We start from the raw sequence: 108,448 nt of genomic DNA on the forward strand, positions 1-108,448 counted from the left end.
GGGCAAGACAAAATATTGAAGTGCATTTGAACAGGGTATGGTAGGTGCCAGGTGCACCAGTTTGAGTGTGTCAAAAACTGCAATGCTGCTGGGTTATTCACGCTCAACAGTTTCCCGTGTGTATCAAGAACGGTCCAACACCCAAAGGACGTCCAGTCAACTTGACCAACTGAGGGTAGCATTGGAGTCAACATGGGCCAACATCCCTGTGGAATGCTTTCGACACCTTGTAGAGTCCATGCCCAGACTAATTGAGGCTGTTGAGGGCAAACAGGGGTGCAACTCAATAATAGGAAGGTGTTCCTAATACACTGTTCTTTTGGAATGTATGCCACCAGGTATGAATATTTCAGAGTTATTTCTACAGTAGGTCTTGTGCGGACACATTTCCAACCTTGTCCTGATTTTAATAACTGCTCAGCAGGTAATCAGACACTCGATAAGGAGATAGTGCTGTAACGCTCCAATGCAACTGTTCAGATTGCTTCCATCCTATTTATTCCTATGTACCCATTTGTCCACATGGGGTCAGTACCGTAACAGGAAAATATTGTGCATGTGTACTCTTCATTAGAGAATGGAATCCCTTACACATCCTTACAAAATAATGAAGGAACAGACAACTAGCAGCACATTTTTATTTCAACTTAACAAAAACATTGCACATTTTCCAGTAACATGCCTGTATAGATCCGTCAAGTTCACCTCGCTTAATGAGAAAAGAGTAGTAATCAATGATGTATATAAACCCTGGATTGCCGATACTATGTATTGGCCAATGAGAGGCTTGACGCCGCTGGTCGGCCATATTGGCACTCCCCAGAAGAAGCAGTCCTCCATAGGAATGAATGGAATTCTACAGTATTTCAATTAAATGTTTCAAGGACAGTATTTCAATTAAATGTTTCAAGGACAGTATTTCAATTAAATGTTTCCAGGACAAAATTACATCTATTTAAAGATTTTTTTGTACTTAAAAATGATACTTCAAGGAAAATGTTTTAAATGTGTATGTTTTCTGACATAATATAATTTAAAAGTATGCATTAAGGTGTCTGTAATAGAATAAACGTGGCTAAAACAAATGTAAACATTAATAAATGCATTTCTATATAATACAAAATATTTTTTACACCGTGGGGGAGTGCCAAGATGGAGTCGAGGTGGCTTTAAAACAGCGCCCCCTGTCAGTCTTCTAGTGTATATATAAATCATTGGTAGTAACAGAGGGAAAATATGAAGAAATACAATAAGCTGTTTCTAAATGCTAAAGAAGACAGTACCAAGTAAAAATTGGCCACATTTGAAACCAAATGTAATAAAAATATTACAGCAATGTTAATACTTCACCAAACATGATGCAATTGTATAATCCATGCAATTAAATTAAATAGTCATATGCATATTAATATTAAAGTTCAAAATACGAGGTATTTGTTGGCTCATGTTTTTGTTTGCTACATCCATAGCAGTTGTTTGATTTCAATACTGTAGTCACACCTCATGCAATTCAATTTCCCATTGTCAATTTGTTTCAACCCAAATACAGTAGCACAAAGATCCATGCCACACAATGCGCACAGCTACATTTTAAAACTCCAATTAACAAAGCTACAACACAATTCATACCCCAAATAAAACTTCAAAATGGAACCTAATGCAGCTACAGCATGGACACGTTCTGTTCTAAAGGGATCCAAATGTGTTCATAGTTTAGGACAATTGTAAGTTTTGATTTTTGTGTGAATAGTTAGCTCTGTTATGTACTGACATGGTATTCTGAGGTACACTAGTAAGGAATGAGCTGCCATTACACTATTTGTGTGACATTCCCCTGATGCACCTTTTCCTCAGCTGAAATAGCTTCAGCAGAATCTATAGCCATTCTCTGTTGAATCAACCTGCACAATAGTATAACGTCTGCATTGCAGTGGTCATCTAAAGGCCATCGACTAAAAACAATCACATAATTGAAATTAGTAAACCAATGGGATGGGAGCCTAATTGTAAATTGGTAAATTATTCATAAAATGTGAAATGATCAGAACAATTTTGTAAAGGCACATTTTTCTATGTGTGTGATTGATCCCTTTTCAATCATGTGGAGTATAAAACAAGTATTCTGGGTCAGTAATACTTCTAATGTAACATTACATATATTAAATACTCTCCAACTGAAACAGGGGATCAAGACCAAACTCAGAATGGTCAAAAATAATCTCTCAAACTATAGAAGAATCTCAGTGTGTGAAGACGCCATGCATTTTTCATAAGGAGTTTTAAACAAGGCACAAGGAGCGGAGTGGAGCGAAGGATTTGCATTGCAAGCTTTGCCACAGGCCCCGCTGGTTCCCAACCCCTTGACCCTCAACACTAGCTAACTCCAGGACTCCAAAACAGCAACTGCATTTGCATGTACCATCTGTACAAAATAAAAAAGAGTAACCACAATCCCCAAGAACAATATTCTAGCAACAGATATCGAAAGCAACGCAAGGGATGACATAATGACAGTACAGAAAAACAACAGTTAGGTCCTCTCTACATACTCTCCATGCACCTTGTAGTGAGGTTGCAGCTTTCTCCTAAACCTGCCTTATTACTGGTTGCCATTTTGACACAGAGGTCTGAAGTTTCCTCACACTTGTAATGGTCAGAGGAATAACTAGCTGTGCTGCTCTGACTAACATGTCAGACACAGCTCTCTCGGTTTCCCACACAGGAAGTAGCTGTGGAAGGAGCAGGAAACACCTTGACCGTGGTGACAGTCTAAAGCCCATCTCTAGTGGCAAAAGCAAGCAGAGCCCAATAATCTCTGCATGCACTGCACTGCACTGCCTATTCTGCAGGCTGCGTTGAAGAGTAAAGAAGCTAAGAGGCAGAGGAAATATTGCCTGGAGAGGTTAGCAGGAGCTAGCTTGCAGGTTTGGGAGGGTCACCTGCACAGCAAGGTGTGTTGCAAGGTGTGTCGCCCAAAGAACAAGTTCTTGTTTCTGTGGTGTCACTGCTGCAATGGCTTGTGGGATTGGACTCACTCTGGCTGCGTTGTCTCTCTTTGTTCAGCTCCTCCCACTTGGCCCTGTTAGCCTGGATCAAGTCAACCATTGGCTGGAGCTTGGGGTTTATTTTCACCAAGGTCTGGAGAGAGGCAGAAGAGAGAGAGAGAGGGGGAAGGAGAAGAGAAAGGGAGAAGGAAAAAAGAGAGAGAGAGGGTGTTATGAAGTGAGATAAATGAAGACCATCTTGCACTTCGTACATTCTTCATCATACAAAAAATATGCATCTCACAACAACAAAAAAACAACATTACAATGCCGTAGAGCACAGTGCCATACAGTACAGTTTAGTTCAGTAGACTAAAATACAGTAGGTTACAGTACAATACAAAACATTATACTGTACTCTACTGTACTGAACTCTACTGTACTTTTTATTAAATGTAACTGTACTCTACTGTGCACTCTGCTGTGCTTTACAGTACTGTACTGTACTGTGCTGTCCAAACTTTGCCATATCTGAACCAATCATAGACGTCTTTTTTTGGGCCAAATCAAGGACGGTCCGGAACAAGTCTGAACCACTCATAGACGTCTATGTTTGGGCTGAATAAAGTCCGGTCTAGACCGGACATATGTGGATGTTGAACTCAAGGCCAGGGTGGACGGACCAAATGTCAACGTCTTTTCAACGTCCATGGATGTCAGCGTTGGACAGTGCTCACTGGGTTAATATAAACAAAAAAATGACTTACTGGACTGTAATTAGTTACTAGTGTCATTTTTTTCTGTGGAATTGTAAACCACAATTCAGTCACTGTGACACATTGCCTTTCATCCAGCCTTTAATGAATTACCTCAGAGACGTGGGGGGTTCTCTTTACACTGCATTTAGCTCCTTTAAATGTTATCTAAATCACTTGGCTTTCCATTGTACAATAATTAACCCACGTTTCATATGAAAACACAAACACTTTCCACAACAGACACAAAACACAAAGCCACCATTTAGGAAGAGATACTGTACACATTGCCACGACAACAGGGGATACTTTAATTTATGCTATCAATTCAATTCACATAACTTTTATATCCGGATAGGGAACTTTATATCTGGTGATGGATTGGGACATGTAAGACACATAACAACATAGAACACAATATACAGTATTAATATATATGAGTGGAATAACTCACAATGTTATAAAACGCTACAAGAATTGTCTATGAGAATCTGTTCAGTATCTCATCATCCTCGCCAGTGTGTGTTATGGCTGGCACATGGAACGTCTCCATACATGTTTTATGAGTCAAATCAGTACAATCTTCATGCCAGAAAATGATCTTCGGAACTGCCTGTTGCCTGAAACTGTCAAACCTGAAACTGTCAAACCTGTTACAACAGCTAGGGGGATTTGAAAAGCATTTGTATTCAGAGGGTGCACTCACTAACTCACACAACAATTGAGGAGGTACACTGAAGTTCTGTTTTCTAATTTGGTGCAGTTCAGAAGTCAAGCCTACATTTACATGATCAAAAGATTCCACATGGCCTCTCATTCATATGCTATGCATAATAATTTCCAGAGGGCTTTTAGTTTGCACTTCTAACTAGAACCTAGTGACCGTATGTTCAAAACATTCCATAGTGAATATTAAATAGTCCAAATGGTTTGTTTCCACTGTGAATTTGGGAGAGCTCCAAGCACATTGATTCATACAGTTCTACGATTACTAGACCACTAGGGTGCGTCCCAAATGGTACCCTATTCCCTATGTAGTGCACTACTTTTGACCAGAGCCCTATGGAATAGGGTGCAATTTGGAACCCGGCCCTACACTACATAGGCCCATCTCCCCCTCTAGTCACCATGGCAGGTTGTTGTTAGAGCACTCAGTCTCTACATGTACAGATGGTGAGGCTTCTGTAAAGACTTCCGAGACTTTGATTCCTGTTAGGGAGTTGCCATTACACCCTGTGTGTGCTGCTGTAATAGCTCCAAGTTCCTCGGATGGACATACCCACTCTGTGATCAACTTAATCTCTCTGAGTTTGACTAGTATGGCTGGAGAATAGAGGAGGATTTTCAACTAGGATCCTGCCAATGTCTCCCTCTTCCTTTCTCCTTCCTTCTAAAAACCCATTTTTCTTGTTCCAGCATCAGTATTCTAGTGCAGTAGACAGAAAGAGTGGGGATATAGATGGAGAGCCATGGTTATCTGGTGGGCTTTGAAGATGGGAGGTTATATAACGCAGGATTAATATTCCACACAGTAGCACGAGGAGAGGGAGATCAGTGAGATTCTCTTCCTCCCACAGACACAAAACCCTGGCGCCTCTGAACTTCCTCCTGCTCCCCTCTCTCTCTCCTCTAATTGGTGGCGGTATGGTTGTGAGCTGGATATCTGCATTCTCTAAACATTAGCATTTGCAGGCCATTGTGTGAGTCTGCATCTAAAGACAGACAGACATCGCCACACAGAAAGCAAATCCCTTTGTTCTAATAATGTAGAGTTTTCAAAGCTATAGGGAAAACATGGCAGTCTACCATCGCTTTTAACACAAGTTGTTCCTGAATTAATCTAACGTTTGAAAGTATATTTGCCATAATATTACAATATAGTAGCCCTACGTTTGTCAATCAAAATATATTCTGTATGTGAAAACATATTTACCGTTTTTTAATCGGACAGTGTTTATCTGGCAAAAATCATGTCTGCCAACTGTTTATACTGTATGGCATTCCCTGTTTGCTCTGTGCTCTTGGCCTCTAACTCTCCTTATCTTTATCAGTGGCCTTGATCTTCCCTGGAAGTCAGTCAGTCAGTCAGTCTTCCTCTGTCTCCCACACACACACACTCACTGACGCAGACGTCATGACCTGGCTCATTCGCGCACACCCACGTACGCACGCATACATGCACACAATGAGAGCACAGAGCTGACTCTCCCTATTAATTCCCTCTCTCCCCTTTCAGTGCTGTGCAGTGAGGCACACTATACCTGCATGAAAGGGAGTTAAGCATGTAATATACTGTATCATCATCATCACTAACGTCAATGCTTCCCTCATTCAATGCATTTGTTTGCTTGGCATTCTCAAGATCTGGAAATGAGGCCTCATTCTAGTACAGTATTCGCAAATAGAACATGTCCTTGGAGTTATTTCAGAGATAAAAAATAAAAAAAATCGTATTTTTCTAAGAGATGTCTCTAAAAGGAAAGAATGTTCACTGCAGTGACATTTCCCCTGCTGGCGTCATTAGGGACAATGGCAGGCCTCCTCTGATGTTTATAGAGAGGGCTATGTAGCTAGTAGTACTTGGTGGTAGTACCAGCAACAGATTGAGTCCCCTAGGGTTTGGGGAGGTTGAGGAGGCATTGCGGAGGATTACCTCATAAAGCGGAGCACAGATCCCATCGATCCACTCCAGCTGCAGGCCCGGCAACTCGTCCTTCCGGTTTCGATCAAAAATGGCCTGGAAAACAAACACACGCTTAAGCCTCATGATTCCTTCACCGTCTGTTCCACTTCCTTCCTACACACAGACTAGCCCTTGATCATGACTCTCAGTTCCATTACATTACACATAAGAGTCATTGGACGAAGGCGTCTTTTGTAGGGTGGAGTTTTGTTAAGAGCCCCGACGCTCGGTCTGAACATTAACACCATCGCTTGCGGTACGGTTTTGGAAGCATACGGACCTTATCTTTCAAATCAGTGAGAAATAATTTCCAAAAAACAAAAGGTTAAATTGATACACAACTTTGTGGGGTTAGTGTTCCCAAACGGCCATATCTCCATGTTACAGCGCGTGTTTACGGAAGAGAGACAGAAAACAGAGGGACCACCTGTGCTAATTCGCTATTTAGTATGCTCCGAACACCTGTGTGCACCAATTTGTAAATCGCTCTGGATAAGAGCGTCTGCTAAATGACTTAAATGTAAATGTGTGTAACGGAAGAAGGCTGCCAGAAACGTGTTGTCACTGAAAAATACTGTCAGCTGCAACTGTGATAAAGCCGGTTAAAACAGTGTAGAGTAAGTGTATATTTTGCATTTGTGAAATTATTTTGATGTGATATGAAAGTAAAGGCTTTTATGTTTCTAGAACCGTATCGCAGTTGAGAATCGATTCACGTTTAGATAGGGTATTTGGCTGTTTTGGCTGCCAGAGCCAGTCTACCTCTGAAAATAACATATATGGCTCTATTTCTGGCGCTAGTGTCAAACGCACATTAGTTTGCAATTTCGTCATGTAAAAACTGGCGAACTGGCATTTTCCAGCCCTAACGCCAGGTTCGGTAATTTACCTGTCTAACATCAGCATGCTTGCACTCAGATGGGAGGGGTGGATATATTTGAGGTGTGTCCTTAAAAACATGATCCAAAGTGCTAATTTCAGGCAGCGCTGGTAGTGATATTTAAGACCAACCAAAAGCTGGTTTTAGCGGTAACGCAGTTGGTTATGGCATGAATTTTGACAGCGGAAACGCAGCCTATCCAGCCGTGACACACAATGCCCATATGCGCATCGGACAAGATGTGCTTTTGGTGCCTGTATACTTCGTATTAAGAAACATAAAACACTCACGTTTTATTTTATTAAAAACGATGCATAGCCTCCCCTCTCAATGAAGGCTGTTTTCTTTTTGTCCTGCCCAATTTAATCAATTAGGCTAGTCAAGACCGTCGATAAAGTGTTTGGCTTGTGAGACCGCTTGAAAATAAATCTTAATCACCAAAGCTTTATTAAAATATAATGTTTGAGAGGAGCAACACAGTGAGCTGACATTCCCTTTTTATCTATGTGTTATAGTCAGGCCTACATTATTTTAGCCATGATTTGAACGTGTGTAAAAACCCCTCCATGATGTAGGCTACATGTGTCCATGCCCATCGTGAAACGAGAGATGAGAACATCGGTGAATACCGGTGAACCTCGTATTTAGAAGTTATTTTCCTGTATCAATTGTTTGTGTTCTGTTTTTTTTTGTGATTTAAAAAAAAACAAGCCCTCGGTAGGCTACCGTTACCCTAGGCCTACTACACTGCTCAAAAAAATAAAGGGAACACTAAAATAACACATCCTAGATCTGAATGAATGAAATAATCTTATTAAATACTTTTCTTTACATAGTTGAATGTGCTGACAACAAAATCACACAAAAATTATCAATGGAAATCAAATTTATCAACCCATGGAGGTCTGGATTTGGAGTCACCCTCAAAATTTAAGTGGAAAACCACACTACAGGCTGATCCAACTTTGATGTAATGTCCTTAAAACAAGTCAAAATTAGGCTCAGTAGTGTGTGTGGCCTCCACGTGCCTGTATGACCTCCCTACAACGTCTGGGCATGCTCCTGATGAGGTGGCGGATGGTCTCCTGAGGGATCTCCTCCCAGACCTGGACTAAAGCATCCGCCAACTCCTGGACAGTCTGTGGTGCAACGTGGCGTTGGTGGATGGAGCGAGACATGATGTCCCAGATGTGCTCAATTGGATTCAGGTCTGGGGAACGGGCGGGCCGGTACCTAATGGCAGTCAGGCTACCGCTGGCGAGCACATGGAGGGCTGTGCGGCCCCCCAAAGAAATGCCACCCCACACCATGACTGACCCACCGCCAAACCAGTCATGCTGGAGGATGTTGTAGGCAGCAGAACGTTCTCCACGGCGTCTCCAGACTCTGTCACGTCTGTCACATGTGCTCAGTGTGAACCTGCTTTCATCTGTGAAGAGCACAGGGCGCCAGTGGCGAATTTGCCAATCTTGGTGTTCTCTGGCAAATGCCAAACGTCCTGCACGGTGTTGGGCTGTAAGCACAACCCCCACCTGTGGACGTCGGGCCCTCATACCACCCTCATGGAGTCTGTTTCTGACCGTTTGAGCAGACACATGCACATTTGTGGCCTGCTGGAGGTCATTTTGCAGGGCTCTGGCAGTGCTCCTCCTGCTCCTCCTTGCACAAAGGCGGAGGTAGCAGTCCTGCTGCTGGGTTGTTGCCCTCCTACGGCCTCCTCCACGTCTCCTGATGTACTGGCCTGTCTCCTGGTAGCGCCTCCATGCTCTGGACACTACGCTGACAGACACAGCAAACCTTCTTGCCACAGCTCGCATTGATGTGCCATCCTGGATGAGCTGCACTACCTGAGCCACTTGTGTGGGTTGTAGACTCCGTCTCATGCTACCACTAGAGTGAAAGCACCGCCAGCATTCAAAAGTGACCAAAACATCAGCCAGGAAGCATAGGAACTGAGAAGTGGTCTGTGGTCACCACCTGCAAAACCAGTCCTTTATTGGGGGTGTCTTGCCAATTGCCTATAATTTCCACCTGTTGTCTATTCCATTTGCACAACAGCATGTGAAATTTAATGTCAATCAGTGTTGCTTCCTAAGTGGACAGTTTGATTTCACAGAAGTGTGATTGACTTGGAGTTACATTGTGTTGTTTAAGTGTTCCCTTTATTTTTTTGAGCAGTGTATTTAGCAAAGATGGGATAGGTATACATGTTGTTATTTTGTTTCTGTGAGCTGTTTAACAAACTATAATGGACTAACATTGGAATTGGAGCTGATTCCAAGGCAATACATAAACGACCGTAAATATACACAACTTGAAGCAACCACTTATTTAGCCATGGCGCACGTCCTGATTGGCTAGTGACACACCCACAACTTGTTTATTCATCAAAACCAAGGCCTTTCGCGCCAACGCCAGCAACTGCGCTGATAATTGTGGTTGTGAAAATAGCATTTATGAGACATCCCGAACCTATAGCGCCAGCGCTTAGATTGACCATTGCGCTCGGTTTGTTAAAATAGTATTTGGACCTTAAGGAGTAACGGTAGGCTCCTTAAGAGTACAACTTGGGCTACACAAAGACAGGCTCGCACGTCGGGAAATAAGAGTAGGAGAAAAAAGGGGAATGGCTTCTAGTCCTAGCACATGAATGTACACTTCAGTACTGCAATGTTTGTCAGTGCACACTTCAGTACTGCAATGTTTGTCAGTGCTGTTGTAGAACTGAATGTATAAAATGCACCCTTTCCCGTTATGCCAAACAAGTTCATTCCAGATCCTATTTTCCATTCTGCCTCAGTCTCCTCTCTTGCTGCATGAACTTCTGAGGCTCCAGAGAGAGAGGCTGCGCTTCACAGATAGTTACTGGGCTACGCTTGAATATTGAGTTGAATATTTAATTCACAACACCCACACACACGCTCAGCGCTAAAGGGTTTGACACAGGCTGAAAAGCAACCTGAGGCTAGTGCATTAGCTAGCTACTTCAGAGGGGAACCAATGTGGCCGGGCGTGATTAGTCAACCGGCAGTAATTACAGACGGACGCTGCTCTGCTCTACTCCCTAAGAACCTGCAGCACCGTTTGGACTTCAAAGCTCTGAAATAAAACACCAGGAATTCTTCTATTTTAGTGCTTTGGCTTTGAATACAGTACTTATACATGTAGAATATACACTGAGTGTACAAAACATTAAGAACACCTGCTCTTTCCATGACATAGACTGACCAGGTGAATCCAGGTGAAAGCTATGATCCGTTATTGATGTCACCTGTTAAATCCACTTCAATCAGTGTAGATGAAGGGTTTTTAAGCCTTGAGACAATTGAGACATGGATTGTGTATGTGTTCCATTCAGAGGCTGAATGGGAAAGACAAAAGATTTAAGTGCCTTTGAACGGGGTATGGTAGTAGGTGCCAGGCGCACTGGTTTGAGTGTGTCAAGAACTGCAACTGGGTTTTTCACTCAACAGTTTCCTGTGTGTATCAAGAATGGTCCACCACCTAAAGGACATCCATCAAACTTGACACAACTGTGGGAAGCATTGGAGTCAACATTGAGGCTGTTCTGAGGGCAAAAGGGGGTGCAACTCAATATTAGGAAGGTGTTCCTAATGTTTTGTACACTCAGTGTAGAATGATGAGTTGACTCATGTCAAGGCTGACCAAAGTAAGACATTTAATCTATATTTATCTAGGATTATCTTGCAGGATTTTTTAAATCATTCATAGAAGAGTTATGATACATTTTATGGCCCCTGTTATCTACTGGTTAGGAGGACACGGCAGCCAATGTGATTATAGGAAGGTGTCGTTGTCACTTCTTTCTGTCACCTATAGACAGGTGCAGAGGTTAAATAGATGTTGTAAGTGTTTGGTAACAGGCTTGTGTAAGAGCATTATTCTAGGACATACAGAGCCACCTGATTAAAAACCTAGTCCAAAGACTGCTTTAGGCACTGTAGAGCAGGGATCATCAACTAGATCATTTTTCTTGAGCGGATGGTCAGGGTGCCGGAATATAATTTGTAGACCGTAAGAAGCCCAAACAGATATAATATTTGACTAAAACATAATCATTTCAAACCTTGCTTACATTTGTATACGATCACATACAGTATATCTCTCTATTATACGTGGGAATACTTTGGAACAGTATTCAAATCATTTGGAGCTGATTTGCTGGTGTTTTTAGTCTTTTTATGTCCAACAATTAAACAATTTTGCTATGGAAACTTGGCGAGCCGCCAGTTGGGAAACCCTGCAGTAGAGGGACTCTGTGTACTAGCTGACAACTCTCCTCTCTCACACAGTGTGATGCAAGCTCTATGTAACAAATGACCAATGTCTAGACTATAAGTCCTATGGCCAGGGGTAAAAGTAGATTACATTTCTTCCCGGTACAGGACCTCCTATGTGTGCACAAGCTTCTTGTTGAACCACATCACATTTTGGAGCGTAGGCTATACCACCTGTTTTCAAACCTATTCGCTCCTTTCTCATGCCTCTGACATGCGGTAATGATAAATAATGGTGTAAAAGCCTACAGTTTTCTTGACATTTTTTTGAATGATTGTGATAGGCTCATGTTTTACCGGCGCAGTGTACCCCCACTATTCATTTTTCCGGGACGCCGTACCGGACCGTACCGCCTTACTTTCACACCTGCTTATGTCATAGGCTTTCTTTAGGCCAAAAACAACAGTGGATAATTTGCTCATATGATGATGAACTCACAGATGGCGTGAGCTTCAGTTCAGATCTCTCTCTGTCCCCCTGCTCAAAGAACTCACTGGTGACCAGCTCTGCCACCTAACAGGAGAACATCAGAACAACTATTAGCATGAGAGAATACAAGGATTTTTACAGGCATACAGTGAAATGACAGGCCTGAGAATATTCAGAATATCCTAATATACACATTTCCAGGCAGCATGAATGAAATAGCCTGTCCTTTTTTACCTTGCGTGATATTTCCCAGGGTTTGGTGACGGCCCCCAAGTCACACGCTGTCATCAACATGGACCTGAGAGAGTTCAGTGAGACATTCGTGACCTCAGCTAAAACACCCACGACGCCTAAAAACACCATGTTTTCTACATCACAATGATATACTTACCTACACATGTCTCTGTGGCCTTTCACGTTCCAGTTGTATTCACCTTTGTTGACCAGCTCAAAAAAGGTGTTCCTGTTCCTAAAAGAGAGGAAGGATGAATTCTAGTCCATTTTGTTCATTCTAGTGTGAGTGATATACAATCCACAAGGGGGCAGTACAGACTAGAATATTTGTTATCTAACCAAGAGCTGTGAACATGAGAATACAGACAGTGCATTCTTTACCTGTACATCAAGTTTGTATGTAAAAACAATAATCAGATGAAACCAGCTATAATATGGACAAAACAACTACAATGACTGCACTACGCTTTATGTTGTATGAGACGATATCCTCACATATGTTTATATCAAATCCCATCTGCCGGATACAATAAAGTACATACTCAAAGTATAGAGTGAGGTCTGTGGCCAGGATGGACTGTTTCAACAGCTGCATGAGGTCACCGTATTCTCTGGACGACAGGTTGGAGAAGATGTTGTGTCCCTGCAAGGACACACACAGAAGAAGAGGCTCACAAAACATGTCATGGATCACTGTCTAATTCAGCCTGAGTGCTGGTCTGTTTGTGCTATCATGCCAACTCCCTGTCACTCTTGGCTCAACAATGACAGCATTTGAGTTAGCAAGAGCACAAACAGATCTGGCACCAGGCTTTGTCTACTTCATCAAAGCGAACACAATCTTTTTAGCGGATTTCCTTAACCCGGAACAGGTGAATAAATAACCTAAACAGTGTTTTGTGGCTAAATCTAGTCCAATCTCTACCTGAGCAAAATAAAGGTGTAATGATCTGACTAGCAGCTCCAGCATGACTTTGTGGCTGTCAGCACATTTAGTCTGTGACTTGAGAGGGATTCCTCGAGTGTCACATCAGTGTGTGTAGTGCTGATAAAGGGGATGGTGTAAGCGTGACACTCAGTGTGTGTGTGTGTGTGTGTGTGTGCGTGAGCTGGAGTCAAAGGCAAATCTGCCAGAGGCAGGAAGACGTACCATCAGGGATCAGAGGGAAAGCTCTTAAGAAGTAAGTGCCACTTCTCACTCTCTCTCCTTTTTATATCACTCCAACAGATCTCTCTCCATCATATATACAATATACCCCAGTCCCACTTAAAGTGCCCATCACCAGGGGAATGCCCTAGAAGAGAGAGATGGAGGGATATGGGGGTGGAGAGAGATGGGCTTCTTGAACTGGTTGACCCCCTGATTGTCTCTGTTCATGCTCCAGCTGAGACTGAGGTTTTCCCCAGCACAGCACCGCAAGACCAGCCCAGATCCTCAGTTCATTGGTTCCCATGAAATATTCAATACCACAATGGCAGAGACGTAGAGGGGTTTTCTCAATCTATCTTAATAAGAAGAAAATAGAAAGATTGAGAGAGAGAGACTGATAGCGGAGGGAGTGCCGTTCGTTCGTCAAGAAGTTACGTTTTAATGAATGGTTCCTGCTGGTTGATGGACTGAATACGTGAGCTCATTCTTTTCCCCTTGAATTAGACTCACTGTTCATTTATATGCTAATGACCATGGCAGTAATTCAGCCCCTGTATCAACAGAAACCATTATGCTATTCACAGCAAACATTTGTCAGCTTACTGTGTCGTCAGCATCGTGATAACGAGTCTAATGGAGCCCTGCTGGCTAACTCTTGTTTCAGCAGACACCATGAAAACACAGCTAATTACCACCTGTCTGTCTGACCACACAAAATCAGTCGCTTGCTTAAAACGTCTCTCTCAACCAATCATTGTTTTAGTAATGACATTGATTTTGGGGGGTAGAGTGATGTTTGTCTATTTTGATTGCCTCTCTGTGGAAAATACGGACGCGTTGAGAATGTGGCTTTTTGTAATCCTGCACAAAATGATGTTTGTAGTCTGTCAGTAGTGACACAGGTGGTCCAGTGATATGCCTCACCTCACTCTGCAGGATCATTACAGCATGGTTGAAGTGGTGGTGCTCGAGAGTAGCTGAGGTTCCATACAACAGAGATAAGGCTGAGCCTGTCCTGAGAAAGGCAAAGAGAGAAAGACAAAGAGAAAGAGGGGAATCAAAAGAGGGAGAGAGTTAAATCAACAAAGCACAACAAAAACACTGTAAGAGAGAGGATCCTCCATTGAGACCTCTCTAAGTCTCTTCACTAAATCACTCCACAGACCACTGTCAACATGCTCTCACAGCTCAATATTGCAGCAAGCGAAGCTAATATCAGAGTCTGTGGAGGGAAAATGTTCAGTATTCACCATCTGGAATCATTCTGGGCCAATGGGTCAAAATGACACATTGGCTCTTGATGGTGACTGTGGTGTGTGGGCAGATCCACTAGATTCAACAGTAGTTTTGCCTGCGGCTCTAATTGTGCTCTCCACCCCAGCCGTGTTTAAACACACTCTGTCTCTCTCTCTCTCTCTCTCTCTCTCTCTCTCTCTCTCTCTCTCTCTCTCTCTCGCTTCGTTAAACAGACTCTTATCTATGTCTTATGCAATTTGTTTCTCCACTCTAGTTGAGCTGGGCTGGTCTGTAACATATTGTTGCAGGTGGGCTAGCAGAGCACAGTGTGTGTGTGTGTGTGTTAGTGATGGGCGGGTTGACTCATAGCCTGCAGTCCCCGCGGTTATATCCGCGGGGCGGGGGGGGGGTTTAGGGTCATGAAATATAGTGTGGATGAATGGCGGGCGGGTTGAATAAAGAGAAAATGATGCATAAAAAATCCATAAATGTATCATTCTTGTGCAATTCATATCTATAGGCTACATTGAGGTTTTTCTTTCATTATTTTTATCTGGCGTTAGTGCATAAGCCTAAGCTTTAAGGCCTAACTGTAAGCATGCCAAATACACAACAATTACCAAATGCTTTTGGAAACTTGGGCAGAAAAGTTAACGTCGATCCACTAAGGCAAAAAGGCCAATGTCGGAGTTGAATTCAATTAGAGAAAAGCTGCGAAATGGAGAGTCGAAAATAAAGACAAGGGAGGGCCAGAACAGTAGCCTAATGTTTGAGAAAGATGTTATGTGTGATGAGTGTGAGGCGCTGTACACATTTGACAGGGACTTCAAATAAGGCAAGTCAAGGGAACTGTACTGTTCAGATGGACTATATGGAATAGTAACTGAAATCTGGACATAACAGTGGAGGCTCCTCAGAGGAGGAAGGGGAGGACCATCCTTCTCAGTGAATTTCATAAAAATAGTGAAACATTACATATTCACGTCACCAAATAATAGATTAAAACACATTGCTTTGTAATGAAGGTCTACAGTAGCCTCAACAGCAGTCTGTACGGTAGCACCATGGTGTAGCCGGAGGACAGCTATCTTCCGTCCTCCTCTGGGTACATTGACTTGAATACAAAACCTAGGAGTTCTCAACCCCTTCCATAGACTTACACAGTAATTATGACAACTTCCGGAGGACATCCTCCAACCTATCAGAGCTCTTGCAGCATGAACTGACACGTTGTCCACCCAATCAAAGGATCAGAGAATGAATCTAGTACTACATAAGCTACAGCCAGCTAGCACTGCAGCGCATAAAATATGGCGAGAGAGAGATTTCGTAATTTTTTTCACTTTCACTTAATAAGCTAGCAAATGCAGCTAGCTAGTTTAGCCTACTCAAACACCCGGCTCAAACAGAGGGATGCTATGTTAGCTAGCTGGCTATGACTATCCAACACTGGAACTCTTCCAAGTCAAAGTAAGCGTTTTGGTTTTACAAATGTATTGCCACCGGGGCCCACCGGTGTAACTGCTAAACTGATTACTGGCTGTACACTGTACTGCATGATTGTAGCGGGTGTACTAACGTGTTAGTTCTATTAGCTATGTTGATTATGACGTTACTTTAGCTAATATGGTGACAAGGGTCCTCTGTAGCTCAGCTGGTAGAGCACGGCGCTTGAAACGCCAAGGTAGTGGGTTCGATCCCCGGGACCACCCATACACAAAAAAATGTATGCACGCATGACTGTAAGTCGCTTTGGATAAAAGCGTCTGCTAAATGGCATATTATTATTATTATATTATAACAATGTAGGCTATGTGTAAAGGTTATGATATGAAGGTTTGGCTTGGAAAGGTTTTTTCACCTGGTCACAGACAGCTGATGTGTTGTGCACTGAAGTCCAAAAGCGAAGGGAAAAGGTCAGAATACAACGAGCTGTTTATATGTGGCTGCTATGAAAGTGAACTGTTTGCGTGTGATCAGGGGTGTATTCATTCCGCCGATTCTGTTGAAAAAAGTTTCCTAAATGGAAGCAAATGGAACGAAATGGGGATAAACATACCTGAATCTCTCGTTTGCAACTGTTGGACTAATGATTACACCCTAGATCAGCTAGATGCAGGCAAGAGTGTGCAAGGCAGCGGAGGCTCCTCAGAGGAGGAAGTGTAGTACCATCCTCCTCAGTGAAATGTCATTAACAAAAACAATAGTGAAACACTAAAGAAGTTATCCTTTTTAGATAACACTATCCTAAATATATTCATATGTCAGCAAATAATTGATTAAAACACACTGTTTTGCAATGAAGGTCTCTAGTAACTTCAACAGCACTCTCTGGGGTAGCACCATGGTGTAGCTGGAGGACAGCTAGCTTCTGTCCTCCTCTGGGTACCTTGACTTCAATACAAAACCTAGGAGGCTCGTAGGCCTCACCCACTTCCATAGACCTACATGGTAATTATGACCAGTTCCGGAGGACGTCCTCCAACCAATCAAAGCTTTTTTAGTATGAACTGACATGTTGTCCATCCAATCATAGGATTAGGATCAGAGAACGAACCTAGTGTGTTGTATTGGGGTTGTGACGCAGAGCATTATGGGGGGCTTCTATGTGTTGAGAAGCTTGGTGAGTTGGTGACATTATTGGATGGAGATTGAAAAGGGATAGTTGAGCATTTTTTTGATATTATTCAATTCAAATGAGTTTCTTCAAATTACAGGAGACGGAGGAGGTAGATTATAAATAATGTTCTTGGTTTTATAACTTTATTTTTGTGTCCAGTTAGTGCAATTTATTGAAATTTGCCTTGCTAACTTCAGTAGCAAGTAGCAGTAGCTAGCTACCAGCTCGAGTGTGCACCTTTCGCCGCCAATGCTACCGCAAACGTTGTTGACTTTTTGTTGAAGAACCCCTTTCATGCTCTGGGGTACACGGAAAAGGTGCGAATTAAAACCGAGGGTCGACCTCTGCCTGAGATCAGTTTCATGAAGAAGAATGAAAAGGTGAGGGCGTTCAATACCAATTGGTATCAAAAGTATAGCTGGTTAACAGGGAGCCTTTCATCAAGCCGCCTGTATTGCTGGCCTTGCCTGCTTAAAAAAACAAACATGTGACCTGATTAGGAAAAACTGGTCCCATCATAGCCCTTATAAAACCTTTTTACAACTGATGAATCACTGTCATACCTTATAGGGTAAAGAGTTTTCCTGGTTAGGTTAACAGATAATAAAAAACTCAGGGTCCCAGGTTGTAAAAATGTCCCCTCCACTCTGGGACCTATGGTGCCACTAGTCTGCGTGCAGTTGTCAGTTATCGACAGGTATGTGGATGATCAGGAACGTTTCTTGGGCTACTTTGATGTGTCAAGTGGGCGAGATGCGCAGTCTGTGTTTAACTTCATGGACAAACGTCATGGTCTCCCATCCTCCTCAATTTTTCAAGTCACCAGCCTCTACTAGTGCAAGGCGATATTGTGTCTGTCCATGTGTCACTGTATGTCACCTCAAATATTTCTCTCGACCTGTGTGCACCTACGTTGTAAACTTTCATTCATAGGCTAGGTTGTAGCAACCTCATGATGGGTATAGGGCAAATTCAAGTATCATGTAGTAGCCTAAACCTATTGATGTTACATTGAACTGGGTAAATAGAATATGAATGACAGTCATCCAATATGCTGTAATATAAATAAGGCTATGCTCATTAAAAAAAGAATTGTCCTCCCTCATCTTAAACGGCACCGACCGCCACTGGTCTATAACCTCTCACATAGCCTAATATAATATGAACTCCTGCAGAATTAAGCATTTCTTACATTAAAATGATACACCAAATATAAATTTTTACTCGGGAATAAGAGTGGAGAAATATGATTTATTTCATTCAGCATCTTGAGATAATGAATGCGCGGTTAGGGACCGTCTGTAAAGGTGTCTTTATCAGCATAATAAAAGCTGATAGTATTTCAACCACATAAAATATGCATCCAAGCCGAACTGAAATCGTATCAGAAACTTGTTGGGTTGTTTTCACAGCTTGTAATTCAAGCTTAACCTCAAGTATGTCATTTGGAAATGTAGTCTTCTTCTAGGGCAACAAGTAATGACAGAAGAGAAGCTGCATGTATCTAATTATAGACAAGTTGACTACCAAAATGTTGGAAATTATAAGCAGAAGCATAGGCCTATCTAAATTAGGCTTAAAACATTTTATCCTGCAGCCCCCGTAAAAAACAATTCTGGCATCTCTGACTGCACAGCGCATTTTCTATATTTGCGGGTTAGGGTCGGGTGCGGGCCTCAGATTTTCACTTTATCATATATGGTTGGGCGGTTGCGGATGGGTTATTAGCAATTGCGGGCGGGTTGCGGCTGAATAAACACCTGACCCATGCATCACTAGTGTGCGTGTGCATGTGTGCCTGCAAGCGTGTGTCTATGGACAGGGTCACCCACTTGGCCTGGAAGGCGTTGTTGGTTCCTCTGTGGTCCAGGTCGTGACAGACACAGCCCACTATAAGAGCTAGGATCTCAATCTCCGTCAGGGTCTCTTGGAAGCCTGCCGTCTACAGGGACACAGCAGGGACAGGATGTCACTCAGGGGCCACACACACAAGTAAACATAAACACACACCACACACAAACACAAACTAAACACACACACATAAACATAAACACACACGCACATACACTGTAGGTAGGATGTGCATGGCGATGAAGTAAACAATATGTGTAAATTGGAGTTAGGTCGCTATGGGGATAACAGCTAGTAGTAGTGTACTGTACGCCTGGGTCACTTATTAAAACACATAGCACTGTTGGGCTCTGAACAGCTTACACACAACTATTTAATCTCCCTCTTCGCATAATTAATTCAGATGGGACATGCATAATGCTGTGCTTGATTACACAAAAAAGATTGAGAAGGAGAGGAAGATAATGAGGAGGAAGAGGAAGATGGAGAACAATGAACAGAAGATGAAGCAGTTGGTGCGTATTAGTCAGTGTTCACATGTGTTGGGGCACGTGTGGTGTATTTGAACGGTCGCTGTTTATGCTAATGGTAGGCTAATGCTAGACTCTGTCCCTGTGCGTTCTCCATATTCACCGTTAGTATGGCGAACATGCACTGGCAGACGTTGAAGGCATGCCTCCAGTTGTGGTACAGCACCATGCGGTAGTTCTTCCTGACCGTCAGCAGCCATCTGCACAGAGTCTGTAGAGAGTCAGGAGCACAAGAGGGATGGACAGAACGGGGTCCGTCAGCAGACAGTAGGCTGGTGCGGCAGCTCTCACACTCAGGCCGGGATTCAATGCGATCGCCCTTTGTCCGCAATGTACGTTTTAAAGACAAAATGTTCCCGCGTTCGCAGAGACCACATTTACGCTGCATATGTCGGCTCAATCAGAAATGTCTTTAATGGCGCATTGTCCAAATCTGCAATCGTATTGAATCCCGACCTCAATCTAACCTGCCATACACATACTTCCTATTGTGAAGCTACAGGTAACTGCCAAAATAATGGAAATACTTGAGTAAATGAGGGATACAAAGTCTATTGAAAGCAGGTGCTTCCACACAGGTGTGGTTCCTGAATTAATTAAGTCATTAACATCCCATCATGCTTAGGGTCATGAATAAAAATGCTGGGTATGCTATTATTTTGGCTTCCATGGTTATGCCCCCATAGGATGACAATGCCCACATCCACAGGGCACTAGTAGCCACTGAATGGTTTGATGATCATGAAAACGATGTAAGCCATATGCAATGGCCGTCTCAGTCACCAGATCTCAACCCAATTGAACAGATTCTGGAGCGGCGCCTGAGACAGCATTTTCCAACACCATCAACAACATTTCTTGTGGAAGAATGGTGTCGCTCCAGAATCTGTTCAATTGTAGAATCTATGCCAAGGTGCATTGAAGCTGTTCTGGCTCGTGGTGGCCCAACGCCCTATTAAGACGCTTTATGTTGGTGTTTCCTTTATTTTGGCAGTTACCTGTGTGTGGCAGTAGTAGTAGCAGTATGTCTTTACAGTGTTGAAAACCATTCAGTGATTGTATTTTACCATTTGGAAAAAGCTTCTGTGTAAATACCACAATGCATATTTGATTGAATAGCGGGCTCTGTCAGAGCATTGGGTCAGAGCCGCTCTCACCTCGTAGTCGATCTTGAACTTCTGCACCATGCCCAGCTCCATAAACATCCTGAGGGCTGCGGTTATCATGGCGTCCACATCCAGAGAGAAATCATCAAAGGAGAGCTTATCGATGCCAAGCTCGCAAACAAGGGGGATGTTAGCAGCCTGGGTTATAGACAGAGAGAGAGGAGGTTGTGCCATTTTGAGACACTGAAAATTCAACATATAGAGAGTTGCTAATGAAGACTCTGAGAGCTCGCGTTTAGAAAGGGTTGAAAATTAATGAGAAAGTATCACCAGTGGAATTCAGTGTTAACTTCCTTTGAGCTCATTAACAAATTGTGGTAGTATTCTATATTTAACCTATAATACTAACACAGAAACACCACTAAACCAATTTAATCATCCCAAGACTTCAATCCACAGAGAGCTCTCTAATGAGAACCAAAGCATAATTGTTCAGAAAGACTGAGAATTTAAGTTGTTGTCTTATTGGATTCCATGTGCCATTGGTCTTTCTTTCTAAGGGGGATAAGGTACATCTCAGAATATGAAGGTTTTGCTGCTCTCCTTCCCCAGTCCCTGGGGTTGAGACTAGAGGACACAGCAGAAGTACCATCCAGCCTCACTTCCACCCAGAGAGCACAGTAGAGCAGGGCAGAGCAGCCAGGAAAGCCCACCTTTTCTAGGAACTGTTTGTCTTTCAGGTCAGCAGGTGCGTCGGGCTAATTCAACGCCTTGGGTTATGAATGGCAGCCAAGGTTTTTTGCCGGTGACATTTACAATTCTCTGGATTCCGGGGTAGAGTGTGTTTACTGAGGTTCTATATGTAGGCCAGTTATGAAACGGGTAAAGGCAGGGCGGGTGCTGCTGAGCGCTGTGCTGTGCCTGCATGTCGTGAGGGGGCTGGAGATCTGACAGACATCACATTGCACAGCTGATGCTTAGTGCTAATGGCCACCGGGACAAGCCCCATATCAAAGAGCAAGAAAGACATTTAACACATCACACAGTTCTGAGAATTTAATTTGCCATGCATGTTTTTTTCTTGGATTAGTTCCACAGGCATGCTCTATAACCGTCTAAATAATGCAATGAAAATGATTGGCTATTGATTTACTAATTCATTCCAAATACCACAATTAGTTGTTTTCATGTGGGACTTGAAGGAGTATTGCCCCGACCTGTATATACAGTACGCTGCCTTACACCACACTGCAGTCCAGGGAAGCAATTGGAAATTGAAGTCTGTGAGGCGAAGTCATCAATCTATTCCTATCATGTAGTACCATTAATGATTTCTCATTTTACATTTGAAGGTAATGAGTGCCAATGCTTCATTCCGAAAGGTATCTCTTAATTGAAATAACTGCAGCCACATATTGAACCACACATATTACTCTGGGCTATGAACTACAAATGGGGTTTTCACCACAATTCACGTTATTTTGTTCAGTATATATAATTGTCACGGTTCAGACAGACGACCAGAGGACCACAATTGCGTCACACCAGAAAGTTTATTAAAACTTAAGGGAAAAGGGAAGTAGGGAGTGAGTGAAGGCTCCAGGGGTAACAGGGATCCCGTCCAATGTGCTGGGTCTGTGCCCCCCCCAGTGGCAGCGATGCGTCCTATGAAGCCGGTGGTGGGTGGTCCAGAAGTCCTGGGGGGGGGGGGAGACACAGACACAACAGGGCGGATGAAACAAGGCAGCAGTACAGTTCAAGGGAAATCCAAATACGTAGTAGCAAGGCAGAAGGCTGGTCAGAGTTACCGGGATCGAAGAGTAGTCAGGAGTCGTTATGGCAAAAAGCAGGTCTGGATCTCCTGGGGCAGAAGAGTATCCAAACATCAGGCAGGTCCGGGAACACAAAACCAGGGTGAGCCAGAAGCGCGAGCAAACAGGTTCCGGGTGTGAGCTTTGCAGACGATCTGACAAAGGAGAGCTGAAAGACAGGGCTTTAAATACTGGGAGAGGTAGTGGGTAATGCAGCGCAGCTGGCAGAGTAATTAGAGCAGAGCAGAGCAGGGACAGGTGGAGCTAGTTAGGCTGAGTAGAGAGAGTGGTGAGCAGAGTGGAAGAAAATAAAGGTGGTAACCCGGTGGAGTGAGAGGCTCATGACAGAACCCCCCCCCCAAGGGACGGCCCCAGAAGTCCCAAGAGCAACACCACGCCGGGCGGGAGGAGGGGAGCCGGAGGAGGGCTAGAACTCCTCCGAACGGTCCGAGTGAACGTCCTCATCCTCGGAGGAAGCCGGAGGGCCGTGGTCGGGAGATGGGACAGGTCCCGAGACAGGATCAGGCACAGGACAGGAAGCCGAGCGGGCAGGACGGTTAGGGACCCCTCTGGGGCGGCCCCTACGGATTGCAGGTTGATCAGGATGCCGTTGGTGGAAGGCGGTGATGAGAGTCCTATCCACAATCCGACTAGCTGGCACCCAGGTCCTTTCCTCAGGTCCATAGCCCTCCCAGTCAATGAGGTACTGGAGACCCCTACCCCTCCGTCTGGACCGAAGCAGGCGGCGGACGGTGTAAACCAGACCACCATCGACGAGCCGTGGAGGAGGAGGACAAGGCGCAGCAGGGACCAGCGGACTCTCATGAATGGGCTTAATCTTAGACACATGGAAAGTGGGGTGCACCCTCAGGGAATTAGGCAGTTGGAGCCGGACAGCAGTTGGGCTAATCACTCTTATGATAGGGAATGGGCCAATGAACCGAGGTGCCAGCTTCTGCGACTCCACCCTGAGTGGCAGGTTCTTCGACGACAACCACACCCTTTGACCAACATGGTAGGTGGGAGCAGGAATTCTCCGACGGTTGGCCCCGGTAGTGTAGCTGGCAACGGATCTGAGGAGTGTGGCTCGGGCTTGTGACCAGGTGCGGCGACATCGACGGGCAAAAGCAAGTGCAGATGGGCAAGTAACCTCCTCTTCCTGGCTGGCAAATAGAGGAGGCTGGTATCCATAAACACATTGGAAAGGGGACATACCGATGGCAGAGCAGGTCAGAGAATTGTGTGCGTACTCCACCCATGTCAATTGCTGCGACCAGGAGTGGGGGTTGCGTGAAGTCATGCATCGCAGTGCCTTCTCGAGCTCCTGATTTGCCCGCTCTGACTGCCCATTGGATTGGGGATGGAATCCGGAAGTCAGACTGACTGTGGCTCCCAGCAGGTGACAGAACTCCTTCCAAAAAGCGGAGGAGAATTGTGGACCACGGTCAGAAACTACATCCCTTGGCAGTCCGTGGATCCGGAAGACGTGTTCCAGGACCACCTGGGCGGTCTCCTTGGCGGTTGGGAGCTTGGGGAGGGGAATGAAGTGTGCCATCTTGCTGAATCGGTCAACTATGGTGAGAATGACGGTCATGCCACTTGAAGGGGGCAGCCCCGTGACAAAGTCAAGGGCGATGTGAGACCAGGGACGTCTGGGCACAGGCAGGGGCTGCAGCAATCCGGCTGGGGGCTGGCAGGACGACTTGTGTTGGTTGCAGATGGGGCAGGCTTGGACGAATTCCCGTACATCCTTTCTCAGAGAGGGCCACCAGAACCTCTGGGCGAGCAGGTTGTAAGTGCGGGTGGAGCCAGGGTGACAAGCTAGGCGGGAGTCATGTCCCCACTGAACGACCTGGGACCTCAGGTTTTCGGGGACAAAAAGGCGGTCAGCTGGGCAAGTGCTGGGACCTGGCTGGTTACGGAGAGCTTCCAGCACCTGTTCCTCAACAGCCCAGGTCAGAGCTGCTACGATGCAGGGACTTGGCAGAATCGACACAGGGTCCTTGGAGGGGGTGTCATCCTTCTGGAATTGACGGGAGAGGGCGTCTGGCTTGGTGTTGCGTGATCCAGGCCGGTATGACAGAGTGAAATTAAACCTGGTGAAGAACAGGGCCCAGCGGGACTGCCTGGAGTTCAACCGTTTGGCCGTGCGGATGTACTCCAAGTTCTTATGATCGGTCCAAACGAGAAATGGAATGGTGGACCCCTCCAGCCAGTGACGCCACTCCTCCAAGGCAAGCTTCACAGCCAGCAGCTCACGGTTCCCTATGTCGTAATTGCACTCAGAGGGGGACAACCGACGTGAGAAAAAGGCACAGGGATGGAGCTTCCTATCCTCCGCAGCCCACTGAGAAATCACAGCACCAACTCCCACATCCGAGGCGTCCACCTCCACAATGAATTGCCGGTCCACATCAGGCATCTGGAGGATGGGAGCGGAGGTGAACCTCACCTTGAGGGTACTGAAGGCTTTGTCGGCTGCTGGGGTCCAGGTGAAGGGTTGCTTGGTGCTGGTTAGAGCAGTGAGAGGGGCAGCAACGGTACTGTAGTTCCGGATAAACTTTCTATAGAAGTTAGCAAACCCCAGAAACTGTTGCAGCTTCTTTCTGTTCTCCGGAACTGGCCATGAAGTGACTGCTGATACTTTGGCAGGATCCATTTGGATACTTCCCTCTGCCACTATGTACCCCAGGAAGGCCACTGTCTTGACGTGAAACTCACATTTCTCTGCCTTGGCGTAGAGGGAATTCTCCAGAAGACGGTGAAGGACTTGCTGGACATGGCGGGTGTGTTCAGACAGGTTTCTGGAGTAGATTAAGATGTCATCCAGGTAAACGAAGACAAACTTGTTTAACATGTCCCGCAGTACATCATTCACTAGAGCCTGGAACACAGCAGGAGCATTGGTGAGTCCAAAAGGCATAACCAGATACTCGTAGTGGCCTGTTGGTGTATTGAATGCGGTTTTCCATTCATCTCCCTCCCGGATCCGCACTAGGTGGTAAGCGTTTCTGAGATCCAACTTGGTAAAAACAGTGGCTCCCTGGAGCAACTCAAAAGCAGAGGTGAGCAGAGGCAGAGGGTAACGGTTCTTCACTGTGATGTCGTTGAGTCCCCTGTAGTCGATGCAGGGGCGAAGAGATCCGTCCTTCTTCCCCACAAAGAAGAAGCCAGCACCAGCAGGAGATGAAGATGAACGGATTAATCCTGCGGACAGAGAGCCATTGATGTAGTCCTCCATGGACTTTCTTTCAGGAGCAGACAACGAATAAAGACGGCCCTTTGGAGGGGCTGTTCCAGGGAGGAGGTCGATGGCACAGTCGTACGGTCGGTGAGGGGGCAGAGATGTGGCTCTTGCTTTGTTAAACACTTCTCTGAGACCATGGTAGCATTCTGGGACATTGGAGAGGTCAGGAGCGGAGTTAGTAGGTACTGGCCGAGGGGGTAGTGCGGCAGCAAGCAGGCAGGTTCGGTGGCAGTCCTCTCCCCACTCCCTGATCACCCCGGTCACCCAGTCGAGCTGAGGGTTGTGCCGGCGGAGCCATGGGTAACCCAGGATGAGGGGTTGGCCTGGAGAGGGGAGCAGGTGAAACTGGATAGTTTCTTGATGGTTTCCGGACAGACCCATCGAGACCGGGGCCGTGACATGAGTGACCGATCCGAGTAAGTGTCCGTCCAGTGCCCGGGCAGGAATAGGAGGTGTCAAACGGAGGTTCTCCAGTCCCAGTTGGCGTGCCAGCTTGATGTCCATTATGTTGGCTTCGGCGCCAGAATCCACCAGAGCAGCCAGGGTGTGAGTTGAGTCAGAGAGGCGGAGGTGAACTTGCAGCAGGGGTTTGCGGTCGGAGGACTGGATGGTCATTGAACTCAACCGGACTCCCCCTATGCCCGGTGAGCTTCGGCCCTTTAAAGGGCAGGTTACCACACGATGTCCATCACCTCCACAATAGAGGCAGAGGTTTGAGGTGAAGCGGCGCTGGCGCTCTGCAGGAGTGAGAGAGGCTCGCCCAATCTCCATAGGCTCAGACTGATCAAGCTGACCTGGGTGAGTGGCAGTAGATGACAGGAGCCCAGTCGGATCTCTCCGAATGCCGGTAGTAGGTGGACCTTGGCGCCCCCTCTCACGACGACGGGTCTGTATCCTTCTGTCGATCCTGACAGTCAGTGCGATGGCTTCATCAAGAGTGGAAGGCAGTTCATGGGAGACCAACTCGTCCTTGATATAGTCAGCCAAACTATGGAAGAACGCGTCCACCAACGATGGTGTGTTCCAAGAACTTCGTCTAGCCAGGGTTCGGAAGTCGATGGAATGGTCTGCGACTGTACGTCTGCCTTGTCGAATACTGAACAGTTCACGAGACGCCTCTGCGGTTGGTGAATCCAGGTCAAACACCTTCAGCATCTCCTCAGCAAACAGGTCGAAGGTTGCACATGCGGGGGTTTGACGTTCGAACTCTGCTGTTCCCCAGAGTCGAGCTCGGCCCGTCAGGTGAGTGATGGCATACCCAACTTTAGCCCCCTCCGTGGCGAAGGTCCTTGGCTGCAAGGAGAACTGAAGTCGGCAGCTAGTCAGGAATGGCCGGACCTGGGTTGAATCGCCGTTGAACCGCTCGGGGTTTCCAATCTTGGGTTCCGGAGCAGCGGCTGCAATGACCGGGGCAGGTAACTCGGGGGCAGGGCTGGTGGGCAGACTGGCTGGGGTAAGGTTGGTGAGGAGTTGAATGATCATGGCGAGTTGTTGTTGCTGCTGCTGGAACTGCTGCTCATGCTCGTCGGTTTCCATGTCGGGGGAAGTGTGCGCTGAGTCCATAATGGTCAGATCGTACTGTCACGGTTCAGACAGACGACCAGAGGACCACAATTGCGTCACACCAGAAAGTTTATTAAAACTTAAGGGAAAAGGGAAGTAGGGAGTGAGTGAAGGCTCCAGGGGTAACAGGGATCCCGTCCAATGTGCTGGGTCTGTGCCCCCCCCCAGTGGCAGCGATGCGTCCTATGAAGCCGGTGGTGGGTGGTCCAGAAGTCCTGGGGGGGGGGGGAGACACAGACACAACAGGGCGGATGAAACAAGGCAGCAGTACAGTTCAAGGGAAATCCAAATACGTAGTAGCAAGGCAGAAGGCTGGTCAGAGTTACCGGGATCGAAGAGTAGTCAGGAGTCGTTATGGCAAAAAGCAGGTCTGGATCTCCTGGGGCAGAAGAGTATCCAAACATCAGGCAGGTCCGGGAACACAAAACCAGGGTGAGCCAGAAGCGCGAGCAAACAGGTTCCGGGTGTGAGCTTTGCAGACGATCTGACAAAGGAGAGCTGAAAGACAGGGCTTTAAATACTGGGAGAGGTAGTGGGTAATGCAGCGCAGCTGGCAGAGTAATTAGAGCAGAGCAGAGCAGGGACAGGTGGAGCTAGTTAGGCTGAGTAGAGAGAGTGGTGAGCAGAGTGGAAGAAAATAAAGGTGGTAACCCGGTGGAGTGAGAGGCTCATGACAATAATACAATTATTATTCTGCAAAATACAGTGCTATGAAAAAGTATTTGCCCCCTTTCTAATTTTCTCTACTTTTGCATATTTGTGATACTGAATGTTATCAGATCTTCAACCAAAACCTAATATTAGATAAAGGGAACATAAGTGAACAAATAACACAACAATTACATATTTATTTCATTTATTTCATAAACAAAGTAATGCAACACCCAATTCCCCTGTGTGAAAAAGTAATTGCCCCCTTACACTCAATAACTAGTTGTGCCACCTTTAGCTGCAATGACTCCAACCAAATGCTTCCTGTAGTTGTTGATCAGTCTCTCACGTCGCTGTGGAGGAATTTTGGCCCACTCTTCCATGCAGAACTGCTTTAACTCAGTGACGTGTGGGTTTTCAAGCATGAACTGCTCGTTTCAAGTTCTGCCACAACATCTCAATTGGGATTAGGTCTGGACTTTGACTAGGCCATTCCAAAACTTCCAATGTGTTGCTTTTTAGCAATTTTCATGTAGACTTGATTGTGTGTTTTGGATCATTGTCTTGCTGCATGACCCAGCTGCGCTTCAGCTCACAGACGGATGGTCTGACATTCTCCTGTAGAATGATCTGATACAGAGCAGAATTCATGGTTCCTTCTATTAAGGTAAGTCGTCCAGGTCCTGAGGCAGCAAAGCATCCCCAAACCATCACACCACCACCATGCTTGACCTTTGGTATGATGTTCTTACTGTGGAATGCAGTGTTTGGTTTTCGCCAGGCATAATGGGACCCATCTCGTCCAAAAAGTTGACTAAAGTTTGCCAAAAAGCACCTGGAAGATCATCAAGACTCTTGGAAGAACGTTCTATGGACAGATGATTCAAAAGTATAACTTTTTGGACGACATGGTTCCAGTAATGCCTGCCGAAAACCAAACTCTGCATTCCACAGTAAGAACATCATACCAAAGGTCAAGCATGGTGGTGGTGGTGTGATGGTTTGGGGATGCTTTGCTGCCTCAGGACCTGGACGACTTGCCTTAATAGAAGGAACCATGAATTCTGCTCTGTATCAGAAAATTCTACAGGAGAATGTCAGACCATCCGTCTGTGAGCTGAAGCTGAAGCGCAGCTGGGTCATGCAGCAAGACAATGATCCAAAACACACAATCAAGTCTACATGAAAATGGCTAAAAAGCAACAAATTGGAAGTTTTGGAATGGCCTAATCAAAGTCCAGACCTAATCCCAATTGAGATGTTGTGGCAGGACTTGAAACGAGCAGTTCATGCTTGAAAACCCACACGTCACTGAGTTAAAGCAGATCTGCATGGAAGAGTGGGCCAAAATTCCTCCAGAGCGACGTGAGAGAGACTACAGGAAGCATTTGGTTGGAGTCATTGCAGCTAAAGGTGGCACAGCCAGTTAAGGGGGCAATTACTTTTTCACACAGGGGAATTGGGTGTTGCATAACTTTGTTTATGAAATAAATGAAATAAACATGTAATTGTTGTGTTATTTGTCCACTTATGTTCCCTTTATCTAATATTAGGTTTTGGTTGAAGATCTGATAACATTCAGTATCACAAATATGCAAAAGTAGAGAAAATTAGAAAGGGGGCAAATACTTTTTCATAGCACTGTATGTGTATCAGTATAGGAAATGAACAATGTTTGTTTGCATTACTTAAGCTTTAATAGATAATGCATCACAAACATCTCAACCAGCTGGTTGATTTGCCCAATTAGAGTAAACTAATTTTGTATTGGAATTTGCATAGACTTTTTAAATCATCCAAAAAATTATGCATGAATTTACAATGTCTGCTTCATTTACTTTCTGTATAATGGAAGATACGCCTAGTTAAATGAGGACTGATTTTAAATATTAATAAAATATGATACATATGTGTGTCAAATATGAATATTAAAATGCATGTAAATTAATGTGTTTAGTTAATATACTTAGAATACCAGTACAATTACATGTAATGACTGATATTGTGAAACATATTGAAGATAACAGGCTGACAGTAAATAATTATATGGATTTGAAAGGATTTTTGTATTTGTACAGACCCAAAAAATCCCATAACAATATTTCTCCATTGTCCATTATCACTAGCTTTGACTTAATAGCATTCCTTCAACCGCCTGATAGAGAATATTTTCCTAAAGTTCCTAAAGTTCATAAAATTGTAAAACAACAACATATTAGTAATTTAATCATTATTAAATTGTGTTTTTGAGGTCAACAACATTTTACAAACTTGTAATTTCCCATTTTATACACAATTAGTACAAAATAGGTGTACAGTAAATGAGGTTCGTTTTTTCTCACGTTCACTTCCTGGTTTGCAAGCATCTTTGATTGCATGTTTAAAAAAATATGGGAGTCTGATAATGAAAACCACATGATAATTTTGCTAAATGGCATTGGTTGAGATGATAAAATATGCCAAACAAAATTCATGTTTAATTCTATTTCAAATAGGTTGTCAAAAGTTGCTCAACTGCGCAGTTGAGCTGCCTGTTTAAGGGTTAAAAGCACCTTTCCTGTTTAAACCATGACTTAAACACATTATATCTTATAAAGCACAATTGGAGGTCCATTACAATCGCAAACTAATTAGATTACATTATTACATTTCTAGGAATTTCCTGGAATGTTCTTGAAAATAGAAGTAGAAACCTTCTACCCCGCAGAAACAGTATATACAATATCTAAGAAATATGAGAAGGTAATTAGATAGACATTCCAGTAGTGTTCTTTGACCCTGTTAATGTATGTGTTTGTAGAAATGGCCTCTTAAGGGGCAAAGACTATGACACCCCTAGGATAGAGGTTAGAGGTCAGCGGAACATTACTCTGAACCTACCATAAGACCACACGGGAAAGTGACATTTTCAAAACACGGAAGCGGAGTACAGATGCAATCTTTCCCCATTGAAAGCAATTCAGCCAAGCCTGAATTCAAGCAATAATGACACAAATAGTTTAATTTTTTTGTATTATAACTGGATTATAGCTCCCATTCAAATGTTGTGAATGATACACAGTATATTCATGTCAAAGTCACCAGTCAACTTCATTACACTCAAAAGTTACTTCAACTTCAACCAGTAAATGCTAGTGATGACTAGCTATGCTAGCTATTCTACTAGTCTGTCTTAATGAGTGTTAGTATGCTAATAGCACACCCTGCACACAAAAATGTATATTTTTAAGGGGTATCCAGTAGGTTGATAACAATATCACCAAAGTATGTTGTATCAGACATTTCAAACAACATTCCCAGTTAATGAGAAAACAGTCATGGTATTTAATTTAAGAGAATTAACAAGATTTATCAAGGCAACCCAGTACGACCCACGTGATCGCAGTGAAACGTCACTCCGTGAGGGGCTATAATGTTCTAGGAACCAAACAATGCTCTCTCTCTCTCTCGCTCTCGCTATCTCTCTCTCTCGCTCTCTCTCACACACACACACACACACAGTCTTTCTCTCTCTCTCATATAAGAATAAGACCTATTACCTTGAATTTGTCGACCTCAGTCTTGGAACAGGTTGCATGGTACGACAGAACCTGCAAAAGAATGCAGCACACAGTGGTGGAAAAAGTACCCAAATGTCATACTTGAGTAAAAGTAAAGATACCGCAATAGAAAATGACTCAAGTAAAAGTGAAAGTCACCTAGGAAAATACTTCCTGAGTAAAAGTCTAAAAGTATTTGGTTTTAAATATACTTAAGTATCAAAAGTCAATGTAATTGCTAAAATATACTGTACTTAAGTATCAAAAGTAATTACTTAAATCAAGCAAACCAGACAGCACAATTTTCTTATTTGTAGTTATTTATCGATAGCCAGGGGGACACTCCAACACTCAGACATAATTTACTAACGAAGCATTTGTGTTCAGTGAGTCCGTCAGATCAGAGGCAGTAGGGATGACCAGGGTTGTTCTCTTGATAAGTACGTGAATTTGACCAACGTTGTCAAAAATATAAATAGTAAAGTACAGATACCACAAAAAACGACTTAAGTAGTACTTTAAAGTATTTTTACCTAAGTACTTTACACCACTGGAAGCATATAGAGTATATTTTACATACAGTATTTCATATTCATAACACTGGCTAGAGATATCAAGTCATGCTCACTACACTTAGGACAGTCATAGTCAGTAGTACTTAATAGGACTTAAAAGGACTTTAACAAAGGTTGTCTATGGAGCCCTTCTGTTAAGCTATGCCTTTGGACCAAATAACAAAAAACTTTGGTGTCAATGACTAACCACCTCAATCTTCTCTAAAGGTTATGTGAGGGAAAATGTTATTGTCTGAAGAGCTAAGCCTTGAATTGTAAACAGCATCTCCTCTCACTCTATCTTGGTTCATGCAGGTGACTGTGACCTCCTCCTCAGATCAATTGGCAGTACGCCCAGAACATTGTTCTGGGAACCAAAAGGAGTATCTCAGTTTCAAGGTCACAGCTCTGAGAGAAGAAGCCTTGTGAGGTGTCAGTCAGTCACGTGCAGGAACCAATGTTAATGATGAATAATGAATAATGTAAATCATGCTTATATGACTTGTTTGTGTAGCAGTATAAGAGGACTGAAAGGGAACGCCCTCTTCAGAGTTTTGATCAAGCTTGGATTGAGTTTGTGAACCTCTCCTGCCATGATAATAAAGATTGACTCATTTACATTGAGTTTGAGTCCTTAGTGGTGAATTTCCACGACAGTTACTACAAGCTTCACTCCGTGGATCTATGTGCCTGCGTGCACGTGGGTGGAGTCTGATTTTAGGAGTAGCGGACACCTTTTGGTAACATGATATCTTCGCCGGTCCCACTCCCATTCACAAAGGGGCGATAGCAAAGTTTTTTATTTTTTTATTTTCATTTTGTGAATGCTAATAGTAGCACTGATAGAACAATGAGCCAGATGTTTCACCGGATGAATAAATCTGAAGCATCTGGTTGGGCATTTCCACTCGCCACCAAATATGGTGATGAGAGGAAGCCCAGTGGCCGGCAGTGGGAGAAGATGGAGGGGGATGGAATTTGGCAAACATTCTGCTAATTTTCTCATCAATGAAACATTTGACAGAGAGTAGTGCAGGCACTGGAGATAGGGGTGAGAACAGGTGGGTCTGGGCAGGTGTGATGTCATTGATGATTGTGTGCGTCTGTATGTTATCTTTTGTATGTGTATGTTTTGTATTGTTTAAAACATTTAAAAATACCAAAACAATACCACAATAAAAAGAAACAGTTACGAACAGAGTGGACTAAGTTTTGTAGTCTTCACAGAGTAGGGATTCCCTAACAGAAATATGCAAATACATGCTAGAACACACCAGTAGGATCTCGCTAGCTTGTGCTTGGCTCTGCCCACCTCCTTGCTTGTTCTGCCCACTATGATTAATTTGCTCCCATTGGAAACAACAGTCTGTGGTCAATCTTGGGTTAGTTATAAAAAATATTTGGTAGTAGATAGATGGGGCCTGGCTAGCGGGCTTTACCCTGGCTATAAACATAGCAAGCTAGCCAGCTTTTTTAGCTTCCCACATCTCAATGTGAAATAATCAGATGTACAGTATAATAAAAAAAGATGCCCTCATGTTTTGGTCAGGGAGAGAAAAGTCACATGGTTAGCTAGTTGGCTACAGCAGGTGCTACCATTTCACATAGCCTATAGATCAGATCAGGAACCAAGTGACAACACTGCCCCCACGGCTGCGGAAGGAATGATACGCCGTCTCAGTTTTCAGGTAGTAGAAAAGTATGTAGAATGCCGGAGCTATTACAAGGAGCCGCCCCTTTTGTGACGAAAAACAACATTGCAACACTCTGTCTTGTGTCTGCATAGAGCTTGAGCTTGTAGTAAGCTTTAAGGGACAGTTCTACATTTACTGGGGGGGCTAGTCCAACTAATCCCCCTACCCAGTTTAAAAAATATTTTCACATGACCCTCCCCTTGTACTGTAAAATACATTTCACACCCTCCCCCCTCATAGAATTAACTCAAACTCAAAATAATGTTTATGACCACAAATAACAACAACTGTAGTGACCCTGTGTTTATTAACCTTTTCACACATACCAACAAATGGGTGTGATCAATCTACAGTGGTCCCTGCAGCGTACGCTCAAACCGGTGTGACTAGAACACTTATTTAGAATGTCCAGTTTGGATTGAAGCAACAGTCAGCATTTGAGCTAGCCACACTGTTTTTTCACAGAAACATTTTGTACAAACACAGTCCTTACAAAGGTATGTCCTGAATGTGACCAGTATATTTTGGGATGCAATGTGCAGACATTCACAGAAGTAGCGACATCATACACAATCATCCAAACCGGAAAATGTAGGCTACATTAGTCCTAGCACTAACTGAGGAAAGATTGACGTAACATAAGCGATCATATTTAGATAACTCTCGGCTGACAGAAACCACAATATGAATTAGCTAATAGCAATTGCTATTTATAATTCATCACATCACGGGTGAGCTCAACATTGATCGAAATAATTGAGTAAAACACTTTCTAGAAATCGAAAGTAATCCGACGATGGGTAGTTTGTGCGCGCCGCCATGTTTGTTTTTTCACGTCAACCAAAGATAATAAGAGGAGACAAGTCTGTTTGCAGTATGCATGTTGAAGCGGGTGTGTCGTCTACGATCATTCACTTCCCTTCATTCACTTCCAGAAGTTTACTCGAAAGATGAGTGAACCATTCCTTCACCTCATTATAACTTATTTGGTCTGACAGACGTTTACGTGACACCCAGAATGCATTGTATAATGTTAACAAACATGACGCCACACATAGCTGGCAAATAGCTTAGCATTAGCTCATTATAATCAGTACAACCTTCAAAAAAGTATTTTACACACATTATAGGTGTCCATTAAAATCTATGCAATAATCAGAATGCATTATATGTCACCAGTACTTGAAAACGTGAATAAAACTGTAAATATATTATGCTCCATACATACATACATACATACTTCATGCTACAGTAGAAACGACAACACGATATACAGAAAATAAGGCACTTACTTTGATAGGAACGCACACATGTCCAAAGTTAATATTTGAAAGGAAAACAACAATGGAGGCAATGCGAGCACCAGCCAGAAAATGTGCCAGTTCGTGCAAGACTGCGCAAATGTCTGTATACTTGATGTGCGGAAAAAATGGTGAAGGGCTCTCCTCGAAGAGGGAAGTTTATCCGGCTCAGTTTTTCCTCAAACATAAATTGTCCACAACACTGAAATGGGCTACTTCTATGTGAATGAATGAGGAGGCGGAACACACCTCAATTCAAACTGTTGTTCGAAAATAGAACTTGTTAGAAAATAATTTGAAATTGACAAGTTGAAACATAGCCTATAGATAATTAGCAGGCAGTGTGTGTTAACTGTCCTGTTGCGTAACAATCACATTTTGGAACAGTGAGTGCATTCTGACATCATGTGCATAAAACAACTCACGCTGGGGTGACCGTTAGAGATATTTGGAACTCACATGTGAAAAGGTTAACGTGGATATCGACTTTGCCACTTCAACATGCTTTTGTGGCAGAGTCAAAGGGAAGCACCACCGCAACGTGCAAATTTTACCGCGAACACTGCAGAAGAAGCTGCTCTTTCGTCCGGGTGAGGCTACAATACATAGAGTTTCCCGGGAAAGCTGTGAAGAACCGGGGAAGCTGTGAAGTGAGCTGTAGCCTATTGATTGATTCTGTTTATGAGTCTGTTATTAAATAATGTGAAACAATGTGTATGTTTACTGCTTTTCATTAAATCACGTATGGCTACAAATATTGTATATACATTCATTGATATGGGCAGAATATTGTATATACATTTGTTCATATGGTTATATAAAGGCTGAAGGCCTATATCTAGATTCTACAATGTATTTTTGTTTTAAAGAATGTATTTTGTTTAATCTCGTTTTTACACCATCCATTAACATCAACCATTCACTAAAAAACATTGATTTATCAACAAATAAGCTTAGCAAATCCCAAAAACACAGGGGCAAAAATAAGTAGGACTAAAACATTTATTTCAAATAACCAAAAAATCCCCAAAATATGAGTAGGCTACATGACAATGCAGCACCGGAAAAACAAGTTCAGGAAAAAATCGTCCTAGAATGTGCTTTGTGTTCTGGTCTGATAAGGATGTTGGAGTCATTGAAAGGGTTGAAATTGATAAGTGTCACGAAGAAGTGTCCAAGTGGATTTTGGAGTATTCACAACTGCAACTTGAAAGTGTAGGCAACGCTCTTCAGGTAAGACTCCAGCTATTGAGTCTCAACCAGTGACTCCTTCTATTGCTTGCGGTAGTGACTCATTTCAACCCTTTGCTGCTGTCGTTGCAATGCCTCTATGAACTTCCAAATGGTGGGGTGGGTAGCAGCAAGATTTGCCTACATTTTATGATGCTAGCCCTCCACTCTGTTGTTGTATAGCACACTGTATTACTTATACATTTACGTCATTTAGCAGACGCTCTTATCCAGAGCGATTTACAGTTAGTGAGTGCATACATTTTATTTATTTTTTTCATACTGGCCCTCCGTGGGAATCAAACCCACAACCCTGGCGTTGCAAACGCCATGCTCTACCAACTGAGCTACATCCCTGCCGGCCATTCCCTCCCCTACCCTGGACGAAGCTGGGCCAATTGTGCACCGCCCCATGGGTCTCCCGGTCGCGGCCGGCTACGACAGAGCCTGGATTCGAACCAGGATCTCTAGTGGCACAGCGATGCAGTGCCTTAGACCACTGCGCCACTCGGGAGACTTATACAACTAATATAAGGACAGGACATGAGACGGGAGTAGAAATTAACGTGGGCATTGTTTTACTGCGTTTCACAGGAAGAACATTCCAAGCATTTCAACGTAGGTAAGCAAGGGGGGGTTACAGGTGCCCTACAGGGACAAAACTAGAATATCAATACACAACATTTCCTCCCCCTTTACCTTTGATGACTCATAAGGAAAAAGTAAATATTCACTGTTTTGCCTATTGTTTTCTTAATGTAAATAAATGAACTTTTCAGAATAACCTTTTCTAAACTAGGGATAGAGGGTAGACTGCCTCAGTCCCCAGACTTAACCCTGGGGTGTATTCTGCCCCAATGTCGGAGGTTAGTCTGAACTAAATAGTCAACCTGTCAAGGGGTCGTCTTTCTCTTGCAGGGTAATGACAACGTACAGGTGAGTCTACAGTCACATTATCTCTGAGTCTGAGTGGTGATGGTGTATGCTCAGACTGGGGTGCAACAATACCCTGAGTAGGCACTCTGGCTGGTTCAGGTGAGTCTGGAGCACTTTCCACATTGGTAGGTTGCTACAGTGGATGTTCAGGTGATAGCTTGTAGTCATGGTGGGTCTCCAGTAGCTGATCTTGGTTTGTCACTTGACAGGAGTAATCTCTGAGGTTGGTTCCTGGCAACAGTTGATCCACGTGTCTCCTCCAGATGATGTTTTCCGGTGTGTGAACTGTGTAGGACACAGGCCCTGTTTGTGCAACCACTGTGGCTGGTATCCACTTTGGACCTTTGCAGTAGTTCCGAGCAAGAACTCTCTCTCCAGCTATGAAGCTTCTGTCTTTTGCTTTGCTCCGTCTCTCCACCTGTGCTCTCTGTTGCGTCTGTACAACCTGTCTCGTCTTTGGAGGTCTCAGGAGGTCGAGTCGCGTGCAAAGCTGTCTTTTCATCATGGCTGACGCGGGTGCCACTTTGGTTGTAGCGTGGGGAGTGTTTCTGTAGGTTAACAGGAAGGTGTTTAGACGCCTATTGAGGGAGCCGTTCCCTTGTGATGATTTTAAAGCTTGCTTCATCGTTTGGACAAACCTTTCAGCGAGGCCGTTCGTTGCAGGGTGATACGGCGCTGACTTGATGTGCTGAATTCCATTTGCTTCCATGAATGACCGGAACTCTTCAGACACCAGTTGGGGGCCATTATCACTAACGAGTTGCGTTGGCAAGCCGAAGTGACTGAAAATTGACCGTAGCTCTTCGATGGTTCTCTCCACTGAGGTGCTCTTCATCATTGTGACCTCAGGCCATTTGCTGTGTGCGTCAACTACGACTAAGAACATACGAACCTCCAGTGGGCCTGCATAGTCTATGTGGACTCACTGCCAAGGCTCCTCTGGGAAGTCCCATATGTGTAGTGGTGCTAGCTGAGGCATGTTCCTCATCTTTTGACATGCAGAACATGACTTGACCTTGTCTTCGATAGCTGCATCCAGACCTGGCCACCAAAAGTAGCTGCGTGCAATCTCCTTAATTCGCACCATGCCACAGTGTCCTGAATGGAGTTCTTCAAGCACCTGCCTTCTTAGTGGCGGCGGTATGATGACTCAAAAAACCCATAGCAAGCATCCAAACTAAACTGTGAGCTCGTTTCTCCTCACTAGGTAAGGTTGTAGGCTGTCCGACATCTCTTCTTCTTTTCCACGAGTGACAATGTCCAAGACCTCAGACATCACTGGATCAGTGTGGGTGAACTTTTCCACTTGGACAGATGTAACTGGGGCGTTCGTCACTTCCTTGAAATAGAAGATTTCAGCCTGGGAGTGCTCAGTGTGTGCGACAGGTAAAGGAAGCCTTGAGAGGCCATCTGCATTGCAGTGCTGCTCAGACCTTCTGTACTTGATATCATACTGGTGAGCAGATAACAATAACGCCCATCGCTGCATGCGGCTGGCTGCAAGTGACAGAATGCCGGTGTGGGGACCAAAGATGGAGGTGAGGGGTCAGCAGTGTGAATCGTCGGCCAAACAGAAACTGATGAAATGTCTTAACTCCAAACACAATGGCGAGTGCTTCACGCCCTATCTGTGCATAATTGCTCTCGGCTTTACTTAAGGTCTGTAATGCGAAAGCAATTGGCCTTTCTTCACCTGATGGCATGATGTGTGAGACAACCGCACCAACGCCATAAGGCGATGCATCACATGCCAACTGTAATGGCAAGTTGGGGTTGAAGTGGGTTATGGCCTCTGACTGAGCTAAGGCTGTTTTCACTTTCTTAAAGGCCTCCTCACATCTGTCTGTCCACTTCCACTGTTTGGTTTTCTTCAAAAGTTAATGGAGAGGCTTTAACATGTTAGCTAGGTTTGGCACAAACTTTGCGTAGTATGTCAGTAGTCCTAAGAATGATCTCAGCTGACTCACGTTCTGTGGGGATGGAGCTTCTGCAACGGCCTTCACCTTCGATGGCGCCTTGTGGAGCCCCGAACTGTCGATGACGTGGCCTAGGTACTCAACAGAGGGCCGGAAAAACGCATTTGTCCTTCCGGACCCTCAGACCGTACTCCTCCAATCTCTGTAGTGTAGCGTTCAGGTTTCTCAGGTGCTCCTGCTCGTCTTTGCCGGTGATGAGTAGATCATCGAGGTAACATTGGACCCAGTGAGCCCGCTGGGAGTAGAAATTAACGTGGGCATTGTTTTTCTGCGTTTCACAGGAAGAACATTCCAAGCATTTCAACATAGGTAAGCAAGGGGGGGTTACAGGTGCCCTAAAGGGACAAAACTAGAATATCAATACACAACATTGGTCTTCGCCAAGTCTTGCAGGACAGCATCATAGCAGTTCCATAATTCTGAAAATAAAAAAAGAGATTAGCAACCATGTCATTGGCCTTGAGCATGCTGTAATCATAATCATAATAATAATAATAATAATAATAATAAGAAGAAGAAGAAGAAGAAGAAGAAGAAGAAGAAGAAGAAGAAGAAGAAGAAGAAGAAGAAGAAGAAGAGCCATTATTATGTTAAACAAGACATACCTATAGGAAACATTGGCTTTCTTGTGTTCTTCAGATAACTTGGAAATAACCCCATCAGTGAGGGTTATGTGACCTCAGCATTCGAAAGCATCATATTCAGTGCACTTCCAGGAGGACTTATTTGCGGTCTGTCGTTCCCGCCTGTAGGTGTAGCCTTCATGCGTCAGGATATTTTTCCCACACACAGAGAGGATACATTCGGGTTCCATTGCTTGTTCTGACCTCCTTTAAGAATAATGAATGCTGAGGGTAGCAGTGCAAGATCTTTTTAAGCAGAATATTTGGATTATTAGCATATGAATGACTTGCAATTCGATTGCTGGACTATCGAAGCCATCCATCCAACCCATTTATTCAGATCCCCCCCACAGTAAATTACGATCTGTCCCTAAAGCTCTGAACCCTCCAAGCTGAGGAATGCTGGGGGAACAGAGATGTCAGCCCCGATTTCATTCCCTTTGCTTCCCCCATCTCCTAGGAGAAATACCTTGCGCAGCAGCCTTGCAATTCCTTATTTGATCAAGAGAGCTCATGTTTATTCATTGCTGCCAGTGGCAATGCATCTCCACGCTCGCTTTTTCCCCATAGCCATTCCTTCCTATGCTGCTCTTCACTATGCTCTATCTCAGGCTTCCTTCCTGCCACCCTGTCCCCAACCACGAGGCAACCTGCACAGCCCACTGGAGAGCACCGTCCTCTCTCTCACAACAAGCATAGAAGAAGCTGATCAGTTGCATGCCTTATTATTGATCAGATAAGGGATTGCTTTTCACGATCTCTCTTTAAAAATCAATATGGCCCTTTGTGGAGTGTAGACTACAAACAGAGATCCATTGATGCTCACTGATGTAGAAATATGATGTAGAAATATGACACTAAAAGGAGGCACTGAGTCCACTATATCAGAAGAGAGAAAAAGAGAGTGGGAGAGAGGAAACCGGGACAGAGAGGAAAGAGAAGAAGGGAATAAAAGAGAAAACCAGAGTAGCCAACGTGGGAGAGCTTTCCTGATGGTGTCAGTGGCCTGTCTGAGTCAGAGCCCACTCTCAGCCAGAGCCCTGCAGTACAGTCCACTTTAGTAGGCCAACTGCCCACCCAAATGTATTGCCACACTAAAACAACAGCACAGCCTACCAACAGTGACCCACTATCCATACTGGACATCTACTACTGGAACCAACTTGGAGAGACTAAACACAGACCAAATTCATTCATTCAGATATCAATCCTGCTGTAAATTTGGTCATTATATACAATGCAAAACGATTTGATGGGAAACCATTCAGGATATCTCTGCCACAATATATTTTGTTTAAAGAGCAACTGAATGCAAAAAACAACTCTGGTTGAAAACGGCCTATGTGGCATCGATATTAGTCAGAACCATTTATTCCAGTGCCAAAATTGACTAAAAAGTGTAAGTAGGATCATTTTGGTCAAGAGAGTTTTGTGAGATTTGTGTAACTGAGGTCGTCACGACTTACATGAGGGTTGGGTTTGGATTACAATCATGCCCACTTGCCCTCCAACACGAGATGGCAACTAGGGGTGTGAATGTTTAAAAGTTAAAACAGTTAAACGAAATTGGGATCCTTAACGTAAAAAAAAAAAACTAACCGAAATACTTTTATTTTTACGTACATGCAGAAAGTAAACACCATAGTGGGTCAATTTCCGCAACAACTACAGTGAGGGAAAAAAGTATTTGATCGCCTGCTGATTTTGTATGTTTTCCCACTGACAAAGAAATGATCAGTCTATAATTTTAATGGTAGGTTTATTTGAACAGTGAGAGACAGAATAACAACAACAAAAATCCAGAAAAACGCATATCAAAAATGTTATAAATTGATTTGCATTTTAATTAGGGAAATAAGTATTTGACCCCCTTTCAATCAGAAAGATTTCTGGCTCCCAGGTGTGCTCCTAAACTGAGATTAGGAGCACACTCTTAAAGGGAGTGCTCCTAATCTCAGCTTGTTACCTGTATAAAAGACATCTGTCCACAGAAAAAAATCAATCAATCAGATTGCAAACTCTCCACCATGGCCAAGACCAAAGAGCTCTCCAAGGATGTCAGCGACAAGATTGTAGACCTACACAAGGCTGGAATGGGCTACAAGACCATCGCCAAGCAGCTTGGTGAGAAGGTGACAACAGTTGGTGCGATTATTCGCAAATGGAAGAAACACAAAATAACTGTCAATCTCCCTCGGCCTGGGGCTCCATGCAAGTTCTCACCTCATGGAGTTGCAATGATCATGAGAACGGTGAGGAAGCAGCCCAGAACTACACGGGAGGTTCTTGTCAATGATCTCAAGGCAGCTGGGACCATAGTCACCAAGAAACCAATTGGTAACACACTACGCCGTGAAGGACTGAAATCCTGCAGCGCCTGCAAGGTCCCCCTGCTCAAGAAAGCACATATACAGGGCCGTCTGAAATTTGCCAATGAACATCTGAATGATTCAGAGGAGAACTGGGTGAAGGTGTTGTGGTCAGATGAGACCAAAATCGAGCTCTTTGGCATCAACTCAACTCGCCGTGTTTGGAGGAGGAGGAATGCTGCCTATGACCCCAAGAACACCATCCCCACCGTCAAACATGGAGGTGGAAACATTATGCTTTGGGGGTGTTTTTCTGCTAAGGGGACAGGACAACTTCACCGCATCAAAAGGACGATGGACGGGGCCATGTACTGTCAAATATTGGGTGAGAACCTCCTTCCCTCAGCCAGGGCATTGAAAATGGGTCGTGGATGGGTATTCCAGCATGACAATGACCCAAATCACACGGCCAAGGCAACAAAAGAGTGGCTCAAGAAGAAGCACATTAAGGTCCTGGAGTGGCCTAGCCAATCTCCAGACCTTAATCCCATAGAAAATCTGTGGAGGGAGCTGAAGGTTCGAGTTGCCAAACGTCAGCCTCAATACCTTAATGACTTGGAGAAGATCTGCAAAGAGGAGTGGGACAAAATCCCTCCTGAGATGTGTGCAAACCTGGTGGCCAACTACAAGAAACGTCTGACCTCTGTGTTTGCCAACAAGGGTTTTTCCACCAAGTACTAAGTAATGTTTTGCAGAGGGGTCAAATACTTATTTCCCTAATTAAAATGCAAATCAATTTATAACATTTTTGACATGCGTTTTTCTGGATTTTTTTATTGTTATTCTGTCTCTCACTGTTCAAATAAACCTACCATTAAAATTATAGACTGATCATGTCTTTGTCAGTGGGCAAACGTACAAAATCAGCAGGGGATCAAATACTTTTTTCCCTCACTGTAAGAGCGTTGAAGCGCGAAGCTCAACATCCCCGCTGTTCTGGTGCCCTGGCTACCATGCTGTGAACAGCGTGAAGCGAACCTGTGCACATGCGCAGATACTGTGTGTGACTATGTGAGAGCGAAGTGTTGCATCTCGCTCATCTCAATATCCTAGCCTATTCATTGATGATAGCCCCTGCTTTACTGAAATAGCGAGATACAGCTTTTGATTGCTGATAGATAGGCCTAGTACATAGTTCCTACATCTGTCTGCCTGGTCGCCAACCTGCCTATACTGTGACCCTCCCCTTCTCTCCGTCCCTCGCTAGCTCACTATGAAAGATGCATGTGTTTGTGTTCTCGGAAGTACGGCAACTAATCAGTCTCCTCTGTTTCAAAAATACTGAATCTTAGGAGTCGATTCCTAGCGGAATCGAATCTTGGCACTCAGAAATCGGAGTCGACCCCAGGAGTTGATGTGCAAGGAATCGAGGAATCAATTATTTTGGAATCAACTTTCCACCACTATGTCATCGTCGTTAACAGTTGGCAGAGAAAGGCAAGCGACAGCAGCAAAGTTCTGTATGACAATATTTTGAGAAGTTAAATGAGAAGTAAATGCAAACTTTGAGAGGTGGAATTGAGGTACAATAGTGGCAGGACAGGTGTAATGCTTAAACATCTGAAAGGGACGCACCGTAAGACCCAAACCGTTGCTGGCAGCAGCGCAGCTGCAATGTGTATTCACGTGGAATTTTTGGAATTTTTCTTAGCGTTTTAAGACATTTTTTCCATTTGTCATATCCCTAATGGCAATGCCTAGGGAGAATTGTCATGCACAGAGAAACAGCTGCCCTGTGCTCTATCCAATTGTAGCAGACAGTGAGACAGACAGTGAGACAGACCTTCACAATGTGCAGCGCCTCGGACTTGTTTATATAAGACAACACGTCAGCAATGTTATGTTGAAAGATCACTTGAACCCTAAGCCCTTTATTGAGTGGCCACTTGTGTTTGATAGTGATCACTCCAGCCTGCCAATGTTTTGGGCAAAATGAGAATTGAGACAATGTGCACTTGTCAGTATTCCAAAATACTAAACCCATCCTCGATCATCTTGTGTCCTGGCCGCGACCTGTTTTGTAACATGATTCCCTATGAAACACTGCCAGACAGACTCACACTCTGGTAATATATAGTGAGAAAGTTGAACAAAACAAAACGGCACGAAGCACACATTGATAAGCTGATTTAGCTAATGTGGCCTGCCTGCTCAATGTGCCTGCTAGCTACTACTAACTAGCTTCATTGACAAACACAGAGATGGAACTTAGCTAGCTAGCTAGTGATGTTGGGGACTGATAAACAGTGTCTAGCTTGTGCTTTATGTACAATAGTTTGACAGCTTGCTGATGATGAAGTTGTAGACATGTTCTCAAGACGGACAAACAGTAGTAATTTCCAGGGTAAGATATGTGAATATAACACAGGCACATCAAACCACACCCCCAAGATCCAAATCGTATATTTCTTAATGAAGTGCTATAAAAAGGAAGGAACATTGGTGCTTACGTCGAGAGCCACAGACTGTTTGGCCCAGGACTTCTTCACCTGGTCGTACATGATGGTGTTGTTGATGCCCAGGCCACAGAAGATCACAAAGGCCTGAAACACACAACACTGCTGTTACACTCCCAAGGTCATGGCACACAGAAACAGGGAGACATGTTTGACGTCATAACACACAAACGACTCGTTCACACACACGCACACACATGCAGCACCTACGCACACGCACCAAACAAAAGTCCTACCTCGAACAGTCTCTGGTCTGCATCATCAAACTGGTTCCCATCCAGCCTGTTGAGCACCTGAGCCACACCTGCAACAACAGACACCAGGGTCACTGACACTACCACAGACGCAGACGAGGCTAAAGCCATCCTCTTCCTCTGATGAAGGCCATTCCTGAGAGCCATTATATTATCTGACACTAGTTCATTAGGGCTGGGCTGCCACTGACTGGGCTGTTGCACACACACTAGTTCCGCTCCCACATCCCCAATTAGCAGGAGGAAATCGCACCCACACATTCATTAAAGTCATTGATAAAACAAGGACTTTTCTGCTATCGCTTTTCAGTGCAATATGCAATGCTTCTATGGTGTTGTTTTTGCATAGATGCATGTTGCGGTATTTCCTAGAAGAAGAAGTAAGAAACAGGAAACAGTCGTGTTGACCTGAGTAATTAAAGTATCTAAGCCTGTTGTAATGTAAGGTTGGAGGTTATGTCAATGGCAACAATAGAAGACTTTGTATCCTTTTATCTTTTATTTCAAAGACAAGTCCCCTGGTTTGGAGGCACGCCAGCAAGCAAAGACAGGCTGCTCTCCTCCGTATATCTACTAATTAAACAACCCAGGACTTTGCTGATAAGGCTAATTGTTAGTTGATAGAAAATCGTCTTCTATCATCCAAGAGATATTATGCTAACAAGCAGATATTCAAGTGAGCACTGAGTCCCTGGAGAGGACTGGGTTGTACTGTAGGTTACTGTGGTGCTGTCAACATCACTGAAGATGTAATCATATTTTTACAACCTATTTAGAAAAGCATTGAGAAAACAGTGATGTAAGAATCTAGCCCAAGGCTTTTTTCTTCTATACCGTTATATCATAACCTCGGTACATGGCAGGAGGATATCTACCTTCTGAATAAACGGATCTTTGACTTGATAATTTCTCTGCTGCTTTTGTGCTTTATAATGGCTTTATAATGGCTTTATAATGGCTTTCGGTCCAGATCCTGATAGTTTCCTCCCACACACATTATTCTCCCTCCTGCTCCCTCTCTCTCTGATCCCCCGCCCAACCTCCACACACGCACACACATACACACGCACGCACGCTCACACACACACACTCCTCTCTCCTGCTCCCTCTGTCTCTCATCCTTCCATCCCCCTCCTAACCTCCACAAGCACACACACACGCATGTACACGCACGCACACACACACAATGCTTGCACACACACGCACACCAACAATGATCTGTGGTGGCGACTGACCGTCTGTCATGCTGCTGATCCCTTTGCACAGAAACAAAACTAATGACTTCCCAAGTCAGATCTCTGTGGGCCTGAGTCTAGCTGCTAGCGTTGCCTCTCCTTGCAATATCCAGCACCAACACCAGACTGCAGATCAATGATTTATCAGAGTGTCAGTGTGGTGAGGGCCTTGGGGTGGTTGTGGAGCACAGAGCATTGCATGGTGGAGCAGCCAGGAGTGGGAAGGGAACTCCTCCTCTGTGAGGACTGACTGATATAAAGGCTTTAATCAGGCTACACTGCTTTAAAACGGCAATCTGGTAATCACAAAACAACAAAGCGCCACACTTCCACTTTTTCGGTAAACAGCTGAGATATGGGGCTGGAGAAATGTAACCACAGTCAAATTCATAAGAAAGAGCTATGGATGCAAGGACTGATCATCCATGGAATTAAAATGAACGTTTTAACCATTTTTGAAGCTATACCGTGTTTGTTTGCAATTAAAGTATTTACAAACAATGGAGTAAAACTAGCTTATATTTTGGGTTGTGATGGAGTTAAACAGTTGAACTAAGTGTAATAGACATTAATGCATTATATTCTTCAAGAATCAATGGCAAAGCTGTTCTACTTAATATTGCAGATAGATTGTAACTTCCATCAATGTAATTGTCTGCATCACTTCCAATCCCCCATGTTTATATATATATATATATATATATATATATATATATATATACATACAGTGGGGAGAACAAGTATTTGATACACTGCCGCTTTTGCAGGTTTTCCCGACTTACAAAACATGTAGAGGTCTGTACTTTTTATCATAGGTACACTTCAAATGTGAGAACAAAAATCCAGAAAATCACATTGTATGATTTTTAAGTAATTCATTTGCATTTTATTGCATGACATAAGTATTTGATACATCAGAAAAGCAGAACTTAATATTTGGTACAGAAACCTTTGTTTGCAATTACAGAGATCATACGTTTCCTGTAGGTCTTGACCAGGTTTGCACACACTGCAGCAGGGATTTTGGCCCACTCCTCCATACAGACCTTCTCCAGATCCTTCCGGTTTCGGGGCTGTCGCTGGGCAATACGGACTTTCAGCTCCCTCCAAAGATTTTCTATTGGGTTCAGGTCTGGAGACTGGCTAGGCCACTCCAGGACCTTGAGATGCTTCTTACGGAGCCACTCCTTAGTTGCCCTGGCTGTGTGTTTCGGGTCGTTGTTATGCTGGAAGACCCAGCCACGACCCATCTTCAATGCTCTTACTGAGGGAAGGAGGTTTTTGGCCAAGATCTCGCGATACATGGCCCCATCCATCCTCCCCTCAATACGGTGCAGTCGTCCTGTCCAATTTGCAGAAAAGCATCCCCAAAGAATGATGTTTCCACCTCCATGCTTCACGGTTGGGATGGAGTTCTTGGGGTTGTACTCATCCTTCTTCTTCCTCCAAACACGGCGAGTGGAGTTTAGACCAAAAAGCTCTATTTTTGTCTCATCAGACCACATGACCTTTTCCCATTCCTCCTCTGGATCATCCAGATGGTCATTGGCAAACTTCAGACGGGCCTGGACATGCGCTGGCTTGAGCAGGGGGACCTTGCGTGCGCTGGAGGATTTTAATCCATGATGGCGTAGTGTGTTACTAATGGTTTTCTTTGAGACTGTGGTCCCAGCTCTCTTCAGGTCATTAACCAGGTCCTGCCGTGTAGTTCTGAGCTGATCCCTCACCTTCCTCATGATCATTGATGCCCCACGAGGTGAGATCTTGCATGGAGCACCAGACCGAGGGTGATTGACCGTCATCTTGAACTTCTTCCATTTTCTAATAATTGCGCCAACAGTTGTTGCCTTCTCACCAAGCTGCTTGCCTATTGTCCTGTAGCCCATCCCAGCCCTGTGCAGGTCTACAATTTTATCCCTGATGTCCTTACACAGCTCTCTGGTCTTGGCCATTGTGGAGAGGTTGGAGTCTGTTTGATTGAGTGTGTGGACAGGTGTCTTTTATACAGGTAACGAGTTCAAACAGGTGCAGTTAATACAGGTAATGAGTGGAAAACAGGAGGGCTTCTTAAAGAAAAACTAACAGGTCTGTGAGAGCCGGAATTCTTACTGGTTGGTAGGTGATCAAATACTTATGTCATGCACTAAAATGCAAATTAATTACTTAAAAATCATACAATGTGATTTTCTGGATTTTAGATTCCGTCTCTCACAGTTGAAGTGTACCTATGATAAAATGTACAGACCTCTACATGCTTTGTAAGTAGGAAAACCTGCAAAATCGGCAGCGTATCAAATACTTGTTCTCCCCATTGTGCAAGTTCTCCCACTTAAAAAGATGAGAGAGGCCTGTAATTTTCATCATAGGTACACGTCAACTATGACAGACAAACTGAGATTTTTTTTCTCCAGAAAATCACATTGTAGGATGTTTAATTAATTTATTTGCAAATTATGGTGGAAAATAAGTATTTGGTCACCTACAAACAAGCAAGATTTCTGGCTCTCACAGACCTGTAACTTCTTCTTTAAGAGGCTCCTCTGTCCTCCACTCGTTACCTGTATTAATGGCACCTGTTTGAACTTGTTATCAGTATAAAAGACACCTGTCCACAACCTCAAACAGTCACACTCCAAACTCCAATATGGCCAAGACCAAAGAGCTGTCAAAGGACACCAGAAACAAAATTGTAGACCTGCACCAGGCTGGGAAGACTGAATCTGCAATAGGTAAGCAGCTTGGTTTGAAGAAATCAACTGTGGGAGTAATTATTAGGAAATGGAAGACATACAAGACCACTGATAATCTCCCTCGATCTGGGGCTCCATGCAAGATCTCAGCCCGTGGGGTCAAAATGATCACAAGAACGGTGAGCAAAAATCCCAGAACCACACGGGGGGACCTAGTGAATGACCTGCAGAGAGCTGGGACCAAAGTAACAAAGCCTACCATCAGTAACACACTACGCCGCCAGGGACTCAAATCCTACAGTGCCAGACGTGTCCCCCTGCTTAAGCCAGTACATGTCCAGGCCCGTCTGAAGTTTGCTAGAGTGCATTTGGATGATCCAGAAGAGGATTGGGAGAATGTCATATGGTCAGATGAAACCAAAATATAACTTTTTGGTAAAAACTCAACTCGTCGTGTTTGGAGGACAAAGAATGCTGAGTTGCATCCAAAGAACACCATACCTACTGTGAAGCATGGGGGTGGAAACATCATGCTTTGGGGCTGTTTTCCTGCAAAGGGACCAGGACAACTGATCTGTGTAAAGGAAAGAATGAATGGGGCCATGTATTGTGAGATTTTGAGTGAAAACCTCCTTCCATCAGCAAGGGCATTGAAGATGAAACGTGGCTGGGTCTTTCAGCATGACAATGATCCCAAACACACCGCCCGGGCAACGAAGGAGTGGCTTCGTAAGAAGCATTTCAAGGTCCTGGAGTGGCCTAGCCAGTCTCCAGATCTCAACCCCATAGAAAATCTTTGGAGGGAGTTGAAAGTCCGTGTTGCCCAGCGACAGCCCCAAAACATCACTGCTCTAGAGGAGATCTGCATGGAGGAATGGGCCAAAATACCAGCAACAGTGTGTGAAAACCTTGTGAAGACTTACAGAAAACGTTTGACCTGTGTCATTGCCAACAAAGGGTATATAACAAAGTATTGAGAAACTTTTGTTATTGACCAAATACTTATTTTCCACCATAATTTGCAAATAAATTCATAAAAAATCCTACAATGTGATTTTCTGGATTTTTTTCTCTCATTATGTCTGTCATAGTTGACGTGTACCTATGATGAAAATTACAGGCCTCTCTCATCTTTTTAAGTGGGAGAACTTGCACAATTGGTGGCTGACTAAATACTTTTTTTCCCCATACACTGCTCAAAAAAATAAAGGGAACACTTAAACAACACATCCTAGATCTGAATGAATGAAATAATCTTATTAAATACTTTTTTTCTTTACATAGTTGAATGTGCTGACAACAAAATCACACAAAAATTATCAATGGAAATCAAATGTATCAACCCATGGAGGTCTGGATTTGGAGTCACCCTCAAAATTAAAGTGGAAAACCACACTACAGGCTGATCCAACTTTGATGTAATGTCCTTAAAACAAGTCAAAATTAGGCTCAGTAGTGTGTGTGGCCTCCACGTGCCTGTATGACCTCCCTACAACGCCTGGGCATGCTCCTGATGAGGTGGCGGATGGTCTCCTGAGGGATCTCCTCCCAGACCTGGACTAAAGCATCCACCAACTCCTGGACAGTCTGTGGTGCAACGTGGCGTTGGTGGATGGAGCGAGACATGATGTCCCAGATGTGCTCAATTGGATTCAGGTCTGGGGAACGGGCGGGCCAGTCCATAGCATCAATGCCTTCCTCTTGCAGGAACTGCTGACACACTCCAGCCACATGAGGTCTAGCATTGTCTTGCATTAGGAGGAACCCAGGTCCAACCGCACCAGCATATGGTCTCACAAGGGGTCTGAGGATCTCATCTCGGTACCTAATTGCAGTCAGGCTACCTCTGGCGAGCACATGGAGGGCTGTGCGGCCCCCCAAAGAAATCCCACCCCACACCATGACTGACCCACCGTCAAACCGGTCATGCTGGAGGATGTTGCAGGCAGCAGAACGTTCTCCACGGCGTCTCCAGACTCTGTCATGTCTGTCACATGTGCTCAGTGTGAACCTGCTTTCATCTGTGAAGAGCACAGGGCGCCAGTGGCGAATTTGCCAATCTTGGTGTTCTCTGGCAAATGCCAAACGTCCTGCACGGTGTTGGGCTGTAAGCACAACCCCCACCTGTGGACGTCGGGCCCTCATACCACCCTCATGGAGTCTGTTTCTGACCGTTTGAGCAGACACATGCACATTTGTGGCCTGCTGGAGGTCATTTTGCAGGGCTCTGGCAGTGCTCCTCCTGCTCCTCCTTGCACAAAGGCAGAGGTAGCAGTCATGCTGCTGGGTTGTTTCCCTCCTACGGCCTCCTCCACGTCTCCTGATGTACTGGCCTGTCTCCTGGTAGTGCCTCCATACTCTGGACACTACGCTGACAGACACAGCAAACCTTCTTGCCACAGCTCGCATTGATGTGCCATCCTGGATAAGCTGCACTACCTGAGCCACTTGTGTGGGTTGTAGACTCCGTCTCATGCTACCACTAGAGTAAAAGCACCAAAAGTGCATTCAAAAGTGACAAAAACATCAGCCAGGAAGCATAGGAACTGAGAAGTGGTCTGTGGTCACCACCTGCAGAACCACTTCTTTATTGGGGGTGTCTTGCTAATTGCCTATAATTTCCACCTGTTGTCTATTCCATTTGCACAACAGCATGTGAAATTTATTGTCAATCAGTGTTGCTTCCTAAGTGGACAGTTTGATTTCACAGAAGTGTGATTGACTTGGAGTTACATTGTGTTGTTTAAGTGTTCCCTTTATTTTTATGAGCAGTGTATATATACACATACACATACACACATATACATATACATATACATATACACACACACATACACACCCACATACATACATACATACATACATACATACTTACACATACATCTTCTTTAAAAAAAAGATATATTCCCCTTTATTACTTTCCAACCCCGCCACCCTTTCCCCACTTGGAGTAAACTAGTGAACAACAACGCCTAGGCCTCTACTTCCAGCCCATACCCACTATCTACATTTTATGGACACAGTCAATTTTACAATAATTACATTTTGTTTGTTCTTTCTCCTGAACTTCTTCTACTCTCAACCTCTCCGATAATTTTCATGATGTCCATCCGGTTTGCTTCTATATGCCATATCTTTCTAACTGTGCTCCTTCACAAAAGCTCCCAACATACAACCCATACACTTATTATGGACACAGCGTGCCTACATTATTAGTTACCTTGTTATTGTTTGTTGTTAGTTGTTATTTGTCCCATCCTTCAACACCTCCCATCTATCTTTTAACACGATCCATATAGGATTTCTATTTGCCATCTATATTTCAACTGTACTGTGATGTCTTACAAAAGTTCTGAACCTTTCTATTCTCATTGTTTCTACAGATTGTGAATTGAAAATAAACATTTTTGCTAATAGTATTATTATGTTATTGATCGATTGACTATGACTTTTCAGATCACCCAGTAGTGCTATCTGCAGTGTTAGCTCCAGGTAAATATTGCAATCCTTTAGCCATTCCTGGACCTGTGTCCAAAAATAAGCTACAAATGGACAGTACCAAAACAAATGATCACCCCTTTAATTTGAGGATCATTTTCTCTAAATGCTACCTAGGAGGACATTACTGGCGGATTCTCCTCTCTAGATTCTCCAAACAAGACACAATGACATCTGAGGTTATCTGAGGTTTGGGACATCATGTACGTTGGTTTGTTGATGTACTCTCTCATTATTAAATCACTTTAAGCTTGAATGCTGGATTATGTCTTAGTTTTGACATCTGTCAACATAGATTTATCAATGTGTCACGGATCCCCCCGGTACTGCTGCTCATTCCGTTCACCAGTTCCGGAGGTCTACGTCACCGGCTTTCTAGGCGCCACTGACATGGATCATTACCACCAACCACGGACTGTCTTGTCTCATTACGCACACCTGGTTCACATTCACCCTGATTAGTATATTATATTTGTATATATATTTGTGCCCTCTGTTCCCCATTGTCCTTGTCGATTATTGTCCCATGTCCGTTGGTCTCGGGATTAACGTGTATTGTGCTCTGGTTGTTTACGGGTCTCATCCCTTGTATTGTGTAGAGGTTACACCTCACTCTTTGTTTGGGTTACATCCATTTTGTATATAAACTCAGCAAAAAAAGAAACGTCTTCTCACTGTCAACTGCGTTTATTTTCAGCAAACTTAACGTGTAAATATTTGTATGAACATAACAAGATTCAACAACTGAGACATAAACTGAACAAGTTCCAGAGACGTGACTAACAGAAATTGAATAATGTGTCCCTGAATAAAGGGGGGGTCAAAATCAAAAGTAACAGTCAGTATCTAGTGTTGCCTCCAGCTGCATTAAGTACTGCAGTGCATCTCCTCCTCATGGACTGCACCAGATTTGCCAGTTCTTGCTGTGAGATGTTACCCCACTCTTCCACCAAGGCACCTGCAAGTTCCCGGACATTTCTGGGGGGAATGGCCCTAGCCCTCACACTCCAATCCAACAGGTCCCAGACGTGCTCAATGGGATTGAGATCCGGGCTATTCGCTGGCCATGGCAGAACACTGACATTCCTGTCTTGCAGGAAATCACGCACAGAACGAGCAGTATGGCTGGTGGCATTGTCATGCTGGAGGATCATGTCAGGATGAGCCTGCAGGAAGGGTACCACATGAGGGAGGAGGATGCCTTCCCTGTAACGCTGTAACGCACAGCGTTGAGATTGCCTACAATGACAACAAGCTCAGTCCGTTGAAGCTGTGACACACCGCCCAAGACCATTACGGACCCTCCACCTCCAAATTGATCCTGCTCCAGAGTACAGGCCTCGGTGTAACGCTCATTCCTTCGACTATAAACGCGAATCTGACCATCACCCCTGGTGAGACAAAACCGTGACTCGTCAGTGAAGAGCACTTTTTGCCAGTCCTGTCTGGTCCAGCGACGGTGGGTTTGTGCCCATAGGTCACGTTGTTGCCGGTGATGTCTGGTGAGGACCTGCCTTACAACAGGCCTACAAGCCCTCAGTCCAGGCTCTCTCAGCCTATTGCGGACAGTCTGAGCACTGATGGAGGGATTGTGCGTTCCTGGTGTAACTCGGGCAGTTGTTGTTGCCATCCTGTACCTGTCCCGCAGGTGTGATGTTCGTATGTACCGATCCTGTGCAGGTGTTGTTAGACGTGGTCTGCCACTGCGAGGATGATCAGCTGTCCGTCCTGTCTCCCTGTAGCGCTGTCTTAGGCATCTCACAGTACGGACATGGCAATTTCTTGCCTTGGTCACATCTGCAGTCCTCATGCCTCCTTGCAGCATGCCTAAGGCACGTTCACGCAGATGAGCAGGGACCCTGGGCATCTTTCTTTTGGTGTTTTTCAGAGTCAGTAGAAAGGCCTCTTTAGTGTCCTAAGTTTTCATAACTGTGACCTACCGTATGTAAGCTGTTAGTGTCTTAACGGCCGTTCCACGGGTGCATGTTCATTAATTGTTTATGGTTAATTGAACAAGCATGGGAAACAGGGATAAACCCTTTACAATGAAGATCTGTGAAGTTATTTGGATTTTCACTAATTATCTTTGAAAGACAGGGTCCTGAAAAAGGGACGTTTCTTTTTTTGCTGAGATTATATATGTGTTTGTGTTGGGTGGAGTAATAAAACCCCTAATACGTATTATTGCGCCTGTCTTCTAATCATTATACAACGTGACACAGTGGACATGTAATGGCACAACTGACTATCAAAAGAAGTCAGTGAAAAAAGGACAATTTGAGAACTTACCAATGATTTGATGGTTGCTGTTCCAAATAGGTACACAGAGCACTGAACGAATGTGGAAGCCGGAGAACTGATCTGCCTAAACGAAAGAGAGAAGAGACTGGAGCTGAAACTGGGCTGTTATGATTTATTAGGCATGTAACCCTAATCCTAACCCTAAACTTAAGAAACGTACAGTGCCTTCAGAAAGTATTCATACCCTTTGACTTAATCTACATTTTGTTGTGTTACAGCCTGAATTCAAAATGGATTATATATATTTTTTAAATCTCACCCATCAACACACAATACAGTTGTGGTCAAACGTTTTTCACAAAGTCTGCTGCCTCAGTTTTTATGATGGCAATTTGCATACACTCCAGAATGTTTTGAAGAGTGATCAGATGAATTGCAATTAATTGCAAAGTCCCTCTTTGCCATGAAAATGAACTTAATCCCCAAAAAACATTTGCACTGCATTTCAGCCCTGCCACAAAAGGACCAGCTGACATCATGTCAGTGATTCTCTCATTAACACAGCTGAGAGTGTTGACAAGGACAAGGCTGGAGGTCACTCTGTCATGCTGATTGAGTTAGTATAACAGACTGGAAGCTTTAAAAGGAGGGTGGTGCTTGAAATCCTTGTTCTTCCTCTGTTAACCATGGTTACCTGCAAGGAAACACGTGCCGTCATCATTGCTTTGCACAAAAAGGGCTTCACAGGCAACGATATTGCTGCTAGTAAGATAACACCTAAATCAACCATTTATCGGATCATCATGAACTTCAAGGAGAGAGGTTCAATTGTTGTGAAGAAGGCTTCAGGGCGCCCAAGAAAGTCCAGCAAGCGCCAGGACCGTCTCCTAAAGTTGATTCAGCTGCGGGATCGGGGCACCACCAGTGCAGAGCTTGCTCAGGAATGGCAGCAGGCATGTGTGAGTGCATCTGCACGCACAGTGAGACAAAGACTTTTGGAGGATGGCCTGGTGTCAAGAAGGGCAGCGATGAAGCCACTTCTCTCCAGGAAAAACATCAGGGACTGACTGATATCCTGCAAAAGGTACAGGGATTGGACTGCTGAGGACTGGGGTAAAGTCATTTTCTCTGATGAATCCCCTTTATGATTGTTTGGGGCATCCAGAAAAAAAGCTTGTCCGGAGAAGACAAGGTGAGCGCTACCATCAGTCCTGTGTCATGCCAACAGTAAAGCATCCTGAGACCATTCATGTGTGGGGTTCCTTCTCAGCCAAGGGAGTGGGCTCACTCACAATTTTGCCTAAGAACACAGCCATGAATAAAGAATGGTACCAACACATCCTCCGAGAGCAACATCTCCCAACCATCCAAGAACAGTTTGGTGACGAACAACGCCTTTTCCAGCAGGATGGAGCACCTTGCCATAAGGCAAAAGTGATAACTAAGTGGCTCGGGGAACAAAACATCGACATTTTGGGTCCATGGCCAGGAAACTCCCCAGACCTTAATCCCATTGAGATTGTGTGGTCAATCCTCAAGAGGCGGGTGGACAAACAAAAAACCACAAATTCTGACAAACTCCAAGCATTGATTATGCAAGAATGGGCTGCCATCAGTCAGGATGTGGCCCAGAAGTTAATTGACAGCATGCCAGGGCGGATTGCAGAGGTCTTGAAAAAGAAGGGTCAACACTGCAAATATTGACTCTTTGCATAAACTTAATGTAATTGTCAATAAAAAGCCTTTGACACTTATGGAATGCTTGTAATTATACTTCAGTATACCATAGTAACTATACCAGTATACCAAGTATCTGACATATCTAAAAAAACACTGAAGCAGCAAACTTTGTGAAGACCAATACTTGTGTCATTCTCAAAACGTTTGACCATGACTGTACATATAATGACAAAGTGAAAACATGTTTTTAGAAATGTTAGTACATTTATTGAAAATTAAATACTGAAATATCTAATTTACATAAGTATTCACACCCCTGAGTCAATACATTGTAGAAGCATCTTTGGCAGCGATTACAGCTGTGAGTCTTTCTGGGTAAGTCTCTAAGAGCTTTCCACACCTGGATTGAGCAACATTTACCCATTTTTCTTTTCAAAATTCTTCAAGCTCTGTCATATTGGTTGTTGATCATTGCTAGACAACCATTTTCAGGTCTTGCCCTAGATTTTCAAGCAGATTTAAGTCAAAACTGTAACTCAGCCGCTCAGGTACATTCCCTGTCTTCTTGGTAAGCAACTCCCATGTAGATTTGGCCATGTGTTTTAGGTTATTTTCCTGCTGAAAGGTGAATTAATCTCCCAGTGTCTGGTAGAAAGCATACTGAACCAGGTTTTCCTCTAGGTACTTTGCCTGTGCTTAGCTCCATTCCATTTCTTTTTTTATCCTGAAAAACTCCCCAGTCCTTAACGATTGCAAGCATACCCATACATGATGTAACCACCACTATGCTTGAAAATATGGAGAACGGTACTCAGTAATGTGTTGTATTGGATTTGCAACAAACATAACACTTTGTATTCAGAACAAAATGTGAATTGCTTTGCCACATGTTTTGCAGTATTACTTTAGCGCCTTGTTGCAAACAGAATGCATGCTTTGGAATATGTTTATTCTGTACAGGCTTCCTTTTTTTCACTCTGTCAATTAGGTTAGTATTGTGGAGTAACTGCAATGTTGTTGATCCATCCTCAATAGGTACCCTTCTTTGCAAGGTATTGGAAAACCTCCCTGGTCTTTGTGGTTGAATCTGTGTTTAAAATTCACTGTTTGACTGAGACCTTACAGATAATTGTATGTGTGGGGTACAGAGATCATGTTAAACACTATTATTGCACACAGAGTGAGTCCATTCAACTTATTATGTGACCTGTTAAGCACGTGTACTCCTGAACTTATTTAGGCTTGCCATAACAAAGGGGTTGAATACTTGACTCAAGAAATTTCAGCTTTTTTGAAAAACATGATTATACTTTCACATTATTGGGGTACTGTGTACAGGCCAGAGACAAAAAAAAATCTAAATTTGATCAATTTTAAATTCAGGCTGTAACACAACAAAATGTGGAAAAAGTCAAGGGGTGTGAATACTTTCTGAAGGCACTGTAGAGAGAATGCAACCCATGGATTATTTCAGCAGTATTTCAACTCCGCATAGGTACAAGGTTCACTAGGAATTACATTTACATTTTAGTCATTTAGCAGATGCTCTTATCCAGAGCGACTTACAGATATAATAATTTTCAATACAATGACAAAAACATGGGCATCGTTGGTTGCATTTTATCAACCATTATTATCATGTGAAGACCAACAGCTGAGAGGGGAACTCAAACATCAGCTAGAAAAGCCTCGGCGCCAAATCAAATGGATATTATCATATATAATTCATAATCATAATAATGTGACAGCATACCAATGATCAAAGGTGTAATATTGTTTGAGTCTTTTATTAGGCTTTAACCATAAATATTGCTGCTGAATGGTTTCGGTTATCATTAAAATACATACAGTAAATGTATATACTGTACAGTAAGCACCTAAACTCAGTATATAAAGTGCCTTCGGAAAGTATTCAGACCCCTTGACTTTTTCCACAATTTGTTCAGTTGCAGCCTTATTCTAAGATTAAATAAAAATAAATCCTCAGCAATACCCCAGGTTTTTAGAAATAAAATCAGAAAATACCTCATTTACATAAGTATTCAGACCCTTTGATATGAGACACAAAATTGAGCTCAGGTGCATCCTGTTTCCATTGATCATCCTTGAGATGTTTCTACAACTTGATTGGAGTCCACATGTGGTAAATTCAATTGGTTGGACATGATTTGGAAAGGCACACACCTGTCTATTTAAGGTCCCACAGTTGACAGTGCATGTCAGCGCAAAAACCAAGCCATGAGCTCGAAAGAATTGTCCGTAGCGCTCCAAGACATGATTGTGTCGAGGCACAGATCTGGGGAAGGGTGCCAAAACATTTCTGCAGCATTGAAGGTCCCCAAGAACACAGTGGCCTCCATAATTCTTAAATGGAAGAGGTTAGGAACCACCAAGACTCTTCCTAGAGCTGGCCGCCCGGAAAAACTGAGCAATCGGGGGAGAAGGACCTCGGTCAGGGAGGTGACCAAGAACCCGATGGTCAGAACCCGATGACAGAACTCCAAAGTTCCTCTGGAGATGGGCGAACCTTCCAGAAGGACAATCATCTCTGCAGCACTCCACCAATCAGGCCTTTATGGTAGAGTGGCCAGACGGAAGCCACTCCTCAGTAAAAGGGACATGACAGCACGCTTGGAGTTTGCCAAAAGGCCCATAAAAGCTCTCAGACCATGAGAAACAAGATTCTCTGGTCTGATGAAACCAAGATTGAACTCTTTGGCCCGAATGCCAAGCATCACGTCTGAAGGAAACCTGGCACCATCCCTACAGTGAAGCACGGTGGTGGCAGCATCATGCTGTGGGGAGGTTTTTCAGTGGCAGGGACTGGGAGACTAGTCAGGATTGAGGCAAAGAACGGAACAAAGTACAGGCAGATCCTTCATGAAAACTTGTTTCAGAGTGCTCAGGACCTCAGACTGGGGCGAAGGTTCACCATCCAACAGGACAACGAACCTAAGGTCTCGGAACAGGTCTCTGAATGTCCTTGAGTGGGCCAGCCAGAGCCAGGACTTAAAACCGATCGAACATCTCTGGAGAGACCTGAGCAACGCTCCCCATCCAACCCGACAGAGCTTGAGAGGATCTGCAGAGAAGATTGGGAGAAACTCCCCAAATACAGGTGTGTCAAGCTTATAGCGTCATACGCAAGAAGACTCTGCTGTAATTGCTGCCAAAGGTGCTTCAACAAAGTACTGAGTAAAATATCTGCGTGTAGATTGATGAGGGGGGAAAAAAACAATTTAATCAATTTTAGAATAAAGCTGTAATGTAACAAAATGTGAAAAAAGTCAAGGGGTCTGAATACTTTCCGAAGGCACTATATATATATACCGTATATTATAGTGTAGTTCTAGAGGGGATAATTTTACCTCTGCGTCAAACCGGGGATCCTGGTAGGCGTCACTGATGTTGACGGGCAGACCAGTGGACGCTACCAACTCTGCTATACTGTTGTTGATGAGCCAATCAGAGTAGGAGGACTTCTCCATGCTGTCTTTAAAACTACAGGGACACACGGACGTGGAGGGAAGGGAAGAGAAGAGAGAAAGTTAAATATTTGGGTCATTTTAATTATTGACATGCAGTGGAGAAGAGGAGGAGATTGACCATGGTCACATGAATGTTCACTGAGAGGAGCAAATCTTCCATTGTGGGTAGGATTGTTTGGTTTGTTTGGTGTCTGTCAATTAACAACCGTCGTCATTATCATCTTAGAAAAGGGATTCTTTTTCACATCTCAAACTCAGGCACATGCACATCTGTTGTTGTTGTTTTTGTTGTTGTTTCCTTTTTTGGTATGATTTGTATTTAATGAATGTCTCATGGATATCAATAAGGCTCTCCAGCACCTTCTGAAGTAATGAAAAGTTAATTGTGTGATTGTCTTCCTCTCCAGTAAACGCCCACACTGCGGGAGAATTGTCTCCTTCCTCGACACAGGCTTCCCATTCAGGTTAGGGTGCATCATTAGCATATTTCGCAGCTAGTGCCTCCTGTGCCTTTCCCCTAACAACACCATACTGTACATCTTGTTTATTGCCAAGGAACTTTAAAGTTATAGATACACAGACACACTGTGTCCTCTGAAATCTCTCTGATATCTCCCCCATGTGGATGTAAAACCCACACAGACGCAGTGGGGAGTAAACCTCAGTAGTGTGATCGCTTCTCTAGCTTCTTCTGCCTCCCGTTAGGTGCTGCCAGAGAACCAGCAATGGAAGCACACAGTACCTCAACATTATTCTCCCCAAGGGTATGGAAATTCCGAGGTGCTTCAAAAAGCCTTTGACGTCAGATTTATTCACTTAATTAAACACATAAATCTTGCACAATCCCCTATGCAAAAATAACCTTTTGGAATGGCATCATAAACACATATTCCTTTGAACTTGGTGATCATTTCTGTTTACTTTATAACTTGGAATCAGGCTATGGTCATTTGTCTGCCATTATGGGAGAGCAGTGTGCGCTTCACATGATAAGAGCAACACAAATCAAAGGTGATGCGTCTCCTGTCAGAAAAGGCTGAACTGGCATGCCATGCAGCCTGACATTTCACTGATTACTATATTATTATGCTAAGATGCTTTTTTAATTACTGCAGTAGTTATCATTGCAACCTTGAAGTAGGCCTGTCAGTTGTAGCCTGCACAGGACTGGAGGATAATTTGTCATCCTTTTGGTGAGGTTTTTCATCTATAAACAACCCACACCGTTTCCAGCCCCTCCCCTTCCAGCCCCTCCCCACCCCTCCCCTCCGCTGCCTCACGGGAGAGAGAAACTCCAAACCCCAATTAAGGAGGACTCCTACAACATGGCCTTCCCCATTTACAATCCCCATATTACTTCCACAGCACTTCCGCCATATTTAATCTCCACATTTTCTTCTCTTTTTCTAAGAAGTTCCACAGAGAAAAGAAACAAACCAGAGAGTTTTCACTGTTTGAGCTTATAACTAGTCAGCTGAGGCTTTGCGCAGACTTCGCAGGTGTGCCGGCGGTGTATGTCTGCAAAGGCGGAGCTGCGATTATTTGTCGAGAGCCTTGACGTCAGGAGCACAGGGAAATGGGAATATTTGTGTGACAGAATAAGAGCTGCAGTCAGTATGCAGAACCATGTATGCAGCTCATGCAGAGAGAACTCCTGCTTTCAAAGGGCTGTAATTTAATCTTTAAATTCATAAATGTCACAAACTCATTTGTCAAATGTGTATTTAAGTTGGCCAATTAAGCCAAGGGTCTTTTGATGAATCTGATAAATATGAAGAGATTCTTTACAGAGGCAGAGATTTGGTACAGAGTATGAGGTGGTGAAGTGTTCATATATTAATCAGTAAATCCAGACTGGACAGAGGATTTCTCCATGGAAACGAGTGGACTGTTGGGATGAACAACTGTGCACCAACTTTACCTGCTTTCTATGTCTGCACTGCATTTGGGGGACAGCAGTTCGAATGACTTGGTGAATTTCACCACCTGTGGGAGGAAAAGAGAAAACATCACTGGTGGAATTGTTTCAAATGGAAATGTCACTCCAGCATCTCCTCAGGTACTGGAGTCACAAACAATTTGTCAAGTACAAAGCACAATACATCAGAAAGATATTAATTATTTATAGAAATCTAGCCTTAGTCAGTCAGGAGAGATAGCGAGAGAAGAGCCTACCGGTGACTCAATGTCCTCCAGCAGTTGGACAGAGCAGCGCTCACACTTGAGCAGAGTCTGGGCGCGGTACATGATCTTCCTCACAATCTTCTCCAGGTCTGTCTGCTCCTCAAACAGGTCGTTGACCACCTCCAGGAGCGACTGCAGGTCAAAGGTCACAGCACAGACACAAGGACATTACTGCTGCTATTAGTCAATGCATGTCTGGTCAACTAGCCACTGCACAACACATAAAATAACCTTTCAGACGCAAATAATAAATACTCAAACCCATTTCAATGGAGATGTTTCATCTCACAGCGCTAGAATTATAATTGTTTCTAATACATAAGGGGTCAGGATAATATCATATGCCACCGTTCCACAATAAAGTAGATCAGACACTTTATCTAAAGCACTACCAACTCAATAAGAAATAGCAGAGAGCATAAACCAGTGAGTAATGATGGAGGATCTCTCTCCCCTCTTCTCGCTGGTCTCCGTTCTCATTTTGTTCTGCCCCATCAGAGATCAATGTGGGACAAGCATTAGAGCGTCTCTAGACACCTCCTGTGAGATTTATACCCTGGACCCTCTCGGCACACTGCTGGTCCCTTCCTCCTCCTCCAGCAGAGAGGTCCAGGCAGGGCTGTACACGGCTCCCTGATCCCCACTGCAGTGGCAGCAAGTGGGCTCATAAAGATCAATACCCAGCCTCACTAGTGTCAGCAATGGGGAGGAGGTGGGCTGCACTATGGGGATGTATAGACACCATACTGGGATACTAGTGCACTCTCCAACCCCAACCCTGCCTTGGCTTGTCCCTGCCTGCTTCCCTTACCCGACTCCTGTCATACTCTTTTCTGGAGGCAGCGAAGAGCTGTGCGTTGGAGATGGCGATCCCACAAAAGGGCAGGTACATCTGCAGCACCTGTGGAGACATCACATCAGACAGACAGTCAATAGGTTGGACATACAGACAGATGCTGAGCTCAACACAGGAACAAAGGGTTCACTGTTCAAAGGATGCAAGGCCTGACACTCAGTGACCAGCCAATAGATTCAGAGGAACAGTTACTGTTCAATATACCAAGGTCAGGGGGGAAAGGTTCGTTGAAGATAGGACAGGTAGTGTGAGAGCAACAAGCCATATGGTTGGTGAGTTCAGTCTTCCAAGTCAGAATAATGATTGCCAGCTGTCTTGTTAGGCTACGGCCACACAGAGACGCATGAACACGAATGAAATTGTATATGTATTCAGCTATTGTCCGTTTTGTCCGTCAAAAGTTAAACTCAAGTCATCTATTTCGGACGAGCTTCATATGTAAAAAGGCGGACATATTGTGCATTTATGGACAGACAATCATCTCTGTTGTCCATCATCCGTCAACATATGACTCCCGTTGAAAAACAATTGTCTTAATCTGTAATTTCCGGACAAGAAAAAATGCCTTTATTAATATTGAGGCCAGTTTTACTCTATAGGGGAATTAAAACACGACATAACTGTGTGCACGGTTATATTCTCATACCATGCCCAGGGGAAAAGCACACCTTTTAAATGGACCTAATAAAGAATGGCCTTTCATCAGAGCGTCATTTAATTGCCAAGACAAATATATCAATCTAGTTTACATTTCCCCGTTTGACTGAATGGTTTGACCCTTTGCCTCAAGGTGATAAAATGAATTGCATAACGAATTTCATGTTCCATTCCCCCTTTTCTTTGTTTCTGTATCAGAAAAAATGGGTCCACCTGCTTACAGAGCAGGCTAGATGATGTATGACTCTTGATGGCTGGGGTTCATTAGCATGTTATGAAAATCGAATCAACGCTTCACTGGCTGAAATCGAACAGCATTCCTTCTGTTGCTGTCAATCCAATATTCTCGACAACGCTCTTAGGCATATGCAAGCACGCAGAGCCAGGGACTGAAAAGGGGTGTGTGGTACTGTACAGTGGCCTGTGGAGATCGCCGTACCAATCAGACCTACTGTATCTGTGACAGAGTACAGCCAGGTCTAACTCACACACCATGTGGCCTTACCTGAGAGACACTTACACCATTGCCCTTTGACAAAGGATCAAGAGCATTTAGAGTCCTGTACTTCACATTGTTTAGTCATATTACCTCTTTTTTTGGCTGCTGCTTATACCATGTCAACCAATAACGTCCAAAGAAAGCACTTAGGTGTCAGACCCTTAAGAACAATGGGGAGTTACTCAGCTGTTACCGGTGATACATCAGATACTGTTACACAGATCATCTCATCCACCAGCAGGCTCTCTTGATCCTGGGGACAAGGTTACACTGAAGAAAGCTAATGTTTCTCTGTCTGAAATGGGCATTGCTATCCGGGATCCTTAGGACGTCCCTACCCTAAACCCTAACCTTAAACCCTACCCTTACCCATAATCCTTACCTAACCTTAACCATTTTAAATGTCAACTTCAATGGGGGTAGGGACGTCCCAAGGATCCAGATAGCACGGACCATCATGAGACCCGTGGGTATATCGGAAGATCATCAGAGGGAGTAATCGTGGCACTTCTCACTATCAACAACTACAGACAGTCGACAGTAAAACAGACAACCCATTTCCAACAGACACACAACTATGTCCATGTATAATGCTGGCTATGGTTTATTCTACACATTTCCCTTTAGGACTAAGCAGCTTACCATCTCTATCAATCACCTCACCTCTGTATCTCCCGCCGGTCACTACCTTACCACATACATTCACTATCATGCTTTCCAGGGTGACTCTACAACCTATACAGCATTCACTATACACACACATCATAATGCATAGAGCATGTTTTAGTTTATTATTTAAAAAAATTGTCATTTAGCAGACACTCTTATCCAGAGCAAATAGGGTTAAGTGCCTTGCTCAAGGGCACATCGACAGATTTTTCACCTAGTCGGCTCTGGGATTCGAACCAGCGACCTTTCGATTACTGGCACAATGCTCTTAGCCACTAAGCTACCTGCCGCCCCACATGTTCACATTCAAAAAATAAGTGGAAAAATAGCAACCCTATATATAGTATATAAACCTGTACATCCACTAGAGCTATTGAATTATTTAATAATGATCTTCCAGAGAGGCTGTCCAGCGACCATCAATTGAGCCAGCAAGATCACATTAATTACAGAGCAAGACTTTGGAGATCCAACTATGGATCTGCCTGTATAGGTAACAGGAAGAGGAGGGGAGGGGGACACACTCAAGTAAAGCATAGGTTGCGCTAATTAAATTATGTCAGGCAGCAGGCCCATTATACTACAAGGCTGCATTACAAATAAGAGGCTTCAGCCAATAGAGACCAGAGGATTGACCAGTAAAGATGTGATTTAATAATGAATATGACTAAGGCCTTGGGGACCCACTACTAATGTAGGAGAAGCCAAGAGGACGTGACAGCGTTGCAGTAGGCTACTGTACACCTAAGCCTGGCTCTTAATTATTTCAATAGCTACACAAGCTGTTTACAGTAGCTAGTTGAGCTAGCTAAGGATTGTATTCATTCTAGTCAGACATGTTATGCCATTGAGCCCATTGCTGCTGTGCCAAGAGTCTTGCGGTGTTGCATCTAGTCTCCCCATGCGCACAGCAGTATGTCTCCCGTTTCCCTCTGATGTCACTAGGATTCTCTCTAACTTGCGTCAGCAGCGCATGTAGCACTTTCCAAATACATTTAGCTGTGATTGCTCTTTATGGAAGTGGCATCAAATATTGATGTAAGAGGAATCCACACCGAGACACATTCTCACCATGCAGCTGGCTCTTATTATTCAATTTGATGTTGAATAATTCCAGACACTTCACAGATCAGGTGAAGATGAATGATCTAGTTTCCTGTGGGTCTTATGTGTGGCTCTGGAAGCTATCTGGGCGGGTTCACAACCCTTTAAACGCCTTTATTGGCTGTGGAGCTACGTTTTGACAGAACACTTTAACAGCACTGAGTGGCTCTAACTTCATGCAGGCCACTGCTGATTGGGTAAAACAAGCCTCCTAATGCCACCACATGACGTCTAACGGTGCTGATTAACTGAAAACGATGTGGGGCGATGGAACAACTGAAGCCATTCCTTTTCAATGGAAGAGAAGCGGAGTGGGCGGGGGACCGTTGGGCAATATGACCACGGGCGAGGGAGCGTGAACAGAGCAGGACCTAAGTTGGGGGAAGCCAGAGATACTGTATATAATGATGAGATGGTCTAGTCTCCGCCCTAACAATAGGAGTCGTTGTCCCAAAGGCGGGAAGGCAGGTGGTCTGCTTATCGGTCTGCTTATCGCTGTATTCACATTTTGATGGGAGTGGACCCTCTCCCTTCACCTCTTCCTCTCTCAGCTTTCCCCAACTGAGGTCCCACCCTGTTCACGCTTCCTCGCCCATGCTCGCGTCGCCCAACTGTTCCCCCACCCACTTCACTTCCCTCCATTCAAAATGAATGGCGCTTCCGTTGTTTCATCGCCCTCATCGTGGATAGTGGATCTTAACAGAGAGTCATTCTGGACAAAGCTAGCGTGGCTAGGCGATGCATCACTGATAATTAACATGCACTGGCAAGACACATATGTTTGAATTCTGTTTAAAGCAAGACGATCTTTTATAGTATTGACTAGTAAATAATTACTCATTCAGAAATACAATCAGATTCTACCACTTCCATGATTGTAAACATAAAAAGGGAAAAGCGTTTAAAAAAACACATTGAAACAACAGTAAGTGTTGCATCAGCGCAATAATGTCAAGATAGTCCTAAGTCTTTTCACACACAACCTACAATATATTGCTCCTGCGACATATTCTCCAGAAGTGCTTTGGCTATAAAGTGCTCTGGTTCTTTATGGAGCTTAATTCCAGTAGAGGATTGAGAGCCTTTAAATCGTGATGACTATTATGGTGTCCTTGTGTTCTGCAGACTACAGTTCCATCTGCAAGCTGAGAAATGGTGCTGACTAGAAAGAATTGAGGACAAAGGATGCAAACTAAAAACAACATGTAGTGTGATTTTACATTATCAAATACACAGACACATATTTTGTCACATTAATAACTGCCAGTCATTGTAGTGTATGCTCTGTATCATCATTATTCAACACACTGTGTTACTCCAGTATTACCATGAAAGATATTTCTCCCAAATTCACATTTTAAATGTTTAATGAGACCTTCAACATTTGTAGAGTTTTTACAAACCTCATGCCAAACGGCTAACCTTGAAGATCACATTGCAGTGATCCCTGAATCAGGGAAAATCTGCTAATGGGTAACAGGGTGAATCAACCGCAGAGAAAGAGGGCATTTCATGAAAGGTTACAGGCCCAGTCCTCCATAATGATCATCACTTCAAGCTGAAATTGACACTAATTACACTGATTTGCTCCAAGGGTCTGGCCTTGTCGAGAGTGAGCCACACTACATCATTTCAACATCAGTTCAACATGAGTGCAGCCAATCAAAAGAGCCAAGCACCATTTCCTGCTCTGTGTCACTGAGGGCTGTCCGATGAGGCACGGTCGGTCGAACTCATAGAGAATGATAGAGGCCTCTAGTGGCCAAAAGGTTGTTTTAGCACGGGCAGCGCCATTGAGAGTTTACACCATGCTTCCGACATTTTAAATTAGTCAAAGTAGACAACTTGGTGGGGATTCCTATGGGTTGTAGCCTCACTGGCGCTGCCCATGCTGTCAAGCACATTATAACGGCAAAGCTATAAAGATGAGTCCTCTATCTATCTCTATGGTCGAGCTGCTCCACCCAGCCCTCTTGACAGCTGTCAGCCAGGGAAACGAGTCAGCACCACGCGCCTCACATGATGCTAGTCAATTTTCAATCTCTCTCTAACTCAGGCTGTTATCCCACCTGCTTCAAGATATCCACTATCATCCCCGTGCCCAAGAAAGGGAAAGTAACTGAACTGAATGACTACCGACCTGTAGCACTCACTTCCATCATCATGAAATGCTTTGAGAGGCTAGTCAAAGACCACATCCCCTCCTCCCAACGTACCACTGGGTGCACACTGCCTGCCCTCCAGGACACCTACAACACCAGTGTCGCAGGAAGGCCAAGAAGATCATCAGGGACCTCAGCCACATCATGCTGAATAGCCACCACTACCATTGAGCAAGTTGAGGAAGCTAAACTCCTAGGTATAACATTGGATGGTCAATTATCATGGGCAAGTCATATTGACAAAGTTGTTGTGAAGATGGGGAGGGGTATGTCTGTTAGAAAAAGATGTTCTGCGTTTTTTACACAAAAATCAACTGTACTAGCTGTTCAGGCTCTGATCTTGTCCCATCTTGATTACTGTCCGGTAATATGGTCAGGTGCAGCAAAGAAAGACCTAGCAAAGCTGCAGTTGGCTCAAAACAGAGCATCACGCCTTGCCCTTAACTGCACATACAGAACTAACATCAACAACATGCATGCCAGACTTTCCCGGTTGAGGGTTGACGACTGCTTCTCCAAGTTTTTATGATAAATATTACTGTGATGAAAATTCCAGATTGTCTGCATAATCAAATAACATTCAGCTCAGACACCCGTACATACCCTACAAGACATGCCACCAGGGGTCTCTTCACAGTCCCCAAGTTCAAAACGAATTCAGGGCGACGCACAGTTTTATACAGAGCCATGACACTCAAGCAAACCGCAAAATTACCTTTAAAAACAACTAATGGAATGGCAGGGACTGTGAGGGGACACAAACACACAGACACACTCTAACACACACACATCATCTTTTTGTTGCATTGTTTATATTATTTTTTAGTTGCATTGTTTGTATTTCGTTGTATTTTAAATGTGTGTGACTGTCCTATCAGTGTTTCAGTGTTTTGTTATTTGTCATGTTTTGTGTTTTTTGTGGCCCCCAGGAAGAGTAGCAACTGCTTCTGCAAAAGCTAATGGGCATCCAGATAAACAAATAAACAAATGTCTCAGCATCATTCTATTAGGCCATGTCTCAAGCCCAAACACTAGCAATATCCGGGCAAGACTGATGCCACGGTTACCATACAGCCTCAATCATTTCATTGGGGTCTTTAATTTAGATGTAGGGGACAGGAGAGGAGAAGGTGTACGGTGTATGGTGACAGTACCGCCATGGAGCCCAGCCCCCCACAATGTACTCCCTCCCCACTGTGGTACATAGACATAATAAGGTTCCCCCTCCAAAGTTATCAGCAATTAACCCATGGTAAACTATCAGCTGTATTGTACAGCGATACAGGACTTTATTGTCTGATTTACTGTCTTATTATCGCCTCACTTAATCTCTGTTATCATACAGGCCAGGACTCTATTATAGCAATGTGAGAGGTATGATTATAGTTGTTAATTGTACTTGAATACCAAATTGAAAATGTCTAATCATCGGCCATACCCATTGGTCTGGTGCCATTCCCTCCAGAAAGAGAGAAAGAGACAATGCTGGTAACCTCAGTCCAGGATTGTATTTATTTACATTTTCAAATCTTAATTTTGGAACATTTCCGATAGGACCTTGGCTCCAATGAGAAATCCTGTCCTCTCATTATTTTCTACAAATGTACAGTGGTGAAATTGACCCAAAGTGTTTTTTACAGTATTTGCTTTAACTCAATTTGACAGGCAATGTGGCGGAGCCAGGACTAAAACTTGAGAATGTGGGAAGAGACATTGTTTGGCTGCCAATACCATTTAAATTGTTGCAGCTCAATCACCTGACAGGTGTATTAACAGGTATACAGACAATACACTTTTAGACAGACAGGGGAGTGTAAACTAGCAGTGTTCAATCAGCTAATTTGACACAATAACATTTTAGGATTATCTTTGTTCAGTATCAGTAGTGTTATAGTATAGTATCATGGAAAACAAAATAATAATACAAGGACCAGACACTGCACCATGAGGTCAAGTTATTTGCATATGAGTAATTCCATTGGTGTATTTATCCAATAAAGATAACGAGAAAATACAATTATGCATAAATTAAACCATTATCCAAGCTCCCCAAAGTACTCTAATCCTGTAGGGAATCAACATAACACAATTTACAGAGCGTGGCATTTGAGAACAAAGCGATATAATATGTTTAGCTATAGTAATATATTAAATGAGGGTGCAGTATGTTGGTTATAAGCACCTATTTACAACAACAGATGGGGGGAGTCTACACAAAATTAAACATTTGCAGCAATTGCTTATGTGGTTAAACCATGGAAAAAGTAATAGTCTGTTTGAAAGGCTTCACTTCATACATTTAATTCTACAAGGTCTTTCAATTAAAGCATTACTGCATTGTAGCATGCAGCTTCCGCCGTCCTCAAATGCCAACATTACTAATTCAGCTGTAACCATCCCGTGCATTAGCGTGATGCTAATGCAATGTGAAACGTGCTGAAAACACAGTGAAAACACTGTGTTAGTCACACCACCCATTATACACAGTGGGACAACTCTAAACCTTTAATCATTGCATGCTACCTACCATAACACATCTGAATGACAAAATCTACAAAAAAAATTGTGTTGGGTTTCATGTTTATTTTCAAAGATTCCTCTGCGTTTAGCTTCATGCAATTGTTTTTTTTTTCTGAATCTAGCAGGGCTAAGAGATGCACTGATGAAAGAAGACAGCATGTGCCTTGGAAATCTACCCCTACACTGCACAACTGTGAGCCACATCACAGGGCTGCCTGCCTCTGCATGGCCGTGGAAGGGTTTGAAGTGTGTAAGTACAGCGCACCAGTGTAGGCTAGTTATGCCTCTATCTGAGACTGGCTAGTGATCTAAATGAGTAACTGTGCCAAATAACAGCTCATTAGAAATCAGCAGATCCCATCAGGAAGATCAATGCGAGACGCCAGCCCCTGCCTACTGTACTGGATCTACCTTATAATTTTTTCATTCACGCATAGATGTTTGTGTCTTTGTCTTGGGTGTAAATATCAACTCAGCTCATCTGCTGACAGCGTGAGCCATTTCAGAATGTAAGACATGTCAGTAAAACTCGCTAACCCTTGTGTGTATCCACAAACAGCTTACTACTTACTGTACAACCCCAGTGTTTAGTCACTTTGGCTAATACGTACCTATTAATGTGGTGGCAAGGAGTCAAAGTTTCTTTTAATTCCATTGTAAATGTCATCTAGTACTAGAAGACAGTGTAGTTGGAAGCGCCTCTGTGGATGTTTCAATTCTACACTGAATGCAATTGGTATCTGGATTACTTCACAGTAACAGAGTCACTAAATACTGCAAACTGGATGTCTTCTATTTATACACAACTTCCATCAATTTGTCTTATGGTCCAAGATAATGAAAGCCAGTTTTTGTACATTTGAATAAAAGCATGGCAGGCTAAGCCCCCGTTACTGGGGGTTTATTGTTAGAAAGATAAATGATGGGGAAAAGCAATTAGTTTTGCTCACAGACATTAATGCTTAGGTAATTATAAAGTACATGACCAATCAGTCTCCACTGCTTTCCAACGTGGACAGACAGCCATAAGGATGACACCACTCCCCCTGCACCTCTGCAGGCCTTGCAAACACCACAGCTATTGACCGTATCACTGAAAAAGAATTGCCACTTCTGCTCTAATGCAGGACAATGTTAGTGTTACCTAACCAATGTGAACATCTGCTTGAACTACAAAACTCGTATCTCTGCCTGAAATGCACAGGTCAGTATTTTGTAAAGCATAATAATGGTATATATTCCCTCCTGGCCTTATCTCTCATTTAGTCGTTACCAACGGAATGAGAGCAGCTTAATTAAGAATGGCTTAGATGGCTTTAATGTATTTTTTTCTATTCATTTCAAGTGATTCACAGACAAGAAATCATCAATGGTCTCTATAAGTGGTCTTAATAACACGGCACACATTTCACTCTGTTTTCTGCCTCAGTGACTTAATTGTTTCTGGGATCCTATAAAAAGGATGAGGGATGATCCAGAGACGATGGAGGCATGCCTTTTTACACATGAGATAAAACAGAAGTCTATATCTGACATGTCAGGACCATTATATGTGTGGACTCTCTCAGAATGCGGGGACAATTGAAGGCTGGAACGTGTGACAGATGAAAGGGGAGAAACAGAGACCTACACTGAGAAATTCAGCACAAGCAATTGGCATTCTTTTAACACTCCTGTTAAAGTAGTTCAAAACGGAATATTTTGAGTTGTTCAATGGTAATTTAATAGTTGAGTAGTTATGTAGATATTCCACTAGTGTAGTAACATACTACAGAGGTATAACATGGTATAAAGTATTACCTATCAAACAGTCAAACTGCAAAAAATGTATTGCCTTGAAATGGAAATCAGATAGCCACATTCCAATTGGCAGGGGATATCTGAAGTAGTTGTATCCCAGTGGAGAAAATTACTGGTTGAGGAACAAGTCAGAGACATTTTACAGAATTTGGCAACCTTTTATTGATTTTATGGAGAATCTCCCCTAACATCACATTGATTGCATCTCTGTATAATCCACATGTAATGTTTCACACTCAATGTACACTACCGTTCAAAAGTTTGGGGTCACTTAGAAATGTCCTTGTTTTCGAAAGAAAAATCATTTTTTTGTCCATTAAAATAACATCAAATTGATCAGAAATACAGTGTAGACATTGTTAATGTTGAAAATGGCTATTGTAGCTGGAAACGGCTGATTTTTTATGGAATATCTACATAGGCGTACAGAGGCCCATTATCAGCAACCATCAGTCCTGTGTTCCAATGGCACGTTGTGTTTGCTAATCCAAGTTTATCATTTTAAAAGGCTAATTGATCATTAGAAAACCCTTTTGCAATTATGTTAGCACAGCTGAAAACTGTTGTGCTGATTAAAGAAGCAATAAAACTGGCCTTCTTGAGACGAGTTGAGTATCTGGAGCATCAGCAATTGTGGGTTCGATTACAGGCTCAAAATGGCCAGAAACAAATAACTTTCTTCTGAAACTCGTCAGTCTATTCTTGTTCTGAGAAATGAAGGCTATTCCATTCGAGAAATTGCCCAAGAAACTGAAGATCTCGTACAACGCTGTGTACTACTCCCTTCACAGAACAGCGCAAACTGGCTCTAACCAGAATAGAAAGATGACTGGGAGGCCCCAGTGCACAACTGAAAAAGCCATATCTCAGACTGGCCAATAAAAATAAAAGATTAAGATGGGCAGTCTGAGATATGGCTTTTTCTTTGCAACTCTGCCTAGAAGGTCAGCATCCTGGAGTCGCCTCTTCACTGTTGACGTTGACGCTGGGGTTTTGCGGGTACTATTTAATGAAGCTGCCAGTTGAGGACCTGTGAAGCGCCTGTTTCTCAAACTAGACACTCTAATGTATTTGTCCTCTTGCTCAGTTGTGCACTGGGGCCTCCCACTCCTCTTTCTATTCTGGTTAGAGCCAGTTTGCGCTGTTCTGTGAAGGGAGTAGTACACAGCGTTGTACGAGATCTTCAGTTTCTTAGCAATTTCTCGCATGGAATAGCCTTCATTTCTCAGAACAAGAATAGACTGACGAGTTTCAGAAGAAAGTTATTTGTTTCTGGCCATTTTGAGCCTGTAATCGAACCCACAATTGCTAATGCTCCAGATACTCGACTAGTCTCAAGAAGGCCAGTTTTATTGCTTCTTTAATCAGCACAACAGTTTTCAGCTGTGCTAACATAATTGCAAAAGGGTTTTCTAATGATAATTAGCCTTTTAAATGATAAACTTGGATTAGCAAACACAACGTGCCATTGGAACACAGGACTGATGGTTGCTGATAATGGGCCTCTGTTTGCCTATGTAGATATTCCATAAAGAAATCTGCCATTTCCAGCTACAATAGCCATTTACAACATTAACAATGTCTACACTGTATTTCTGATCAATTTTGATGTTATTTTAATGGACAAAAAAATTGCTTTTCTTTCAAAAACAAGGACATTTCTAAGTGATCCCAAACTTTTGAACGGTAGTGTACATACAACATGTAGCCTACTTCAGGTGACCATATGATCTAATTAAGCAATAAGGCCCAAGGAGGTGTAGTATATGGCCAATATACCACGGCTAAGGGCTGTTCTTTTGCACGACGCAACGCGGAGTGCCTGGATACAGAACTTAGCCGTGGTATATTGGCCATATACCACAAACCCCAGAGGTGCCATATTGCTATTATAATCTGGTTACCAACGTAATTAGAACAGTACAAATAAATGTTTTGGCATACCTGTGGAATACAGTCTGATATACCACGGCTTTCAACAATCAGCATTCAGGGCTCAAACCACCCAGTTTATAATGTCTCTTAAATATTTTGTATTGTATTTTTATTTTTGTCTGTTAGTTGTCCTGTAAGGAAGCTATTGTTACTTTGTTATATTGTTGTCTAATGTCTTTCCATTTTTGTTTTGAATGTTGTTCTTAATTGGAAAATGTAAGAAAAAAATAACAGTCAAATTGCAGTTACCTTCTCATCGTCTTCAGTGAAGAGAGCCCCTCCTGGACTCTTGTTGATGGCCTGGGCCACTCCAATGATCTCCCCATCACTGTTGTGAATGGGCATACAGAGGAGGGACTTGGTCTTATATCCTGACAGCTTGTCAATCTCATCACTGAAACGACGGTCCTGCAATCCATGGAAGATGGAAGGACATAAGCGCACATAAGTGTTAGTAAATTGATGATTTAAGGCAGATAAAAAGTGTACAACTCAACATCATAACTTCCTGTGAGAGCCTGTGATAAGGCCCTAACTCATTGTGGAGTGTTGACATTGTGTTGCATGCCAAAATGCTGTGGGCAAAACTGGTCTTCAACCATGGATGAATATGTCAACCTAAGCATCCTGCCTGACTATACCTTTAATATGGTTTTGTGTTTGATTTGCAAATGTTCAAGTGCGAAGTTATAGTTTGGCTTGGCACACACCACATTTTTCAAACACTAACTTCAGGAATATATTTGCATGAGTTGTGCATTCAATGTCTGCAGACTGGATTGTAAATCAATTGATCAAGACTACTTTGCTTCATCAATAAAATCAGCGTGAGGTCCTGGGGCCACTGGGGAGTCAGCTTGGCAGTAGTTCACATCATCCCTGGTGGCTGGTGCAACATCACATCACCACTGAAGTATAAACATGCACTTCTCTTTTCATTACAGTAGGCTCTCTTTACTTTATGTGGTGAGATCAATTTTCTGTTGATTAATCATGAGTCATCGGTCATCATAGGCTTGTGTGTATAGTGATAGATGAGGTAAGGATGCAAATTAATCAATTATCATTCTGATGCTAATTCAAAGCTGTGTGTTGATGTGCCACATGATCTCATCTGTTGCACACAGACAAACAAACACAAAGGTGGGAGTGCTCTCTCTCTCACACACACACACAGGCATACACACACCTGATAGGCATCTGGGATATTGACTGTCTCTCCATGCTCAGCAACATATCCAATGATTCCCTTTCCCCAAGGAACCTGAACTTCATCCGAGTTACTCATGGAGGGTAAAACTGTGATACCTGCATGAACATCAAAGAATTTTGATACCAATGTCTTCTTATTTGCTGAGCCTTCCACTAAGAATAAGGAACAGCGGTCTGCATCGACCATAATACACACAAACACCAGGATTTTATAGCTGAGGCTAGTTAAATCCAAGTCGTTAGATATGTCTTTTACCAATTCCAGGAAAAACTCTCTTTCGTTGTGTTCTTTAAGGTAATATTTGAAATCAACAGCTGTGGATGGATACTGAGGTATGTTCACTCGCGACTCCAGAAGTGCGCTCAGGATGTGGGCAGTGGTTGGAGGCAACGAGCTGGCTTTTCTCAGCAGAGCTCTCCTCCTCATACTTGTCAGTGGCTCCTGAGCCCTGTAGTTCACTTGCTCATCATATGTCCTGTTGCAATTCATGGCTTTGGACCTGGCGAAAGTTTTCCGCAATTCCTTCTGCGATGCTCGTCTATGCGGGCCACCATCACCTTTGCAGCTCGCCCAACTGTCTTTACAGGCGCTGACGCTAGTTTTCTCCGGCGCTGCGACTGCTGTTGTACTTACTGAAGTTTTGCTTGCCTGGTGATTCTTGAGCCATTTCTCCACCATACTATGTTTCCCTTTTCTGTTCAGATAGTCCTCAAACAACTCGGGATGCGTATCCAGAAAACTTTCCACGTCAGAGAAGACCATATTGGACACTGCCATGTCGGTTGTGTTGATGGTCCTGGCTGAACCAAATCCATACATTTGCACAGGAAATTTTCATTTATAATATTTTACAGAGTATAAAAAATAAAGAAACCCAGACGCTTCTGTAACACGACTTCCCTTAATCCATTCATAACGAAACTCTTTGAGGTCTAGGCTACATATCTTGTTGCCTTCTGTACAAAATATGATGGAGAAAATATGATGAATATATCACCTCACCTCCAATAACATATTAACTCTCAATTGCAATTAATAAAAGCCACCTCTCATGGATGAAAGACTGGATGCAAAAAAGACTCACGGACTTCGACTGTTATTTATTCAGAGAGCAACTGCTGCCGCGCACTGGCAGTGCATCATCGGAGTGGAGAGTGAGCAAATGACGTTGGCTATTGCAGCGTTCAAAACAACTGGGAACTCGGAAATCTCCGATTTCCGTGGGTTCAAGACAACTGGGAAGTTGGGAAAAAACGAACTCCGACTGGGAAAAATCATTTTGAACGGTCATTCAACTCGGAAACTCGGGCATCTTTCTAGAGCGCCGACTTTACGACCTGAAGATCGCTGACGTTATGATTTGACCTCGTTTTTTCCGCGAGTTCCCAGTTGTCTTGAAAGGACAATATGGAGCTACTACCGACAGCTCCACCAAATCTATCATGTACAGAAATATTTAGTGCAGTGTTTGCAACTTTTTCCAATTGTATTTAATTTGAGAGTTTATAATGGGTATTTACATGACATTGTTTAAGAAACCAATTAATTATTCAAGTTAGTTAGGCCTTAATATAGCCCGTATCTAGGTGTATGTGACAATAAAAACATTTGTATTTTATTATTTTATTTAGGTCTATGCAACATAACGTGAAATAAAATAAATAAAAAACAAGAGCCTTATTTGCCAAATATATATTTGGAATAATAACTATAATCGCATCATATAGGAAGTGTGATAACAGTGGCCTCTGGTGGGAAGTTACCCTGCCACGTTCCAGAACACACGCATGCATACACACACGCACACTTTTCTTGTTGTTGTTCTTTTACCATAATTAAGCTGTGCAGTGAACAACTGTTCACTTTTCCATTGTGTTTATGGCTATCCACAACACCAATTCCTTGCTCTCAATATGTTTCCACCAGGGACCTTATCTCTTGTTTCACCTGTTACAAAATGTCTGTGATTTGTAACTGCATTCTCCTCTAGAGGGAGCTGTACTCCACAATGTGGAATACGATCAATGGTCTTTCACATGTTTGCGCCATAGAGATAGATAAAGGACGAATCTTTGTATATGTGCCATTATAGCATCTGTGACAGCATGGGCAGCGCCATTGAGGCTATCCCCATTCTGAAGTAGTCAGTTTTCTTCTTCACGATTGGCTGATCCCTCCTAATGACCCGGTTGGACATTACATTTATGTCATTTAGCAGAGGCTCTTATCCAGAGCAACTTACAGTTAGTGAGTGCATACATTTTCATACTGGCCCCCCGTGGGAAACGAACCCACAACCCTGGCGTTGCAAGCGCCATGCTCTACCAACTGAGCTACAGGGGACATGACTCCAACAAGTTCACCAGGAGTGATCAGCCAATGAAGTCCCACCCAGTTGACTACATTAAAATGGTGGAAGAGTTTGGACTTCTGTTTTAAAGCCAGAGGATGAGTCAGAGTTGTATTTCACTGTTAGTTTGTAAATTTTTCAGTTATAAAACGGACAATTGTTTATTTTTGATTACAAGTATTGATGATTGGTAAAAAATTAAAAATATATAATTAAGAACTGGAGACTTGGGCCTCCCGAGTGGCAGAGCGGTCTAAGGTGCTGCATCACAGTGCTTGAGGCATCACTACAGACCCGGGTTCGATCCCAGGCTGTGTCACTACCTGCCATGACCAGGAATCCCATAGGGCAGCGCACAATTGGCACAGTGTCGTCCGGGTTAGGGGAGGGTTTGGCAAGGGACGCATGACTCAACCTTTGCCTCTCCCGTTGCAGTGATGAGACAAGATCGCAATTGGTCATCATGAAAAAGGGGGTAAAAAAAAAAAAACGGAGACTGTGTCCGACTGTTGTTTTCAAGGTAATCTACTCACGTTAGCATGGGCCGTCTATATATCCAGGTTACATCTGCTTTATACGGACCAACATCACATACGCACTAGCACAGGGTGCAGCGGGAGCAGCGACGACATCATCACATCATCCGAAGACATTGGATGAATATAAAATGTTAATATCTCGGCTGTGAGTGATGGAAAAAAATCGGCCTCAGCTACAATTATTTGAATAATTCAATGGATGTTTTGTGTGCAAAGGTGATGACTAAAGTGTCTTATTAGGAAATTGTCTTTCTGGTCCTGGCGTCAGTTAAACTGCAGTACCAAAGCAAAACTGTAGGAGCAATCGAAAGAGTGCTTCTAGAACTGCCGCTGGCCCCTTGGGAAGCCCTCAATGGCACTGCCAATGCTAATACGCATCGGCAGTGCGACACTAGAGGCCTCTCTCATTCTCTATGGTTTGCACTTTGCAGCATGTTTTATGCTGTGTTTAAAACAACTGGGAACTCGTAAATCTCAGACTTCCAAACGTTCAAAACAACTGGGAACTCTGGAAATAAACAAGCTTCGACTGGGAAAAATAGTTTTGAACGGTCATCCAACTTGGAATTCCAAGTTGGAAATTCAGGCATCTTTCTAGAGCTGACTTTCCGACCTGAAGATCACTGACATTTGACCTATTTTTTTTCCAGAGTTCCCAGTTGTCTTGAAAGCACCATTAACCCTCATTCATCCTATTCACACTTCTGTGTTAAGCTTGTGAGATAAAATGATTAAACATTACCCAAAAAACATTTAAATTTGGGCATATTGATTATGCAAGTGATGCAAGGTGTTCACACACCAATTGAAATGGTGATTGATAAAGTCAACTTTCACATGTTTACTAACCAAAACATTACTCTACTGGCTCTCTCCAAGAATGACCTACATTATATGTAACATGCATCTGTAGGTTGCAAGTCCATCACATGCAAATTGACCTGCCCTGCACAACACAGCTGATTCTGCTTATCAAGGTCCTAGTGAGCAGCCGATTAGTAGAATTAAGTGTGTTAGGGCAGGGCTGGAACAAAATGCTGCACTCCAGGAGTTGGTTTCGCCATTCAATTCAGGTTTGTTTGACCCACAGACTGAGGATTGAGAAACACTATTGGGCACTCAAAGGCGCTGAAAAGTCAATCTGACATCTGCTTTGGCCGTGCATTTACGGTGATAGGGCCTCTGCAGAAGTCAGGGCATTCATACTGCAGAGCAGAGCTGTTGTCAAGGAAGTGAGCTTGTGTTTATACAGGACCTCCCGTCAACCAATCATGTCAATGCGGCGCTATACAACGCCCTCCGCATTTTTACAAAATTTGGGAGGCGCACAGCCATGCGGTACCGGCCTCAATTTGGCCTCTGCAGGCTCCGCTATAGAGTCACACCCTCCATACAGAGTCCCCGACCACATCTTCAGATCACTCATAAATTGGTTCTTAGTCTCACACACTGGAATGGTGAGACAAGGTCATTGAAACATCCTTCTGAAACTCTGCCATTTCGATAAAAAAAATACAGCTGCCTTAGTGTGTGCTCCTGCACTTAATCACAACTGCTGAATAAAACGTATTTCTACTACTTGTACCAGATCTCAGCCTGTGGGGCCGTTCCCCTGAAAACTGGATGTGGGAACTCTGCTCAGGTGTCTTTAAACCTACGACGTTAGGTTACTGACCTCAAAACTCATTTCGGGCCTTAATTCAGAGTTTTTGCTCAATTCATACACCTTGGTTGGAGAGGGAGGCAGCGTTGCCTTCCTGATACTTGAACCGGACCAGATAAAACTAACAATTGGGATACTTGTTTAGCATGTAATTTATTCAATTAACAAACTCAAATACAACCATATGAGGTATTGGCTACATAAGACATTACCATGGTATGTAGTAGAGACATTACTTTCAAGGTGACCCTTTCAAATGAATTCCAAATCTGATTGACCGTTTCTATTAGCAAGTACTAAAACCAGTACACATACAATTAGGTTAAACTTTTTTTGTGAAACAAATATTATACACAGTTTTTGACCCAATAAATTATGGAATAGTTACAGTCTATGGTTCAATAATTTATGATGTATACTAGAGCCTGTTAAACCAGGGGATATCATTTATGTCATGAAAATTGAGGAAAATATCAAAGACAGATAACGCTGTGATAAATATGGCAACTGATCATGCAAACACCATTCAGAGTCCCAGCAGTTATGTCAAGCAGGCTATTAAAATAATTGCAACATTAGTCTGGCAACAGACAATGTATAACTGTTAAAATTCTAAGAATAAGAGTCTTAGCTCCTTGAAAGAGCCATCCCCCTTCTCCTCTGAACACTTGATGATATTTATATAAGATACAGAAAGGGAAGACTATACATTGAATAAAGCATAGACAGTAGTCTACGAAGTTGCCGACTTCAAATATGCTATAAGATCTGCACGCTCGCCCTTCTTCTTGATACCAGCAAATATCATCTTTGTTCCAGGAATGTATTTCTTGGGGTTCTCCAAGTACGTCATGAGGGTATCGGTTTCCCAGACAATGCCTGAAATCACATGTGAAAAGGACAAGTTTGGATGAGAATGCAATATGTCACTGTCAGATTCCCCCTTTAATTTCCTCTAGAATGGTGAGAGAATCTCAGACTTGTACCTTTGGATTTGTTGGCATCTGTGTAGGAATAGCCTTCAGCTTGTCCAGTCTTGCGTCCGAACAGACCCCAAAGGTTTGGACCGACCTTGTGCTTTCCTCCATTTTCAACAGTATGACACTGGGCACATTTCTGGACAAATGCTTTCTTTCCCTTAGCAATATCACCCATGCTTCCTATTGGACAAAATACAAAAGAGGTTAGCTACTGTACCTATAAAACACCAGATTATCTCTGTAGTAGTACCCAAAAACACAGAAATGGAGGGAGGTATCCACCTTGATGTTACATCATTTCCCATGACACGTTGCTGACAATCCCAAGGGAAGATTATTTGTTATGGTGGTTCAACATGCTGACTGGTCTTTCATAATTGACAAAGTCTAAAAGGCATCCTTGGGACGTCCCAACTGACGTCACCCCATTGAACTTGATATTTTACCCGGTTAAGGGTTAGGTAAGGGTAAGGGTCAAGGTGGGGTGGCTGGTAGCCTAGCGGTTAATAGGCTCTCATCTCTAACATGTAGGCTCAGAATTCCTTAACAGTCTCATTACAAGTCAAAATGTTGAACAAGCTTAATTTAAAATTACTTTACCTGTTGTCCGCTGATTGTCGATGGCGCCCTTGAGCAAGGCACTAAACCCTAATTATTTCTGTAAGTCTACTAAATAACTCAAATGTAAATGTAAGGTTGGGGTTTAGGGTAAGGACGTCCCAAGGATCACACATTGTAATAACGTTTCATAATTTGCCCCACGTTATATTCACTCGCCACTAGAGGCGTTAAGACTGTTGCGCAACCAATGCAGTGCTATGTACTACTCGCTGGGAGAAGTAGGATGACAACGTACCGGCATTTGGGTGTAACTTAGCCAACTAACTATTTAATCATCGACTGTGTAAATAAGGCTGTATTACTACTTGAATTATATAACCAAGTTATCCCGTTTATTATCAAACTGTAGTTTAGGTCGTTGTTGAGGTGGCCACACTGTTAGCTACGTTAACTACAGTAACAAGATAGGCAAGAGAAGCTAACGTTAGCTAACTAGCTAGCCAAGTTACAAAACGGCTAACGTAATTTCCCTAGCTAGCTTGTTCACTCAAAAAGACGAACACAGACTACACATGTTGGCTGATATGTTCCTTCACAGCCATTGTTTGTTTCAGTTGTTCTAAGATATTCAGTTGTTTTGGCTTTAGACACGTTAGCTGGTTAACAATCTCGTAAAGTTACCACGTTTCCCGGCGGATAACTACAGTCTGAATCAGGCAAACTTTCCTTTCGAAAAAATAAATAAAAACGAAGCAATGTTCACAATAAAATAAATACTGACTACAGTAAACTAGTAAAACGTATTTGGTCAATCTTACCTGTTCAATTTAGCTATATTCCTTAAACGTTTTGTTCACCTTGAGCTGTCTCCTCTCTGATAGCCTCCTGGATCAAATGTCCTTTTTCACCCCCGAAAAAAAGGCACTCCAGTTTATAACGTCATTCGCCATACTGGCCAGTCACATGCTCTGTGTCATCACTATCATCATTATGACGAACACTGTTTTGCGTTCAAGCCCTAGATGGAGTTGAGGAAAAAGTTACATACTGTACTACACAATGGGAAGATTTCAATAGAGAGAAATAGTAATGGCGTCTTACTGTAGGCGCTAACTCAGCCATGGTTTGTTTGACAAAGCCTATGTGGAAATGAAATATGTTTTTGGAGGGTTTTTGGATAAAAGCCGAAAATAAGGTCTATGGTAAACACCGGCTTAGGATATATTATACGTTTTGTTCTATGAGCTCATCTTCATCAGCTAAAGTCATGTTTAGTGAATTTTGAAACAATCTAATTTTTGAAGCACATGAAGACTTCATAATTCATAAAGGTCATATTAACTGACTGCATAGGAGGCTGGTGGGAGGAGCTATAGGACGGACTCATTGTAAAGTCTGGAATGAGATCCATAGAACGGAGCCAAACGTGATTTCCATATGTTTGATGCGTTTGATACCAGCCATTCCTCCTATAGCTCCTCCCACCAGCCTCCTCTGACTGACTGATATTATCTCATAGAACAAAACGTATAAGATCTCCTAAACTTGTGTTAACCTTAGACCTTATTTTCGGCGTTCATCCCAAAAGCCTATTCTTTCCCCATTTTCGCCATAGGAATGGCAGAACGAACCAGAGACAACTCATTTCCGGGTTTTAGGACTACACGCTGGCGAGCTCTATTGCATACTCCACGCGTCCTCTCTCCTCGTCTCCTTCTCAAAACCCATTGGAGGAGAATATCAGAGGGGCGGGACCTCTGTCTTTCTCATCCAATGGGTTTTGAGAAGGAGACTGATATTTTGTTATCTTTTTTAAGATCAACGGGGCTGACATGTAGGATTTAGTTTCTCTCTATCTCTGGCCCAGACTCCAGTACAGTAGGTGGCGGTAATGCACCATAACGTTGGATGTCAACCGCCGATAAATCCCACTGAAGAAGAAGAAGCGAAGGAGACGAGGAGAGAGGACGTGAGGAGTATGCAATTGAGATCTTCCCTATGTTATGGAAATACGATGTAAAAATGTTATACAACATTTCAGTGGAAATAGCGTTGTTGTTTGTATTCACACTACACCACAACATATATTCCGTATTCCTCTCTGACTACATTCATTTTTATGGTCAATCATCATTGGAAAGATAAGACAACAGTTGGAACTTTGGAGATTGTTCTGTTAATAGAGAAGTTATGGGGGGTTGCAACCTGGTCTCAGAGCGTTTCGTATTATTCTGTATGTAAATCCAAAACATCCAATTTCGTAAGATATGTTACCTTTGGTATGGTTATTTAAGACAGATGGTTACTTAAGGCGAAAACGAAAGTAGGGTGGGTGGTTGGTCGGGATGTGGGCGTATAACGCGACCGTCTAGCAACCCAAAGGTTGTGAGTTTGAATCTCATCACGGACAACTTTAGCATTTTAGCTAATTAGCCATTTTTCCACTACTTACTACTTTTTAGCTACTTTGCAACTACTTAGCATATTAGCGAACCCTAACCCTAACCTTAACCCTTTTAGCTAACCCTTCACCTAACCCTTTAAACTAACACCTAAACTTAAAGGAAAGGTTCACCTCTTTTGAATGTTATATTGTTTTTGTGCATCTCTGAGTGATGTTCTATCGATTCCCTGGGTCATTTAATGTTTTCAAGTGTATCTGAGTTATTGGGGTTTAATCAGGCAGAAATCCGGCCAGTATGACGTAGCACTGTAATAAAGTCGCTCTCACTACACTGGAAGTTAATAGGAATACGACTTTCAGATCGCAAAAATGCCTATCATAGGTGTCAGATTTAAATATTGGCCAATGTCATAACTCGGGAGGATGTCTTCTCTCGAATGAGCCATTGATCATATTTTTGCGATATTCCTACCCCGAGAAATTTGTAATTTAACGGAGGGTCTAGCATATTTTTCCTATTTGTCTGCCTCTTTGGTCCAAGGAGCATTGCATGGTGCCGTTGCCAGAGATATTATAGAAAGGAGATAGGAATCCAATGAATGAAGAAAGTATTGTATAACGCCCCACCTAGAAGACTCTCGACCAATCGCGTTCACATTGTCATCATGCAATTCCTTCTCAAAGTCAGTGTATACAGTGCATTCGGAAAGTATTCAGACCCCTTCCCTTTTTCCACATTGTGTTACGTTACAGCCTTATTCTAAAATTGATTAAATTAGATTTTCTCCTCATCAATCTACACACAATACCCCATAATGACAAAGCAAAAACAGGTTATTAGAAATTTTTGCACGTTTATTAAAAATAAAAAACGGAAATACCTTATTTACATAAGTATTCAGACCCTTTGCTATGAAACTCGAAATTGAGCTCAGGTGCATCCTGTTTCCGTTGATCATCCTTGAGATGTTTCTACAACTTGATTGGAGTCCACCTATGGCAAATTCAATTGATTGGACATGATTTGGAAAGGCACACACCTGTCTATATAAGGCCCCACAGTTGACAGTGCATGTCAGAGAGGGATGGCTGCAAGTAGTGTGGACGAAGTGGAAGAAATGGAGAGAAGGTTGGAGAAGCAACAGCTGTGCTGGAATGCGATCAATATGGGTGACCGTTCTGATTATATGGAGCGGGAGGATGAGGTTCAAGGATCTGAATGGTCTGTAGTGGAAAGACATAGGAAGAAGAGAGAACATGATACTGTAAGCAGTGGAGTGTCTAGTGTAGAAAGCAAAAAGAGGGTCAAGGTAGGAAGCAAGAGTAATAATGTGTCGGCGTGGAAAGTTCTGATGATGTATGATGAGACCATAGGGCCTCATTTACACCCTATCCGACTAACTAATGCCGTAGAGAAAGAGATTGGTGAAGTTAAACAAGCCCGGTTAATTGGAAATGGTAGAATGCTAATAATATTGTGCTAGGTTGAGGGGAGTCATCACTGGGGTCCCAATATCTATGGCCACTGATGATATTAAAGAAAATGTGAAGGGAGGCAGAGTGATTGAGGCCAAAAGGTTGATCAGTAGGAAAGAGGGTCAAAAAAGTGAAAGCTTATCAGTGATGCTGAAGTTTGAGAAAGTCTTGCCGGGAAAAGTACAGATAGGATTCCTTAGTTTCAATGTTAGAGAATTTGTCCCATATGCACTACGGTGTTTTAAATGCCAAAGAATGGGACATGTACAGTTGAAGTCGGAAGTTTACATACACTTAGGTTGGAGTCATTAAAACTCGTTTTTCAACCACTACACACATTTCTTGTTAACAAACTATAGTTTTGGCAAGTCGGTTAGGACATCTACTTTGTGCATGACACAAGTCATTTTTCCAACAATTGTTTACAGACAGATTATTTCACTTATAATTCACTGTATCACAATTCCAGTGGGTCAGAAGTTTACATACACTGAGTTGACTGTGCCTTTAAACAGCTTGGAAAATTCCAGAAAATGATGTCATGGCTTTAGAAGCTTCTGATAGGCTAATTTACATAATTTGAGTCAATTGGAGGTGTACCTGTGGATGTATTTGAAGGCCTACCTTCAAACTCAGTGCCTCTTTGCTTGACATCATGGGAAAATCAAAAGAAATCAGCCAAGACCTCAGAAAAAAAAATGTAGACCTCCACAAGTCTGGTTCATCCTTGGGAGCAATTTCCAAACGCCTGAAGGTACCACGTTCATCTATACAAACAATAGTACGCAAGTATAAACACCATGGGACCGCAGCTGTCATACCGTTCAGGAAGGAGACGCGTTCTTTCACCTAGAGATGAACGTACTTTGGTGCCAAAAGTGAAACTCAATCCCAGAACAACAGCAAAGGACCTTGTGAAGATGCTGGAGGAAACAGGTACAAAAGTATCTATATACACAGTAAAACAAGTCCTATATCGACATAACCTGAAAGGCTCAGCAAGGAAGAAGCCACTGCTCCATAACCGCCATAAAAAAGCCAGACTACGGTTTGCAACTGCACATGGGGACAAAGATCATACTTTTTGGAGAAATGTCCTCTGGTCTGATGAAACAAAAATAGAACTGTTTGGCCATAATGACCATCGTTATGTTTGGAGGAAACTGGGGGATACTTGCAAGCTGAAGAACACCATCCCAACAGTGAAGCACGGGGGTGGCAGCATCATGCTGTGGGGGTGCTTTGCTGCAGGAGGGACTGGTGCACTTCACAAAATAGATGGAACATTATGTGGATATATTGAAGCAACATCTCAAGACATCAGTCAGGAAGTTAAAACTTGGTCGCAAATGGGTCTTCTAAATGGACAATGACCCCAAGCATACTTCCAAAGTTGTGGAAAAATGGCTTAAGGACAACAAAGTCAAGTTATTGGAGTGGCCATCACAAAGCCCTGACCTCAATCCTATAGAACATTTGTGGGCAGAACTGAAAAAGCGTGTGCGAGCAAGGAGGCCTACAAACCTGATTCAGTTACACCATCTCTGTCACGAGGAATGGGCCAAAATTCACCCAACTTATTGTGGGGAGCTTGTGGAAGTCTACCCGAAACGTTTGACCCAAGTTAAACAATTTAAAGGCAATGCTACCAAATACTAATTGAGTGTATGTAAACTTCTGACCCACTGGGAATGTGATGAAAGAAAAAAAAGCTGAAATAAATAATTCTCTCTACTATTATTCTGACATTTCACATTCTAAAAAAAAAGTGGTGATCCCAACTGACCTAAAACAGGACATTTTTACTAGGATTAAATGTCAGGAATTGTGAAAAACAGAGTTTAAATGTATTTGGCTGAGGTGTATGTAAACTTCCGACTTCAACATTAGCTGTTCAATGTAAAGGAAAGAAAATATGTGCCAAGTGTGGAGGGGAACATGATTACAGTGAATGTGAAAGGAATGTGAAGGTTAAGTGCTGTAATTGTGGGGGAGAACACAGTGCAGCATTTGGTGGATGCCAGGTACAGAGAGAGGCTAGAGAGGCTCAGAGATATAGGATCAGTCATAATGTATAATATGCAGAGGCCGTAAAACAGATTGGTAGAACTACAGTGCAGACTGATGGAGCTTACATGGATGTTCCTGTAGTAAGTGGACCTACTGTCGGGGCTGGTGCTTCTGATGGTCCTGGTATGGTTTCGAGGCCTGTTCAGAAATCTTGTGCTCATGAATGTGCGGTGTCAAAGGACACTTTGATAATGAATAAAGTTGACCTTATAGCTTTTATTGGTAAGGTTATCAATATGACTCGGGTTGTGAAAAGCAGAAATGCCAGGTTGAAGGTTATTGTGGAGACAGCAAAAGAGATATTGGGGGTAACAGATGTTACTGTTGAAATAGTTGTTGACATGCTGAACAATCTTATGGGTGGAGTGTTTCAGCATGATATAGATCAAGTTTAATGGGGTTGGAGAGGGATTTTTTGGGAGGGAGAAGTTAGGGATTTATTTGGTTTAGAATTGTATTTTCATGGTAGTACAGAATTGGGCAGATCGTGATTGATCGTACATTCCAGCACAGTAGGTGGCGGCATGCACTTTAAACGTTTGTTTGCGGACCGCCATGATATCATAGAAGAAGAAGAAGAAGAAGAAGAAGAAGAAGTGCATGTCAGAGCAAAAACCAAGCCATGAGGTCGAAGGAATTGTCTGTAGAGCTCCGAGACAGGATTGTGTCAAGGCACAGATCTGGGGAAGGGTACTCAAAAATGTCTGCAGCATCGAAGGTCCCCAAGAACACAGTGGCCTCCATCATTCTTAAATGGAAGCAGTTTGGATCCACCAATACTCTTCCTAGAGCTGGCTGCCCGGCCAAACTGAGAAATTGGGGGAGAAGGGCCTTGGTCATGGAGGTGACCAAGAACCCGATGGTCACTCTGACAGAGCTCTAGAGTTCCTCTGTGGAGATGGGAGAACCAGAAGGACAACCATCTCTGCATAACTCTACCAGTCAGGCCTTTATGGTAGAGTGGCCAGACGGAAGCCACTCCTCAGTAAAAGGCACATGACAGCTCGCATTGAGTTTGCCAAAAGGCACCTAAAGGACTCTCAGACCATGAAAAACAAGATTCTCTGGTCTGATGAAACCAAGATTGAACTTTGGCCTGAATGCCAAGCGTCACGTCTGGAGGAAACCTGGCACCATCCCTACGGTGAAGCATGGTGGTGGCAGCATCATGCTGTGGGGATGTTGTTCAGCGGCAGAGACTGGGAGACTAGTCAGGATTGAGGGAAAGTTGAACGGAGAAAAGTACAGTGAGATCCTTGATGAAAACCTGCTCCAGAGTGCTCAGGACCTCAGACCTTGGGCGAAGATTCACCTTCAAACAGGACAATGACCCTAAGCACACAGCCAGGAAAATGCAGGAGTGGCTTCGGGACAAGTCTCTGAATGTCCTTGAGTGGCCCAGCCAAATAGCAGTGCAGCGACGCTCCCCATCCAACCTGACAGAGCTTGTGAGGATCTGCAGAGAGGAATGGGAGAAACTCCCCAAATAAATGTGTGCCAAGCTTGTAGCGTCATAACCAAGAAGACTCGAGGCTGTAATCGTTGGCAAAGGTGCTTCAACAAAGTACTGAGTAAAGGGTCTGAATACTTATGTAAATGTAATATTTCAGTTTTCTAAAAACCTGTTTTTGCTTTGTTATTATGGGGTAATATGTGTAGCTTGATAAGAAAAACAATAACAATTTAATCCATTTTATAATAAGGCTGTAACGTAACAAAATGTGGAAAAAGTAAAGGGGTATGAATACTTTCCGTATACAGAATAATACAAAATGCTCTGATACCAGATTGCACTGTAAATTACTGACTTGGTAAACCCTTGAGGGTGTGCTACTCAAATTGCAGCGGGCTTCCCGACTGTATGCAGGTGTGATTCCACACAATCCAGAGCCATTATTATTATTATTTTTAAAGCTATTGGTCCTCTTTGGCAAAATTGTGTTCTCTAGTACAGCCTAGTGATTCTGGTTAGTTTAAGAGTGAGTCATTAAATTGTTGCTAGCAGCACAGTCTAACCAGCTCTGCTAGGGCTAGTAAAATAGAGTGTGGTGTTCTCTTATTTGTGTTTTGAAGCAGCTAGCAAGCTAGCCAACTTTAGCCAATTAGCTTGGGCGCTTGTGTCACGCCCTGGTTCTTGGGACTCTTAAATGTTGAGCCAGGGTGTGTAGTGTCTATGTTGTATTTTCTATGTTCATGATCTAGATCGTGTAGATCTATGTTGGCCAGGGTGGTTCCCAATCAGTGGCAGCTGATTCTCGTTGTCTCTGATTGGGGACCATACTTAGGCAGCCTGTTTGGCACTGTTCATTGTGGGATCTTGTTCCGGAAGGTTTGTGTTTGTAACCTAGGACTTCACGTATCGTTTGTTTGTTGTGTTTGTTCGTGTGGTGTACTTAAATAAATAATGTACGCATATCACGCTGCGCCTTGGTCCGCTTCATCTTATAATGATCATGACAGCTTGCCTGCCTTTGTGAGGTCAGAACGCTCAGATCAACCCTACTCCTCAGCCAGCGCATTCAGTGTACACTCTGAACGCTCCACGAGCAAAATGCACTGAATTTATGAAAGGACAATCTGACAATGCTCTGAATTTACCAACGCCCAGAGCACACTCTGAGCGCACTCTGACACTCCAGAGTGAATTTACTAACGCACCTTCATTTGCATTATGACGGCTGAATCTCCCATTGTAACCGTGCCATTCCAAACACAAAAACGGGGAAAATAAGCAAAAATACAAAACACAGCGGAATATAAAGTGGTATGAGATAGGCTTCTTCCAATCCTTTTCATGAATACACCTTTTATTAACTGTTTATTACTGATTTATAGTCTATCTATAAACTAATAATCAACAGTTTATAAAAAAAATGAATTAAAACCCTTAACAGTTTATAAAGTTTTCCTTAATGTATTGTAATGTGTGAGGCTACTGATTCACTTTTGAACTTTGGGCTGGAGGGATAGTTGCCAACTGTGCTTGTGTTGATAATAACTCTGGGATAAAGCAATGGACAGTGACCTCTGTACCTTACTTTTATGTTTTTTAAATTTTACTACCACTGAAAGTGATGACAAGTTATTTTTGGTGTCTTATGTTACAGTAACTGACAAGTGAAAATCTCACTTTTAAAGGTCCAATATGCAGAAATCGCGATGCCATTTCCTGGTTGCTAAAATTGGAATAGTTTGCCTAATTTCAGTTTGTTACAAAACAAGCAGTCATTGTGTAGAGAATCATTGTAGCCTACCATCTAATCCGCTGTGAAATATATTTTCCATAACCAAAAATATTGTATTTTGAGCTGTTTGAAGCTGGTATACAAAACCAAAAGTAAAAGACACAAAAATGAAACTTAAGAATGGGAAGCCACTTCTTAGACTTGCTTTCAATGAGAATGAAAAATGTACATATCGCAGCTTTAAAAGTTCATATTTTTTTAACACGTATTCAAATAATGTTGTTGACTCATCCTATACTCATATTGCTGGCCCTTGTTGACTCCAATGCTTCTCACAGTTGTGTCAAGTTGGCTGGACATCCTTTTGGTGGTGGACCATTCTTGATACACAAGGGAAACTGTCGAGCATGAAAAACCCAGCTGCATTGCAGTTCTTGACACAAACCGGTGTGCCTGGCACCTACTACCAATGTTCCCTTTAGCCCCAAGACTGCTGCGCATCTTCCCCAGAGCTGCCATGCACAATAAATATTAGCCCACAGAGAGAAGCATGAGATTGAACTTACATTTTAGTCATTTAGCAGACACTCTTATCCAGAGCAACTTACAGTTAGTGAGTGCATACATTATATTTATTTTTTATTTCATACTGGCCCCCCGAACACACAACCCTGGCATTGCAAGCACCATGCTCTACCAACTGAGCTACACAGGACTTCACTCAAAAACGGTTTCTTGCATCAAACAACACAACAAAAATGTTCAGTCACCTCCTTGTCTGAAGGACAAGTGGATAAACAGGTTAATGTCAAGCCCTGCATGTTTTTTTCAAAATCTCATGGAATGTAGGCCTACATTGAACACCACACATTGGTTGCTACTGTAGGCTGAATGATAGAACAGCTATTTCCTGTAGCTCAGTTGGTAGAGCATGGCACTTGCAACGCCAGGGTTGTGGGTTCGATTCCCACGTGGGGCCAGTATGAAAAATGTATGCACTCACTAACTGTAAGTTGCTCTGGATAATAGCGTCTGCTTAAAATGTAAAACATTGTTTTTTATTGTAGGCCACTCTGGTAGGCCTACAATATGATAAAATAGCCACAGTAGCCTACTTGGCCACTGTTAAAACTGTAACTTAAAGCAGGTACAGCCTCAGTGTTCACAGTAAATGCGCGCTGGATGTTGCACAGAATTTTCACAATGTTCAAGTTTGCGCTCAGAAGACCTGAAATTTGCTCAGTGCCTAATGTTTTTGGAGGGAACATTGCTTACTACTATACCCCGTTCAAAGGCACTTCAATATTTAGTCTTTCCCATTCACCTTCTGAATGGCACACATACACAATCCATGTCTCAATTGTCTCAAGGCCTAATTTTTTATTTTTATTTTTTATCTGTCTCCTCCCCTTCATCTACACTTATTGAAGTGTATTTAACAAGTGACATCAATAAGAGATCATATACATCAATCACATTTTATTTATAAAGCCTTTTTTACATCAGCAGATGTCACAAAGTGCTATACTAAACCCAGCCTAAAACTCCAAACAGCAAGCAATGCAGATGTAGAAGCACGGTGGCTAGGAAAAACTCCCTAGCTTTCACTTGGATTCACCTGGTCAGTCTATGTCATGGAAAGAGTAGGCATTCTTAATGTTTTGTACACTCAGTGTACGCCCACACCATTCCAACACAGAAAGCTGCTTTTTAAAATAATTACCCATTTTTGGAAGGAAAACAATTTCACTCATATTGTAAGTAATTATTGTTCATAGTTCACAGAAATCTGGAAACACTGGGCAGTTACTTTAAGGACTTTCGAAGAGATTGGATCAGCATTGGACCTAATACAGTACAATAACATATTTGCAATAAAAAACACAGCGAAAGATATTTGACTTCGTGCGTACATTTATTTCTGCTTTTTGTTTTTAATGAATGCTAAATATTTGTGGAGTTTTCATAAATCATTTGTTGTATTATGTCCAGGTATCATTATTTTCTGAAATAATGCAGTCTACTTGTTATTTCTGGTGGGTTTGTGGGCTAAAGGGCATAACAGGACAGCAAATTCTGAATATTGCTGGAGAGACGGCGTTTAAGGCTGTAGTGTAGTCTATAGCTATGTTTAGGGTGGGGTAGTCCGACATTTGGCAAGAGTTATGGTTGGAGCAAAGTCCATGTGCCAGGTTGGAGAAGGAAGCTAAGAATAAATTAAGGGCCAGCGAGGGTTAGGTGGGATGTAAAATAGGTTAAGTAAAGCAAGGGTCAGACTAGAGATATAAAATGGATATCCTTTGAGTTTGACTTCAAGTGAACCGTGATGGTGAGGTGTGAAAGCTATGTATATACCATGCCAGAGTCAAGTATATAGAGCATCTCTTAAATCACTGAGTTACTACACCAATAACAACTATGTATGTATGAGTCATGGTGCTAATAGCCAATACTCAGTGCTACGCTGTCTAACAACGTCACGTACTGTAATCGAGACAGCGTTGAATATTGGCGAAGTACCAACCTTTTCAGCTGTGGGTGTGTTCAGCCTTCAATGAAATGCACCTGATGTAATGTGAGCTATGGGAGTGGGTAAGAACTTTGAGACAGACAGTGTGACACTCTAATGACAGACATAAAAAATGATTATTGCTACTGGTACAGCACTGGTAGTAAACATACACAACTCATTTACATCACTCAACAATATCTAACTTGCTTGTCACTAAAATTCCACCAAATTGTCTCTGAGTTGAGGGCTTTGGTTGAAATTACAACCACTGGATGGCAGTCTAATTCTTGGGAGAGCCTGCTGCATCGCTTGATATGCCAATGTTGCATTGCTTTATACTCCATGAAGCATGGGGCATGACAGGACTCAAATTCATCCAGGAGGAATGGCTGGTTTAAACTTTTACCAACTGGGAGATCAATTTTATCCCCCACTGCTAAATAGTGAGGCTGTTAAGCTTTATTGTGTTATCCTTGATGATTTTCTTAAATTGTATGTGGAGGCGTCACCGGCTGGAGCACCCTTATGTATGTGTTTTACAAATTGTCAAATAAATTCAATCAATCAACAAAGATTCTACCTTGATCTCAGTCTTTATTATTAGTAATTAAGGGGGAATACAGAGAGTGGGGCTCAAACCAGAAACCGTAGTGTTGTAAACAGTACCACCTGTGTCATGAAGAGCCAGACCTTTTGGCCAAGGCTGTAGTATGCACACATACAGATCCAGGACTATTCACCCTCGCAAAAGGCCCCAGACACAAACAAAATGCGACATGGGAACACTTTTAACAGGTAAGAGACCACAGGTTGGTTATCCCACGCTGCCACCAATATGCAGTTATGGAGCGAGCACACTTCTACATGTGCTAGAAGACCTTATAGTACCATCACACACAGGGACCTATAAAAACGAACATCATTGGTGCAGATGTTGTAAGCCAGCATCACACGAAAATATAAAAAAGTATGTTGCATAGAACAGTGTGTGTCTGTGTTTTAGTACGTTCTTTTAGTTTTTTTATAGGCACAATCTGTAAGATTCCCTGCGGTTCAAGTAGGCTTATCCATTGATTCTTGAACTTCTAAATTATGCTCTTAATACAATCCTTCTAACCCCAAATCTTGTAAAAATGTTGACAATTTCTCTGTAGCGGTCTGTCTCGTGACGTCAGCCTATCAGGGAACTTGTTCACTGCACTGACATAAAAGAATCCAGTGCCTGGTTTTGCGAAACACAATTGGCCCATCTCGCGCGCGGATCCAGTCCGGTCATTTCTTCCCTCCAAAACTCATTCTTGCTGCAGGGAGGAGCGTTGAGCATCCGTCTGAGTGACTGTATTCAAGAAGAGAACGGGCATACACAGCACTTTTTTGACTTTCCATTGCTTATGTTCAAAACCTCTATCTCATCTACTGTATTAGCAAGGGGTTTCAACGCGGAGCGTCCTAGCTAACATCATCTGTCTCAAGAAGGACGCAGGGTTTTCTGTTGCATAGGGAAGTCGTATCATTTATTTCCTGCGCCAAAAAAATTGCAGACATGGTCAATACAACGAAACATCGGTAAGCAAGCCATGTTTTCATTACTTGATCTAACTATTTTATGTGATTTGTTTCCCTGCGCTTTGAAATTGAAGTAAAATTGTTTCTAGAAAATGCTATCCATTCAAGTGATAACTCGGCATCCTCAGACACTAGGGAAGGCTACTTGTGTTTGTGCCCCATCTGACCAATGACTACCTGAGAAATGGATGACAGTCTACCTTTGCTGCATTTGAATGGCCGACTTCTAACTTGAAACATAACTGCCTGCAAAGGGGCCTACAATGAATTCAGATTTTAAGTTATATTTAGTGGTACAGTGTCAGTTTATCCTTTAATGATGAGAACATTGATTGGTGAGTGACGTACATAAAAGTTGCATCATCATTACACTGTCACTATCTGCAGTGCTTGACTTGGACTGAAATAGCAGCGGGTGCTGGTACTGTTTATATTTAGGTGCAGGAGCTCCACAATATTTTTGAACTAATATTATATAAGAGGTGCAGGCGTTAAAGCAGCAGTGGCGATTTTAGCATATACATCTTTGTGGGGCAAACAAAACAAAAAAATGTGGGATGCATGCCAGCAAAGCCACTACACTACACAACACAACACTAAACAATAAATTAATTGCACTATAACGGTGACAAATGGTGCCCACAAACTGTTAGGGCCTACATAAAGCTATCCCAACAGCAGAGTCCCAACAGCAGTCCCAGCACCTTACCACCTGGCTATCAGCGGAGCCTTGTCTGGCAGCGAAATAGTTCATTTAGCCTAATTTACTGCCATTTTAAAAAACATAGCTGATATGGCTGACTTGCTTAAACAAATGTGGTTTCTACTGACAATTGAGATGTACAAACTATGGCATAAGGGGACGACGAGCGGATAAGAGCCAATCCGTAATTTCGATTTAAGACATAAATGAGCGAGCTAGGACGGACGTAGTCATAACTATTTGTTCGGCACTTTTGAAATGTATTGCGACAGAATTCAGAACATGGGCCGTTCTTACAGCGTTCTCCCTGTACACCAAGTCAGAACCATAGGATAAATAAAGGGGGCATATAAGCAGACAATGAAAGCTCTTACAATATTCGATGAGATTTCTCTAAAATAGGTTATAGGCTACATGTGCACCACCAAGTCAGAACAGTAGGTGAAATTAAGAGGGGAAAATATACCAAAATATTAGGGTGAGGCACATGGGCTACTAACAGCTTACTACACAACATACATTTAGTATTAATTTTTTAGCTACAGTATACATATCTCCCTGGCATATTACATAATTTATGCAGCAGCATACAATACATTTTTGGACTCACCTTGTTGTGCTGTGCTCACTTGAACAGGAAGATGGGCAAATGTGGGCAAATGTTGTTATCAATCTTTGTCATCAAAGTCTGGCATTCTCTGGATTAATGGTGCTTTCAAGACAACTGTGAACTCGGAAAAAAACAAGGTTGAATCATGATGACATCAGTGATCTTCAGGTCGTAGCTTTAGAAAGAGGCCCGAGTTCCCGACCTACAATTCCGAGTTGGATGACTATTCAAACTGTATTTTCCCTAGTTCCCAGTTGTCTTGAACTCACTGAAGTCAGATTTCTCAGTTCCGAGTTAACAGTTGTTTTGAGCGCGGCCAATGTTGAATGTTTATAATTTTAAACTCGGAAAAGAGACCCTTAAACCCAGACTTCGGACCACACAGCCACTCCACTGAATAGCAGGCTAGTGATTGCTTTAAAATGCTTGCAGTTAGCCACTGATTCCTTCCAAACCACTCATTGTTGAATTTGCGTTTTCCAACTTGTTGTGTTATGTTTATGTCCAATGGCCGATGAGCACCGATACGTTATATCTATAATTTCTCTTCATTATTTCTCTTCATGTGACAAGGATTAAAATGGATTTGCCAGTAGATTGTCGACTTGATTCATGATGTTGACTGCTAGCTAAGATTTTGAAAGTATGATGTTGACATGATCAGTCCAATCAAAGCTACTGTAGATATAACGTGATTTGAGGTCATTTTATCTGTGGCCAATGACCTTGAGCCTTCTTGGATGGGCACTTTTAATGTAACTCTATGGCAGCACCCAAGGGGCTTGCATTTTTGAGCTCTACCCATAGATTTGGCGGTGATGTAGGGTCACCATGAGTGACAGAGCACTGAGCCAATCACGGTGCAACTAGAGAACATTACCAACCTCTACGCTCCGTATTGTCCGCTGGCTGCCCCATCACCACAAAAAGCACTGAGCTAGGCTGAAAGACCTGCATTTGGAGCTGCCTTAGTCAAGAAAGCAAAAAAGATACCATGTTTGTATGCGGCTTAGTGCCAAAATAATTGCAGAACAGGCAACCCCCCCCCCCCATTTATTTTTTGCTATAAATGTGGGTCTCAAAACAGGTGGGGCTCTGCCTGAATGATGGGTCGCCACTGTAAAGCAGTAGAACATTTTAGGTGCCGGTAATCAGCTCCTGTGTGCTCCTGCCCAAGTCAAGCAGTGACTATCTGGAATCATCTTTCACAAAACGTGTGATTATCATGCACCTTGTATCAAGACCTTTTCCAACTCCTCTACCAGTAGCCTACAATGATATTCTGGATGAGCATCCATCCCATCAGGGAATTTGCTGAGATGAAGGTCAGAAAGTGACATTGCAGTGAGGTTTAAAAATAAACGTGAATTATCCAAAAGGACAAAGCCTTGATGAAGGGATTTACAAGCGGAATGTTGTAATTATCTGCCTGTCACTGCATGACGTTCTTATCCATGGCCTGGACAGATTCTGCTTTTATAGCACTAGTAATTGATTTTCTGATTTAGGACTGAGGAGACCTCCTCAAGGTATCATTGTTTCACATCAGTTCATAGAGTTCATACCTTATCCCCAGGCAGAACCCGGTCCCATATTCAGAAAGTGTCTCAGTGTAGTAGTGCTGATCATCTTATTCATGGGATTTAGAAGGCACAACTGATCCTAGACCAGTGCTCTTATTAGAGCCACATCGAGACTAGTTTCACTATTAAACCTTTCCATCTTTCTGATGACTCGTTTTATTGAACATTGTGACTCACAATTGGAACCCACGAGCTGTGCTTTAATTAGTCAATAGCAGTAGTTAGCTGAAGAGCCTGAGGACCTGAAGGACCCAGTGATTAACGTCAGGTTTAATGAGATTCCTGTCATAGAGGCCTTTTGGAAAATGCTTAGTGGTGGTTCTGAGGCCGAAAGAGGGAAAGAAATGACTTAACACAATGTTAATCACTTACTAAACATTGACTTTACTGCACTGCTCTGCTAATATTAGCCACATTTTGCCCTGTGGGCTTGTATTAGCCATTGACATCCCTCATCTACACACACATCTCAGCATATTCTGATACAGCTCCGTAATGGATGGACTGTTATAATGACATGTTTTGCAGTCTTTCATTGGTAACCAATTTATACCTTTGATTAGTTGCAACTCACTGCAAATGAAGCGAACAAGCTGTCTAGCCAGTCATTTTTACATCCTTTGGTAACGATAAATGCCTGGCGAGGACTATGTAGCTCAATTGGTAGAGCATGGCGCTTGTAACACCAGGGTAGTGGGTTCGATCCCCGGGACCACCCATACGTACATTTTTTTATGCACACATCACTGTAAGTCGCTTTGGTAAAAGTGTCTGCTAAATGGCATATTATTATATTATTATTAATGAAATGTTCAGTCCATCTACTATTTTGAGCACAACATTCAGGGTGCAATAGTAACTTTTTGTATTGTTTTATAAATGTAGTAGGACTTCACAGTATAAATAACCTTTATCTTGACAGGCCTGTCTCTGTCAAGTCAGAGTGATGGTATCGTCACAATGCACTTTCAATTAGGCCTAATGATGATTGGCTCCCTATTATCACGTATTGTCCACTTGAGTGAATATGGATGTTTGCTCAATGAGTGTTAACAAAGATTTGTATAACTAAACCAAGATAGACCAGAGCCTGTCGTTTCCAATGGGAACAAATGAGCCATAGTGGGCAGAACAAGCAAGGAGGGGGGCAGAGCCAAGCACGAGCTAGCGAGATCCTATTGGTGCCTTCTAGCATCATCTGCATATTTCCGTTAGGGAACGCCTACTCTGAAGTGCGCGTGTGCAATAACTAAATTGGCCTTTGCACTTCTTCTACCTTAGTGCACTCTGTTCATAACATATTCTAGTTTTGGGAACAGAAAACTGTATTGAGATCAAATGTTTAATCAATGAGAACATTTGCAGAATGTTAGCCAAAATCCATCTCGTTCCATTTTCTCTCACTGCCCGCCAGTGGGCTTCCTCTCACTACCATATTTGGTAGTGAGTGGAAATGCCAAGCGGATGCTTTACATTTATACATCCAGTGAAATATCTGTCTCATTGTTCTATCTGTGGTGTTACTATGTGCTAATTCAAGTTGAAGCAGTTGCAACACTTTAATCATCACATTCAAAGGTGACACCATACCAAATGAAATGCACTCTCATCATCTGTATTAACCTCCTATTGTCAATAGTTCAGTTCATCTACCCCTGCTGCTCACCCCTCCCACTCATCCAATCAATATTCACTATTACCAGTTAATATTCTCAGACAATATTTGTGCTCCAATGGGATCAAAGCCCCTGTGTTCTCTTCCTGTAATATGATCAGCATGAGTCGGTTGTCGGCCTGCTTAATTATGCAACAGAAAGGGTGATCAGCAGCATCCTCAGGACAGTAGACAGTCTCGTCAATAACAGTGTGATTATGATAACTGACTAGGTGGTACTTTACATGTGCCTGATATGCCTCATCAAAACAAGGAAAACAACAGTACCCCCTTCCCCGCATAGGTAAAGGTATATGTAAATAGGGTGTGATTTAAATGGTGAGCTTTGTCCTGCTGTATGAAGTTGTTGTGCTTGTAATTCCTTTTCCAGAATATGTGTAGGCTATTGAGCTAGCAGTGCTTTTGCATCTACATTTGAACCACTCAACAACAATGATGTAGCCAAAATAGACAAAACAACAGACTTGTCCTCATGTATCAATAGAAAATCCCTGCTTCATTGGGCTACGACTGTAAGCTGCTTAACATGCCGGAGGCACTCAGGGGCACTTGGCTATTCTAAGTGAGCTTCCTCCTCCTCCTCTTCCTCCTTCTCCTCAACCCCTCCCAAGTCTAATGGGAGCAGGCGGGAAACGTAAAGTTTAATCCAAGGATTTCAACTGGGCTGGAGACACAGCAGGAGCCACTACTGTCCTGCTACTATCTTAGTGTTGTGAATACTTAGATAGGGCACTTGGCATAGGCCAGTGAATCTGCTGTTGTCACATTTACTTTGCCAAGGAGGGACATTTCTTACCAATCATCAATACTTGTAATTGGAAAATGTACAAACTAACAGTGAAATACAACTCTGACTCATCCTCTGGCTTTAAAACAGAAGTCCAAACTCTTCCACCATTTTAATGTAGTCAACTGGGTGGGACTTCATTGGCTGATCACTCCTGGTGAACTTGTTGGAGTCATGTCCCCTGTAGCTCAGTTGGTAGAGCATGGCGCTTGCAACGCCAGGGTTGTGGGTTCGTTTCCCACGGGGGGGCAGTATGAAAATGTATGCACTCACTAACTGTAAATCGCTCTGGATAAGAGCGTCTGCTAAATGACTAAAATGTAAAATGTCAATTTAACTCAAGGACCTAACTAAGGCTTCTACTCCTAACCAGGCCTGTCATACTGGATGGTCAACAGCCTTTTGGCTAAACCTCACCGAGGTCTCTGGTATGTATGCTTTTTCTTCTCTCCCTTTGGCAGTTTAGTACTGTGGAGAATTGCCTGTTTGGCTGGCTAACATTCCTTTCATAGAGGCCTTTTGGAAAATGCTCAGTGGTGCTTCTGAGCCCGAAAGAGGGAAGGAAGTGACTCAACACATTAATGTGTTAACTACTTACTAAACATTGACTTTACTGCACTGCTCTGCTAATATTAGCTACATTTCGCCCTGTGGGCTTGTATTAGCCATTGATGTCCCTCATCTACACACACACATCTCGGCATATTCTGATACAGCTCCGTAATGAATGGACTCTTATAATGACATGTTTTGCAGTCTTTCATTGGTAACCAATTTGTACGTTTGATTAGTTGCAAATGAAGTGAACAAGTTGTCCAGCCAGTCATTTTTACATCCTTTGGTAAAGATAAATGCCTGGCTATGATTTAGTATTCCACTGATGTAAACACAAATAACAAGATGTGACCAATATTGCGCAAGTCTTTCTATCATCCATGTGTCTAATAATTAGTGTTGTTTACTCAGTTCCTGCTTTACTATCTGCAGGCTGGTTGGACTGTCTCCCGAGTTCAATTTAATGAACCTTGATCAGTTAAGAAACAGATGTCTGCACAGATGGCTCTGATTTTGATTATTTTAATTGTACAAGGAATTCTCTCCTTTGATGGAGTATAGCAGTCTGAAATATCACACGGTTGTTTTTTCATTTTTTTATTTAACCTTTATTTAACTAGGCAAGTCAGTTAAGAACAAATTCTTATTTACAATGACGGCCTACACCGGCCAAACCCGGACGACGCTGGGCCAATTGTCCGCCGCCCTATGGGACTCCCCATCACGGCCGGTTGTGATACAGCCTGGAATCGAAGTAGTGATGCCTCAAGCACTGAGATGCAGTGCCTTAGACCGCTGAGATGCAGTGCCTTAGACCGCTGAGATGCAGTGCCTTAGACCGCTGAGATGCAGTGCCTTAGACCGCTGAGATGCAGTGCCTTAGACCGCTGAGATGCAGTGCCTTAGACCGCTGAGATGCAGTGCCTTAGACCGCTGAGATGCAGTGCCTTAGACCGCTGAGATGCAGTGCCTTAGACCGCTGAGATGCAGTGCCTTAGACCGCTGAGATGCAGTGCCTTAGACCGCTGAGATGCAGTGCCTTAGACTGCTGAGATGCAGTGCCTTAGACCGCTGAGATGCAGTGCCTTAGACCGCTGCGCCACTCGGAAGTAGTGGAGTTGTAACCATATTAGTCATCCACTCTAATAGAAAACAATCCTACAGTATCCAGGATTTTCCTAGATTCCTTGCCATAGCCAATCACAGAGACCGTTATTGACAAGTCTCCAAACGGATGATTTGGATCAGAACCAGATTCTGGAAGGAAAGCACTGCAGCCCATCTGACATTCTTCATCTTAGCTGGAGGGTGAAATCATGGTTAGATGGGGTGGGACTGAGTTGTGGTTTCATGTGGGGCTGAGAAGGCATTTTGGTTAGGAGGAGATGGAGGTGGGAGGAAAGCCCAGTTTTCTTGACTTGTCGTGAAGGTGGTGGTGGGGGGGTTATAGTTATACAACAGTTAACATTTGATAGTACGGTTGCCTATTTAGGAAGAATCATAAGGAAGCATGATTGTCATCTGCCTAGTGTTCTCCACTAAAGCTGTATGTTTATATGAAGATCCATCCATAAGGCAAAATCAACAAGCACAGCACTTACACAAATGACTGATGATTGGCTGAGAGAAATTGATGATAAAAAGATTGTGGGGGCTGTTTTGTTTGACATTATCGATCATAGTCTGAAGCTGGAAAATCTTATGTGTTATGGCTTTACACCCCCTGCTATATTGTGGATAAAGAGTTACCTGTCTAACAGAACACACAGGGTGTTCTTTAATGGAAGCCTCTCCAACATAATCCAGGTAGAATCTGGAATTTCCCAGGGCAGCTGTCTAGGCCCCTTACCTTTTTCAATCTTTACTAATGACATGCCACTGGCTTTGAGTAAAGCCAGTGTGTCTATGTATGCGGATGATTCAACACTATACACACGTCAGCTACTACAATGACTGAAATGACTGCAACACTTAACAAAGAGCTGCAGTTAGTTTCAGAATGGGTGGCAAGGAATAAGTTAGTCCTAAATATTTCAAAAACTAAAAGCATTGTATTTGGGACAAATCATTCACTAAACCCTAAACCTCAACTAAATCTTGTAATAAATAATGTGGAAATTGAGAAAGTTGAGGTGACTAAACTGCTTGGATTAACCCTAGATTGTAAACTGTCATGGTCAAAACAAATTGATACAACAGTAGCTAAGATGGGGAGAAGTCTGTCCTTAATAAAGCGCAGCTCTGCCTTTTTTAACAGCACTATCAACAAGGCAGGTCCTACAGGCCCTAGATTTGTCGCACCTGGACTACTATTCAGTCGTGTGGTCAGGTGCCACAGAGGGACTTAGGAAAATTGCAATTGGTTCAGAACAGGGCAGCATGGCTGGCCCTTGGATGTACACAGAGAGCTAACATGAATAATATGCATGTAAATCTCTCCTGGCTCAAAGTGGAGGAGAAATTGACTTCATCACTACTTGTATTTGTGAGAGGTATTGACATGTTGAATGCACCGAGATGTCTGTTTGAACTACTGGTACACAGCTTGGACACCCATGCTTACCCCACAAGACATGCCACCAGAGGTCTCTTCACAGTCCCCAAGTCCAGAACAGACTATGGGAGGTGCACAGTACTAGAGCCATGACTACATGGAACTCTATTCCACATCAAATAACTAATGGAAGCAGTAAAAGTTGATTTAGAAAACAGATAAAAAGACACCTTATGGAACAGCTGGGACTGTGAAGCAACACAAACATAGACACGCATACACACACACACACACACGCGATAACATACGCACTATACACACACGCACACATGGATTTTGTGTTGTAGAGTAGGGGCCTGAGGGCACACACTTAATGTGTTGTGAAATCTGTTGTGAATGTATTGTAATGTTTTTTAAAAATTGTATAACTACCTTCATTTTGCTGGATCCCAGGAAGAGTAGCTTCTGCCTTGGCAGGAACTAATGGGGATCCATAATTAATACAAATACAAAAGGATACCTTACACAGTCACATGGCTAAAAAAGGGCATGTGATATGCAATATGTATTTCCTTGTTTTAGTGAAGAGATGAACATTTAATGTAATGCAGTGAGTGTTGTATTGAGTGATTCATTTCCATCTTACATTTCTGCAAACCTACGACTGTGCAAATGTTGTTCATAGGTTGCTTACTCATTTCCTGTGCAATTCTCCCAGCTGATGACCAGCGACAGCTGACAGTGTTAGCAAAATAGTTTGAACCTCTTATTCTTATTCACTTCCAGAACAGCACTGCGGTACTTTCAAAGGGTCCAAAATGGTTGGGGACTCAATAATAGTTGTCCTATAGGGGTATATTGTGGGGTGAGATACTGTGAGGCTGTGGCCTTGTATTTTGGACAGAATGAAGCCCGGTCAAGGTCCTTCTAACTTGCTGCACCATAGATAATATGTTGAACACTCTTTGAAGTGAGCAGTTGAGAGGAAAGAAGGATTTCCTACTAGCCTTTGATCGACAAAAGAAGGCAGGTGTCAGTGTTTGGATGGGACGGTAGTCTCTCTGTTTTGCCTCCCTCTGTCAGTCTGACTCTTGTTTACCTCGTATAGGCCTACAGTGTACTAGTAGAGAAAAGCACAGAGTATTCTGTGTTCTTGAACCCAGATCAGATGGCATTGTTCACACTTTTCCCTAGGTGCCGTGACAAAGCCTGTAGTTGAACAGATCAGAATAATGAACAGATGAACAGAACCGGCAGGACCCCATTCTGTGTGTGTGTGGAGGCATTTCCATAGAAAAGGACCCATGAGCACCAACGTGAAGTTCATAGGAGCATATCAAATTGGGTGTCAAATGACAGCTAAGTATCTATATTTCTGGGAAATGAAGGCATAGATACATTTTTCAAACCATTTTCCATCTTAACCTCTTAAGGATCAGACCCTTCTTTTCAATTTCCGCCTTAAATGACATACCCAAATCTAACTGCCTGTAGCTCAGGACCTGAAGCAAGGATATGCATGTTCTTGGTACTATTTGAAAGGAAACACTTTGAAGTTTGTGGAAATGTGAAATTAATGTAGGAGAACATAACACAATAGATCTTGTAAAAGATAAAACAAACCAAAAAACATACGTTTTCTATTTTTATTTTTGTTGCATCATCTTTGACATGAAAAAGAAAAGCCATACATTAAGATAGGAAGCTGGGGGTAATTTAGATGTTGTCTACAAGAGGGCAAAAGTGTATGTGCACTGTTGCCCTTATGTAGCTCCCTTCAAGAATGAGGGAGCTACATAACATTTAGTATGAAGTCACCCAGGTGTCCCTCACGAGTTTGCCCAAATGTACCCAAATGGCCTCCAAGTGGCTGAATTTCCAAGTACATAACTATAGAGAACATACAAAAATGCTATGGTAATAAATAAATACAAATTTACACACTCCCAGGAATGTCATACATGATGGATCATTAGCCTCCCTACTTAAAAGGTACCAACAGGAGACGCGACGAGAATGCTGATGCAATCCCTCCCAACACAGATAAGGGCTGAGTTAGCAGCCAACACTGATCTAATGTCATAAGTGAACACACCACAAACCCCACACAAAGTGAAGAAAAAATAATAATAATATATATATATAACGAACTTGACTGGGTGAAACAAGGTGTAGCGTTTATATTATGTCTAAATGTTTTGTTGCAAGTAGAACGAGTCGGAATTCAGGCGAAACGCTGTATACAGCATGGATCGTGTTAGGATATAAAAATTGATTTGATCAAACAAAACAACTCTACATTTTATCTCTGGGATCTTCAGGATGACAAATCAGAGCAAGATTACTGAATATAAGTACATTATTTACCTTCAGAGGTGAATGTATCAAACCAGTTGCCTTGATAAAAGTGTTTTGTTGTTGTGCACTATCTTCAAACAATAGCATGGTATTTTTTCGCTATAATACCAACTGTAAATTGGACATTGCAGTTAGATTAACAATCATCTAAGCGTTCTGCCCATATAGGACATGTATATGTCCGTGAAAATGTGCTTTTGTTTACAAAGTCATTGTAGTCACATTATCCGTATTGAGCAACAGGTTAAACATTTGGCATAAGTAAAGGCTTTGATTTCTGGATCGAAAAGGGGTCTTAGAAAACATTTACCAGAAAAAGTCTTAAGGGGAACTGCACCCACTGATTTGGCCTCATGTTTTGTCTTGCTCCTCAAGAAATGCTGGCGGCCATGACAGAAGCCAAATGTGAGTTGGCTTGGGGGTGTGGTTTGATGTGGGTGTTTCTTGGGTGTGTCCTTGCCACCACCAAGACACACCCATCTGTCAGAACATTGCCTGTAGCTGTTTCCCCCCAACTCAATCACAACAAACAAACCCTACTGCAGGTTGAGTTCAATAACTACAGGCAGATGTGTGGTCAGATGCTGGAGAAAGCTTTGAATAGGTCAGTAGCCTACATAGTAATATGAGAAGAATGCAATTTATGAATTTATGTAGATCAAATAAAAACATCTAATCATTTTATTTGTCACATGCTTTGTAAACAACCGGTGTAGACTGACAGTGAAATGCTAACGTACAGACCTTTCCCAACAATGCAGAGAGAAAAATATAAAAATAATCTAAAAATAATAACACGAGGAGGAATAAATACTATATTAACAAGGAACAAGATATTCTAAGCTAAGTGTTTTAATAACTTTCAAATGTAGTAACAGGTCCATGTAGAATAAACAACCCTTTACATAATACATTTACATTTACATTTTAGTCATTTAGCAGACGCTCTTATCCAGAGCGACTTACAGTTAGTGAATACATTTTTTTTTTTTTTTATACTGGCCCCCCGTGGGAATCGAACCCGCAACCCTGGCGTTGCAAACACCATGCTCTATCAACTGAGCTACATCCCTGCCGGCCATTCCCTCCCTTACCCTGGACGACGCTGGGCCAATTGTGCGCCGCCCATGAGTCTCCTGGTCGCGGCCGGCTGCGACAGAGCCTGGATTCGAACCAGGATCTCTAGTGACACAGTTAGCACTGCGATGCAGTGCCTTAGACCACTGCGCCACTCAGGAGTTAATACCACAGAAGCAGTGTTCTGCTAATATAACAATGTGCACCTTACATTCCCAGCCGATGCAGATACTGTGCCTATCTGCATTTAGTCTGGTGGTAATGGGGCTACCTTGGCAAACATGTCAGAGTGGTCATACCTTCCTGTGTGGTGTCCCGTATACAACAGGAGTTCGCCGATCCTGGTGTAGAATACACAGGGTTTCTCCCTCCCCATATTGACTGATACCATTCAATTAAATAATAAAAAAAGACAATACAAGTAAAAGTTGTGTCTAGTAACATTTTAATGCTGAGTGCCAGGTCTCCTTTCAGAGACATCAGTATCAAGTCCATCTGTCAGTCTGGACTTCATCACATCATCTTGCAAGTCTCCAAGTGCTGGCACATTAGATGTTTCTGTGAACACATACACACAGTCACTGTTCTATTACCAATGGCAGTTAGGGATAGGTGATATCTGACACACAAACATATACTATGTTGAAGTTTGAACAGGTCAGACTAAACCTACCTAATTCTAGTCTCCCCATCGACGACCGTTGGTGAGCAGGCAAAAGGTGAGGTTGGAGGTGAGGTCGTTGCCAGAGTCCCATTGATGGGCATAGCAGCGTAGATCAGCTCCTAGCCCCTCATCAAAGACACTGGTCGGGCACACACACACAGCACTGATTACATTGTCAATGGTAGTTATGATTAGGCTGGTGGAACCAACCTGACCGCTGCTTTCAACTTTCTATTTCACTTCAGATATCATAAAATGTGAAGTGAAATAGAATGGTGAACACAGCGATAAGGCTGGTTCCACCAGGCTAGGTTATGCCCTGGACATTATATGCATCTTAGAAGTAGAAAATAAGCAACAAAGAGACCGTATCAAGAAACGGATTAAACAGCATGATCATTACACAGGTGCACCTTGTGCTGGGGACAATAAAAGGCCACGCTAAAATGTGCAGTTTTGTCACACGACACAATGCCACAAATGGGGAGCGTTTTGCCAAGTTTTGAGGGATAGTGCAATTGGCATGCTGACTGCAGGAATGTCCACCAGAGCTGTTGCCAGAGAATTGAATGTTAATTTCTCTACCATAAGCCGCCTCAATGTCATTTTAGAGAATTTGGCAGTACATCCAACCGGCCTCACAACCGCAGACCATGTGTAACCACGCCAGCCCTCCACTTCTGCTTTCTTCACCTGCGGGATCGTCTGAGACCAGCCACCCGGACAGCTGATGAAACTGAGGAGTATTTTGGTCTGTAATAAAGCCCTTTTGTGGGGAAAAACCCATTCTGATTGACTGGGCCTGGCTCCCCAGTCATCTGAAATCCATAGATTAGGGCCTAATGAATTTATTTCCATTGACTGATTTCCTTATATGAACTGTAACTCAGTAAAATCATTGAAATTGTTGCATGTTGCGTTTATATTTTTGTTCAGTGTATATGTATATTTTGTTTGTATGTGTTGTGTTTTAGTTGAGATTATTCTTTACAGAGTCAAGTATATTTGTCCAGGCCTCAGTTGTTCCTTGACTAGCACCATTCATTCTCGCTATTGATAATTCTAATGTTATAACTTCCAATATTATCTTTATCCACTGGCGAATTGGGAGAGAGTGGGGTGATTGTCATCGAAGAGCCAACATTTTTTTTTTGCGGCAGTGCTGCTTGCCAGTACTAATCATATCTGATTGATTGAGAGATTCAAGGAGCGATCATCGTTAAGTAACATAGCAGATGCAACGC

At 43.0% G+C, this 108,448-nt stretch overlaps 3 protein-coding genes across 3 annotated transcripts in view; 1 reads left to right on the forward strand and 2 right to left on the reverse strand.

Moving 5' to 3' along the window:
- Positions 1–2,913: 2,913 nt before the first annotated feature.
- On the reverse strand, positions 2,914–76,169 carry pde11a (phosphodiesterase 11a; the record flags this gene model as incomplete). The annotated part of the gene is made up of 20 exons (XM_084179056.1): positions 2,914–3,138; positions 6,393–6,476; positions 12,040–12,114; positions 12,265–12,328; positions 12,422–12,499; positions 12,807–12,907; positions 14,339–14,429; positions 19,103–19,212; positions 19,755–19,862; positions 20,809–20,955; positions 31,569–31,619; positions 44,702–44,794; positions 44,944–45,011; positions 54,674–54,749; positions 59,674–59,806; positions 61,715–61,779; positions 61,969–62,109; positions 62,789–62,878; positions 74,429–74,587; positions 75,369–76,169. 20 exons carry the CDS (start codon positions 76,167–76,169, stop codon positions 2,914–2,916), a joined length of 2,760 nt encoding a protein of 919 aa, XP_084035182.1.
- Positions 76,170–80,078: 3,909 nt separating this feature from the next.
- LOC311143748 (cytochrome c) lies at positions 80,079–82,391 on the reverse strand. Its single transcript, XM_084179623.1, has 3 exons — positions 82,304–82,391; positions 80,931–81,104; positions 80,079–80,823 (listed from the first exon to the last, which is right to left on the reverse strand). The coding sequence occupies exons 2-3, from the start codon at positions 81,097–81,099 to the stop codon at positions 80,678–80,680; spliced, it is 315 nt and encodes a 104-aa protein (XP_084035749.1). The 5' UTR covers positions 81,100–81,104; positions 82,304–82,391; the 3' UTR covers positions 80,079–80,677.
- A 12,099-nt stretch (positions 82,392–94,490) lies between these two features.
- osbpl6 (oxysterol binding protein-like 6) overlaps positions 94,491–108,448 on the forward strand; it is a 76,814-nt gene continuing 62,856 nt past the window's right edge. The window contains exon 1 of the mRNA XM_084179361.1: positions 94,491–94,698. The gene's annotated coding sequence lies outside the window, so the exon portion shown is untranslated. The remainder of the gene's footprint in view (positions 94,699–108,448) is intronic.

The sequence above is a fragment of the Coregonus lavaretus genome (assembly GCF_964263955.1).
Source record: "Coregonus lavaretus genome assembly, chromosome: 16".
NCBI classification, from domain to species: domain Eukaryota; kingdom Metazoa; phylum Chordata; class Actinopteri; order Salmoniformes; family Salmonidae; genus Coregonus; species Coregonus lavaretus.

What these genes read in the sequence shown, in the direction of transcription:
- LOC311143748 (XM_084179623.1), bottom strand. Translation starts at nt 81,099, where the DNA reads ATGGGTGATATTGCTAAGGGAAAGAAAGCATTTGTCCAGAAATGTGCC. An exon ending in AGATGCCAACAAATCCAAAG is followed by an intron (nt 80,824 to 80,930) that starts GTACAAGTCTGA and finishes ATGTGATTTCAG; the next exon opens with GCATTGTCTGGGAAACCGAT.